Below are 110,974 nucleotides of genomic sequence, written 5' to 3'. Positions count from 1 at the left end.
CCCCCCCCCAGGTAACACTGTTAGCTCAGTCAGCAGTGGTGACGTTGTTTCCACTGTTAGCGCTGTTAGCACCCTAAACTGCAGCTGCAGCCATGTTGAGAGAAGCCTGTTGTAAGCTCCTGATATCTGAGGGCTCCTTATTTTGAAAATCTCCCCGGTAATCCTCCGTACCTGGTTGAGACTCTTATTTGTCAAAGTTCAATGCTGTGTGCTGGGCCATTTGGCCATTTGGTCTAGTATGACCAGTAACTTAACATTAGTTAATGCAAACTTCACAAAACCACTGGTGTCCTACTGTATGTTGTAGCATCAACCATCAGCACAGCAACGCGTGGCCACAGGTGCTGCTGTTCAACAAAACTGATAGTAGGCTCGCTTTAAAGCACAGAGAATTATGTAGGGATGCACCGATACCGATACCGGTATTGGGTATCGTGTCGATGCTGTGCTCATGTACTCGTACTCGTAAAACGGTACCGATACCACTGTACAGCAGCACAACGTTAACTTCTCATCACCATCTTTTGGGTCCTCATGCTCCACCTCCCCGACGGTGCGGGCGAGATGGGCCGGTGGTGCGCCGGCCCTCATTTTCATTGCGCCACGGGATTTTGCTTGCAACCTCTGACTCGCGCGTGCATTAGACTCCTTGGTCCGTGTTTCAGGATGGGTCGGTTGGGTTGCCGACAACGCCACAGACCCCTGGCGCCCTTTTACGTGGATTGTGGCACGACACGATTGGGGCGCACTGAGGACAGGCGAGGTCCGGGCAGGGAGTGCTGTAAAGCTGCGGCCGCGAGCCACCTTCGCCCTGAGCTTTTCCAAGTCCACCTAGAGCGGTCGTGGCGCACCGCCTCGTATGCGGGACTCCCCAGCCTGCTGTGTGTCGCTCAAACCCTCCAGCTGGCTGTTAACGAGGGTCTTTTTGCACAGAGAAGTACTCGTATCAGTACTCGTTATCGGAGAGTACCCAAATGTATGTACTTGTACTTCGGTCGGTCGTCGGTCTGAAAAAAAGTGGTATCGGTGCATCACTAGAATTATGTAACTAAATTCTCAATGAAATCCAACGAATATGGCCAAATTAATTATACATTTTATGTTGATTTCCACTTGCAACACTCATTGCGAATGCACATTCAATCATGTTTTAATTCAAACGTATGTCTATGTTTGAAATAGTGGGTGGAAAGTGTGACGTTCCAATGGACGGCCTTCTTTGACCAAAGAAATATAAAACTATTACTAATATATAACTAATTCCCTACATAAAGGTCCCAAAGGTCAAAAGTAGATTGGGCCTCATAAGGATATGGAAATAAATAACCAATGCTTTTGCTGGTGGTGAAGATTGTCCCAATGACAGATGCAATGTGCATCACTGTTTCACAACTTAATCAGATTTAAGTTTTCTGATGAGTTAGTATTGAAATGAAAAAACACGTCAGTACACCTTTTAAAGCAAACAACAACAACAACAACAACAACAACAACAACAACAACAACAACAACAAACCACTTAACATATTTATTGTTGTCTCACTGTCTTTTGCCTCTTTACATGGAAACACTAGTTAGTGTGTGTTCATCTCAAAGCAGGAAGGGGGTTGGGGGGGGGGGGGGGGGGTACAGTATATGATGGATCAAACATAGGTCCAGTGCAAAAAAAACAAAAACAAAGTATCAACTTTATAACGGTTGAAATGAAACGGTTCAGGGGAATATAAATTCTTAAGTATGCTGCAAATCTATAGAATATTTGGTATCCTCAGAATTGACAACTTTGTAAGAACCCAACTGTCCTGTGTGTCATGTGATATCAATAACTCCATATTGCAAGCACACTCTTTTTCAAGAGTTGTGTAACTTGATCAAGTTCATCCACAACATACTGACTGAAATTATAAATCTAAACTTTAAGGAAATATCACTCATCAACAGACGATACCAGTCTGGCATATATATCACTATGTACATCACTATGGGCTCCAATAGTGGTGCTTTACAATGAGTGCTATCTATGTGGGAGATTCATTTGGCCAATGGATGGAACACATGTAGAAATCTACACCTACAAAGGTTATTATCACTTCCTCTTCCTCCTTCTCTTCATCATCACCATCATCTAGACATTCTCAATCCACACGTGCAGTTTGGTGCCCTCTGTCGCCATGCTGGCCCCTCTGTTAGCCCCTCTGTTAGCCCCTCTGTTAGCAGCTTAAATAAACTGCTTTTTTCCCACCTTTTCTTAAATTGAGCTTTTGAAACCAAGATAATTGTAGACTACAGCAAAAAAAATGTAAGCAACATCCCTGTTCCTTCTATTTAACTGACACCTGACCGAAGCCACCGACTACTAACTCTATCCTTCCTTCCTTCCTTCCCTTGCAGACTGAATTCCTGCTTACTGAACACCTGTTGCCATCTACATCACACCCTCCCACACAAACACACACTTTCTTTAGAACTGCACAGCTCATCCACAGACTCTTGCTCATACTGTACACAGGCTGGAAAAGAACAGATGTCGCGCAAAGCGATGAAACTTTTAAAAGCAGATAGAAGACATTCTTCCTCCTATTCATACACAATAAAACACACCCTTGATCCCTTCAATATACTCCGGTGTTTTATCCCTACCACAGCCTCCGTGGTCTGGTATGACCAGTGGCTTATGGTGGCTGATGGTAGCAAACTTGTCTGTAACTGGCATTACAGTCAGATCACCGACTTTAGAAGTCTTTTCTACTTGTTGCTATGGTTACGCTGTGTCTTGTAGCCACAGTTCAGCAAAAGTTACATTGCCAGGGTGGGGCCAATTCTGTGGTCCGTTTTCCATACTCTTGATTCTATTGAAGGGACTGTATGTAAGTTTTTACACATATAAATGTTTTTTTAATCGTTTAACAAGTCGTGACCTCACCTAAAAAATGAGACTTTCTGGGTTTCCTCTCTCAGCCTGTAGACGGCTTTAATGTGAAGAACCTGGGCCCGTTTTTTCCGGGAAAATCCAACGGATGTGACGTGTGTCATGCGCGCTCGCGAGTGCCTTTACTCTCTTCAGCTCCGCTACAGGGCTAACCGTGTGCTACCATAGCTAACGTTCGGTTAGAAATGGAGTCCGCTAGCGTCAAAAACGACCGTCTCCCACCACAACTCAGACTCCAACACAAACTCCACGGAAGCACAGTAAAAGGTCTAGTCTATTGAAGCCCGTCTTGCAAAACAGGAATGTGACCGACGTCTGAGGAAAACTAGTGTTGTGGGAGAATAGCAGAGCCAGTGCGAAGAGTGTGTGTGCACGTATGAAGTGAGTGTTGAAGCAAGAGAGAGAGGGAGCGGCAGTGTGTGCTAATATTACGGCCAAGCATGTGAAATATATAGCGATATTAGCTGTTAATGTCGCTAACATTTATCAACATGATGCCTGTCAATCCCGTTCAGTCTTGTGTGTGTCGGTAGTGCGAGCACAAGCGCGAGCAACAGGATGCTGACTGTCATTGACGTAATGGCCACAGGTGCCGCTGTTAACAAGCCATTTGTGATTCTTACATTTAGTCCCTTTAGGTTGGTAAATTATGCAAAAGTATTTGATGCAATACAGATGGGTAATGGTATGGTTCACAGGAAGGAATCAGATGAGCAGCAGCTCAGAAATATGAGAGAAAAATGACAGTATCGATAAGATTGAAATCAAATGTTCACACTGCATGATTTCCTTCATCATACGAGTGCATTTTGAGAAGTGTGGTTAATCAAAAATAAAACGTCCTGAAGTGGCTAAAGAGTCCTCCTTCAACAGGACAAGGAGCTAGATAAAGATGAAAGATGTAGACGGTTAGAGGAGAGATGCCGAGGGAATAAAAGGCGACGTTGAGAAGAGACGTGTTGACAAAGTGAGATGAAAAGAGTTGGTTGGAGAGATGGAGATGGAAGTCACCGCGGCCTGAAACAGAATCTATCATCCTCCTAACCAGTGGAAGGTTTGTAGGCGGTGAGTGCGCTGATCTCTCTCTCTCTCATTAGTTTAGCTAGACTCAAATGTTCAGCACAGGAAGACAAAGAGCAGGAGAAGACAGAGAAGTTTGTTTCTAATAACCTACGAAAAAACGTCCTCATTGTGTCTCCAAACTGTAGCTTTAGCTTTAGATGACAAATGGATCAACCCACATGTATAACACATCATTAGGTGAGAAACCGGCTGTTTGTTAAAGCAGGATGAAGAACGGTGCAGATAAAACATGATGCTGAAGGGAAAACTGGCACATCTCTTCACAATATTAAGTGAAACAATGTAGAGAAAAATAAACAAATCTCAAACAATATGACCTTTGTACTGAGCTAAAACTCGATAGTATAAGGACGCCAACAAGACTGAATTAATAAATTTGCCAATTTATAACTCATCTGATCAGGGTAATATAATTGCATAACAATGATAAACATGATTACCTACTCAAACATTTACAGTTTTGCTTTAAAAAGCAGGGACATGAAATCAACAACAACAACATTTCTCACAAATTCTGACTTTCTTATGAAAGATATAAAGACTTAAAGGGACAGTGTGTAGGATTTGGCAGCTTCTTCTGGTGTGGTTGCAGATTGCAACTAAATGATTACCTCTCCGCTTGCTGGCGATACCACGGTTTAGCACTCTGCGGCTCATGTTACCGCAGTTTTACAAGCGTGTAGAGAACTACTGAAGCCTTCAGGTAACGTAAAAACGTGAAAGGCTCTCTCTAGAATCAAAGTTTTGTTTGTCCGTTCTGGGCTACTGTAGAAACATGGCGGAGCAACATGGCGGACTCCGTGAAGAGGACCTGCTCCCTCAGGGTTCATTTTAAGCTAACAGAAACACAAAGATTCTTAGTTTCTTACACACTATTGAAAACATACTTATTACTATCATATTCCATTTTTGCAAATAGACCCCCCAAAATGTTACACACTGTTCCTTTAAATCAAAAGGCTGATTAATGAAAGGACTAGTTTGTTAGCTTGTGCTTACTAGCACCACGTGTACTGTTGATCACCAGACAGCAGTGACAGAGTGTGTTGGATAGTGAAGTCTAAAACACTGTTGCTGTACATTGTCCATGTGAATGTAAGGTGGAGCTGAACACACGATGGAACCACTGTGGTAGTTTAGGACTAGTTTTGGTCTGGTCTCCTATCCTGTCTGGACTCTAATGGCTCAGGGTCTTGCTCAGGAACCTTGCCAAACCTGCAACAGACCTGACCACAAGCTAGCATAGTGCCTGATTCTAAACACATGCAAAGACTGTATATAAAGATGGACGACATGACAGCTCCCCAAAAGTGAAGCCAAAACATCTGGATGGCCCCCTGGTGGCTGGCTGCAGTATAGCTCATAAGTCCCGCCCCCTCCATGTTAGCGGATGGGACATGGGCCAAACTAAAAAGTCATAGTACACGTCAAATACTTTTTCCCCAAAGATGGTTTCTGTCATTTTAGGCAGTTATTATCACGCCGATGTATGTTCAAGTGTTAATTTTTTCTGATAAGTTTGGTTTTAATGAGTTATTTGATGCTATAAAAAGGGGGTGAGACGTCATGATTGACAGCTGTGATTGACAGGTGCGCTCAGTGAAGTAGTCGTGGAGCCGGAGGCTCGGGAATTGTACGAGAGAGGAGCTGTATCTTTAACTTTCCACAACCGTCACCAGTCTGTGTAATAGAACGTGTCAATTTGATCATAAATGTAGTAATAAAGATATTATGGTTAGTTGTTGTGTCTTTCTAGCCAAACAGCTACCGTGGTGCTAACATAGCAACTAGGTGGCTCATGCTAACAAGCTGCAGCTATGCTCGGCTCGTGATTGGCTCGGGCGGTCGTGTGGGCGGGACCTCGATACTGCAGCTCTAGCCCCCCCCGATCACTACTGTGCAGACTCTGGCTGCAAATGACGTCAAAACTTCAAGATGGCAGTTCCCGTATCCAGGATATTTTGGCTTCACTTTTGTCCCATCTATGATCACGTCATTCACATACAGGACGTCTGAACGCATTGATGTCGTGACTTCAAGATAAAACATTCAACACTTATGTTTTATGTGACTCAAAATGTATTTTGAGTGCTAAAGCTGTATTGGCCCAAATCTATTTTGATCACATTTGATTGCAGTTGTTGTCGGCTGCACATAGAAATCAATTCATTTCCAGTGTCCAAAATCTGCTTTCAATTAATGTTTATGAAATTATATTGACAATTTTATATATTTTGAATCACAGCATATGAAATGTAGTTGTGTAATATTGTATTCATCTTATGTGGAAACTGAACACAGCTAAGTAACTGTGTACAAAGAGAAAAAGCATTTTGTTGCTGCTAGCCAAACTGCTCTGCTATCTTAGCCACATGTTAGCTAGCAATGTTAGCTAAAAGCTCTATCACAAGCTAGCTAGCTCGCTCCGTTCTGAAATGTTGCTGTTAGCTAGCAGTTCTGCGTCTGTTAGCCCGTTAAGATGAGTTTACACTCCTGTATGTCCATGCACTGTAGCCATGCTAACTAGCTCTCTGTTTCCAACTGAAACACGTAGGACGTTTGGTAACAAGTTAGCAATGAGACAGCTGTTATCACAACGTTCATTTTCCAGTTGAACATATTCTCACAGAACCAGCTGCAATATTTATATCAAGTCCATAATAAAAACTCACTGAGTATAAAACATTTGGGGCAAATTTTGATAGCCTCAACATTCCAGAGTAAATATAATATGGAGGATAATGTAACACAAAACATTACTTAAGTTAGCCATAGAGTGCTACAGGAGAAAGAGTTAGCATTTTAGCACATCTGGTTCCCTCGACTCGAAGTCGGTGGGTTTTTCGAATGGCTTTTTAGTTAGATGCCTTAAATAAGGCACAAGCTTAAGAGATTTGAGCTATTTTCTACGACATAAAAATACATCAATAAATACCCCACTCATGAATTTTGAAGCCTTTATGTGTCTTTAAAAAGGCGATTGCTAACAAGTGTCTAAATGAGACTACTAAACGTCATCACACCATCTCGTCCACCGTTACAGCCTCGTTGTGTGTACTCTAGTTCATGTGACCGTGGTGTAGTTCGCTTATAGCCTAACGTTAGCTTTTTACTTCTGCCAATTGCATTTACACTTCAGAAATCAAAGTGGTGTTCATTTGGTGAAGATCTTGCTGAACAAAACATGTAAGTATCATAAACCTGTGTTTGCCACAAAGCTTATTTTCTGCAATAATCCAAAACCCAATGGAACATTCCCATTGGCTTTCTGTCGAGGGAACCCAGGGCGATTCTAACTTCCTGGTTGGCCGACAAAAATATGTCATCTCTGGAGCACTCTATTTGAGCAAAATCTGACAAAGGAGAAACAGTATAATTGAAATGGATCAGAAATGGACAAATTCACATTTGAAGGTAAAACCAATTATTTCTTCACTGCAGCACTGTCTAATGCAGACATGTAAGCTATTAAATATATGAACACTAGCAACATTAAATTCCATATATTTTGTTGCGATTTAGCGAGACGCATCGTTCCTGGGAGATCTTCCAGGCCTCCGTATAACTGATGTGTTGTCTTTGTACAGTGTATAATATATGTTGAACCTTTGAAAATAGAGATAAATCTTTCCAAATCAAACAGTCAGTTGTGATTTGTTAATTACTGGTATCTTACAGGGTTAGATTCAAGGAAGCCAATATATCAAAGCCTTTATCTTTGGTGTGTAAATGACAGAAATATCAAGAAAAACAGAGCAAATACTGTACAACAGGCCCAGCTCATTGCATCTCATCACATCTAGGCTCAACGAATAATCTCAAAGCGACCCAGCAAAAAACAGGTGTGCGTCCCACGTTGGTAGTGTGAGAAATACTGATCCAAAAGCCAGAGGCTATCAGTTCTATCTTCAATACTGACTACAGAATGGCTTTTCAAAAGGATGCTATAATACAGAAAACATGTACGAGGTGGCCATTGTGCAAAGAGCCTGACAGAATTTGTACGATATGTTATTTGATCTCGAACACTTCGACCAGGAGCCTTCAAGTTCACCGTCAGTAGCTCGTGTTCACGTTTTGCTTTCAAAGATCATGAAAAATAACATGTACGAACTCTGTTCTGGGATGGAATTTTCACATTCATAAGCCTGATCATAATTCTGTACACATACATAAAGATGGCTTTATCAATTATAAAATATTTAGAAAACAGTGCATCTTACAAGAATATATACATCCTAAGCTGTACAACATCGATGCAGAGAATGGTTCTAAGCGTGTTACTGCGTGTGCAGCTATTTCTTGTGTTAAAGTACGAGGTCCTTATTATGGAATAATACGACAATACTAAAGTCATGGTCCAGATCTGTGGTGGACGGAATGCTCAGAGCAGGATCTAAGAGGACTGGTGAGGTACTGTATTAAGACGTTGTTAAATAAAAACCTACTCAACTCATTTTAATGCAAAGTGTGCAGTGCAGCAAGTATCCCCATGACAACTGGTTTCAGGCAAGGCAGAGAGCAAAGTGGACTTCCATTTGATCATAAGGGATGACTTATGAAGAGTCCAGAGTTACTGAACAATGACAGGAATTCAATTGTGACAGTTTGCCTTATTATAAGGATCAGTATATTTACAGCTGTACTGATTGGATCTATGCGGGGGGGTGCTATACTGACTTCCTGTCACCTCAGACAAGAAAAATACAAACTCTTCTTTCAATAATAGAACATTTGATAGTGCATAATATAATACTGTCTAATAATACAATATGGTAATGAACAGAATGAGGATTCAGTACAGTAAGGGACTCATTTGTTTGGGTCCTTCATGTCTGCTTATAGCAGTGAAGAAGAAAACACTGCTGAGGTATCAGAGACACAGGTGGTTCTGGAAATTGATTAAAGAAATCAATAGGAAGAAGGCAAGTAAAATGTGGAATGACATAGGCTGTGATCGAAAAGTCAAAATATTACGTCCTAATGTCTTTTCCTAACCACTTCTCCTTGACCTCGATGGAAAACGTCATGAGGTCGAGGAAAGATGAGAAGGAGGATTCAGAAGGACTCAGGAAAAGACTACGGTGGTGTTCAGAGAATCCGACTGCTCTTTCACTAGGCTCCGTCATTATGATGCGACGGCGGCGGGTGTTAGTGACGCGGGTCTGCCGTGGTGAGACTACAATGTTCTGAAGATGGATTTCTGCTGCTGGAACACTTTACATCAACATATAATAAAGGATTATATTACCAAGGTTGGAATTGAAATAAAAAAAAAAAGAATATAGGCTACCAGTCACAAAGCTTTATATGACACATTTTGAACTAATGTTTGAGTTGTGGAGAAGCTGTAGAACCATTAAATGTATACTTCTTCCTTCTCCTTTTTGGACGTCATAATGATTTATGTTGATTGCTTGTTTGCTATATGTTTACTGTTCATTTGATTTGTTAGTCTTGTTTTGTTTTTTACTTATTTGTTTCTTGTTCAAAATAAATAAATAGAATAAAGAGAAATTAAATGGTTTTCGCTGTCCTCTCATATTTATCAACATGAATCCCAATTACTATATGACTGTATGAAAATGATTGTTAAATCTATGCAAGATCAGCATATCGTTTGTTTTCATGAACGGCAGAACGGTGCGTCAATTTAAATGTTGCGGCCGCAAGGAATTGTTGGGCGGCAATCTCTTCTTTCCTTCTGTAAAGGATGCTCCAGTGTATCCTCTGTTAAAGGAGATAAGGAAGGAGACAATGAAGCTCCTTTTCTCAGCATTTAGAGGATTGGAACAGCTCTCATCACGGCTGCTACTGAGATACTTCCGGATCATTTCACTCCGTTAGGAACCTTCCTAAGCAAAATAGACTTTTCGACCGCAGCCATAGAGTAGTTGTCCTTCTTAGTCCACATTTAGGTCTCAACACAGTTTTGGAAATGCACAGATGATGTTCACTGGAGGGAATGAAGGACTTCTGTTTTTGTTGCTTAGCATGAAGACATGAACCAGACAATAGCTGAACACCAGAGAAGGACACATTCCTCCCCTCTGGTCTGTACTAAGAGAACAGTTATCCAGGACTTGACTTCATCAGTTGATCCAGTAATACACCACGGCCAGGCATTGTTAAAGCAAATATGAGTGAATAAGTGATATACACAGAGTTAGCTGAGTAACTGATACGACGGAGTTCTTTAGGGAAAGAAAAAGAAAAAAGCTGATCCAGGAGTGATGTGAGCTGAATGTGGAATCCGGTGCTGACGGATGAGAGGAGGGAACGGATCATCACTGATGATCTGTTGTTCATTAGAAGTCGCCACACAGTCAGCTGAATGGAGCCATCAGTTCTGCTTCCAGGTAGATTTGAATAAAACTGGACACAAAAGGAGTCTTGATTTGTGCCTCACTGGTGCGGTGACGGTTTGCAGCCTGAATCCTTCTGGGAAAGACTCCAGGTAACTGTGGAGTTCAGACATGACAACATTGCTCTGTGACGCTGACACTGATAGTTGTACCTTTCAACACTTCCGTGGATGGGTGAGGTGGCAGTGTACTAAAGGTGCAGAAACTCAGGTTCAGATATTTGTGTCTCTGCAGCTGATTCAGGATAGAATGATGGATTCAAGCAGTTTTTTGCTTTCAGCCGGGGTTGCCAGATCAACCTCAGCTGTGGATACACTCACATATTTAGGTGGAAACTAGACAAAACAGAGTGATGGATCCAGGAATGATTAGTTCATCTTTCTATGACGTCCGCTATCCATGGAAATATAAAAAGGCATCACCATGGCAAACCCAGAATAACGAAGGCAGACGCCACTAGTTGATCCCAGAGTTACAGGTCCAGTCGTTACCAGCTGAACTGTGAGTTCTGTCCGAGAGTCATGAAGTAAATCTGACTGCTGCCTCCTGACTGCACTGACGCAAAGAAGACCTGCGGCAGGAGAGAGACGAAGGTTTAGGAATAATATTACAAGTTTACAATGTTTTCATGAATACAGCTCACCGTGTTGTAGGTGAAGCAGATACTTCAAAGACTTCAACTCCTACCTTGTCATTCCTTTCACACAGGAACTTGAGTTTCTGGGCTTTTTTGTGCATGAAAACTCCCTCCAGGTTCCCCGTGTTGGCCGACCTCAGCTCTATGGCCTTTTCTCCCCAACCCATCACTTGGTTGGACTGAAGGTAGGCTGGAGACAGAGAGAGACGCAGCGGACATGGATATGAGGAGACAGAAATAAAATAAAGACAACTATAAACTGTAGAAAGTAGGAGAATTGTGTGTGTGTGTGTGTGTATACAGTATGAGTAAATAAAATCCCTACAGACAGTCCATATGCTAGAATAATGACTACTGGAGCCACTAACACACACGCACGCACGCACGCACGCACGCACGCACGCACACACACACACACACACACCTTATTTTTAGCCCACCCTGTCCCAAATATGTCTTCAGTGAATCTGGTTCAGGGTGTGTTCTCAGTGCTCAGGACAGCTGCTGATCTAGAGTCAGACAGTAGTAACTAAAAGTGAGATTTTCATGTCTTTTATATCATAAAGTAGTTTTAAGTGCTATATTAATACTGTGAAGTATCAAAACGCTCAATCCATGGAGAAATACACACAGCCCGTATTCAGAAACCGTGCGTTTGAAAAAAGCCATCAGGATTTCCGTAATTTTGCGATGTCACAAATGTCCAATATTTAGACAATTTTTACAGTTTTAAACGCAAACATTCTAAATCTGTCCCAGTTTATTTTTCGGTTGCAGTGGATGTGAATGACATCAGCTGATAGGAGGTCAATATGGACCCAAACTGTTGCCTAGCAACGCAATTCCGTTATAATTCTGTTGAAATGCACTAAAACGGAGCGTTTCAGACAGAGGGTAAATACAGGTATATTCAAGCAGACAGTATGAGGAAAATAAAGTTATTTTTTTTAACATTTCAGCATGTAAACATGTTCTAGTAAAAACACAAAATACAAGTATGAACCTGAAAATGGGCTTTCTTTCTACTGTACATAGAATTTGCCTTTTAATGTCCATTTCATTTCATTATAAATATCATTTATATTATATATATAGAAAGGTTAAGAAATGTGTGGTAATTTGTAAATAATAGTAATAATCCACAATTAAAACTCCGTACTATATTCATTCATGGAGCTCTCCAAGTCACTGCATGTTCTAGAACACTGTCCGGCACATATTTCAGAATAAAAGCCTCGTGTTAACAAATGAAGGAATTCTGTCCACAGAAAAAAATGCTTGAGGGCTTTTATTTTGAAATGAAAGCAGGAAGTGTTGATTTAAACCCCATACTTTAGCAATTCATGGAGCTCTCCAAGTCACTGCATGTTCCACAGCATTGACTGCTCATATTTCAGAATAAAAGCCCTGTTTTAACAAATGAAGGAATTCTGTCCACAGAAAAAACACCTGAGGGCTTTTATTTTGAAAAAAAGCAGGAAGTGTTGATTTAAAAATAAGTCTTTACTTTTTTTTCATCTCCGTAACATATTCTACAGATAGACATCGAAACTGTAGTAATGTTGCTGGTATGATGTTAATATACTGTCAATAGATCACCTTCACTGTCTGTTGCTGCTGTGAGACGCGTGCGGCATGCATCAAAAATAGGCAAGACCTCTATTCCCAAGAAGAGACGCAGCTGAGACGCGTGTCTCAAACGTGCAGTGTGGCTGCTCTAACCTGTTAACGCGGACGCCGAAATAAAAAACAACAGGTAGCGCAGCCGCCACGAGCTGCTGACGTTCCTGGTGTGTAGGAGGCTTAACAGTCTGTGGTTGACATAAAAGATTAGGATTGCCACATGTGTCAACAACTTGAGCTGTGATTAGGGATATATGATATATCACACAGCAGTACCGGCAGGGATACATACAGTCCATGCACAGAAGCTGTTTCCATGGTTGCTACGCATAGCGCCAGATCTTTACTCGCGGTGTGCTTGTCTGCCTGTCTATTCACACGAGGAGCGCAGTCAGACTCTGCAGATACAAGCGAGTACGCAGGCAGAGTGTCACTCTGTCTGAAAAGCCCTTTAGACCTCGAGGGACGCGACAAAGCGGCGGTATTTGACGACCTGAACGGGCTGCAGACCCTGCTTATTGGCAGACGAGTCCTGAACACAGCAAAATAAGGAGTACGAGAAAATCCAGGCAGAGGGCTGCAGGGTCTCTGTAGACACAGACACCACCACCTCCCCTCTAGTGGGTCAGAAGGGATGATTGAGAGGGATTGTTTTTGGTATCAGTCTATTTTTTTTTTTTTTTTTTGGAAAATTCCTGCATATTATACCTTTAACAGTGTGATCCAACTGTTGAAGTTATGTGTGTGTGTGAGTGAAACTCACCGACCGATGCAGGCATCTCCCCCCACTGCAGCACTGTATCCTTGGTGATGCGGCCGTAGGTGTCAATATAAACGCCCTCGTCTTCATAGCAAACCAGAACCTCTGTTCCAGCACTGTTTGGCAAAATGATGATGGCGTGGGGACGGATGGAGCCCTGGATCTACACAACAAACACACACAATAAACACTTTGTTGAACAAATTCATGACAAAAAGAAGAAGCCATGAACAAAACTACACAATTGGCTGCAAACCCCTAACAGTTGAGTTTGTTTCAATGTTTGGATACTTTGTACATAAAACATAAAGACACAGCCATAAATAATATACAAACTCTGAGATGCAACAGCATCCTGCCAACTGTTGACATCACCATCTGTTTTATGATATTCAAAGGTTATCTTATGATGACTTTCAGTTGTAGAATCAAAGAATAAGGTTACATTCTTAGGTCAAGACCATTACAACCTGCCAGCGTTAAGACAATCGAAGGTACAAGACTGTAGAGAAAAACAACAAGTGTTAACAAAAGATATAATAATAAAGAAAACAGTTCAGAGAGGGACAGATGGGATTTTACTGAAATGCAATGAGATACAATTTTCTAAGTAGAAAGAAAGAGAGTGATATGTGGTTCTTCTTTCAAAGATGAGGTTTAATTCAATTAATTATAGTCCCTGATTGAAGCACAAAGGTCATTTGAAAATTAAATTCAATGGTATTGTGCAGGAGGTGACGAAAACTCTCCTGCAGTCTTTTGAATGAGTTCAGAAACATGTATATAACCAGTTCAGAAACATTTAACTAAACCAGTTCAGAAACATGTATATAACCAGTTCAGAAACATATATATAACCAGTTCAGAAACATTTATCTAACCAGTTCAGAAACATTTAACTAACCAGTTCAGAAACATGTATATAACTAGTTCAGAAACATTTAACTAACCAGTTCAGAAACATTTAACTAACCAGTTCAGAAACATTTAACTGACCAGTTCAGAAACATTTATCTAACCACTTCGGGAACATTTATCTAACCAGTTTGCATGTATATAACCAGTTCAGAAACATGTATATAACCAGTTCAGAAACATATATCAACAGCTCACATCTAAACTAACAGGGGATCCCTGCAGTAACGCAGCTCCTCTAGGAAACAATAATGAAGTAAGAGTGTATTGTTATGTTACAAAAAATGTTTAAATCTAGTTTATGTGAGCATGTTTCATACATTACCAGAGTGTGAGCAACTACAATCCTGAGCATCAGAACAGGCATCCACAGACGCAGTGCAATCTTAATCCTCTGCCTTGGAATCAGCATTGTTACATAGTTTGCAGGTAACAGTGGGAGATGCGTGTGTGTGTGTTGCTTTAAGTAGGTGAGTGGTGTATTGTGTGTGTGAGCGTGTGGCTTTAGGCTCGTGTGTGTTTGTGAAGAGGTGAATTGCTTTTAGCAGTGATTAGGAAATAGTGATCAGTGCTGTGAGTGAGTACGTTTTACTGTTGATGCAGGTGGGTGTGTGGAAAGATGCGCACATAAGAAGAGAAGGTGTGTGTGTCTCTAGATATACAGCAGTGAAGAAAGCCCAGGAGTGTGAAGTGTCCTCAAGAGTACTCCCAGAAAGTGAACTACAGTATGAGGATGTTGGAGTGTAAGTGAGTGGGTTTAATAGCGCTCTCGACTGTATAAGAGAGAAAAAGAAAATGGGAGAAGAAGCGAGGCTGGAGAGCTGAGATGATGTGGCAGCAGCAGCAGCAGCAGCAGCAGCAGCAGCAGCAGCAGTATAAGGCACCAGTGTAGTAGGGAGCTGTGTGCACGCTGGCTTAATATACCAGAGGAGCAGTGAGGAAAAAAACAGGTCAGGACACACACAGTTAATGATGGCGAAGGAGGACAGGAGGGAGGTATTTTTAGAGCTTGTTTTTCTTTTCGTATGTCCGTCCCTCTACCTCCTCATGCTTATAGAAAGTAGTACACGTTAAGGGGGGCTGGCACGGTGTGTACGAGTGAATGAATGAGAGACAGAGAGGGCAATAGAGTGCTACAGGAATGAGTCCTAAAACTCAGAAATGAGTTAGCATTTTAGCACTTCCTGTTCCCTCATCTGGAGGTCAATGTCTGAAGAGATTTTAACGTTTTGTTTTACAATATTAAATACGTCAATAAATACCCCACTCATGAATTTTGAAGCTTTTATGTGTCTTTAAAAAGGTGGTTGCTAACAAGTGGCTAATGGATGCTACTAAACGTCATCACGCCGACTCGCCTGCCTTTACAGCCTCGTTGTGTATACTCACGCTCATGTGACTGTTGTGTAGTTTGTTTCTAGCCTAACGTTAGCCTTTTACTTCCGGTGATTGTTTTTACACTTTAAAAATCATAAAAGTGGTGTTCATTTGTGAAGATTATCTTGCTGAACAAAATGTGTAAGCATCATAAACGTGTTTGCCACAGAGCTGATTTTCAGCAATAATCCAAAACCCAATCCCATTGGCTTTTTGTCGAGGGAACCCAGTGTGACGCTAACTTCCTGGATGGCATACAAAAAAATATCCTCCCTGGAGCACTCTATAAAACTCTGGAGTATGCACAACTCTAAAGTGACACTATTAACTAGGGCTGTCAAAGTTAACAGAACAATTACGCATTAACGCAAATTTGTTTTAACGTCACTAATTTCTTTAACGCATTAACAGAACGTGATTTTTAATTAACCTCTTAAAAATCCGTGCCGATTCGATCTTTCGGAGGTTGCTATCGGGCTCAACGGGTTTAAAGCTAGAAGAAGAATACTGGCATCATATGAAATTAGAAAACCTAAGGAATCCATTTTTACCAACCATGTCGTACTAGCTTGTCGGGAAGGAGGTTAAATAACGCTCCAAACTTAAATAACCAGTTAAGAAACATTTAACATACCAGTTCAGAAACATGTATATAACCAGTTCAGAAACATTTAACTAACCAGTTCAGAAACATTTAACTAACCAGTTCAGAAACATTTAACTAACCAGTTCAGAAACATGTATATAACCAGTTCAGAAACATTTAACTAACCAGTTCAGAAACATTTAACTAACCAGTTCAGAAACATGTATATAGCCAGTTCAGAAACATTTAACTAACCAGTTCAGAAACATTTAACTAACCAGTTCAGAAACATTTAACTAACCAGTTCAGAAACATGTATATAACCAGTTCAGAAACATGTATATAACCAGTTCAGAAACATTTCTCTTTTCAGAACTCTAAAGTGACACTATTAACTTCGGCTGTCAAAGTTAACGCAACAATTACGCATTAACGCAAATTTGTTTTAACGCCACTAATTTCTTTAACGCATTAACACAATTTGCATTTTGAATTAACCGTGTCGTACTAGCTTGCCGGGAAGGAGGCTAAATAACGCTCTGAACTTGTGCTAAATTTTGGCGAGGAAAAACTGTACTGAACTGACCTCTGACCTCCAGATCAGTGAATGTAAATGGGTTCTATGGGTACCCACGAGTCTCCCCTTTACAGACACTTTATGATAATCACATGCAGTTTGGGGCAAGTCATAGTCAAGTCAGCTCACTGACACACTGACAGCTGTTGTTGCCTGTTGGGCTGCAGTTTGACATGTTATGATTTGAGCATATTGTTTTATGCTAAATGCAGTACCTGTGAGGGTTTATGGAAAATATCTGACATTGTTTTGTGTTGTTGATTGATTTCCAATAATAAATATATACATACATTTGCATAAAGCAGCATATTTGTCCACTCCCAAGTTGATAACATTATTAAATACTTGACTAATCTCCCTTTACGGTACATTTTAAACACATAAATTAATAATAGATTAATTGCGATTAAATATTTGAATCAATTGACAGCTCTACTTTTAACACACATCCAGCTCACATCTCAGCTGACAAAATCACAATTAGTTGTTAGACATTGATGCAGTCTATACTGTGGTCTACGTACTGCATCACTCCAAAAAGTCATCAGGTTAACCTCTGTTTCTTGAACTATGGCTAAGATCCAAAATTGGCTTAATCACCACATTATCACAAAATGATTGAAAGAGGAGGAAAGCGTTTCTATGAACCATTAACCCATAGAAACCAGACGAACCCTGTTCCATGCTGCAGCCACCCACTCAACACCATATATATGCAGTGCACAGCACTCTCTCAGTATATGACCTAGGGCTGTCCTCCACCAAAGAAATTCTTTGTCGACTAACACACAACTTTGTCGACTAATGGATGAGTAGATTTAATCAACATCTGTAAAACTGAGTTTCTCCACAAAGAATCACACAAAAGCTTCACTTTAAATCTTATTTTTTTTACCAGAGATGTGCTCATAAGTTTCTTGGAAATTAGTCATTCAGCATGAACAAAAAGCATAAGAAATGACTAAATAAATCTTAGTCTTTGGACTAAGACCAAAACGACCAATTAGTCGACTAATGGAATAAGAGGGGGCAGCCCTGATAGGAAACATCAAAACAAATGGCTAAGGACATTGGAAATGCAGGTTACACTTTATACTGTATGTGGAAATAGGCTAAAGAAAAGTGTTTAAGTACTTATCATATCCTGAACCTCAAACCTCTCCAGTTCTTTCTAAAAGCATATTTAATCAGAATGTGAATGACTCACCAGAGGCTAGAGCGAGATCTACATGCCCACATACAGAAGAGGAGCTGCTCTACAGTACCTCTAATTGTACCAGCAGTGGGCGATTCGTTCACATTTAAAGACACAAATACATTTTGCACAAACCTCTTTGAAGATGGAAAGCGCTTTACAGACTTCCATAAGTCATTGTAGCACAAGGAAGTTAGAATCTTATGAATAGATTTCACAAATATTACCAACACATTTCATAATACTGTGGAAATGCTTGCTATGTTTAGCCACCAAATGCAGTCAGCCCTCATATTCAACAACATGATTATTATTTCTGAGACTAAACTAGAAATGAAAAAAGATTACTGCAGTGAGTACCAGTGCATCATACTATAATTATAGACCAATTATAGACCAATTAAAGACTATTCCAAGTTGGACCAAAGTTCCCATTCTGGCAACTTTTTGGTCCAACATTACTTCCTGTCAGCTACTGCACTAACAAACATTGCAACATGAAATACAAAGTGACCCATTTAGAATGTTTATGTTTGTCCAACATAAGCCCATTGGTAATAACTACGGGTGGGGGAAAATATCGATACAGCATAGTATCGTCATATTTTGCATGGCAATATTATATCGATACAGAGAAGACAAGTATCGATCATTTGGATCTCTGAGAAGTGAGATCCAAAAACACACCTACACTTACTGTTTATCACCATAGGTGCCCCCCAAAGAGAACGAAATGGAGATCTTGGAGATTGTACCTTTATGGGGTCACCAAAGTCATTAGGTCTCAGCCTCAGGATGGAATTTCATGGCAAATTTAATGGAAATCCATCCAATTGTTGTTGAGATATTTTAGTCTGAACTAAAGTGGTGAATGAACGACAGACATTGCCGTCCCTAGAGCCATGCTGGTAGTTCGGCTAAGAATATAAACTAACAAACAAACCAGATCATGTCTTTGTGTTAAGTTTTATGTGGTTGTATTGGGAAAATCATAAGTAAGATGTAAGATTGTGTTGTGTCACTCTCTGGATTACATTAAGTAGTCTAAATAAACTCAACCTATGATGGTCTACAACCATCAACAATATCTACTGAAGATCAGAAAGGGCACACTTGATCAATATCTACAATTTAAACCAAAGTTCAAACGCCATGCGAGGGGTAAAAAAAGATAATGACTGAATGGAAATGTGAACATGAGTCACAACAATCTGCCACCCACGGACAGACAACCCACAACTAAATGCCTGACCCCAACCCTTACTCTAACCCTAACCTAAACCTAATTCTAACCTGAACCCTCAAACAGGCCTTTGAAGGTCCGTCCCAAAGCGAGGACCGGCCAAAATGTCCTCACTCTGAAGGTCTAAAACTCAGATTGGTCCTCACAAAGATAGCTGTACAAGAACACACACACACACACACACACACACACACACACACACACACACACACACACACACATACATACATACAGAGGGAGAGAGAGCAATAATAGTTTGGTAAATGAAGTGAAAGAGAAGATAAAAATGAGCAAATGAACAATGCCACATTGGATGACAGAGTGGGAGGAAAAGAAGAGAAGAATGGAAAAGGAAGAGAATAATGTTTGACAGCTGTAAAATGAGTGGGAGGAGCCTGGAGGGACGTGGAATGAGGAAAACGGGAGAAATAAAGGAGAGCAACGACATGTGCAGACTGAGTGGGAGGAAGAGGAGGAGGAGAAGTGCATCCTGAGAGATTGAGAGGAGTGAGGTGATGTGGTTGAATAGAGAGATAACTGCTGACTGAATAGAAAAACAAAGTAGAAGTCAGGGATGATAGAGAGCTCCTGCCACAGTGAGAATAATATCTCTATCATGTCCAACCCAATCCCCAAGGTAGAGCGCCGGGCTTTGAGGCATATTTTACGTAGTGGCCAAACGGTGGTAGTACAACTTCTGTGTCCGTCACGTGACACCATCGGGCCCAAAATAACTTTTTCCCATAGAGTTAGATTGGGAAGGAGACGTCTGTAACTCAGGGATAATTCTTTTTTAGGTAAATCAACTTCCCAGCAGAAACACTAGAATAGCCCTTATTTAAACCATTAGGTCTTGAAAGTTGTGAAATGCACTAACAAATCCAGAGTTATTTCCCTTCCTCCGTTCATATGAATGAGACCCAGACCGAGGCTGGAGCGAGGCCTGGTAGGAGGAGTTAAAGGAAACGCTACTGCATCTGCTCTATGGGCCCAATGGATGCAGAAGTTCGCCGGAAGATCCGGGTACTTTTATACTCAGAAGTCCAGCTCTTTTTGCTTCATGCACCACTGAGAAGCATTCATAGGAATGAACGGGGGCCCTGCCTCCAACGCCGTATCCAGTTCTCTTTATACATCAATGATACTACTTCAGAGATCAGAGATCTCTTTACTTCATGGATCTCTAAATATTTCATATTACAGTATCTAGCGTTTTCATAAAAAATATACACTGGCGATATGGGCTTTTATGGAATCCCTGAGAATGGAGTAGGAAAAGAAATTCTGGTGATCCATTTTCTAAGTCTGATCTTAATTGTTTTCTCCCCTGTGCTAATCTTTCTAAGCTCTTTAATATTATTTTTCTATCCGTGAAAACAGGTAAAAAAAAATCAAATATTTTTTTCACCTAGTAAAACGTTTTCCCCCCCACCTGTTTCACGGATGAAAAAAATGAAGGAACTTAGAAAGATTATCCTGGCAAAAGCTTTTTTCACCTTAAGTCATAGAAACAGGAGAGAAAACTATTTAGAATTTAATCAGACCATGAAAATGGATCATCAGATTTTTTTTCTCACTAGCCTCTCTGCTATAAAAAGAGTATCACCCCCTTGATCTTTACATGTATCAAGGGGTTGTAAAATGAGCTCAAATTTGAAAGTATAAAATAAATAAATAAAAAATCTAACTAGTTTAGTCTAACTAGAATCACCGCCTCGTGATTGTACGCCTTCGCCAACCAGTCAACTTGCAGTTTACATCCATGTCTGTCCAAAATGTCCTCACTTCATCATTTTATCCTGTTAGACATTTGTGTGAAATTGTCATAATTAGCGTATGGATTCTTGACTCATAATTGTGTTTTGTGAGGTCACAGTGACCTTGACCTTTGACCACAAAAATTTAATCACTTCATCCTTCAGTCCAAGTGGACATTTGTGCCGAATTTGAGGAAATTCCCTCCAGGCGTTCCTGAGATATCACGTTTACGAGAATGGTATGGATGGACAGACGGACAGACGGACAGACGGACAACCCGAAAAAATAATGCCTTTGGCAACGGCTGTCGCCGACGCGGAGGCATAATAAAAGTCTAGTGGTATGTCCACCTCATGGAGTGAAACAAATGGTTTATGGGGACAATCATGCTGTTTAAAAACTTGAAAGAACTTTTGCATTCTTAAAGTGTATTTTTCTGGAATATCAGACAACCCTGATTATAAGAACACAACACCTGTTTTTGGGGAAAGACTTTTTTAAGATGAGAAGCGTTTCAGAGACTTGTCCTATTCCCGAAGACATTAGTAGTCTTCAATTTTAAGTTTCACTCTCATAACAGTGAAACATCAAATCCAGACTTAGCTACTGAGTTTGACCTTTTTAAAAACTATTCTTCACACAGACAACCAGACAAACGAGCAAATGCACTGAGCATAGAATATATTATGAATATATACATATTAAGTGGACTCTTACGTGTGTAGGCAGGTAGAGGTCATAAGGTGTTCCAGAGTCCACATCAATGGCGTGGAAACCAGACAAGGAGCCGTAGATGACCTTTAACCTCTGGCCTTCCTCCACTGTCAGGTCAACAGACAGGGGTTTTTGAGGCAGGGATCTGAATGACTAGGTAGACAAAGACAAACACAGACACCAGAACAACTTAGTAGGGATAGTCTGAACACTTCAATCATTACTTTTAATGATGCATTTCTAAAATAAACTGGAACAGCAGTAATCTAACTGGAACTGCTGCATTAATCAGCAAGTGACTTTGACAATTTGAAGAGCAGTTGCATAAAACAGGCATCCTAAGATAGTCGTGCTATCACATCCACAAGGTGGTATATTTTGGGCCTTTTCTGAGGAGAGGGGGTTAAACTACGTTGAAGGAAAAGTAGCTCAGGCCACAAAGGACAAAAAGAAATGGGACACAGCTCTGCTGAGAATCTGTGTGTATGACTCTCACAGCCTGGATGTGTCATGTCTACATGTATGTGCACGTGTCTGGCTGTGGAAGTGTCCCTATTACATTTCTTTTGGTCCATGTCTGTACCAAATTTCATGGCATCATTCATCCATCTAGTATTCCAGATATTTCACTGGTGACCAAAGTGTCCAAGTTGACATTGCCATCCCTATAAGTGATAGTTTGGGTGTTTTGAAGTGGGGTTGAATGAGGTACTTATCCATAGTCAGTGTATTACTAACAGTAGATGACGGTTGGCACGCCACCTGCCAAACAGGCAGGACTACCAGGACGGGAGCAAAGCAATGTCCTGCTGTGAATGGGGCCGGCAGCAAAACGTATTTTAGCCACCTAAAAAATCAATATCCATTTAAATGTACGCTACATTTAGAATATTTTCACCACTTTATCTTGCCGTCAGACAGCCCTTTACGACGGGGAACTGGAGCAGTTATATCCATCTATGCTGTCTTCAAAGCCACCAGACTCCTTTGAGAAAAACAGTAATTTTACCTCGCAGAACACGAAAGTTGCTGGTCTACCGCTGCCTCCATCGGTTAGTTTGTGTTATTGTGTGACTTTGGTAAATCCAAACTAACCAAAGTCACACAATAACACAAACTAACTAACCAATTGAGGTAGCGGTAGACCAGCAGCTTTCGTGTTCTGCAAGGTCAAATTACTGTTTTTCTCAAAGGAGTCTGGTGGCTTTGAAGAGAGCATAGATAACGGCTTCATTTCATTTCCCTGTCGGAAAGTAATGTCTCACAGCAAGGTAAAGTGGTGAAAATATTCTAAATATAGCATACACTTAAACTGATATTGATATTCTTTTAGGTGGCTAAAATATGTTTTGCTGCCAGCCCCGTCCACAGCAGTATTGCTATGCTAACTATAGCATAGGAGGGTGGTGGGGGTGCTATGCTGCGTTGGTACTCATCTGTTTCTCCAAACTGGGGGCATGCCGACCGTCATCTACTGTAGGTAATACACGGACTATGGATAAGTAGCTCATACAACCCTACTTCAAAAAATCCAAACTCACAGTATATGTTGCTAACGTTGTCGTTCCTAACTCTGTTCTTTCCCACTGACAACGCAGAAGATGCATTTTCCATTTTCTCTAAATGTTACCCACCTTGAAGGCCATGAATTTGTGGTAGGGTTTGGGGGCCCAGGCGTACACCTCCACAGCATTCTTCAAAGCAATCACTAAGAACTTTATCTTCTCGTAACGCACTGAAGAAACAAGATGGACAAAGAGACCTTAAGAAGTTGACACCTGATTATTACTCTGACTCTATATACAGGACTGTCTCAGAGAATTAGAATATTGTGATAAAGTTCTTTATTTTCTGTAATGCAATTAAAAAAACAAAAATGTCATGCATTCTGGATTCATTACAAATCAACTGAAATATTGCAAGCCTTTTATTCTTTTAATATTGCTGATTATGGCTTACAGCTTAAGAAAACACAAATATCCTATCTCTAAATATTAGAATATTTCCTCAGACCAAGTAAAAAAAAAGATTGATAACAGTAAAACAAAATCAAACATTTGAAAATGTCCATTAATGCACTCAGTACTTGGTTGGGAATCCTTTTGCACGGATTACAGCATCAATGCGGCGTGGCATGGAGGCAATCAGCCTGTGGCATTGCTGAGGTGTTATGGATGCCCATGATGCTTCAATAGCGGCCTTTAGCTCATTTGCATTGTTGGGTCTGGTGTCTTTCAGCTTCCTCTTCACAATACCCCACAAATTCTCTATGGGGTTCAGGTCAGGGGAATTGGCAGGCCAATCGAGGACAGTAATGCCATGGGCAGTACACCAGTTACTGGTGGTTCTGGCACTGTGGGCAGGTGCCAGATCATGCTGGAAAATGAAATCCTCATCTCCATAGAGCTTTTCAGCAGACGGAAGCATGTAGTGCTCTAAAATCTCTTGGTACACAGCTGCATTTACTCTGGACTTGATGAAACACAGTGGACCAACACCAGCAGCTGACATGGCATGGCACCGGACAGTTGCAGAGTGGTCCAAAGTGGTCCAAAGTTCTCTTTTCTCTTTTCAGACGAAAGCAAGTGTTGTATTTCATTTGGAAGTCAAGGCGCCAGAGTCTGGAGAAAGGCTGGAGAGGAGCAAAATCCAAGTTGCTTGAAATCCAGTGTGAAGTTCCCACAGTCAGTGATGGTTTGGGGAGCCATGTCAGCTGCTGGTGTTGGTCCACTGTGTTTCATCAAGTCCAGAGTAAATGCAGCTGTGTACCAAGAGATTTTAGAGCACTACATGCTTCCGTCTGCTGAAAAGCTCTATGGAGATGAGGATTTCATTTTCCAGCATGATCTGGCACCTGCCCACAGTGCCAGAACCACCAGTAACTGGTGTACTGCCCATGGCATTACTGTCCTCGATTGGCCTGCCAATTCCCCTGACCTGAACCCCATAGAGAATTTGTGGGGTATTGTGAAGAGGAAGCTGAAAGACACCAGACCCAACAATGCAAATGAGCTAAAGGCCGCTATTGAAGCATCATGGGCATCCATAACACCTCAGCAATGCCACAGGCTGATTGCCTCCATGCCACGCCGCATTGATGCTGTAATCCGTGCAAAAGGATTCCCAACCAAGTACTGAGTGCATTAATGGACATTTTCAAATGTTTGATTTTGTTTTACTGTTATCAATCTTTTTTTTTACTTGGTCTGAGGAAATATTCTAATATTTAGAGATAGGATATTTGTGTTTTCTTAAGCTGTAAGCCATAATCAGCAATATTAAAAGAATAAAAGGCTTGCAATATTTCAGTTGATTTGTAATGAATCCAGAATGCATGACATTTTTGTTTTTTTAATTGCATTACAGAAAATAAAGAACTTTATCACAATATTCTAATTCTCTGAGACAGTCCTGTATGTGGCTCTCAAAGATGTCCACCAAAACAATAGTGTGTACTTACCCACTTTATAGTGTTGACAACCTTCCAAGTCACCTACTGAGGTCCAACCCTGTCTCTTCTCCACCTCTGGGTCGTTGTGGAGGATCTTATTCCTTAACCAGGACAGGTAGTACAGACGGAGCTTGTTCTTTTTACCTACAGACACAGAGAGAGAGAGAGAGAGAGAGAGAGAGAGAGAGAGAGAGAGACAGAGAGAGAAGTGTGAAGGTGAATCCTGTTTAGATGAAACATGACAGAGTAAACAGTACCAGAAATCAGTGCTCTCCTTCCCATTCATCCAGTTACATTCAGTTGCACAATACTCTGGAGTATTTGCTCAAGGGCACCTTAACAACAATCGATGGTGAAAGGAAAGTAATTCATTCTTCAACGTCTTGACTAGATCCACCCATTTGGGTTGGGACCATAGACCGTATATAAGAGGTGGACGTAGTCACCGTGACGTCACCCATTGGTTCGTGGACTGCCGTTTTGAAGCCTCTAGTTCAGCATTTTAGCCGTCACCATCTTGTTTTTTTGCAACCAATAGTGCACGAGAGGGTGGAGCTACGCAACACCGAACGCTGAATAAGACATTTTTAGGCGACCATAAAGGTTATAATTAACTTTCATGAAAACTGAAAACACACTGTGAAAGGGTTAAAGTTTCAAGATGAAAATGACAACTCCCAGACAGGACAACGCCGTGGTAGCAACCTGTCAATCACAAGGTAGCCCCGCCCTACACGATACCCTGCTTTATGGTCTATTTCAGTAGTTCCCAACCTGTTGGCTTTGAAGCCCCCTCCTACTTGTATCTAAGAAAAGCGTAACCAGAGGAGTCGCCCCCTGCTGGTCATTAGAAAGAATGGAAGATTAAGGCACTTCCACATTCGCTTCACTTCTCAGACCTGCAGGTAGCCCACTGGTTGGGACTGAAAGATGACAGCATGCATTCATGCTGTTAATGTTTAATCTGCGTGCTCAACATTAAAGGGGAACTACGCCCATTTTCAAAATTCTTACATGTTATTGCTCTGGTCTAACAGTCCAAAGATTTCAGTAAACATGAACAACTCTCTCCCAAATCCAAAAACTAGAGCGCTAAACCTCAAACTCGTGATTTGGCTCCGGAGCCACATGCGTCTCTTTAGCTCCAGTGGCTCCCTGTGGATTTATAAAAATGGAAATGAATAACTGTTTTTTGTTTACATTTTCATTTTTATTATCATTGTTGTAGGTCTATGGTACGACGGTACGACAGAGTATGAGGGCCACATTGAGGCAAAAAATGATATCTGAGATTTCAAGAATAAAGTCATATTACGAGAATAAAGTCATAGGTTTACGAGAAAAACAGTTGTAATATTATGAGAATAAAGTCATAATATTATAATATAGTAGTTTTACATGTTATTTTCTTTTTTTCTCATAAAGTTATGAATTTTTTCTCATAATATTACGACTTTTTTTCTCGGAATAATCTGACTTTATTCTGGAAATCTCCGATGTTTTTCCCCTCAATGTGGCCCTAATACTCCGTAGTACATTGTCTCTTTGGCCCTCACTGCATTAGACTTATATACTATATACTTAGACTATAAACTGTGTTACCTTCATCACAATGATCAAATGTTTTGCGGCTCCAGACAGATTATTTTTTTTTTTGCCTAAAATGTCTTCTTTGATAGTAAAGGTTGCTGACCCCTGACCCAGGGGAATGTTCTGAGTATATGGGTACATTTTCTGTTTCACAAATGACAACACTACAATAGAATAAAACTCATCTGGGTATAAAAAAGAAAACAAGCATTCTGTGGGTCCACAAAATCAGCCTCCCATTCATTGTTAATGGAGCAGCTCCACACTTCGAGAGTAGCTCATGTCCATAAATATTTATGGAACTTTCTTAGGCCATGGAAATAACATATTGGAATTCTTAATTTAGGTGGTGTTCCCCTTTAGGAATCTAAAATGACGACATACTGCTGGTTCTGCAAACATTAGCATTAGCAAAGAGAGTCACAGAGAAGGCAAACGTGGAGGAAATCAACACTGTGGAATCTACAGTACATCAAGTGTACAGAAGACAGTAAAGAACAACTATTTCTCACATTATTGTTAGATATTTTTAGATATGAGCAAGGCTGGTGGCTGAATTACACTCTGTTTGGTCTGTTTCTGTCAAATATCCTAAATGTGAATGCAGATAATTGAAAGTTCTTGGGTGTTTCTGGAGCTACTGAAGGCTATGGATGTTTCTATCTTTTATATGAGGTGCTCTATATGAAAGCTGAAGAACTGTATGTAAGCATGCATTCATCTGTGTCAGTGTATACTTGAACCTCGAAGTACCTGTACCTGATATAGTGATGAGCACGTTGAGTCCTTCCAACACGTCCATCTGCTGAAACCTTCGTCTGCTGATCAGCGAGTAGACTTTCCCCTGACCGCTCCGATCCAGCAGCCACAGACCGTTCTCTGTCCCCACCAACAGATTCACACCTGCACAACACAACAGACACAACATACAGCGTCATGCATCCATCTACTGTGTCTGTAAAACATCAGTGAATCTGTAGAATGATGTTCATTCTAAAATAAACACTAGATGGAGTTTGCACATTGTCAAGAATAGGACAAGAAAACAAGTACAATAAAGTTTGTTTGTTTCTAAACACATCTACAATATACAGTACACGCACACACACACACACACACACACACACACACACACACACACAGGGACCAATAAAACACTCCTCCAGAAACAAGCAATATAAAACTACAAACCCCAGAGTCCAGCACAGAGAACCTCCGTGTTGAACTTCTTCTTGTACTTGCGGATCTCTGGCGTGTCGCTCTGCGGTCGAATGTTGGTTGGGTTCACATTCACCACAGAGCCCTTCCTGTGGTTCTCTCTCTTGATTGGCTCACCCTTACCGTACACTACAAAACACAATGTTAACAATGCATGGTGTAAGTAAATGAGTACAGTGTCTGACAGGGCCCAGCAGTAAAACTGTGTTCTCTCATGTACATAAAATCAAATAATTCATCGATTGTATACATGCGTGCCTTTATTTACTTACAGATGAATATGGAAGTATGCTTGCTGTAATGTGTGTTAGTGTACAGTAGGTGTGAGTGTAGGTGTACTGCCTTCGTCTGTGTATGTAGATGTACTCACCAGGGCTCAGTGGAGGCGATGACATGGGGATCAGTCGTGGATCGATGAATGACAGGAAGGAGGAAGAGGAAGACGAGGAGGTGTTTTTACCAGTAGGACTGCTGACGGCCTGATGATGTACAACAACAATACCAACTAGTTATTCAACACCAGAACTTTTATTGATTGATTTTGGCTCTAGTAGGTTTTGGCTCCATACGTATACAGCTTTATAGATCAGTGACAACAACTGTGCAACCTTTTCACATCACCATTAACTGTTAGGTTCGATTTCAAGCCTTCTTTCATTTCACTCTCTAAAACATTAGATTGGCATTCTTGGTTCTTAATGTGGGCACCTGTGCACCTAAATTGTGCCACTACTTCCCTCTGCTGGACAAAAGTAACTAATGCAACTAGTCACATATTTGTTTTGAAGTAAAACACCCTTGGATATAGAAAATACTTTTACAACTTACATACTTAATACAAATGCTCATAAATAATGTCCATAAACTTGTATTAAAATTGTCTCAAATCTGTTTAGGTTATACAGCCCGCTATTATCAAGATAATATGTCTTAATAATGTCGAGACAAGATTCTTTCAAACAGGTCATCTTATTTTCAGCCCACTGATAGATTTGCTTCTACTTTTTAAACCGTCAATACAAGACTTGGTGATACCCCACCATAGACCTTTTTAATGTGGACATTATTATGCATTTATGTGCTCACCACTATAATGTTGCAGCTGGTAAAGGTGGAGCTTATTTTCATCACTTTATACAGTATACTACTGTTCTGGGTGGCTTATATTATTCATTGATAGAAAATATAAATAAGCTAAGCAACTAGCAACTAAAGCTTTAAAATATGTATTGCAATATGTAGTGAGGTAAGAAGCACAATATTTGCCTCTGAGATGTAGTAGAAGCATAAAGTAGCATAAAATGGAAATACCAAGTAAAGTACAAGTAAGTCAAAATTGTACTTAAGTAAAGTACTTGAGTAAATGTAGGCCTACTTAGTTACATTCCACCACTGACAATCAGGGTTTATGCTGTTAGAAAGAGGTGAATAACTAGAATGGCACTCGGAGAGCGCAGACGTTAGACGCATCATCAGTTACACTGCGCATGTGTTATACCCAGAGGTCTTAATGTTGTGGCTGAGCAGAATCCTTAAAAAAATTCCCGAATTCGGATCATGATCCGGATCGCCACCAAAATCTACTGGATTGTTCATTGTGCCACACCCCACCCCTCCAAAACATTCATCCAAATCCATCGCGGGCTTTTGGAGTAATCCTGCAAACGGACAAACCTCCTTCCTTGGCCGAGTTAACAACTATTGACAACTGAGGGGCAGAAAACATTACTGAAGTTCCAGCAACTTCTGTAAGTCTTAGGACGTTTTCACATTAGGTACGACTGATCCGTACCGTGCCCGAGTACGATTGCCCCCCCTCTCCGTTCAGCTTTCACATTAGTAAAGTTGTCCCGTACCCGAGTACACTACGTCATCATCCACGTGTATTTGTTTATGTTGAGATCAGCTGTTCTAGTGGCGGAGCATCATAAAACACGTCATTCAAACGTGACAGATACAAAATAAAACTCAGCAACACGTCGTCGTTAGTCTTTCCAACAATCACCAACTTCGGTTTGGCTGAAATAAACTTTTATTTCACTGCGTTTGATGTGAAAATATGCCGACTCTACACGTTGTCTCCCCCCCACCCCATCTCTCTCTCTCTGCCCGCTGAGCAGCTGAGCAGCTCTTGTTCTTTACAGACAGACCATTAAACCAGCTAAATAAAATAACAAACATCACTCAACCCCATCACCTATTGTCTATATTTTAGGGAACCTCTCGCCGGCCTTCCTGCTGTATCATCCACGGCCGTGCAGTTCAGTGGATGAGATAGGTGCATGCTGCGCGCAGATACAGACATACTGTAGATATGAAACTGTTTTATGTGTATACAGATTTCGGAAGAGAACGGCGGCGTTGAAAACATCCTGCCCTTTCACAACTACTCGCTAACTGCTAACGTTACTTGCTTTAAATAGCGGTCCACTTCCGTATTTCAGTACGGTTGGCGTTCACACCTGATGTGAACTGTACCCGAGTCCACATGAACCGTACTCCAGAACACCTTTTCAAGTGGACTCGGGTACGGATCAACGAACCTTGCCCGAGTACGGTACGGAGCGTTCACACTAATCAAACGAACTGGCTTTGGGGACAAGTGTACTCGGGTCCGGGCCCGGGTCCCTGATGTGGAAGCACCCTCAGAAACATGCGGTGCAAACCATGGCCTAAACAAAGAAACCTTCAGTGTACTTCAGTCGCATATATGATTTTGTGAAGGAAGCGCCATCTCATGGTGACACCCTGCAATTGAATGAATGGACGTGTTTACAGTGGAGTGTGTGTGGGGGGGAACTCCCAGTGTCTGGGATCTGCCATCTGTCATTCGGCTGGAACTAAGGTGGGAGGGGAAATTCTAGGTGGCTGCACCTGTACCTGTGACTCTCTGAATCTCTGACTGCACACTCCTCCTAATAAACTCACATGTAGTTCCTGGTGTGTGGGGGATCGAGGGGCTGTGGGCGACTGCGAGTAGTTGAGTTCACATGTTCGCTGTTGCTGGCCCAGTGCATTGTGGGTAGGACTGGAGGAGGAGGTTTTCTGCAGAAGGTCTGGTAGCAGGTAGGTATCGTCTGAACCTGTCCGAGAAATCTGTAGGACAGTGAGAGACAAAGTCTGGAGTAAGGGGGGCTGTAGTGAAAGTATATCTATTACATTAAAGTAATCAAGGTGTAAATGACCTACACAGGTTTAAAGTTCCAGTGAAACGGAAGTTAGAGTGTCATTAGCTTCTGTACTGTGAGTATTCCCCAGTGAAACAGAATGTTTGATCGGTGTACAGTTAAAAGAGGGATTTAAATTGGATCCTTCGTATTTGATTGGACCGCTAAAAAGGGGACAGGCTTAGAATGTAGCGTGATACGGAGCCTCCAAACACCTCCCTTGTCACTAAAAGTTGCAGATTGATTGATAGATGGATGTCATGATATTATTGGTTGAAATTGCTTGGTACTAGCTTACGTAAAGACGCATCACATAATGTTTTACAGGAAGAAAAGATGATGGATTTTGATATAAAATACGAAGAAATGCATATATTGTTAAATAGGTGCACAATGTTACATTGTTACATTAAAAAGGCATTTTTAATTTCATCTGGACTTTAAATGCCTGTGACTCTCTACCAGTCAGTATGTGGAGTATATGTGGAGTTAATTTGACATCAGTCATCTGTACGCATGTTGCACCCTCTAGCTGTTAAACATGAAAATGCAAAGAGGAGAGACGGGAGCAGTGTGTGTGTTTTTATGTGTGCAGGATACCTGGTTGAGATTGTGCTGAGGTTGCAGCACGATGCCATCAGGTATTCCTCTGAAGTATCTCCCCTTCCCATTGGACAGGCCAGACCTTGAAACACACACAGACAGGTTGAGATTATAGACCAGAGCCTGACTGCAGGTACTGCATTTATTAGTTGATCAATACATCCTCAAGATCAACAACAACAAAACAGGCTGATTAGCTTCTTGGGATCAAAAGTGAAACCAAAAGAGATATCATTTATGTCAAAAATAATGAACACTGTAATCTAATCACACCCACCATAAGCCAACATATATGCACTGTATCACAGTAATAATACTATTCACTTTAATGGCACATTTGTGAGAATGTAAAATGTAAACCAATGACAAATGTAGCATGTCCTAGCTTGATTTTCAAGGCTTAGATGGTCCAATAAATCCTAAATGAAGAGAAGGGATTTTAGCATTTGAACGTGTTAAGTTTCTTAAATTTGTTAAGTTTGTGTTTTGGGGTTTAACTCAGCCTTGGTAGTCAGCAGAAACATTTCAACATACAGGGCTTCTCAGTAGATGCGTCAGAATTCAAAGTAAACATAGCATCTTTTTACTTCAACGTTTCTCTCATTCTTAATATTGGTTTCACAGTTGGTACGTTACATCTCGCGACAGGCCATGTTTCATAATTGTGTTGTTTGGAAACACTGAAAGAAGAATTACTCAATTCTTTGTCTCAAATGTTAGTCCCTGCCAATCTGATATTCAGTTCTTTGGATTAAAGGTCCAGTGTGTAGGATTTAGCGGCATCTAGCAGTGCGGTTGCGAATGGCAACCAGCTGAATACACACACCCTCATACTCCCTTTCCAAGCGCGTCGGAGAACCTGCGGTGGCCTTCAGGTAACGTAAAAACTATGGAACATATATAAGAAGTGGACGTAGTCAGCATGACGTCACCCATGGGTTTGTGAACTGCCGTTTTGAATCCTTTTGGTCATCGCCATCTTGGTTTTTTGCAACCGGAAGTGACATGAGCGGGTGGAGCTAAGTACAACCGAATGCTAAATAAGACATTTTTATGTAACCAAAAAGGTTATAATTAACTTTCATGAAGTGAAAACACACTGTGAAAGGGTTAAAGTTCTAGGACGGAAACAGACACCGGACAACGCCGTGGTCGCAATCTGTCAATCACAAGGTGATGCTACGCCCTAAAGCATACTCTGCTTGATGCAACCAGAGGAGTCGCCCCCTGCTGGCTGTTAGAGAGGATGCAAGTTTAAGGCACTTCAACATTGGCTTCACTTCTCAGACCCAGAGGTAGCCCACTGGTAAAAACGCAAAAAGCCCTCTCTAGAGCCTGTGTTTAGTTTAGCCTTTCTGGGCTACTGTAGAAACATGGCAGACTCTGTTAATATTAAAGGCTCATTCTAAGTTAATGAAAAGACAACAATTCTTAGTTTCAGGTGATTATACATCAATGAAAACATGGTTATGAATATTATATTCCATTTCTGCTAATAGATACCCCTAAATCCTAAACACTGGACCTTTAATAGGAAATAGCAAATGTTTTCAGAATCATCTTGTAGTGCAGTTTAGCTGTAAAATGAGAAAGTTTGTAAAATCTGTTGAAGGAACGCCAAGCTCTGGTCACATGACCGGAGCACAGCCAATAGGAACGCTCTCTCAATGAAATGACCTGTGATTGGTCAAAGTCTCCCGTCACGGGCTAGATGTTGTAAAGCCTGAAAACAGAGCCATGAGGAGGAGCAGAAGTCTAGTTATCTCTCAGAACACTTGAATTACAATATGCTGAAAGGTTATTATGGAATATTTGCACAATGATGCCAAAAACATACTGACTACTGCAGGTTTAAATCAGGAAAGTTTTTAACAATATAACAAGCACACTGCAATTAACACATACTGATGATGAAGATCTCACCTGTTCCTCTCTTCGTCATCACTGCTGCCGACCTCGTCGCTAGATGAGGAGTATTCTGTGGCCTTGTTAAGTCGACCCAGAGCAGATCTTACACCCTGTGTGACGGAGGTGAGGAACGACACGAGTGAATGAGGTCAGAAGGTCACTTTTGTGGTACAGATGCAGATGATTAGACAAAACAACTTCTACATCTACATGAGGGACTTAATCTGAGGTCACTTCACATTAAATGTGGAAGGGCAATTTTGTGTGTTTTGTGATGCTGCTGCTCCTTGTTGTTAATCAAGATCAATGTAGTAAAGCTGATTGTTCTGATAATGTTTCTGTCGTGCCTGCTCACACATGCCAGAGCACGCAGGTCTACATGATGTGTATAATGTGAGGCAGAACGGCACAGTTTGGTCATAGCTGTGAAAAGGTCAAGGAAAAGCACTCTTAGTTTACTTGTGTATGTCCACTGGTTACATGTTCTTGTGTCCTCCTGTGCTGCTGTAGACGGTGCTGTAGAAGAGGACTCTCCAGTTTGTAGTAGCCTACAATACACAAACACACACACATACAGTATACTCATTAGTTACATTACATTAATAGCAGTTATGCAGTGTGAAAATAGCAGCAGGGTGGTGTTAAGCAAATCACTGAACCCCTACCAAGTTAACATTAGTGGTGAGAGGTATAATTACCGTGGACAAATGAGGCCATTGTCACAAACATGGCTGCCTTTGCTAGCCTCTACATGGGAGCTAACATTGTGTATCATTAGGCTGGATAGCTTTACAGCCATAAACTGTAATGTTGGAGCAGACGCACTCTGAATGGACCTAAAACAAATATTCCCTACTTTACACAAATATTTTAAAAGGTGTCATAAGAAAACACATTAGAACATTAGCTATTGAAATACATACATACTATTGACAGTATGTCCTCCTGCATCGATCAAATTCTTTACAAATTGGGGCAGTGCAACAGGTGTTAAACACAATATTGGCACCGACTCTAAATGGGACCATCATTTACTAAATGAACATCATGCTGTATTGAAGAAGACTTGAAACTAGAGATTGAGACCATAAACTCATGTTTACTGAGGTAATAAATCAAGTGAGTAGTAGGCTCGTTTTCTCATAGAATTCTATACAACCAGAGGAGTCGCCCCCTGCTGGCTGTTAGAAAGAATGACAGTTTAAGGCACTTCCGCATTGGCTTCACTTTTCAGACCCGGAGGTTGCCAACTGTTCAAAACTATGCTACATAACAGTTTTGAGCACAATAATGATAGCCACTGTCTTTCCACCACATACCAAGAGTTTCTGGAAAATAATCTAAAAGAAGCAATAACTTCCATGATCACACAAATCAAAGGGGTTCATGGGAAATACTGTCTTAATTTTGACACCTACGGTACTACAGACAAGTAGTAGAAGAGTTTACCAATACCTTGTCCGCCTACCAACTGCATTATCACTGTTTTGATGCTATTAAATCAATGTATAATAATCAATTTGTACTTTCTATATATCAATGCTACAAATACCCTTTCCAACAACAGTATAGTTCAAAGAGGAAAGCGGCTTTTTCTTACATCATGAGCCGATAAAAAGCTTTTTACCACAGTAAAGCTGTACGAGTCTCTAGGAGAATCTCTGATCTGTAGCTCCAAACAAAGCAGGTCGAGGCCCGCAGCCAAACTGAGTGGGAGGCATCAAAAGCTGTTTCCTCCCAACTACACACAGAGGGAAACTTTGAAATACTAAACATATTCTCCCCATCTTTCTATCTGTTACACTCACAACAAGAGCTTCCCCGCTGCCGTGCACAGAGTACACAGAGAGCAGAGCTTTGAGAGAGATGAGTTGTTTCTTTGTCTCTCGACACAGGTAGAGAAGGCCGGCTTTGAGCTCATTACTCTGTGTTGTGCGCTCTCGCTGCTTTATAGTAAGTGTACTGTCTTTGGTGGAGTTTGGTGTGGCTACATTTATCTGGCGTGTGTCTGTTTATGAGCATATTGTTTAGGGTGTGAGGTGTATGAGCATGTGAACTGGCTTGGCATATGTGTGTTTGGGATGTGTGGGCTAAGCTGAGAAACCGGTGACTTAATGGTTCACGCACGCGACCACCTCACACATTCACAGCATTAGTTCACACCAGTGCCATATCTGTGGGAAAACAAGCGCTGAGCTTATGAAACCTCATGGAGCCGACAACAACAGTCCTCTTTTGGGTCAAAAACAAACAAACCAATTTCCAACAAATCGTCACAAAAATTACATTTACATTATTACTTTTACATCTTGAATCTTTTATTATAGAAAAGAAAACAGTATGTGCTCAGGCTATTGTCATTAGTACGGAAGCCCTGAGGGCAAAAACAAAAAATCTGGTGGTCCATTTTCTAAGTCTGGTCTAAATTGTTTTGTTTCCTGTGTTTATGACTTAAGAACAGATGAAAAAAAGGTTTTGCAGAGATAATCTAAATTCCTTAATTCTTTTTTTTTCACCTTTGAAAACAAAGTTTTGCCAAAGGATAAAAAAAAGTTTTGCTATGATAATTTTTCTTTTTCAAATTACTTTTTTTGGCAGGCGGAAGTTTATTATATTTTTTCTTATCAGGATCATTGTTTTGAGTGTTTGTTGTTGTAATACTTATTTATAAGAGGCTGAAGTGCACCACTACCTCATGTTCTATATAGGACTAAAAGCATTCATGTTTTCTTCTAGGTGAGTTTTAATTTCTCCATGGACTCTAAATACAAGGTACATAGATTGTGTTAGCAAGTTATGTAAATTAAAACTCACCCGCAATGAGTATTACAATAACAAACACTTTCTGATTCTGACAAAAAAATAAAAATAACCTGTTTAAACTTTTTTTTTTCATCTGTTTTCAAAGAAAAAATATCCTGACAACAAAAACAAAATCGAAAATAAGTAACTTGAAAAATTATGATGAAAAATTGTCCAAGCAAATCTTTTTTTTTTCCACTTTTTTTCCTGTTTCATCCTGGCAAAATCTTCACCCGTCATGAACACAGGAGAAACAACAATTTAGATCAATATTAATGGATCGCCAGAATTATTTTTTTTTCTCACTTGCCTTTCGGCGCTTCCATACTAATGACAGTATCCTGAGGATAAACAGTATGGTATGGCTTTCTGGCTTTGAAAAATTATCCTGGGAAAACTTTTTTTCCCACCTGTTTCACAGATGAAATCATTATTTTTTAAAGGGACTATTTGTAACTTTGTACGCGCATAAATGTAGCGGGTCGTTACACATGCGCGCTCGCATATGCGCGTTCGCGTGTAGCCGCTGTACCCTCCTCCTCTGCCTGCTCGCCTTCACTCAGACAGCTCAGCTCGCTCCACCTCTAGACGTGAACGCGCGCTCACTACACACTGCAGAAGAGTTAGTTTAGCTCTGAGAATATCTAGTGAATGTACAGGGGACGTTTGTGCAGAAATAACTGCTGCAGCTCCTCCAGACCAACAGAGGTTTTCCGTGTCTTGTGAAGTGACGGAGCTGTACAGAGATTTACGTTGTCTTCTCGTTATCGACCGGGTGCCGGTGTCTCCTCTGCTCTCTCCGGCTGCGGGCGGAGAGAGCAGGGAGACACGCTGGAGAACCCCGCTGCCTCAGCCTGCACTTAGGCAGGAAAAGCCAACACTAGGATCAGATCTAAATCATGTTCATGGAGAGACCTTCGTCTGGTCAGCTAACATTACTGCCAAGCAGCTGAAATATAGAGTGATATTGTGCTTTTAGCTGACGTGTGTCGCCTCACTGTTTTGAGTGATGCTCGTTCAGGTATATTGAGAGCGAGCAAGCGCGAGCCCGACGCTGACTTTCGTTGATTTCACGGCCACAGGTGTCGCTGTTAAGAAGCATTTCTGAAAGTTACAAATAGTCCCTTTAAGAACTTAGAAAGATTATCCTGACACAACCTTCTTTTTCACCTGCTCTTAAGTCATAAACACAGGAGAGAAAACAACTTAGACCCCTAGACTTAGACAATGGATCACCAGAATTTTTTTTCTCACTTGCCTCTCAGGGCTTCCGTACATTTGTGCATATTAAGAGTTAAATTCTGAGGTAAAAATAATGTAGTCTCTAATTCTTGTCATATAGGAACCCAAACAGAATTAAGTCTCATTAAAACAAACTGTCATTTCAGAAGCTGCCAGAGATGACAGAGCTACCCATTGTAAGCCTGTAAACAGAGTTGATGAACCTGTATTTTTATAGCTCATAGAGCAGGTAACAGCATGTGGCTGAGCTCAGCGAGGTGCTGAGTTAAGGTGACAGACCTGGGTGGTTGCTGCTGCTAGAGGAGACTCCGTGAGACGCAGACCGTCCACTCTTATCTGCTACAGACACCGGACCGCCACTAGATGGAGAAAGAGACACACACACACACAGTGTCATAGATGGAGAGTGAATTGTACATTATACACGTCTATATGTTCTAATCTTGAGTATATCCTTCACGCTGCCACTGCAACGACCCAATTTCCTCACCATTAGTTTCATCTAATCGAAAATAATCATCCAAGCTAAACTAATCTGATGTACCCATGACCGATTGTTCTCTAATAATGTACGCCAGCATGCTGAATCGTAGTGTGTTATGAACCCTCACAATAAATGAGGTTCACTCTAGCTGAAAGGATAACTGTGTGGTAAAGAACTACCCTGCTCGTAGCAGGGTTACAATACCAAAGATCACAAATAAATAGTGTTTATTCACATTCTATCTGAGACTAAGACTTCTCTTGTTTCCGATTTAAGGACAGACAGATGCATTGTATCTTCATGCTGCTAAGCAACGCTCAACTATGTGCTGCTTCAGGGCGGCGACCAGCTCAGCTGATCCTTAGAGCTAAACTAGCTTGTGGGTTCCTCACAAAGTCAAGAAACACCTCACTGTTATAACTCTACTTCGTTGGTAAGTACAGTATATCAAATACACAATATGAGCCGGTGGATATAGGTTCAGCAATGTGATAAGTGAAACTAAGTAATTAATCTTGGGTCATTTTGTCATTTATTCATTCATTCATTCGTCACGATTTGGACGAGATCTACCGTCAATATTAAATATTGACTTTAGAACTTCTCGGAATCATGACAAAAAGTGACATTAAGTCATCACCTTATGTACAGACAAAACATAGGCCAACCTTTATAAACGACTAGGGATGCACTGATAATGAAATTCTGGGCCGATACCGATACTGATGTTTAAAAGAACTGTTTGGCCGATAGCCGATAACGATGTTTTTGCTGTTATTTATTCCCCTTTTTGCCAGGAAAGCTGAGCTGTTATAAAATCATTCAGCATTTCATTACACTGTCTTTGAAAGAGCACAGATTCAATCATACAAATGTATGAAACAACCTTTATTATAACCTTCTTTCACATAAAAAAATTATCTTTTTTTTTTAAATAACTGCTTCAAAAGCCTTTTCAGCTGCTATACAACAATGAGAAGAGAGTTTCAGTACACAGCCCAACAAAACTACTTGTTTTGCGAAACATAAATGAAATGTAATAACTATAAATGTAGCAGAAACATAACATAGACTTTAAGTGGGCATGCCGCCCATTTATTAACGGACGCCAAAGTATATTTGGAGACCCATTTTAGCACTCCTCAATTCGATTTTTTTTATCCGTCCATGAGAACAACGTCATCTGTGATCGGTTATCTAGTGGACTAGTAACGGCAGAGCGGGGGAGCGAATGGAGAGCTTCGGGCCTCACTGCCTCAGCTGTCCCGACCCACGGTGGAGCTGCGGGACTGAGATGTGGCGGCCCACTCTGCTCAACCGGAATTGGATCCCGGTATGGGGGAAGGACTGCTGCCCGGGCTACACGGCACGGAGGACGTTCCCACTGTAACATACCGAGTGCTGCGTCAGCCCTCGTTGGACTGACAGGCTTCTAGTGACACATCACACACACACGAGGTTCACTATCATCCAGACTGCACTGATTGTTTTTAAGAAATCTTGTAAGCCGTTGTTTTACTGCTTAATTTATCATTGAAAATAACAACGTTCTTATCGCTGATCTTTCTCCGAGACAATGTAATATACTCCCACACGGCCCACTTTTTCTTTCACTTTAATTTGTAAACAAACCACACGTGCGCACGGCAATCGCCGTCATGCCAGAGTCGTGTCCAGCCTCTGGATTCTCCTCTCAATCAGCACCTGGTTACTGTTGTCCGAGAACAACCAACACAACATTTAGCCGCCAAAAAACTGATGCAACACAACAGATAAACATCGGTCACTGCCGTCGATGAATGTCATCTTATTTTCCAATATGCCAATGGCAGTCAATAATCCGATACCGATGTTCGGCCAATACATCCGTGCAACCATAGAAACAACACATATCTCTATGAATTGGTTGTGTGTAGTGAAGTTGTGGTCTACCTTGAAGCCGCCCTATTATGCCCCATCACCAGCTCTCGACAGTAGAACTTCGAGGTAGTGCGTTCTGGGACCTGGGATTTACACAAGACAGAGAGCAGAAGAAGAATCAGTTGAACAGACTTGACAGAAACCCATAGTGAATACACAAAGAAGGCAGTCTCCTGGTGGTCCTCACTGCTTGTTTCACTTCTCAGAAGCTTGAGAGGGCTCTCCTGTTTACGAGGATCTCGTGTCTAGCCAAGCAGGGTTTCAGCTAATTATAGGAAGGTTTCTGCGGTTATGAAACCTTTATGTACAACAAACTCTAAAGTGCCTGAAAGGGTGTAGAGCAGAGTACAATAAAAGCGTTAATAAGCCACCGGGAGATATTCATTTCTGAGACTCTAATGAGACTGTTTGGCTTTTCTTCACATTTCAGTGTTGCTCCTTTAAACTCCCCAAAACCACGATGTCCAAATCTCACATGTGGTGTGGAAATATTACTGACTCAGGGATGTTTCTTAACCTTTTTTTTTAACAGTGTTGCATTCATGATATGACAAGAACAGCATTGTGAAACCAATTACCAGATCAATCTGTGTAAAGTGTTGCAAAGCACTGTGTTTTAAACGGGATCTTTCAACATCTCATTCTTCTCGAGCTCTCTGTCGTACCAACCAGCTGGTGACTGTTTGACCTCTCGTCTCCTGGGGTCACATGGCCCAGTTGCAGAAAGGAAGACACACCCAGCAGAGCAGGAAGTGAACTGTGAGAATACCCATCATCCTTCTGACAAGTTGCCCACATCCTGCATCTGGCTACCCTGAGTGCACACACACCCATGTCAAACTCGGTCTATTGTTTCCTTTCTACTATTGCGGCACATACATGATACTCAAGTAAGAGCCTTTAGTCTACTAAGAAGGGGTTTGGATTATCAAAGAGCTATCACCTTGAGTTTAAGACTATTTAAGCTTCAAGCTAAAAGAAAAACATCAAATGTCTGCTTTTGCTACAGCACATTACTGGCAAACACTATTGTGGTGTAGGTCCCCGAAAGTGAACAGTTTTAAAGCCACAGCAGCTCCTGCAATTACAGGACGGAGTAGAGAGTTATTAACTGCTCTACCGACTCCATATGGCCTACTGTTAGCTCAACAACATAACACAGCAAACACAGCTCTTTATTGGGCTCCCCTCCTCTCTCTGTAGTAGTTATTAGTTGTTCTATCAGCTCCATATGGTGTTCTGTTAGTAAATATACCTAACAGCATATTGTGTTCTTAAACACAGAGCGGGGGAGCAGTGGTGTTAGACAGAAAACAACGGAGAGAGAGAGAGAGAGACTGAATGGAGGTGTGTTCATCACGAGATGTTTTTAGTTAAAAGCACTTCATAACAAGCCTGAAAGGGATGGATTGGTTGTTTCTCAGTGGGGTTGTATGAGGTACTTATCCGTAGTCAGTGTATTACCTACAGTAGATGAGTGGTTCCCAACCTGGGGTCTGGGCCCCCCTTAGGGAAGAACCAAAGATCACAGGGGGTGCACCAGGATTTGTCTGCTCTGAGGTTGTCAAAATTAGATTTGCACATGTATAATTAAAATCATAATAAAATACTTACTGGATAATTTATACAAAACTCTGTATATAAAACTATTTAAAAAGATATATTTTTTGCTACTTAGTAAGTCACATTGGGTTTGAACCTGGTATTTCTGCACGGTTGCAGATAAAGATCAGGCTAATATTATTAGTATTATATTATTTGTAGAATTAGATTCCAGTGGTGGCTGCATAGGATTGTTTCCGACTCCTGTGATCCAAACATTTCCATAACACCAGAGTGTTGTTACATCCAAAAGTCAAAATTTATTGGAAAAAGTTAGAAGTAATCATTTCCAAAATTCACGTTTTTATCCAATGAAATATCCATATTTTTTGGCGTTTAGCTGATGAGTTATGGTCATTAAAGAATGCAGCAAAACGTATTTAAGTCACCTGAAAGAAAGGCTCACCTTAAAAAAATCTATATTGCTATATGCTCTCTCCAAAAACAAACCAGACTCCATTGAAAAAAATCATTTTTAGGGCTCTCAATCGCATTAATTAATCGCAAATAAATCACATTTTTTTATCTGTTCAAAATGTACCTTAAAGGGAGATTTGTAAAGTATTTAATACTCTTATCAACATGGGAGTGGACGCATATGCTGCTTTATGCAAATGTATGTATATATTTATAATTGTAAATCAATTAACAACACAAAACAATGACAGATATTGATCCAGAAACCCTCACAGTTACTGCATTTAGCATAAAACAATATGCTCAAATCATAACATGGCAAACTGCAGCCCAACAGGCAACAACAGCTGTCAGTGTGTCAGTGTGCTGACTTGACTATGACTTGCCCCAAACTGCATGTGATTATCATAAAGTGGGCATGTCTGTAAAGGGGAGACTCGTGGGTACCCATAGAACCCATTTACATTCACTGATCTGGAGGTCAGAGGTCAAGGGACCCCTTTGAAAATGGCGGTGCCAGTTTTTCCTCTCCAAAATTTAGCACAAGTTTAGGCAATATTTAGCCTTCTCCGCGACAAGCTAGTATGACACCGTTGTATCAGTATCAGTGGATTCCTTAGGTTTTTCTAGTTTCATATGATACCAGTATCTTCACTTCAGGTTTTAAGTGAGCCCGCTACAACCTAAAAATTGGAAGTTTTGTTAATGCGTTAAAGAAATTAGTGGCATTAAAACAAATTTGCGTTAACGTGTAATTTAATCGGTTAGTTTGTGTTGTTGTGCGACTTTGATTAGCTCGGATTCACCGAAGTCAAACAATAGAAGAAACAAACCAACCTATCGAGGCAGCGATAGACCAGCAACCCCCGTGTTATGCGAAGTGAAATTACAGATTTTTTCCAATGGAGTCTGGCGGTTTTAAAGAGAGCATCGATGGATACAACGGCTAAGAGATAAAGCCACGAAAATATTTTAAATATAGCATATGTGTAAACTGATATTGACGTTTTGCTTGTGTTTCCGGCCCCGTCCACAGCACTCCATTGCTTTCCTCCCGTGCTGGTACTCCTGTCTGCTGCTCCAAACTGGGGGTGTGCCGTCCGTCATCTACTGGAGATAATACACTGACTATGGAGAAGTAGCTCATACAACCCTACTGAGAAACACCCAAACTATCCCTCTAAGGTAAGCACAACCCGCTCCTCCCACAAGCATGCACACAAACACACACATTTTCCTCAAATATTAACACACACCCCCACAGTGTGCCATCCTCGTGCACCACTTCCTTAGCTTGGTATGACCAGAATACAGGATGCTTGGCACACACTAACACATTATGCCAACCTCATGTGATGCAGGCTACACCCTGCTCCTAGCATGACTATAGCAACAACTTCCTCTTTCGATTGGTTACATTTCTTGCCTCATTTCTGGAAGTCATCTAACCTGCTGTGTCATCAGTCGTTGCTCACCTTAGGTGGCGTCCCTGAGTCCCAGAAGACATCATCAGTTGGGGACAGGGGGGAAAATGGGGACAAAGGGGAGATGGCCATATCTGACATGGAGCTGCTGTGAGGGGCGTCTCGACTAGAGCGCAGATTGGCATTCTGGGAAAATAAAAGGTTAACCCATGGTCATTTGTGACTGTAAATTGAATTTACACATTGTGGATTTTAGCCACATCATCAAAAGTAAAGATTCACTTGTAGTATTTTTGAGTGGCAGTAGTAACAGTGAAAGAATCCCGTGTATAAAAACATCCTAACACATAAGTGAAGTAGTGAATGGAAAAGATAGACTAGATTAGAACCAGGGTTATTATAGTAAACTAAAACTGAAACTAAAACAAAAATAAGCAGTGAAAAATATTTTTTTGTAAACTGACACTGAAGAAAAACATCTTTAAGAAAAATTAAACCTAAACTGAAACAATATTGCCTAAAAACTAACCATGTATTTTGTATGTATATAGCTTCATACTCAGACATTGTACCTGACCCTAACAAAACCAAACTAAAACTACTGTTAAACTAAATATAGAAACACTAAAACTAACCTTTCTGATAAACTGAAACTAGACTAAACATTAGCAAACACACTCTGAAAACTAAACTAAAATGAAATCGAAAAGCCAAAACTAAACTAAAATAAAAACTAATTGAAATGTAAAACTATTATAGCCTTGCTTAGAACAGACTAGATAAAAACAGTGCTTAAAGTATAAGAAAGAGAAGAAGAGGAGAGCAGGATACAATAAGAAAATAGCGGGACCGTGTGAAGTGATATAATTGTGTATACTGTACCTGGCTGAGGTGAGCTCTCTGCATGGCTGGAGTACAAGGACTAGAGCTGCTCCCAGAGCCCAGCCTGGAGTGCACCTGGCTGGGCAGACCAGCAGCCAAAAGCAGCCTGGCCAGGTTTGATTCTTGGAAGTCCATCTAGAAACAGTAAACACATGTAAGACATGCGTGACTCAGCCCTCCGTCTAATCAGGTACTCACACTGAGATCGACATTTCTTTTTCTCACATATAGTACAAACCCAACTGTACCACACATTCTGTATATACAGAAATGCACTGTATATATAAACTCCAAAAAAAAAGTTTGGAAACTTGTGTTTGGTGGATTATTTCTCTGTTGTTATAATGCTAACTGTCATTGTATTTTACATGGTTGGAAAGCCGGTTTATTTACCTTCACAATGTCTAACTTGTAAGCAGCACAGCTGATTATGTGGGTAGCGCCCAAGAAAAATTTGCCAAAATTCTCTGCCGATGCTAAACAGTGTATTCTCCTGCTATATTGATTGTTGCACCGATGGAGCAACAGCTTTTGGTGGGGGCAGTGTCAGTGGGGGGGGCGGCATCTCCCTCACTGGCAAAACAAGGCTTGTCATCATTAAAGCCATCTCAATGCAGTGAGATATCGGGATGAGATTCTGCAGCCAGTGGCGATCCCATATCTCCACAATCTGGCATCTAACTTCATCCTCCAAGATGACAACGCTCACCCCCACAGAGCCAGGGTTATCACAGACTACCTCCACAATGTGGGAGTAGAGAGAATGGAACGACTCAAAACAAGAGTCAATACCAACAGGAGAATACAAAGTTTAGCATCGGCAGAAAATTTTGGCAAATTTTGGCAAATTTCACATAATCAGCTGTGCTGCTCATCCCTCAAATGCATGATCCTTACAGGTTGGACATCATTGTGAAGGTAAATAAACAGGCTTTCCAACCATGTAAAATACAATGCCAAATAGCATTGTAACAACAGAGAAATAATCCACCAAACACTAATTTCCAAACTTTTTTTCCCTAGTTTATTAATATATATGTATATATATATATATATATATATACATATATATTAAGCATATATAATGTGGGATACAGTGAATGACCATGACTAGGAGCGCACGGAACTGTGATGCAGCCATGATACATCACCTTTGGAGGCCTGCTATTGGCTGATTCAGTGCTTTAGGGAGGGCATTGTGGGTAAACATGATTGCAGGGCAACACTTTGAAGTCACTGCAGTCAGCACAGTCACACGCAAAAACTGTGTTAAAAGTTACTTTCAACTACTTTATACAAAGCTTCTCAGTCCCACTTTTACTACAATTTTTTTTACTCCTAGGTCAAACTTTAGGAATGTTCTGAAGACCATTTCTGATCGGGTCTGAGAAGTGAAGCCAATCCTGAAGTGCCTTAAACTTGCATTCTTTCTAATAGCCAGCAGGGGGCGACTCCTCTGGTTGTATAGAAGTCTATGAGAAAATGAGCCTACTTCTTACTTGATTTATTACCTCAGTAAACATTGTAAATATGAGTTTATGGTCTCAATCTCTAGTTTCAAGTCTTCTTCATTACAGCATGATGTTCATTTAGTAAATTATGATCCCATTTGAGTCAAATAGAGTGCTCCAAGATGACGTATAGTTGTAGGCCACCCAGGAAGTTAGCATCACCTTGGTTACCCTCAACAAAAAGCCAATGGGATAAAACACATAAAGGCTTAAAAATTCACGAGTGGGATATTTACTGATGTATTTTATATCGTAAATCAAAACGTTAAAATCTCTTCAGCTTGTGTTAACCACAGACTTTATTTCAGACATCTTACTAAAAACCCATTAAAAAAAACCCATTGACTTCCAGATGATGGAACCGGAACCGCTAAAATGCTAACTCATTTCCAGGTTTTATACTCATTCCTGTAGCACTCTATAGAACATAAAGCAGGGGGTGCTTTAGGGCGTGGCTACCTAGTGATTGACGGGTCGTTACCACGGTGTTGTCCGGTCTGGGTGTTGTCCACCTTTTTTTGTCTTACAACTTTAACCCTTTCAAAATGTGTTGTCAGTTCATGAAAGTTAATTGTAACATTTTTGGTCACCTAAAAATATCTTATTCAGCGTTGGGTTGTACTTAGCGCCACCCTCGTGTCACTTCTGGTTGCAAAAAAACAAAATGACAACGGCCAAAAACCAAGATGGCGACGACCAAAAGGCAGAACTCAAGGCTTCAAAACGGCAGTCTACAAACCAATGGGTGACGTCACAGTGACTACGTCTACTTCTTATATAAAGTCTATGATACTGGCCCGGACATGAAAAGAGTGCTACTAATCAGCCTGTGTCACCTAATCTAACATTATAGCTCAGTGTTTTTCTTAGAAGTTCCCATTTCCAGATGTTCAGTAGATTTGCTGCTAAATCTGGCATAAAACATCCTCAGCATCAAAAAAAGATATAGTTTAATGCACTTTGATGCCGATGATCTGAGAGCGTAAGTTACAGGGGACGAAACGAGGGGACACACGAATAACCATACAGTATAAAGTCCGAAAAATAATTTTGTCAAACTCAACGCAGTTCTGTATTAAAGGGACTGTTTGTAACTTCTTACACGTATAAATCAATACGGGTCGGTGTCTGATGCGCGCTCTCATATGCGCGCTCGCGTGTGGCTACGCTGTTTAGACAAGACTCCAACACAAACTACACGGAAGCACCAAAACTTCTTGGTTGTATCTAGTGAAGCCCGTCTGTTAAACAGTGTTGGCCGCGGTTGGAGGTCGTGGGGGAGACCGTAGCTTTGGTCTCCAGGACCGGAGTCTCTGCTGTACTCTGCTCCTCTGCTCCTCTGCCTGCCTTCACTCACACACCGCGCTCGTTCTCTCTCTTTCGCTCCACTCTCAGGTGAACGCGCGCACACTAACACACTGCAGAAGAGTTAGTTTATCTCTGAGAATATCTAGTGAATGTACAGTGGATGTTTGTGCAGAAATAACTGCTGCAGCTCCTCCAGACCAACAGAGGTTTCCCGTGTTTTGTGAAGTGACGGGGCTCCGCAGAGAGAAACGTTATCGTCCCCGTCCGGGTGCCGGTGTCTTCCCTGTTTCCTCCGGCCGCGGTCGGGAGACTGAAGCAGGAAAAGCCAACACTAGGATAAGCATTGATTCATGGAGAGACCTTCGTCTGGTCAGCTAACATTACTGCCAAGCAGCTGAAATATAGAGTGATATTATCCTTTTAGCTGACGTGTGTCGCCTCACTGTTTTGAGCGATGCTCGTTCATGTCTATGTAGAGCGAGCACAAGCGCGAGCAACAGGACGCTGACTTTCGTTGACTTAACGGCCACAGGTGTCGCTGTTAACAAGACATTTCCGATTCTTACAAACAGTCCTTTTAAGTAATAAATAAATACATAAATAAAACATTATATTTTTTTTTACCTTTAAGTCAATGATTTGACTGTCAGCGGTTTAAAAATGCTTTCTTGTAGAAATAGCACCTTTGGTCTGTTTCCTGTTCAAGTTCCCTGTGTGGTTTAGCTGCTATGCTATAAATAAAGGGTATGAACCACATGTCGTCTCCCCACACAAACAGTCAGCATGTGCCACCATGCATATACACATGAAAAAGATCAAAATACATGAAGCGGATCAAATTGTCATACTTCATGGCAAAACGGAACACTTTCAGCTGAGTTTTTAGAGTCATCACACCTAAGCCACCAAGTGGCGAAGTCAATGCTGGCAGCGTGGTGACGGGGTCTCTGCCCTCAGTTCTTCCTTGGGGAAATGTCTTGGTCTGAACTGTGTTTATCTAACGTAACCACATTCTGCCTAACATTTGACTTACTTTCTGCAGAACTTTGTGACCTTCAGGTGAAAGTGGCCTGTCGACTGAGATAAGGATGATGTGACAAACCAAAAGAAAGTAAAAAGGTTGGGGAGGAGGGACTACACACAAAAAAGAAATCAAATAAAACGAAACTGAAGAAATGAATCATCAAACCCAATGAAAGTGTTGGCCAGAGAGACTGAAAGATGTGGGATGTAGAGGTGATAAAGGGTGCTAGACAGCTGAGGGAGGAAGGGTTTTACCGCTGAGCGCTGGCTGTTTGCAGGGCGGCTGGGCGAGGAAGCAGCAGCAGCAGCAGCAGCAGCAGAAGCAGCAGCTGTGCTCCCGCTATTAGCCGTTAGCTTCTGGACAGCTGCCACAGACTTTTCTCTCTGCCGCTGCCTCTCTCTCTCCCTGTGTCTGTGGTCGTGCTGCAGCGACAGGAGCTGGGTTTGGTCCTTGGGCAGGGTGCGGTGGGATCTCCTGCCCGCTGAGGGCTGCTGATGCTGAGCCAGAGGCTGGGGCTTGGCTTGCGGCTGGAGCTGAGGCTGGGAGAGCTGGGCCTTATGCTGAAGCAGCTGGTTTGGAGCCACGGCTCTCTATGTAGCAGACATGAAAAGCACACATAGGAACTGACATAGCCTGGGAGTGTCTTATAACATACATGTATAGTGTATTGTAAGGCAACAGTGTACATTCAGTGGTCGAGATTTACGTCTTACATAAAGTATATATAAAATCAAGAATAAAAAGCATCTAATACTGTACTAAAGGGTGACTTTGGTATTTTTCAACCTGGACCCTATTTTCCCCTGTTTTGGGGTCTAACTGACGAATAGGGGCAACACTTTTTTAAAATTGGTCCAATATTGAGGAAGAGCACGGTAGACGGCAGCTGCTCACAAGCTGCAATGTTGTGCTATTGGGGCAAGCTGGAAGCGTCATTTATGTCCATTAAAAGTGCTTGTTTTTACCATGACAGGCTCTGATTGTTATTATAAGTGTCTGACAACATTATGGAAAGAGTCTCGCTCAAGGAGAAGTCTCGTTCTGAAATCTGGCGAGGTGACATGTTGCCGGAAGACAACGGTGGAATACAGGATTGCACCCAGCAGGGCAGAGTTTGTTGCGTTGGTGTACAGAAAGCTTAGCTTATGCCGGGTACACACTACACAAGAATCAAGACAATTTGGGCCCCGATTCCCCCCCTCCCAAATATCGTCAGCAAAGCCGTGATTTGATTTGATGGTTCTAAAGATTGTCTTTCCAGATATTCCTGTGGTGTGAGGTTTGTTAAGAGTGTTTTTTACGTCCCCGATCAGCTTGATCGGGGATCCTGGTCGCACCGATTTCAAAACGGATATCAGACATATCCTGCTGTGTGTGGGGAACCCAGAGCACAGCCATGTGAGAAAGAATGATAGCCAATTGAGAACCAAGCTGACTGAAGAAGGAAGGATAACCACCGCCGTCATGGCAAAACATCGCTAATTCTTCCTGCCCATCGTCCACCATGTTTGTTTACATTAAACTCACATTCGATCGCAAGAGATTTTACGAGATTTCTGTTTTTTTAGTCGGGACTCTTGTTGTTCATGAATGGAATCTGTTAGTGTGTGGTGGCTGTTTTGGCCAAATCATTGCTCTCCACACACTATAGGAACAAAACTGCTAAATTTAACACATAACATGTTGTTATGTGTGGGCTCTCTCACATTTTCAAAATCTGTTAAGATTTGAAAACTCTTTTAGTGTTGGCCAGCCTTTAGTGTTATCTAAAAGATATTCAGTGTCATGACTGAATGTTTAGATGATTTCCACAATGTGGATGAGGTCTTTGAATTTGATGGCCGCCCGTATTTATTTGAGCCAGAGTATACGGATATTCAGATTTCACAACGAGACTTCTTGAGCGGGACTTGGACACAATAACAAACAGAACGCATCAAGCGAAATGGTAGAAAAGGTTTTATTTCTCTGAAGGGTCCTTTCCATAATGTTGTCAGACACGTCTAATAACAATCTGAGCCTGTCAGTGGAAAAGACAAGCACTTTTAGTGAAAGTAACATTACATTGACGCTGCTCACTTGCCCTCGCAGCTCGTTCCGTAGCTGCCGTCTGCAGCGCTCTCCCTCAGTACTGGACCAATTTCACAAATTGTTGTCCCCATTAGTCATTTAGACACAAAACATGGGAAACATGCTGGATATACTGACATTACAACCAAACACTTCTTCACTTCCCCAGAGTGAACAAGTGATGAGCGGTTCCTGACAACGCTGCAAGCAACACTTCTGGGGGCCGAGAAATGGGCTCTAAAGGGCCATTTCCTGAATGGGCACTACACTAGTCTTACAAATTAAGAGTGGGAGATTAAATCAGTTTTCATCACTGGGAACCTTTTGTAACCTGCTCCAGCTCAATACTATCATGCCTTGTTCTTTCATTCAGCAAAAAAGTGAAAAATACCGAAGTTACCCTTTAATACAGGGAGATGTTATTAGTCTTCATCTTTAGATCATTTTAGACTTTTTTCAGAATTTCCCTTTACTGTATCTGGGGCATACGATGATATCTCTGTCACACGACATCTCTAAATCTCAGAAGTCACTTTTTGAATCTGCAATCCCTCAATCTTATAAGCTAGTTTTATACAAACAAATGGACAACACATGCACTATAATAAAACACGAGAGTCATTTTCAACGGATTTTAACCCCTCTTGCCACGATTAGCTGAATCTTCTTAATTAAATTGAATTACATTCTCCATATTTTTGCCGGATGACAATATTTTCAAATAGCATGCAGGCTGAATGTACATCAAATGATTTTTTAAGTTTTCAGTGCAAATCGAGTGAATGTTGTGCATGCTAGTTCTGAACACAACGGACACTCCCAGTTTCTGTAGAAACTGACAAGACAAACCACAGTTATAAAACACATACTGTATCATCATGCTTGTGGTGACACACATTCAAAGAAGCACATAAGAAAGAAGCTGATTTGATTCTTTTAGTGGAAAACATAAACCGACATGTGAAAACATTCATACGATAGCAATCCGTGTAGCGCTGGCAATGAAGCCTGGACATACTGTACGACAGCAGCTGCTTCTCTGGCTGGACAATCACTACTTTGTCCAGAGGAAATGTAATAAAAGTACAAATGAAGAACCACTGCCACCATCTACATCTCACAACTCTGATTGTCCTAAGGTTACAGCTTTAACAGAACCAATAGCTATTTCATATTTCCAGGAGGGTGAATAAAAAAAGGATGACAAATCGTAGTCCTTTTGGTTTGATTTGCGCTGAGGCTAGCCACATACTAGGGGTGAGATTCACCAGAGGCCCCGCGATACCATATTATCACGATTAAATTAACTTAAATCACGATACATCTCATCTTATTGCAATCTTAATTCACGATACATCTTATTTTATTGCGATCTTAAGCCACAATACATCTCATCTTGTTGCAATCTTAAGTCACAATACTTTTTAGTTCCTCCAACACCACTAGAATGGAGAGAAACACTTGGTGTGCCTTCGTTCTGTCCACATAAGACGTGAACATGGCTGTTATGTGCCAACTAGATGAGATGAGATTCATGTGAATGCTGCTATAGAGGGGGAACCACCAGATATTTAATGCTGTTTGTTGAGAATGAGAGGACACACAGTCAGAATACTCAACATTCCTAACTAACCGTGTTCAACTATCAACAGCACTTCAGCCATGGTAACATGACAGCTTCTTGGTCTCTTGAAACAAGGCCTATTTTCTGTAACTATATTACAGAACACTCCATGGCAGCTATCTGCAATGTACCATCCAAATGACCACTAAAGAATTGTAACTTGAATAAGAATGCATGGTTGCTCTATTTGGTAACTTACACAGGGATTAAAAATAAATAAAACAGTGAAAGATGGTGACACAAACAGAGAAATATGGACTATTACTCAAATTAGTCCATCTGATATTTCATTTAAAGTTGTGTGACACACACTGATATTAAAGCTGTTAAACCTTTATACATAAAAATGTTAGCAGTTAACATTAAAATGTGGAGCCTCCATGTCTCCATTAACAACGGCAATAGATGTCTTCTTAATAATTGATGGTGTGGTGACAACTGAAGCAGCTTAATATGTTATAGTTGGCATGACAACTGATGAGAAATGAACGTCAAACAGAGGGGGAGGAGGGAAGCGGGGAACGGTCATTTTTGTCTTTTTCTGCTGAGCCCAACTGACCAAGGAATATATACCAATTTACTGCAAATAAGGTGGGTAAGTATAAAAGAAGACATACACACTAAATGGCAACCAATGCAGAAACAAGGTTCTTTACACGATATCCAGAGCATTAATATGTATGTATGTAAAGATATAGAAGAGCAGTTACAGCTAATAACGCCGTCCCGACCGATGGCGCTATCACGGAAGCGTAGCACCCACCCTCCAGTTCCCCTCAGGTTGACACTGTTAGCTTTGTCATCAGTGTTGCTGTTGAGTTCACTGTTAGCACCGTTAGCTTCGCGTCGCCATGTTGAGAGCTGTGCGGAGGCAATAAAAATGCTCCCAATCTCGCATTTATCACCTTTAAGTTACAGTAGTTGACTAGAATTATTGCATATTAGAGATGAAAACAGCCGAATGAAGACTAATCTTCAAATAAATCCCTGACAGTTTGCTTGTGATTGTAACAGTTACACATAATATATCAACTGTGTAGGGTTGCAAAGGGCTAGAGCCATAAAAAAGAAATCTTCCTTCACCTTCTGTTATTGAGTTAATGATATGTCTTGTATTCTTTAATTGTGTGTATCTACAGCCCATGGAGTAATAATCAAACTCTCAATATACCACATAATCATAACAACATCGGGGCACGACAGGTTAGATAGAAGAGAAGAACAGAGCGATGAGGGACTTGGGGATGCGAGAAAGTGTTTGAAAAGAGAGATGTTTGGTGAGTTTGTATTTCTGAAACACCTACTGAGATTAGATAGTCACATTTTGGAACAAAAACCGAGGAACGTGTCGAAAAACAAAAAAAGAGAAATGAAACAGGTTACATGCTGTGAACGACGGAGGGAGGGAGGAAACAACAAGTGAGGAGAGGAGAGAGAGAAGGCATGCTGGGACAAGCAGAAAGAGAGAGAGAGAGAGAGAGAGAGAGAGAGAGAGAGAGATGGAGAGGGAAGGCTTTAAAACAGAAGTGATGGCATGCTGTGATAAGCACGGGTTTAAAAGCTTGTCAAGATGTGACTCTCCTGCTACAGTACACTATATATTACTGTTGTCTCTCTGAGTTCCAGACAAATAGAGAATTAAAAACTCCAATCCAGCCCCAGCAGGGTGTCAGGCACCCAGAGCAGGAGTCAAACACACTGTCATTCTTTATCATTTTAACACGTGTACAGTATAAAGACACTAGCTTTTCCCTTTCTGTTCTCCTCCCTGCTCCATTCAGTGTTCATTTTGTCACCTTTTTTTACATTTAGTCTTAGTCTTAAAACAAAAAATGCTCATTAGTTTTAGTCACATTTTAGTCATTTTTATCCTCCATAGTTTTAGACGATAACTCAAAACGTTTTAGTTTTCCCTCTTAATTCATTTTGTCAGCAATTTTTTTTGTTTAATCTTAATCCTGTTTAGTCATCAGAATATATTGAACATTTCTGTAATTTTAGTCAAATTTATTTCACATACAATTTGATCTTATCATTATCTGATGAAAAACACGGGTTGAATGATGAAGAATGCAGCTTTGGACTTAGTTTGAGTGCTCCTGACTGCGCTCAATAATGATGCGCGGTTCAGCCACCGGTCCGTCATGAGAGCCCATCCACCCACCCAACATGTAAAATATGGGTTACTCAACCACCCGATACGACCCGCAAACAGACAACTTTATGCTTTATAGTAGCACATTTGTCAGGACTGAGGTGTGAGACAAGGAGGACAGAGACGGACTGAGCGCCGCTCACACAGCGCGTTGTGTGTGTGTGTGTTTGAGACAGAGAGAGGGGAAGAGAAGGTGCAATGTGACAAAAATAAAGAGAGATTTTGGTAAAGTTTTTATCTTTTTAAACTATATTTTAGTCTCGTCTTTTTTCGTCAATGATATTGCATGTTTGATATCGTTACCGTTATGTGTTTAATGCCGGCAGTGCCGTCTTGTCATCGTCTCGTCTTAGTCGTGGGAAAAAAATGTTGTTGACGAACATATTAACGAAATGAACACTGGCTCCGTTGCTATGTCTTGTAAGTCTTTCCTGGCTTTTACTTTCATCTCACAAGTGGTCAGTGACACAGACAAGAGCAGTGAAGAAGTCTCTCTCTCTCTCTCTCTCTCTCTCTCACACGAACGATCAAAGCATTCTCTCTTCTGCTGTAAAAAATCATCGTATCATATCATCAAAGTTGGAGCAGCGCTACTTCAGAAGTCACCACATCTTTTTTTTTCATCGATAAAGCTGCAGATTATTTTCTACAGTTATCGATGATCTATGAAATGATCTAGAAAATACTGAAAAATACCCATCTCAAAGTCCTAAAGCACCACATGATGTCTTTGAATGTCTTGTTTTGTCCGACTGACAGCCAAAAAGCCAAAGATATTGAGATCAGTATCACAAAAGACAAAGATATTGAGATCAGTATCACAAAAGACAAAGAAAAGCAGTAAATTCTCACAACTGAGAATGTAGAAGAAGAGAAAATTTGAAATTTTTGCTTGGAAATTGACTTTAACAATTTAATAATTATAAAATTGTTGCAGATACGTTTTCTGTCGATTGGCTTATCGATTATTCAGCTAATTAATCGTTTCACTTGTACATTTTTTTCCACCTCATTAAGGCGATGCAACCATATAATACAGTTTTCATCATTATATTGTTCCCTGCACACAACCTGTTGCTTGTTAGAGTCTTAATGCAAATATTTGTACATATTTCTTATATTCTCATTTTTAATTTTAGTACTTACCTATATTTCTTTACATATATTGTGTTTATATTGTAGTATTACTTACATAATTTACATGTTATGTACTCCTTCATTTCTATTTTATTACATTTCTTTATGTCTATACAAAAGCAACTGTAATGCCCCAATATCCTCCCAAGGATCAATGAAGTATTTCAGATTCTGATTAGTATTAACAGGTCAAAAAGACAACAGATAAAGATCTAGGCCGTATGTGAAAAACACAAACATTGGAGGACACGTAGAAATCATGAAAAAGAGATAGAAACAAAAAGGAGACAATCGCTTAAGAGATAGAAACCTTCCAAGAAACGTAGAAATCATAGAACGGAATAAATGAGGTCCACCTGAAAGGTTAGCAGTTTGCACACACTCAGGTCCACATTGCAGACTCCCACGCAATGCGTGTTACCGTCAGCGGCGTTAAGAATCAGCACACATTCAGAACATTTCAAAAGAAATCCCAACCTGCCCTCACTCCTATGAAAAATGGAGGAATTAATGAGGAGTAAGTGAAAGATGTAGAGTGAAGGTTTGTTACCTGCTCTGCGGCGGAGTCCAGAGGCCTTACTGACACATCGGTACTCCGCTGCCTGCCTGCCTGATCCTGTTGAAGACACACACACACACACACACACACACACACACACACGAACAGATACACATGGTTGACTGATATCTGCCAGTATGTTCCATGATTTTGATTACTTTTTTTTTGTTTAACCCTAACAACTAAATTGAACCTTAATTCGTATTCTAAAATCCTCTTGTTCCACATTATTGTATTCTTTATTGTATCCCTCACAAGAATACAAAAAACACTGGTACCACAAACACACACACACACACACACACGGATGCTTACTTTAATTAGGGTATACTAAGATCTTGAGCAGAATTCTGAGAGGTGGGAACTAAAATATTCAGAGTGTGCAAGATGGCACGGAGCTTTTAGCCAACGCCCTCGACTCTAAATATTTCATCATGACCTCTTTTTGAGTTTCTCCTGGAAAATCCTTGTATGTCCAATTAGTCCCAACTGGATGTTTTTACATTTATAATGTTGAATTAAATCTACTCTATTTAAATAGTTGCAGTGGTTGCACCATTGCCTTTAGATTGTGTTTACATTGCTTGGATCTGAAGGGTCACATTCAACAGAGCTTGAGCTGAAAACGGCAGCTTAACTGGAAGAAAAAACTTCCATGATGAAACTTTGTACATGTAATGAAAACGTATGTGTCCTTCGAGCCATAATCCAAGGTGACCATGCACACAGAAGGTCAATCTAGTAATGTATTAACAAGAGTAACAGGGATGGTACAAGACACCAGCTACCTAATGTTGCAGGGTGACTGGTGAGTATAGAGACCTGGTTCTTCCACAAACAACGCAACAAACAAACTAACAAACAAGCACTAATGATCAAACAGACAACAACAGCTGTCAGTGTGTCAGTGTGCTGACTTGACTATGACTTGCCCCAAACTGCATGTGATTATCATAAAGTGGGCATGTCTGTAAAGGGGAGACTCGTGGGTACCCAGAGAACCCATTTACATTCACATATCTGGAGGTCAGAGGTCAAGGGACCCCTTTGAAAATGGCCGAGCCAGTTTTTCCTCGCCAAAATTTAGCGCAAGTTTGTGGCGTTATTTTGGGGTTGGTACCAATGGATTCCTTAGGTTTTCTAGTTTCATAGAATACCAGTATCTTCACTCTAGCGGAAGTTTGGAGCGTTATTTAGCCTCCTTCACGACAAGTGAGTATGACATGGTTGGTACAAATGGTAACTTAAAACTGAGCCCGCTACAACCTAAAAATCGCAAGTTGTAATAATGCATTAAAGAAAAAAAAACAATAAAACAAATTTGTTCATATCGCGTTAACTTTTGCGGTCCTATTCTTACTGCAATACTGAGCATATCGCAAAATATTTAAAATAGCAATGAGATTGTATCGTGACTAAAGTATTCCAATAACATGGTAATGTGGGGCCTCTGGTGATTCCACACCCCTACTTTATACCCTGTGACATCACAAGTTTGAGTTTTAGCACTCGGTTGTAGGGATGTTAATAATTAACTGTTTAACCGTTAACCGACATTAAGCATTTTAACCGATCAACGCTATCGGTTAAAAACGGTTAAAAGAAATGTTAATAATTAATTAAAAAGCTGAGAAAAACTCGTCACTTGAAGGGGAAAAGCTGGTCCACCTTAAAAGCCCACCTTAAGAGCCCACCTTAAGAGCCCACCTTAAGAGGCAGAGCCAGCGTTACAGATACAGGAAGTTGGCTCCCGTCTATAGCTCGCTTGAGCGGAAGAGATGTAGCCTCGTAGCATTTATTCACCGACACGGAGCCACCGGCAACGCTAGCAGCTGCTAATGTAGCACAAACACACACTCTGTTTCTCGGACAATCGCTATCATTAATCCGGGCAGACAGCCGATCCCAGCTGACATTGGGCGGTTTCATGTTTACTCTATTTTTTGGACTGTCTTAGACCATAGGAATAACATGTATGAGTTTTGAAAATGGGCGTAGTTCCCCTTTAAGCCACCGACAAGCCGCTGAAATACATTATGTGAAGCTTGCCAAATCAATCAATGTGTGAAATGATTGGAACTGCTGCGCTGAGACAAGTTCTTCATCTGACAAAACACAAGACATCACATCACACACTCACTGAACCTGTCACGTAATTAAATGCAGATGCATTAAAACTTAATGAAGCATCGGATAGATCCATTAAGCATGCTGAACTTAATGACTTAGAGGCAATCTGTGTAATCAGAATCTAATACGTACAGAGAGCTCTCTGCCACACACACCAAATAGACATATAATATAACTAGACAGTTATTAATAGCATTGAAATACAGTGTCTTCTACATGAAGAAATCACAGTTCCTAACCTGCTCCTTGGTGTTAATATGCACCTATTGAAAGTCACTGGTGTGTGGGATGGATTCATTACACCCCGTGTTCAAATTAATGACTAAAAAAGGAGTCTCTGATATAGTGGAGAGAGCTATCTGTCTTTCTTTAAAATGACACCCTCACACACACACACACACATACACACACATCGTCACTGGCACTGTTGCTTTGTAACAATTTCTCACAGTGAAGGTGATTTTTAATATCCCACAGATTAGTGTGATGTTATAAATTAAGCTTTAACAAGGTAAAATATATTTTTATAGCAACTTTATGGATCTTCTTCAAACAAGAAACTGCAGAACAGAAGCAAAACAAAGGATTTCTAAAACTTATTCAATGTCCAACTAATTTACAAAAACTTTTGAGAGTGCTGTGAAATGATCATTTCTTTTGGATATATATATGTGGACCCTGTCTTTTATATATGTTTAATTCCTCAAGACTTGATTGAAGCAGCACCTGCATACCGCAAGTCCTATTTGATGTAAAATGTATTTAAGAAATGAGAAGAAGGCTCCCGCTTCTTGTGTTATGATGGGATTAAAGTTGATGGAAATGTGTCCAAAAGCTCACTTTCCATCTCATAAAGTTTTGTCTTACACAGTTCATGCTTGTAAAATTATGAATTGTAAGATCTGCCCTTAAAAACTCTCTTCTGGCCCGCCGCGTCAAGGAGAGAGTGTTTTTATCACCTGGGTGACGGAGGCTGACAGGTGTAAGCAGCGGGCATCAAACACACACCTTTCTGAACAAAACAAGCTCATGTGTTAACTCACTGCAGCGTCAAATACACACAGAGCCTCGCACACACACACACACACAGCCCTGCCACTAGCTACTCCTTCTGACAGGTAACTTAGGTTTTTGGTAAAGACAGACATTATGTAACGTTGGTCTTACATCACCTACACATCCCAAACAATCTAGACTTGAGACTGTTTTATTCATTTGTATCCAAGGTGTGACTGGCAAGGGGTAGATGTGGCACCAGACTGATGCATTTAACTTTAAGATGTACAACATTTTCTTCCGGGGGAGTTTTGTTATTGTTTTGGTGTTTTGGTGTTTCACATTTTCCCATAATAATGTCTTTAAAGAAATGATCAATGACAAATCTGCAAAGGTCTTTATGCCTTTTTTTTGTTATTCTGCATGTAGTGATTCACTTCCTTATCCTTATTCACTATTAGGTATTTATGAGGAAGAATCCAGACCTTCTTCCAATGGCCTATATAACTGATTCCAATATGCCATGACATCTGGAATAGAGACAACATATCTTTGAAATAGGGCAGCTATGGCTCTATTATTATTTTGGAGATGTGTTGAGAAACATATTGTTCCTCCTGGGGAGTCAGCTGGGTTGGGCTTATATACTTTCTTATTAAGCAGTTAAACAACGACTTACAAGATGTCTAATAAACAATCACTGCAGTCTCTCCATGGGGATGAACTTCATGTGTGCGTCTGCGTCACTAGAAGCCTGTCAGTCCAACGAGCGGTGACGCAGAGCCCAGTACGTCATGGTACTTGTCCATAGGATCCGTCCTTTCCTAGCTTCCCATTCATTGTCTTTGTAAGCAGCCATGCAATGCATTCTGGTAGCGTGGCGGCGCGATTTGAGAGACGGAGCGTTACGACGACCGTTCCTCATTTTTGCATAAAGTTGAAGTCTAGTCTACTTTATGCAAATCACGGGTGTCCGAAGCGACTCGCCACCTCTCGAAACTCCCGAGAATCTTTTAAAATAAACGTTGTCGATTCAAAATAAAGACAGATTCATCAACTGCATGGCTTGTTTCTCGTCTCGGATGTTTTCGGAAACACATTTCGGTGAACTATTTTCGTGAAATAAGAGAAGAAAGTTTCCAAACGAGCCGCCATATTGTTTCTGGTTTGAAAGCTGGTAGCAGCAGCCCACGGAGGGAAAGCGTTCGTCCAATCAGGTGCGGAGTGCCTAACCCTAACCCTAGTCAACCTGCTGTCAATTTTGTATACTTGTAATTTAAGAAAGCCCAGGAAAGGTTATCCTCCCTTGGAGCGTCATTTTATGTTCAGTATTTTGGCCAATCACAGACAAGCATGAAAAAAATGAAATGCATTGAGTTGATAGGAGAGGTCCTGCCCTAAGGGAGGACGGAGGGTGCTTGTCTTCCTCTACCCCCCACGATGCCACAACCAATTCACACACACATGCTGCCCTTTCCTCTCTGCCCTGCAGGCGTCACTGTTGAGGCATTTTAATTAGAATCTAAATAATGGATTTTTTCCAAAGAAGAGAGAAAAATATTTTATAATTGATACTGAGATTTGGTAATGAATTATTTCAGCTAATTACTCTTTTTAATATTTTGATCTCCCTCTTGCCTCTCAAAAAATTGAGGAGGAGCAACCTCCTCCGCCTCTATGGACCAGCCTCCACGGACCAGCCTCCACTGCGTCAGACAGCTCTTTCCGACGGGGAACTGAACTGAAAATGAAACTTATCTATGCTCTCTTCAAAGCAGCCAGACTCTCTTGACCAAAACAGTATGGATAAGTTTCACTTTCAGTTCAGTTCCCCGTCGGAAATATTCTAAATATAGCGTACACTTAAACTTCTATAGTTTTTTTAGGTGGGCCTTTCTTTTAGGTGGCTAAAATACGTTTTGCTGCCGGCCCCGTCCACAGCAGTACATTGCTTTTGTTCCGCGCGGTAACTCCTGTCTGTATCTCCAAACTGGGGACGTGCCGACCGCCATCTACTGTAGTTATACACTGACTATGGATGAGTACCTCATACAACCCCACTGAGAAACATCCGAATTATCCCTTTTAGCAAAAACAAAAGCACACCTTGCTAAAAAATTGCTAAAAATTCAAGCTTTCCCTAAACAATCAGTATTTTTGGACACGAAAAAGTGCAAACAGATGTGTAATTATCTGTGTCTGGCCAGTTTTACATTATGTTTAGCATGCTAACATTTAATCAAGTTTTTGAGGTATCTTCATGAACTCAAGTGTTGGAACATCTGGAGATTTTGATTCACTGATGGTACTAGAAAAAAGTCAGAGATCACCAAAGTCAACTGGATTTGTCCTCAGAACTACAGAGACTCCGTTTCGTGACGTCCCAATGTGGACCAACGGACCAACGGACCAAACAGAAGCACCATTCCTAGAGACCGGTCGCTGTTCTGGCTTCAAATATACGGACATTTCTCAACTTCTCCTAATGCCCACAAGGAAGTGGAAAACATTGTAAAAACTCTCAGGATGGCAAATTGAGACATCCAAGGTACGGGTCCCACATCCTCCTCACCCACCAGCATAAAAACTAGCACAGACCAACAAGGTAATGATTACTACACACTACACACACACTAAGTCATCACACTGAAATATCTAGTGACAAGTACAAAACTAGAACTTCATCTTTACCTGTCTCTTGTCACTCCTCCTGTGTCTCTCATCCAATAAGATTCTGTTGTCATGGAGATCAGACTCGTCCCCAAGCAGGATCTCTTGAAGCTCCGTCCACTGAAAGGCGCAGTCCGCCAGCTGCCGCCTCTGCTGCTGCAAACAGCAAATAGCACTGATAATACTCATAATAATAGAAAACAGTCAAGCCAACATCATTTACATGAACAGGAACTACAATTTAAATACTTTTTGCAAGTATTTGGTATCATTCTGTTTTTTTGTTTACTTGATAGAAACATATACATTTTCTATTGACTACGTTTACACAATATTCCACTATTATTCAGAATATGACAATATTCTGAATTTGATACGGGTCATGTAAACAGCATATCCCGTTTGGATATTCTGAATTAGGCCTTATTCTGACTGGAGCATTTCCTGATTAATACATGTGGGATATGCTGATATTATTCAGGGTTTAGGAGCAAACTTTGGACATGTATACAGCACATTCAGAATATGCGTCTCAAATGTTTTTTTTACATCAGTTTGCGACTCACAGCCTCTTGCCTGTTAACGGCTAGCTCTGTGCGTTGTACACAGACCAACTAGCCGACAGTTTGCAGAGATGCATGCCCAAAAGAAAAGCCCACATTTCTGGTCGGAAGGAGAAACACACCTACTTTAAAACATTAAGAAAGAAAGACTTGGATAGGTAGTTGAAGGAATGGAAGAGGGAGGCTGTGTTCTCACGGTCGAAAAAGTCCGCCACCATTATGTTAATCGGAGTATGTACGGCTACATAAATGGGAATATTAGTGGAATATTCATTTTCATTAGCCGTGTAGGAATATTGTCTTTTTCGGAATAAGGGCAGAATCAGAAATGCTTGTTAACAGCGGCACCTGTTGCCGTTAAGTCAACGAAAGTCAGCGTCCTGTTGCTCGCGCTTGTGCTCGCTCCACATGGACATGAAGGAGCATCGCTCAAAACAGTGAGGCGACACACGTCAGCTAAAAGCACAATATCACTCTATATTTCAGCTGCTTTCCTGCCTCAGCCTCCCGACCGCGGCCGGAGGGAACAGGGGAGACACCGGAGTTTTGGTCAGAGACGATAACGTTTCTCTCTGCAGAGCCCCGTCACTTCACAAGACACGGGAAATCTCTGTTGGTCTGGAGGAGCTGCAGCAGTTATTTCTGTTAAAACGTCCACTTTCTCACTAGATATTCTCAGAGCTAAACTAACTCTCCTGCAGTGTGGAGTGAGGTGGAGCGGGAGAGGGAGAACGAGCGCGGTGTGTGAGTGAAGGCAGACAGAGGAGCAGAGCTACGGTCTCCCCCGCGTCCTCCGACCGCGACCAACACTGTTTCACAGACGGGCTTCACTAGATACAACTTTGCGGTTTTGTTGCCTCCGTGTAGTTTGTGTTGGAGTCTCGTCTGAACAGCGTGGCCACACGTGAGCGCGCATGGAACACCGAACCGCAATGATTTATACGTGTAAGAAGTTACAAACAGTCCCTTTAACAAGTACAACCTGCAGTAAAACTACAGCTGTCAGATCATCAACATAACACATAGTTGCAGTTTATTGTGGGTTTCATGATATACAAATGAAAGTGTCTGAGGTTGAAGGCGTTGCGAGAGCAGTCAGAGTGGGCAGAGTGAGGATGTGACTCAGCAGGTGGAAGGTGACACTGAAGATATAATGATAAAAGCTGGTGGAAATGAACTAATCTTCTCTTCATCTGAAATGTTTGATTTCCTGCTTACTCACCTATAAATTCTGAGTAAATACAGAGGAAAAATGTGAATAAGCAGCACTTACGTCCTCTAACTTTTGCCTCTGCTCATGTTGCTGTTGGATCCTCTTCTGTCTGTCGGCCAGTAGCTGCTGCTTGTATCGTTCCTGCTCCGCCAGCTGCTGCCGGTGCTGCTGCAACGCCTGGACAGGAGTTATTATATGATCATAGTTCAAAAACTATTAAGAAAATGATTTTCAAACTCTCAAAGTCTTTGATTTAAAGGTTAAATATATGAAGTTGACTCGGCTCTGTACTAGTAAAGCCAGAAGTGAATTATGTTTGACTTTATCCAGGGTCAAATGGCTGCTGTTCCAACCGTGATATGAGGCAGTTACGCCTAAAACTTTAACAAGACTAGAGGTAAATGCTGAGTGTGAAATGGGATTAGAGCTCAGAGTGGACATTTTGGTAGTCACTCTACTGTTCTAACTAATAGGATGACTTTTCCCATTTGAGTTGAGTTGATTAGTAAATTTCTTGCGCGATAAAGAGCTAAACTAAATGAATTAAATGAATGAACCTGAACCCGCTGTACTGAAAGCACACCTGTAACTACTACTACTGTATTATTCCATTACTACTAGGGGTGGGAAAAAAAGTAATCGATTCACTTATGTATCGCAATTGTTATTTTTACGATCTTTAAATAATTTTTTGAATGCCAGAGTCGAAATATTTGCTTCATTTGAGTATATGCAGAGGTAGAAGGAAGTTACCGCTTTTATTGTTGTAGTCTGAGTAACGCGACGTCATATCTGTTCCGTATCCGTCATACATACATGTAAGTGAATCCATTTATTTTCCCACCCCTAATCACTACAATACAAATGAATGTGTAAAAGGTTGCATATGAACTGGACACCTACCTGTTGTCTTTGTTGACCCCCACCTCCCCCGTGGCCTCCCTCTCTGCCCCCGTCACGATCCTCCGTCTGTAAGCGAAGAAACTCCCGTCTCAGCGTCCATTCACCGGGAACGTTCACTATGGAGCTGGAAGAGGAGGAGAGGGAGGAAAACAGTGTTAACAGAGACTGTTATGTACTGAAATACACTCGAGGATGCAGAGAAAAATACCAAATGGCTGTTAATTCACCAATGAGATGGTCATGGGCAGAGTTACACACATACACACACTTAAAGCTCATCCTAGGAGAAAGTGCTCAGTTCCTAGTGCCATCTGCTGTTTGACATCCAGGGACGGCAGCAGAGAAGCAAACACACACACACACATGCCCCGTAGTGACTCATTCGCTCTGTATGTGAGCAGCACTTAAGCAGAGGGAGAGTTCATAATGACACAAGTGTTAATCTACCGATAAGCACTGATAATGATAGTGATGATACATTTTCAACAACTCTTTGAGAAATTGGTTGCGTGTTTATCCAGATTCATTATGTATGCTTGATACCACATCCTCTCTGCATGTTGAAATCTGTGGTTCTAAATGATTACTCCGTCTTTCATCACACACCCTGTGGTCAATTTCTTCATGCCAAATGTGAAAAGGCTTTTACCTGGGTTCTCCTTCCTCCTCCGTCACCTCGTCGTCCTCTTCTTCGCTGCCACTGTACTCATACTCTGGACCCTCTGAGAGAGAGAAATCATTTTTTTGGTTAATATCAGGTCATTAAAACCAAAAACTCCAATATGTCCTTCCAAGGATCATTGGATTATTGAGATAGCTATTAGAGCTGAAACGATTAGTCGCTACAAAGAAAATGACTTGGCAACTATTAGGATAATCGCAATCAAAATATCAGAGTGGATCTAAATATGTGAACATGTAACAGTAGGTATCCAAAACACACCAGATGCACTATTATGGAATGTGTCCCACTTCACTCTGGTGTCCATCTTAACACCAGCTGCATGTCTGAAATCATCTGGCAAAAACTTTCAGAAACTCTCACGAGACTCGCTGCTCGACGACCGATCCTAACCTTAACTATTCCAGGTCCGTGCCTAACATTAACCATCTCGCGAGAGTTTCCCAACTCGTGGGTTCCCTTCTTGACACGACCTGTCTTAAGTTAGGTTTATGCTAGCCATAGTATCCCTGGGGCAAAGGTGCAGGCACCAAAAAAATTACATCATCACGTATTGTGTATAAAGCGCGAAGGCTCCGCAAGTTGTCGCAGCACTTGGTCGTGCACCTTCGAATTTTTATGCACGCGCAGGGCTTTTCAGACATGACTGCCACAAATACACATGAAAGCAAATCATTTAAAGTAGACACCATCTTGTGATGGGATCACACCAGCCGCAATGCCAAAACATAAAGTGGGGGGCCCGTTCCCCACTTCCTACCCCCCTTATGCCGGCACACTTGCTTGCACACCGTCTTCGAACTTCATCCTCAGTCTCAAACTTCAGGCCAGGGGCGTATAGTGTGCGTGTTCTTGGGGAGTGTCTTTGGAGGGAGGCCTGAAGGGACGGACTGTCAGTGTTGCTGACTTGGTGACTTCCTCACTAGATTCAGGGACTTTTGTAGGTCGTGCTGCTTACTTACTTACTTTCATTGTAAAAGAGTTGGCAACACTGGGCTGGGTTCTTCAGTTGAATCTTTTTTTAAATCTAGCGTACTCTTGCTGGTTTCTCAAAGTTACCGACCCTATCTTTAATATGTCTCAGGATTTTGAAAAAATAGTTTTTAAATGATTTAAAAGTAGGAGATCTTAGAAATCTACATTTGAGTAAATATTTTTTAATCAAATTGTTTACAGGATAGTAAACCTTTCAACCTTTGTTTCATTATAATTCATTTGTTCTTCCAAATATTTGAGTCCTTTCTTTACAGGGATTGTATAAAGGCGATAAAGCATGTCCTTGAATATTTTATATGAGTTCTTGCTTCTTTACAGAATATTTTGTTTTTACGCCCCTCGGCCGTTTCGGAGAATACTGCAACGAACAACACGTTGAGCATAATAAAACAACTTTGTGCGTGCTCGTAGCTCGCGCAACATTTGCGGAGTCCCGCTTCACGGTGCCTCACGCCAGTATAAACAAGGCTTGAGCGTGAACCTAGCAGGTTCTCTACTGTAAAATGATGTGTTCAGTGTTTGTCAGAAGTTACGTATGGTCATGGGTGGTGCTTGGAGTGAAAGCCTCTGATGTGTTTGCACTGGTGTGGGGTATTCTCTGGCTTTCTGAAGCAGCCATTGTTTCATTAAAAATTCCTCCCTGCCTGCCGTCTCGTTCCTTCATCGTCTAACTGCCAGTAGCAATTTAGTCATTATCAAAGCCACACAAAAGCATAGTGTGGGCAAACATGGGCAACAAGAAAGTAAGTCTTGTTTAGTGGAAGACATGTGGGACGGAGCTGTTACAGCATGGCTTCAAAACAGCACTGCTGAATCATCTCAATCCTGACCCAGTTCACATTCACAACAAAAGTCTTCTCTCCTTTACCATGGGATCCATAACACATGTGAATTAGCCTCTTTCCCTGCCCACACACATCACTGTTTTTACATTAGACCTAATGGTTTGGATTGTGGATTTGGAAATTGTCAAGTGTTTCTGAGAGCCTTTCTACACCAGAGTCAGTGCACAGGCCAGCACTATTCCAGGAGGCTTATTGTCCAAAGGCCAGGAAGATGGGCCAGCCAGCTTAGCATAACAACATTTGGCCAACATACGGTGTGAAAGCAGCTCGGGCTAACTTGAACATTTACTTGACGCGCCATATGTTGCCATTAACAGGCGGAAAGGTGTGTTTATTCAAGCCAGAGAGAAAATAAAAAAAAAAGGAGGAAGACGAACAGATTCTGCTTTCGTGATGGACGGAGGAAGTCTCCGCTCTGCTGCTGTGATGTCATGTTTGGCTCACGGTGCGTCTTTCTGAGCCAAAGCCGCATGAGAGGAGAGCAGTTTGAGGGTTAATGCCTACTCTTGCTGCCTCTTTTTTTTTGGGAGTGATTCCTCTTCCAAAACATAGACAATCTTTGGCTGAACTACACTCTTGGGTATGCTGAAAATGACACTTCCTTTTTGCATCATGTCCTGTCATGAGCATTGATTTTTTTCTTTTTCTGCAGCAGGGACTTTTTCCCACATGCACCAGCATTTCATTACTCTGAAGGGGCACACACACACACATACACAAACGTGGTCTTAAACACATTGCATGCACACACACACACAGACTCATAGACACACACACACACACACACACACACACACACACAACATGCAGCATGCAGAAAGTCTACCAGTCATTAGTGTGTTTTTATAAGCTAACAGAAGATTAGAACCAGATGGCCGTTCTGTTTCCTCCTTCCTTCCCCTCTCAGCTTCTCTCTCTCTGCTCTGTTTCGGTGTCTCTCTCTCTCTCTCTCTCTCTCTCTCTCTCTGTTGTCTCTTTCTGTCTCTCTGCCCCGCCTGTCTTTCACTTTCCCAAATGAAGATGAATAAACCTAATGGAGAGGATTTGAATATTACCGTGAGAACAAAAGAGGAGCAACATGGTAAATATCTTCTTGTCCCCTCCCCTAACTCTTTTTCTCACAGTTTGACTGCCATCACATGCAACTCATCCAGAGTAGAACTCATTTTGAGAACTGGACAGGGATAAAATTCTCCTACCCTCCCTCTCCATATTCCTAAGTGTTTCTTTGTCTCTAAGTCCCTCCCTCTTTCTCTCTTCTCCATTTCTGTGTCTGTAAAACATTTTCCCAACTGAATACTGTAGAGAAGGGAAGGAAAGGTCAGCCGTGTACAGCCTTATTTCCCGGCGCAACATTCTCCCTCTTTTGCTCTCTCGCTCATTTTGTCTGGCCGTCTCGCTGTCGCCCTTCCTCTGTTTTCAACTCAATTGAAATATCTGACATAGCTGGTACAGTTCACATTGGCACAGGAGGGAAACCTGTTGTCCAACCAGTGGTAGTGTATGAACTGCATTTTTAGAGGTGTAATCGTACATCAGACCGGCAATACATCATCCAGAGTAGGCTCGCATGACCACGCCCCCTTTTGGGGGGAAAACAATCCCATATAGACGGTGACAGAGTAAACAGAAAAAGTTGAAACATGTCTCTAAACTTCTACTTTAAACAAACCAGTAATAGTAATGACACTATACTGAAGAGTTGCTGTGTAGTTGGTTGCACCAACAATAAATCCAATAATGCTGATCTCTGATTTGTTCCCCTGCCGTGTCCTAGAAAAGATATAATAGAGGAGCTTTATGGTTCCAAGCTATAAATCAGACCGGTACATACCGGTACTTCGAAAAAAGTCAAGGCCGTGTCCCCTTTTGGGGTACAGGAAACCAAAGCTCCCATAGATGTCAATGCTATTTGACGTATGTTTGGATTGTAATTTTGACAAGTTCATATGCATTCATCTCTTGTTAAACAAACAGTTGTTTTATACACATGTCTAATAATTATTTAACGTTGATCGCCGTCATGTTCCTTCAGTCTTCCCCAACACATTGGCCAGATATTGCTTATCCAGATATCTATATGTATTAGATTGAATCACGTTAGGCTAAGTGTTATCTGTAAATAACCCATGTGTTAATAGTCAACTGTTTGATCTATAGGCTGAGATTTAGTTGGAGACGACAGTCTGATGCTGCTATAACGTTAATGTATGACTGTATTACTGCAGCAGCCTCCCACTCAAGCTAACGTCAGCTAGCCATGCTATCACTGTCACCAGCATCATTTAGCGTTTTACCACACTGACAGTGAATATTCACGTATCTTATGTGGCTCAGATGTCAGTGTGAAAGCCTCAGTTAACCCGCTACACCACAGCTTTTCATCATTTTCTCTCCTGTGACGGCGTGTTTCTTTCCCCCAAAAGGGAGCGCAGCCTCGGTGATGACGCCATGCTGGTCTGGTCAATATATCAGACCCACAATACCTCATCGCATGATTTCTAGAAAGAGACATTGCTGTTGAGTTTTTTCAAATATATTTTTGGGGCGCTTTGAGCACCACAAGCCGAATGCCGTCTAGTTCCATTATATTGGAGACATCTCTACGGCCGATATCTCCAACACTCGGCATCTCACACCAAAACTATCTACATTGATAAATAGCGCTACATGTTAGAGGGAAAATATGTATTTTTGATTTTGGGGTGAACTGTCCCTTTAATATTCATAACATTCATCCATTCGCTGTACCCGTTAGTCCGTCTAGCCATCCTTCCATCTCTCACTCCCTCATGTCTGTAGCCTATCTTATTGGTATATCCATTTCTCCTCACCTTTCTCTCTTTTCTTCCTGGTTCTATCCAGGTGATCTTTGAGCATAATGCGAACTTGTCTCTCATTAGCCAGATCTCTGATGAACGCGTGTCTCAGCAGGGCGTCAGTGGTGGGTCGATGTAGGTGGTTTTTGACCAGACAGCTATCGGCAAACGACAAGAACCGCTTCGACCTGTGAAAGACAGAAAGAGACAGCCAAAGAAAGGGAACAGAAAATGTTGGCATGAGCAGGCTGTAGCAGGTTCAGTTTTAGAGACAGAGTGAAGGTACGGGTATCACATGAAACAAATTCAAAGGATTCCCTTTTTAATTCTGAAAACAGAATTAAAAAAGGAATCCATTGGTACCAGCCATGTCATGTTAGCTAGGTCCCTTGACCTCTGACCTCCAGATATGTGAATGTAAATGGGTACTATGGGTACCCACGAGTCTCCCCTTTACAGACATGCCCACTTTATGATAATCACATGCAGTTTTTGCATGCAGTATAAATGTGTTATTTTCACCCATTCTAAAAATTGTGTATTTTAATATTTTTTTGCATACTGTTGGCCCAATTGTATTCATATGTGATGAGGTCATTTTAATGTATTGAGATAATTTTTTTAAACTTGACCTTACTGTATAAAATGACCTATGGTGACCTCTAGGATAATCACAGCCTCATGAAACTTTACAGCCACAAACTAGAGACCTAGAGCATTCAGAGGATAGATGGATCAAACGAGAGACCTAGAGCATTCAGAGGATGGATGGATCAAACTAGAGACCTAGAGCATTCAGAGGATGGATGGATCAAACGAGAGACCTAGAGCATTCAGAGGATGGATGGATCAAACTAGAGACCTAGAGCATTCAGAGGATGGATGGATCAGACTACAGACCTAGAGCATTCAGAGGATGGATGGATCAGACTACAGACCTAGAGCATTCAGAGGATGGATGGATCAAACTAGAGACCTAGAGCATTCAGAGGATGGATGGATCAAACTAGAGACCTAGAGCATTCAGAGGATGGATGGATCAAACTAGAGACCTAGAGCATTCAGAGGATGGATGGATCAGACTACAGACCTAGAGCATTCAGAGGATGGATGGCTTTCCTAGCTACATTGATAATAAAGGAGTTTCTGAGCAGTTTCTAGAACAGAAGTGCTCGCCATCCAATCACCAGAAAATACAATTCTTGTAGAAATCTCAAAATGTCAAAAGTTTTTGATCCCAAATCACAGCATGGCTTTTTCTCTGGTGTTCCTCAAGGTCTTGGTGTCTTAATGTGGTATTTTGGATGGATTATTGATAATTGTTTTATCAATTCTTGAGTGGAAATAGTCCCATTTTTGGCTTTTTTAGGGGGGTACAGGGGGTCTTTAGGGGGAGATAGCAGGTCAAAAGTAGATGTCACATAGAAGTGGTGTACATCATCTGAAAGCTGAGAACCTGGAGATTAATTTGAGATGTACCTCAGCACTGTGTGACAAGTTGTTCTAGCCATAAATCAGAAAAATAAATAAGATAATTAATGATTTAAAATATGTCCCATAAGTTGTTGCAGCATTTTTTGGGTTGATACAATTTGTTACACAGATTTGGTGCTAAATTTAACCATTTTTTACCTATCGAGAATTGATAAAAAATCATCAAAAATCCCTCCAAATACCACATTAAGATACCAAGACCTTAGAAATAGAAACCAGAAAAAACAGAAAAAGTCATGCTGTGATTTGGTATCAAAGACTTTCGACATTTGGAGATTTCTGTCTGTAAAGGGGAGACTCGTGAGTACCCATAGAACCCATTTTCAGTCACATATCTGGAGGTCAGAGGTCAAGGGACTCCTTTAAAAATGGCCATGCCAGTTTTTCCTTGCCAAAATTTAGCCTCCTTCCTGACAAGCTAGCATGACAGCCTCTGAAAGACGGTAGAGTTGGCCGAGGTGCCAGCAACCTCAAGGAGTGGACGATGTTAAACTCTTAAATATTTATCCATCATGATTGGTCCCTTTCAATTAAATAATCTCTTTATTAAGTGAATGTTTGCATGAAGAGGACCATAAAACCAAAAAAAGTGCAATCCAAAGTCAGAGTGATTAAGTCAGAACTCAGACAGAAACCAAAAAGTGGAGCAAAGTAAGATGATGTGTAAATCATATGTAGTCCAAATTAAACATGAAAAAAAGAGAACACGGAATGTCTCCAACAGTAAAATGGAACAGACCAATATAAAAAGCAGCACATTTATTATTCAAACATGCTTAAATCAATGACAGCCTCTTAAACATGCTGCAAAATGTAAACTCACCTAGAGAACGTGAGCTAGTAATCACTTGTTGGATATTTACCAAGGCAAATCCTGTCAAAAATGTTGAATTTTGCTCATGAAATATCTGCATACTGAAACACTGACAGACCTAAAATTGGAGAGGTGTGTTGTCCGTGCTCTGAACACACAGAAAACAGGGAAGGAATATGTGTTGCTGCTTAGTTTGTGGTGTGCTTGTCGCCTTGGGGAGGCCCTGAGGTAAAAGGACTAAAGCACTGTGTACCAGCAGACCGTTGGAGCTATTAAAAGCTGTCCTACCAACTAGTGTTCCTGATGACATTAATACTGAATGAAAGACAGCACGAGTTCAACCACCAGTTCAATGTGAAGAGCTTATCCATTATAAATGGAAGGAAAGGAGACAGGATGACAGGAGAGGAGGAGAAGAGAGGAGAGAGAAGGAGAATGAGAGCGAGAGAGAGAGAGAGAGGGGTTAATAATAACAACTCTGATTGAGATTAAAAATGGCAGCAACAACATTGTGTCCATTCTAATAAAAGCCTATTTTAAGACCGGTTGTAAGATTTATCTTGTTGCCTGCTGAACATGCCTGGACATATGGAGGAAGCAACCTGCCAAAATCAAAAACAAATAAATAAATGGCTTGATAAATAAATAAATATGTCATTAAATGTAGCAAAAATAATATTACAAATAAATGTAGCCATTAATTAATTGATAAAATGTGACATAAATGGATATTTCTGTTTCAATTAGCTTCTTTATTTATTCACTCTTCTATTTAATTTTCTCTTTTATTTATTTATGTATTTATTTTTTTATACATTTTTCAATTTTTTTATTTATTTTTGACTGTATTTTTAATTTATTAATTTATTTTTGCACTTATTTTTTATTTATTTATTTATGCATGATTTTCCCTTTGCATATCACTCCTTATTTATTTCCCCAAACATATTTATTGCTGTATTGTTTTCTTTATACATTTCTTGACATGTTTCTTTTTACATTTCTTTATGCATTTCTGCATAAGTGGGCTGTCACTCAACGTGTGTGACACATTTATTTATTTATAGAGTCATTTATTCATTATTTTTTATTTCGGCAAGTTGCGTCCTCCATATGGAAGATGCCAGTGACTTTGAGCTGTCAGTTTCTTCGTGGGAAGAAAGTGTTAGTGGGATATCTTTTGTCTGATTGTCTGTTGCATGAAACCCACAACAAAGCCCTGTTTTCAGAAGAGAAATCCTTAACACTGCCCTCTACTTCCTGCTGGGTGTATATACAGTCGGTGTGTGTGAGTGTGTGTGTGTGTGTTTTCGCAGGCTTACCATTTCTTTGATTTAAGTTTGGGTGGAGCGTTTCGGGGGATCAAAAACAGCGCTCTCATTGGATGCATGTCACACAGAGCTACGAACAGAGATAGAGAGTCAGAGAGAGAGAGAGGACCGTAAAACGGAGGGGTAAATTAATCCTGAGTGGAAATATACGTACAGAAAAACAAACTGTTCAACCATATCAGTGAACAATGTGTGTACGTGTTGATGTATTTGTAACTTACGAGGGGCTCCTTCAGCCATCTCTAAAGCAGTGATGCCTAAAGACCAGAGGTCACTCTGAGGACGACAGAGACAGGAAAAGGTTAAGCCTGGTGCGACACACAAAGTTTAGCTTGACTTCTGTTCATTTCCTGTAAACTTTGGATTTCCTCTTTATATTCAAACAGTGAATCAGTTTGTACGTAGTGTGAGAGCACAGATCCAGGATTTGCAGATACAGTTTCCAAGACTTCAAGCCAAACTTCTGGCATTTTACACAAGAATCAAAGAATCGGTGGATTCCTTTCAATGATCTACTGGATTTTATAAGTCAATGTCTAATTACTTCCAGAAAAGCATACAACTAGCTGAGATTCCATTCAAGGATGTACCTAATCAGTACGAGTGAAAGGAAACTTTTAGGTCAAAAGTTGGGATGAAGTTTGCTCAGCATCACAAAAGAGTTTTTAAGCTCGCTTGAAAGATTTTCTGACACTGATGAAATTCTGTGTGGCTACAATGCATTATAATCTGCTTATAGCACTAATAAATCCATAATGCTTTATAATAATAATCGTAACACATTATACAGCATTTTATAATGACATAAGGCCAAGCATCATAATACTTCATAATTGCTGGTCACTCACTGACTTTTTTATTTTTTGCAAGGATCACAATGTATTATAATTCTAATAGTTGTAATACATTATAATTAGGGCTGTCAATTGATTCAAATATTTAATCGCGATTAATCGCATAATTGTACATAGTTAATCACGATTAATCAAATCATAAATGATCATCACAAATCATAACATGGCAAACTGCAGCCCAACAGGCAACAACAGCTGTCAGTGTGTCAGTGTGCTGACTTGACTATGACTTGCCCCCAAACTGCATGTGATTATCATAAAGTGGGCATGGTACCGATGGATTCATCAGGTTTTCTAGTTTCATATGATGTCAATATCTTCACTCTAGCTTTAAAACTGAGCCTGCTACAACATAAAAATCGCAAGTTGCGTTACGCGTTAAAGAAATTAGTGGCGAATTTGCATTAACGTTATTATCGTGTTAACTTTGACAGCCATAATTATAATCTTTTTTATTATGCATTATTATGACTGTTATAATGCATTATAATGTGATTACAAGTTACTCTAAGTGCTCATTATTTGCTTTAAGGGAAGTGAAAAACTTCAACTGCTAATGTCTACCCTGCATCGTCTTTTAGTTTTGCACTGTCAACACCTCCAAAGCACACATCCATTCACTGCTGATCCACACATTCCATTGTTATTTTTTACGTTAACCTCAGTTTTAATAAATTCCATTTGTTTCAAGTAAATCTCTTACATGGACACCCTCCCTCCATTTCTTGTTACAAGAAATGTGACAACAGGCCACATAAGGGCTTGAATTGTGCTAGCGTGCTATACACTAGTAACCGTGACCTGGAGCATATTTTTACATCAATTGTATTTTCTTCTGTTGTCCCTACAGTGATTGTGCGTTGGGCTCTGAGCAAAGCCAAAAGTCGGGTGACCTATACCCTGAACGCATCTTGTGTAAAAACTGAGTGTAAACAAAGTGTCTTAAAGGGTAACTTCAGTATTTATTTTATTCATTCGGTATTTTTAGACCTGGACCCTATTTCATGTTTTTGTGTCTAACTAACTAATGGGGGCAACAATTTCTGAAATTGGTCCAGTATTGAGGGAGAGCTCTGTAGACGGCAGCTGCTCACGGGCTACAATGTTATCCTATTGGGGCAAGCTGGCAACGTCATTTACATCCACTAAAAGTACTTGTTTTTGCCATGACAGGCTCTGATTGGTATTATAAGTGTCTGACATTATAGACAACGGTGGAATAGTGGAATACATCCATGGTGGAAACAGGGAGAGTTGTTGTGTTGGAGTACAGAAGGCGTAGCTTAGTGTTATCTAAAAAAATGTCAATGTCGTGGCTGAATATTAGGATGATTCCGGCAATGTGGATGAGTTCTTTGAATTCGATTGCAGTTCTTATTTGTATGAGCCAGAGTATACGGATATTCAGATTTTACAACGAGACTTCTCCTTGAGCTGGACTTTGACACAGTAACAAACAGAGCGGATCAAGCGAAAGGTAAGAAAACGTTTTATTTCTCTGTAGGGTCCTTTCCATAATGATGTCAGACATCTATAATAACAATCTGAGCCTGTCAGTGGCAAAAACAAGCACCTTTAGTGAATGTAACGTTACATTGACGCTGCTCACTTGCCCGCACAGCTCGTTTCACAGATGCCGGTTACAGCGTTATCCCTCAATACTGGACCAATTTCAGAAATGATTGTCCCCATTAGTCACTTAGACACAAAAACATGGTTGGTCCAGGTTGAAAAATACCAAAATGATAAAAATTACATAATTTGATTTTAATCTGGGAATGAAACATCAAATGATGTGTAAATGGGATCTAGTTCAGTCTAATTACATAACAGTTCATCCGAATCTCTGCTGTCTCTTCCATGCATGTTGTTGCATGTGGTCGATTAATTGCTACATTAAAGTATTGGCATTTATATTTCTTGGTTTTTACCTTCAGACAACATCACATATGGCCTGCATTACAGCAGCTAGTACTAGAGGATAATAACTTTCACAGTACTATTTCATGTTTGAATGTTCTCCATTTTCCTGTTGAATACTTTGCTTATACATTCATGAAAAAGATGAAAAATGATGATGAGAAATGTTTTTAAAGGGGACATATGCTCATTTTCAGGTTTATACTTGTATTTTGCGGTTTCTAATAGAACATGTTTACATGCTTCAATGTTCAAAAACACATTATTTTTCTCATCCTTTCTGTCTGAATAAACCTCTTTTCACCCTCTGTCTGAAACGCCCCCCCCTCTCCCGAAAAGCCCAGTCTGCTCTGATTGGTCAGCTGGTCCACTCTGTTGTGAATGGTCAACCGAACCAAACTCTTCGGACTCCGCTCCAGCTCTGCTCTAACTAGCTTTGTTTTAGGGCGTGCCAAACTATCCGCTAGGCAGGTATTACGAGAATGTGTTACTTGGTGACATCACCACGCAAAGGAAGACAAGGCAGTTCAGGAGTAGTGTTTTTGTGGGGGAGAGGAACTCCCTTTGGTGTGGACTAACTTTGCAGTCCTTTTACATGCACAAAAAACTATATAACACACTAAAGGAAAGGGCTCTTGTTGGCTGAAAACATGACTGTTCTTATGTAAATAAGTACCCTGTAGTCATAAGTGGCCTCGGGGTTCTCGTCACAGGCGATGACCTCCGGAGCCATCCAATAGGGCGTACCGATGAAGGTGTTCCTTCGACCGATCGTCTTATCCAGCTGTGCCGACACCCCAAAGTCAACTGAAACATAAAAAGATATGGGACAATTTCACGTCTCAAAGCAACCACAATCTTTGGTTCTTTATGAGGTGTCTTTTTGTGGTTGTGTGATTTATGTATGTATGCATGACTGTGTGATTGTTCTGCAGATTTGCCTGGAGAAACGCGGATGTGCGTGAGAAACCACGGTGCGTGTGTCAATGTGTCATACCCAGCTTGACTTCGGCGTTCTCTGTGAGCAAAACATTTTGTCCCTTAATGTCTCTGTGAATCACATGATGGGCGTGAAGATGGGAAAGACCCTGGAAGACAAACAGACACACACATAAACACATACGGTGGATACACGCAGTCAGATGACCACAATCACTATAAATATGAAGTCGCAAACACTCCTTTGGAAGAGTAGGAGCATTATGCATTTATTTTGAAGGAAAACTCAACAAAGAGTAGAATATATTTCAAGTTTGTTGCCCTGCTTTTCCCCTTCCAGGAGAATTCTGAATAACTTTGCTTTAGGTGGCAGAGTGACCTACTGCAGTAGCACAAAGGCTACCAATCAGTGGCACAGTTTGAATGTGTGTGTGTGTGTGTGTGTGTGTGTGTGTGTGTTTGTACTCTCGCTTCTTCAAAGGAGGTTAAATAAACAGAGGAAGCTTATTTCAGACAATGACTTCACCGTGCTTTGCCGAGTGTCTGTGTGTGTGTGTGTGTGTGTGTGTGTGTGTGTGTGTGTGTGTGTGTGTGTGTGTGTGTGTCTGTGTGTGTGTGTGTGTGTGTCTGTGTGTGTATGTGCGTGCGTGTGTGTGTGCTGCGATGTTGTAACAATGAAGAGACAGCGTGGCTGACAGCAGCAGGGAAAACACTGGCGACAGTCCAGAGCGCTTTGTCTCTCGAAGTATTTAAAAAAATCATCTCACTTTCGTCCCGTCCTTGCTAACGTCAGCATTAAGGACAGAAATGCTGGAAGTGAGTTGATGTACTGTTTGTGTATGTGTAGGTTTGTTACTAGAGCCACAAACACACAAATGAAACAGTGCAAACATTCTTTCTCAGGACCTTGTGATCTCTCATAATGATAACCATAACATCCTACAGACATGTGTTTTAAACTGGCCTTTTAAGTATATAAATGAAAAGATAAATCAGTTATTGCCTCGGAGTCACAGTGGGGAAAACATGAGAGAGATACTGATCCCTGAACATGAAGAAGTATCGCCGTCAGTTTGGCTTCCTCTCTTTGATGTTTTGGCAAAGAGTCCGACGCTAAAAGTAGCATCATGTTTCTTATACAGTAACTCATCCGGCCTTTAGTTTGCATCCACACGCAAATTACTACTTCTGCTTTTACCAGCACTAAAAAGAGCCTCTACCAGAACAACACCTCAGAAACAAAGCTCCCTTGTTGGGTCTACTACACAAGTACAGTTGTATAGTGTGTATTAAGGCTGGGTATCATTTAAAACAAGGGTTCTCAAACGTTTTTGAGCAAGGGACCCCTTACAGTTCTAATAGATCCAGAGATTTAAACTTACCAGTCTAGAGGTGACTTTCAGAAAGTGCTTCAATTTAAAAAATAATGAATTTATTGCTGTGAGTCACAATTATATCAGAGTTTCTATTGGCCCAAAGCTAATATGGGTGGGAGTAATGGACACAATTTGCTTGTGTTATTGGCACCAATGCTCCCCATCTGTAGATACGCACGTTTTAATCATACAGCACAGTTTTATGATTTATAGCTAATTATTTTGCAGACCCCCTGACAGAGTGCCATGGACCCCCACTTTGAGAATCACTAGTTTAAAGAATGACGATGCCAGTATCAATACCAATACCCTTAAAGGGCTGTAAAGTACCGAATATCTCTTATACATTTAAAGCCTCTATTGAGATTTTCAGATGAGGTTTTGAATGTCTAGCTGCTCCACAGCATCCGCAGACAGCGCAGACACTCTCCTTGCCACAGTATTAGCACCAAGTTGTACATCAGCGATAGCAGACATCATTTCTGTCTTACTTTTATGGTCCTTGAATAGCGTTTCAGCCACCGCAGTCATCGCCTCTTTTACAACGCCACCATCAGTGAAGGGTTTTTTGTGCTTCGTTAGGGTGTGCGCCACTTTAAATGAAGCCTCTGCTGCAGCGTTGGCCTTCTTCGTCGGCTTGGTAAACAGAGACTGTCGTCTTTTAAGCGTTGTTTTCAGCTCCTTTACCTTCTCTGTTCGTAGACTGCTACCAGCCGGAAAGTCCCGTAAAAAGTTGCCTTAGACTTTGGTGAAGTGGTGTTCGACGCTCACACCACAAATGAGACGCACACACTTGTCATTCACATTTGTGAAAAAAACTCTTTTTCCTGTTCCTCATGAAAATAGCATGTTTTTTGTCTTTTCTTGGCCTGGCTATTTTCCGCGGTCAGTGTCAGATCTGGTGTGTGCTCGCTAGCCTGCTAACATCCAGTAATGTTACGGCGTCACTGACGTAACCAAACTTGGCAGCAGCGTAATTGACAGCTGATTGGCAAATAATCAGTTTGTGTCAGAAGGGGGCGGGATGTCTGTGAATTGGATTGGATAGAAATGTAGGTTCACCAAGTGACTTTGTCTCATCAAATTTGTTTACAAATTCTTTGAACCTTTAGCGAGCGACTCAGAAACGGGTCGCGAGCGACGTGTTGGAGACCCCCGCCTTAAAGGTATTCAGTACCGATACCCAACCCTAGTGTGTATGTATGCTGTGGTGCATGTTTTTTTACATCAACCTTACCCTGAGCACCTCTCGGCAGATGTAAGCTATCCAGTCCTCCTTCAGACAGTTCCCCTTAGTCTTCTTCACTAAGTCTGTGACAGAGCCGGCTCCACAGTACTCCATCACCAACTAGATGGACACATAGAGAAATGTCAGGCACACAGGTACCACCCAAAACAACTATCATTATTATGAGAATTTTTCTGTAGCTACTTGCCAATTCTGTATTGATTAGTACATGGACATTTGTGATTATATATATATCTTCTTTTTTACTCTATTGTTGACCTATCAATTTGTAACCCCACCCTATATCATTTTGCTTAAATACCAATAAAAAATTGATCACAAAAAAAAAAAGAATGATGAAAGAATACACATAATAAGACAGAAACATATGATAATTCCAGAATAAACCCAGAAGGGTAGCAGCTATTTCATTCAAAACATGAGTCATATAGTCGTTTTTTTAACTCAATAGCAATAACAGAGTAGTTTACAAACCCAGAGTTGGTGGTCCTGTCCAGCAGGACCTTTCTTAATAAAAGCTCCATAATAAGTAGCGATGTTTCTATGGTGGGAATAACTCTTCAACATGTTGATCTCCAGTTTGATCTCCTCTTCTTCTTCCTATACATAACAACAGATACAGTAGGAATCAAACATGTACAGGATATATATGTGTGATGAAAACATCAATGTCAGACAGTTTGATGGGCATTTAACCTTTTCCACTCCCTCCCCTCTTTTTCATAGACCCATTTCTGTCTTTTTTAGGGGGGTCCAGGGGGTCTTTAGAGGGAGATAGCAGGTCAGCAGTAGATGTCACATAGAAGTGGTGTACATCATCTGAAAGCTGGAACCTGAAGATTAATCTGAGATGCAGCTCAGCACTGTGCGTCAAGTTGCTCTAGTCATAAATTAGAGATAAAAAATAATTGATTAAATAATAAATTAAAATATATTTTGAAAGTGTATAAGGGTTTAGAACATAATGATAAAAGTATATGATGGTCATCCCCCATGCTCTATTATGTCTCATAAGTTGTTGCAGCTAATTTGGGGTTGATACCATTTTTTACACAGATTTGGTGCTACATTTAACCATTTTTTACCTCTAGACAATTAATAACAATGACACAGAGACCTTGAGGAACACCATAGAAAAAGCCATGCTGTGATTTGGTATCAAAATATTTGGACATTTGGAGATTTCTGCAAGAATTGCATGTTTTGGCGATTGGATGGCGAGCACTTCTGTCCATGGAAACAGGCTGGAAACCCCCTTATAGTCAATCTAGCTAGGAAAGCCATCCATCCTCTGAATGCTCTAGGTCTCTAGTCTGATCCATCCATCCTCTGAATGCTCTAGGTCTCTAGTTTGATCCATCCATCCTCTGAATGCTCTAGGTCTCTAGTTTGATCCATCCATCCTCTGAATGCTCTAGGTCTCTAGTTTGTAGTTGTAAAGTTTCATGAGGCTGTGATTTTATACAGTGAGGTCAAGTTTTGAAAAATGGTCTCACTATATGAAATGGCTCCTATTGGGACTAACATCATAACACATGAATACAGTTGGGCTCATTGGATCCATAAGAGACTCAGCTTCACACTGATACCCAATTTATGTAATTCAAGACTGTTTAGGGACCCCAGTATGCAGAAATATTCAAACACACCATTTTAGAATAGGTGAAAATAACACAAAACTGCATGATTTTAGCCCCAAACTGCATGTGATTATCATGGGGCATGTCTGTAAAGGGGAGACTCGTGGGTACCCATAGCACCCATTTACATTCACTGATCTGGAGGTCAGAGGTCAAAGGACCCCTTTGAAAATCACGATGCCAGTTTTTCCTCGCCAAAATTTAGCGTAACTTGGTAGCATTATTTAGCAGTCTTCCCAATATCCTAGCATGACAGCACTCTAGCTCTAAAGCTTGCTACAGCCTATGAAAAAGGTAAAGTCGGCCGAGGGCACTAGCACCCTCAAGGAGTGGAAGAGGTTAAACAGTAGTAGAGTTCTACATAGAGCAGTACTAAGTGTCATACTTCTGCTTTGAGAATAACTCCTCTAGATCCCCATCCTCACTTCCTGCTTTTCTTCCTTCGAGAATGACATCAAACTATACATCAGAAATATGGCATGTTTAATCCTGCTTACGCTGAGGTTCATCTACAAAGTTTGAAAGGTGGCACTTTCTAAAACTTTTCCTTTTTATTTCCATTTCCATAGAATCCATACAACGCAAACACGTACACATTCAGACAGATAGCATCTCCAATCAGACTGTTGTGTAACCTCTGAATAGCCTTTCACCCAGCTATTTGACCTTAATTCAACTACTGCTATTTCTCGACAAAACAACTAGGGTTGGTCAGTGTTACGAGACGCAAGGACCAAAAAAAAGAGAGCAGAGGAAACTGAGTGCGGTAGTTTTTGTTTTCTCGCTATAAATCCTGGAAATGACTTGTGACTTCTCCAATTCACTGAACCCTTAAATCTACACTGGACTGGAGGAGAGCTGGAGGAGAAGAGGAGAGGTGGAGCAGGAGGAGCTGGATGTGGCTGTTCATCAGAGAAGAGGAAACAACAGAGAGCTTCTCCCAGTCACTGACCTCCTTTAAATCTCCACAGGACAGGAGGGGAGAAAATGACAAGGCAGAGTTTGAACTTTCACCTCCATCTGAAACACAAAGCCGCCTGCCTGTGTGTGTATGTGTGTGTGTGTGTGTCTGTGTGCGCGCGCGCATGTGTGAGTGTGTATGTGTGAGAGAGAAGGGAGATAATAGCCAAGCATTTCCTGCTACAGAGTTTGTCTGCAACACAGAAGACCCATAAGAATTCCATCTACAGGAAAGAAACCAGTGTCCCCAGTTCTGCAATAAGCTAATTTTTAGCAAAGTATAAAGTGGAAAGAAGCATAAAGTATGACCAGTTTGTAATACCTGGTTCCTGACATAATAGAAACTGCACAGAAACTACTTAAACCAGTGTTGTTTACATTTTTTCAGTTAATCAATTAATTATTTGGTAAGTAAAATGGAAGAAATGGTGAAAAATGACCATCACAACTTCCTACAGCCCAACGTGACGTCTTCACAACAGTCCAAAACCCAAAGAGATTCTGTTTCCTATCACATTCAACAAAGAAAAGCAGCAAATCCTACCAATTGAGAAGCAGGGCAAACAACTTGCTGTGACAACAAAAAGCTGTGCTTTGAACTAAATGCTAACATAAGCAAGCTAACGTCCTCACAATGACAATGCTAACATGTAACATAAGCAAGCTAACGTCCTCACAATGACAATGCTAACATGTAACATAAGCAAGCTAACGTCCTCACAATGACAATGCTAACATGTAACATAAGCAAGCTAACATCCTCACAATGACAATGCTAACATGTAACATAAGCAAGCTAACGTCCTCACAATGACAATGCTAACATGGCCATGTTTAGCAGGTATAATGTTCACCATGGTCACCATTTAAGTTTACAATGTTAGCATACTAATTGATGTTAATTAGCACTAAACACAAAGTACAGCTGGGGCTGTTGGAATGTCATTCATTTTCACTAGGACAAGTTCACATTTTGACCCGATGATGACCGCTAGATGAAAAGTTAAGAAGAAGTAAGGGATTATCAAAGTCAGTTTAGGGTTCATCCTCTGGGAACCTGTACCTGTCTGTACAAAATTCCAAATTTCAGTGACATAAGTGTTGGATTGAACGGAACGACCGCCAGAACCAATTGCCTTCTCTAGAAATATTGATTATCAGTCGCTAATGAATTTTCAGTCGATCAAGTAGTCAATAAATCCACAAATATTTCACCTCTACAGACATTGACGCATTGATTAGAATTTACACTATATACCTTTACACACCAGTGGAATAACGAATTAACGACACGGAAATGTGAAAATACTCGCCTGTGAATATTATATATCCAAGGCTTTTATTGTCAAAGGTAAAAACAGAAAGAGTGAATTTGGTCTGTGCTGCCTTTGTCAAGGTAATAAAGGTTGGCATCTTGGATCAGACTACGGAGCCTCCATGTTGTTGTTTCATAAATATAGTCTCATAGACTCAACCCGTCCCGTACAATGGGATTGGTTGATGCCTTCATTCGCAGTGCGAAAGCTCCGAAAATCAACCTAGTTTCGAAAAAAAGTATGTCAATTTTTCGCCTCATAATATTTACATTTTGTGTGAAAGTATTCATCTAAAAAAGGCAGTTGGAAAAAATATATTGATGTTTGAATTAATCGCACGAACAAACGCCTCCAATCTGTGAAGACCTATAGCATATTCCTCTGAGGCCCTGTTCAGACCTGGTATTAACATGCGCCCTCAGTGATCCGATCACAAGTGGACAGCTCTGAGTACAGGTGTGAACGCACTCAAGACGCATTGAGGACGCATTGAGATCGGATCTTTCAGACCACATTCAGAGTTGGTCCGGGCCACATATGACTACATTATTTTAGTAGTGTGTACGCAAATGTGTCCTGGGCCACATTAAGGACCGCCTACTCATCTGACGTCCAGCTGGGATCACCGGGATCACCGCGCCCCTCAGGTGAATAAACAGGCGAGCGCTCGACTGCCTCGCAGCACGGAAACGGCCTCTTTGCTAAAGGGTACATAGTCTACAGACTATCAGACTGGGAACAGGAAGTGCATTATTATCGTACTGTCGGAGATGTGTTAGTGTTTTTGTTCTGCTGCTTTGCGTGGAGCTAACACCCGCCCGCCTGACCGCCTGCTCGCTCTCTCTCCTCCCCGGCTTTCTTGAACTCAGTACCCGCTGTTTTCTGGCAAAGACAACGTTGCCAGCGGCGCGGTGGTCCCCGGGGACTGCCGGTCCAAAAACCTTATATTTCAATGTTATAAAAATGTTAATAAAATGTACCCAAATCCACGATATTACTACCGACATTCCTGTAGTACTACGTCACAACGTCTGCTGTATTAGCCGTGTGTTTACCGTTAGCCGTATATTTGCATATAGAGCGGGAAAGTGAGATCGGATCACAAGTGGCCACTGAAGACGCATGTGGAGACGCACTCTAATGCCAGGTGTGAACAGACATATTTAAGCCTTGGGCACACTGCCCGCTTCAGGCTCGCATGACGGCAGCGTCGCGTCGTGGCTTCGTGGTGCCCACCTAGGGTGTTCACACTAGACGCGAGTTAGCTGCCTGTCGGGAGCGTGTCTGCTACCTGTCAGCTGTGTTTCTGGTGCTGCAGACAGCCCTTTCTTTCTACATAGAGTTTGCCTTTTAATGGCCATTTAACTTCATGATAAATATAATTTATATTTATTTTAGACAGAGAAAGGTTCAGAAACGTGTGGTAATTAGTAAATAATAGTAATAATCCACAATTAAAACTCCGTACTGTATTCATTTATGATGCTTTCCAAGTCACTGTTTGTTCCACATCACTGTCCGGCACGTATTTCAGAATAAAAGCCTTGTGTTAACAAATGAAGGAATTCTGTGCAAAGAAAACCCGCTTTAGGGCTTTTATTTCGAAATGAAAGCAGGAAGTGTTGATTTAAACCCCAAACATTATCAATTTTTTGAGCTCCCAAAGTTACTGCTTGTTTCACAGCACTGACTGCTCATATTTCAGAATAAAAGACTTGTGTTAACAAATGAAGGGATTCTGTCTATAGAAAAAACGCCTGAGGGCTTTTATTTTGAAATGAAAGCAGGAAGTGTTGATTTAAAAACAAGTTTACTTAACTTTACTTTTTTTTCATCTCCGTAACATATTCTACAGATAGACCTCGAAACTGTAGTAAAGTCTTGCTGGTATGAAGTTAATATACAATCAATAGATCACTTTCACTGTCTGTGACATATTCTACAGATGTCTAGACATGTAAACTGTATTATGTAGCTGATATGATGTCCATATACTGCCAATAGATCACCTTCACTGTCTGTTGCTGCTGGGACACGCAGCTGAGACGCGAGAGGCTCGCCTGTAAAATAGGCGACCCTTCTATCCTATAAAATAGACGCGCGTCTCATGCGGGCAGTGTGTCCACTCTAACCTGTTAACATAGACGCCAAAATAAAAAACAACACGCCACGCGAGACTCACGCAAGCCTGATGCGGGCAGTGTGTCCACCACTTTAGAGCTGTCCACTTGTGATCCGATTACTGAGGAAGCATCTTAATACCAGGTCTGAACAGGGCCTGAGAGAGAACTTCTCAGAGGACAGGATAAGGTTCAGCCTGACCACATTAGAAATAATACGATCAATCATTGCTTTGCTACATTATGGACAACATGTTTCACAACCTGCTGCAACATGCTTTTATTAGGCCACATTAAACCCCATTCTGCTGGCACTGGTGCTACATCTGTAAACCACCAGCAATATTCAATAAAACCTCCACACCTCTCCTGTTTATCCCCACGTACAGCTGGAAGACCACAAGGCAGAGCACACAGAGTCAAATCAACTCCTTCTTTAGACCCAAACTAAGAGTTAAAGGTGTAATCCGTAATCCACATACAGCTGTGAAGCTAACCCCTCCACTAGAATTCAAAATACAGTATCAGAGAGATTGTTTTTCATCCTCAAATTGATTTACAGTATGATGCGTTTTATTAATATTATATATCACGGGAACTATCTGAGATTGTGGCTTTAAAAGTTAACAGAACTTTAATATCAAGGAAATTCTCCTGGAATCTAATAAAAAACTACTTCTGGGTCAAAACAGAAATATTGGTGGGACTCAGAGAACTGTGAGAAAGAAGAGACTATTTCATGCAATTTAATTTTGTCAGGCGAGCGGTATATTAAAGTAGATCTCTGTTTGATCCTCGTGTGTCTACGCTTTGGGGAGGGAGTTAGGAGAGGTTGTCAAATGCACTGTAAGAGTTCCATCGCTTCAATTACCTGCATGAGGGGGGAGAGAATTGAATTGGGAATAGATAAGAGGGAGACAAACTGCAAAAACTACTCATTTAGTCCAATAATGTCTTTTAAAATGTGTTTTCACAAGTGCAAACACCCGCAAATGCTGTGATATTGCTTCATTTGTTTCTAAGGCGCATTGTTTAAAGGAAATACAGTACCTCCCTCAGATAATATCTTGTGTTCTGTATTCTTTAGGGATAATGTCACTTGAAGGAAAAAAGCTGCAATACAACAGAAAGACAACTAGAGAGGAAGGTTTCAAACAACTCTGTTAGCAGCTCTTGATGCCTTAAAACTAACGGACTAATTACACTCATTCCTTTGTCGATCATGACAGTTTTGTAACACTGTTTGTCTCTCTCTTTTCTCTCCTTCTCCTCCCTCTCTTTTCATCTGATATTTTGTGGACCTATTTATTCCCCGCCTTTGTTTTAGCTATGCTTGAACATACTGCAATATTGTATATAGCCGGCAGATGATCCTTTGGTGGAATCACTAGTTTAAACTTCTCAAATCATTCCAACTTTTAAAACCAAATGACACCAGCAAGTGTGCTTGATTAGTGTGTCTTCAACATCACAAATAGATATCAAACCAAGGAATGAAATTAGCACCTGCCACCTGCAGGTTAAATGTTGGCTGTGGCAGGTAAAAAATTCAGGTCAACTGCCACCATGGCAGTTAAGTTTTCCTTAAATTGAGAAATATAATTTTTAGGGCTGTCAAAGTTAACGTGATAATAACACGTCAACGCAAATTTGTTTTAACGCCACTAATTTCTTTATCCATTGGTACCAACTGTGTCATACTAGCTTGTGGTAAAGGAGGCTAAATAACGTTCCAAACTTGCGCTGACCTCAAGATATGTGAATGTAAATGGGTTCTATGGTACCAACGAGTCTCCCCTTTGCAGACATGCCCACTTTATGATAATCACATGCAGTTTGGGGAAAGTCATAGTCAAGTGAGCACACTGACACACTGACAGCTGTTTGCCATGTTATGATTTGAGCATATTTTTTATGCTAAATGCAGTACCTGTGAGGGTTTCTGGACAATATACGTCATTGTTTTGTGTCGTTAAAGGGACTGTTTGTAAGAACCAGAAATGTCTTGTTAACAGCGACACCTGTGGCCGTTAAGTCAACTAAAGTCAGCGTACTGTTGCTCGCGCTTGTGCTCGCTCTACATAGACATGAACGAGCATCGCTCAACACAGTGAGGTGACACACGTCAGCTAAAAGCACAATATCACTCTATATTTCAGCTGCTTGGCAGTAATGTTAGCTGACCAGACGAAGGTCTCTCCCTGAATCAATGCTGATCCTAGTGTTGGCTTTTCCCGCCTCAGCCTCCCGACCGTGGCCGGAGGGAACAGGGGAGACACCGGAGTTTTGGTCGGAGACGATAACGTTTCTCTCTGCGGAGCCCCGTCACTTCACAAGACACGGGAAACCTCTGTTGGTCTGGAGGAGCTGCAGCAGTTATTTCTGCACAAACATCCACTAGATTCACTAGATATTCTCAGAGCTAAACTAACTCTTCTACAGTGTGGAGTGTGCACGCATGCACGTGAGAGTGGAGCGAAAGAGTGAGAAGGAGTGCGGTGTGTGAGTGAAGGCGAGGAGCAGAGAAGCAGAGTACAGCAGAGACTCCGGTCCTGGAGACCAAAGCTACGGTCTCCCCCGCGTCCTCCGACCGCGGCTAACACTGTTTAACAGACGGGCTTCACTAGATACAACCAAGAGGTTTTGGTGCTTCACTGTAGTTCGTGTTGGAGTCTGAGTCTCAACAGCGTAGCCACACGCGAGCACGCATGGTACACCGAAAACACAAACAGTCCCTTTAATTGATTTCCAATAATAGCTAAATACATACATTTGCATATAGCAAGCATGTTTGCCAACTCCCATGTTGTTAGGAGTATTAATTACTTGACAAATCTCCCTTTAAAGTACATTTTGAAACGATAACAAAATGTGCTTTTAATTTCCGATTATTTCCGATTCAATATTTTAATCGATTGACAGCCCTAAGAAAAAAAAAATACTTTTTTCCTTTTTGAGTGCTTATATTTTCTTACACAGGGAGGATAAAGGACAATTGATTTAAACTAAGAGAGAACTCCAGCAATTTGGTGTTGCACTTCCGTTAAGTTGGGGCTTTAACGAGGGAAAGATTAGAAAAGATTTGGTCAAAAATCAATGCAGCACAGGTTGGCATATCCTGATTGTCCCTCCAATGGGTCAAACTCCAAAACCACTGGATACTACATTTCCCATCATTCCATTTAATAGCATCTTTCATGAGACCCAATGCCTCTTAAATGCCAGTTTCTTTAAAACCCTCCACGACTCCAGTTTGTGATGCTGGCTTTCTTTATACATTCACAATCCTCCATAACATCATCAAGGTTGTTTTTTTTCAGATTTTGAAACTCTCCCTCCAGAGCCACAGAGGACTTTATACAACTGTTTTCACAGGCTGAAATGTTCTCTTCACGGCAAATAAACTGCACTTTATGTGTAAAATCAGTGGAATCGCCCCTTTTGTTTTTGTCTCTTTTCAGACATTTTGAGTACCCATGGATGCCCTGTATGATGGGATCTGTGTAAATGATTTCCTACACGGAATAAAACCAGGTCAGCTGTGTGGATCATGCGTGTAAATAAGGCATGTTATGTACAATTTACACTGACAGCATGATTATCAGATGGTTCTGGCAATGCTAAGATTAATTACCCTTGATGTTTTAGATTTAATATTCACATTTGCTCTCCCAAGACAGGAAAAGGGAAGAGGAAAGAAGAAACGGTGGGTAGAGATAGAGAAAGTGTAATTTTATGAAATGCTCTTTTACCTCTGTGACTTCCATGACTTTGATAGCTGCCAACTGGCCCGTCTTGACATGACGACCCTGGAGAAATACATGAGGAAAAAGTTAAGATCACAACAGACTAAAACTAGAATCAATGCTTCATGGTTGTATGCCTCTGCCAACAAGAAAAGTTGCAGTTTACATCCATGGCTGTCCAAAATGTCACATTTTATCCTATTAGACATTTGCGTGAAATTGTCATAATTAGCATATGAATTCTTGAGTTATGGCCACTTGTTTTCTGAAGTCACAGTGAGATATCGCTTTCACGAGAACAGGTCGGACATCAGCCTGACCTTGACCTTTGACAACCAAAATCTATTCAGGTCATCATTGAGTGCAAGTGGACATTTGTATCAAATTTGAAGAAATTCCCTCAAGGCATTCCTGAGATATCGAGTTCACGATAGGGATGTGCATTCCAAGCAAAAATACTATTCAAAAATCACTGGGAATTATTCGGTTATTATTCGGTTATTATTTGAATACACCCCCCCCCATGGGATGGACAGACAACCCGAAAATATAATGCCTCAGACCACGGCTGTCGCCGGCGCAGAAGCAAAAAAAAAGTAGTACTCACATGTAAAGGAATGGTGTATACTGTTGTAAACAAATCTTTATATGTAGAAAAAGGCATACAGTTTGATGAACAACATAATTCAGTGCTGTGTACTGAAGCCTGGGATTAGAGTCGTGTCAGTAAGTAACACCCCCAAATCACACAAGATCACAAATTCACCACAATTCATCAAAAGCATTTTGTCTAATGAGTTTATGCTGCAGTTTGCATGCAAAAAAAAAAACAGAGGAAAAAAAGCCAGATTTTGGCAAAATTGTGGAATAAACTCTGCAGAGGGAGCTGACCTGTGGCTCTGTACTGCAGGGTTTACGCCAGTGCAAGCCTGGCGGCCCGCCGGGCATAAGCATCGTGGAATTATGTATTTTTAAGATGCTTTAAACTAAAATGTGTTACAAAAGTAGCAAGCTCCTTTAAGGAATTACTCAGTGCGTCGGTTGTGCGTTTAATGTTAGCAAGTGTCGGTGTGCGGTTGAGAGAGAGAGAGGGACCAAGAGAGAGAGAGAGGGAGCATGTGTGTGATGTACTGACGGCGAGTATGAACAGTATATTTATGAGCATAGCAGTGCAGTGTGTGTACGGTTTAGGTCGGTGAAGATATGCTACAGCCAAGCTCCAAGGAACAGCGCCAGGCTTTGAAGCTAATTTTCCTAGTGGCCAAACAGCGGTAGTACAACTTCTGTGTTTGTCACGTGATGCCAAAAATACTTTTTTCCCATAGACTTACATTGGGAAAGACATCTGTAAATTAGCGGATAACTTTTTTGAAGAAAATCAACTCACCAGTAAGTCACCAGTAAGAACTTATTTAAATCATTAGGTCCGAAAAGTTGTAAAATGGACTAACAGCTGAATCCAGAGTTATTTCCCTTCCTCCGTTCATGTGAATGAGACCCAGACTGAGGCTGGACCGAGGTCTGGGAGGCGAGGTTAAAGGAAACGCTGGTGTGCCTGCTCTATGAAACCAATGGATGTGGAAGATCCCTTGATGATCCAGGTACTTTATGTCTCGGCAGTCGAGCCATTTTGGCTTCATGTGCCACTGAGCAACTCTCATAGGAATGAACTGGAGCCCGCCTCCAACGCTGTATCCAGTTCTCTTTATACATCCATGGCTAGAACCTCCTCCTCCGTTTACTGAAGGGGTTAGCCCTGAAGCTAGCCACAACTTCGGCTCAGGCCCGTTTAAGGTGGGCTGTTAAGGTGGACCAGCGCTCTTCTCATTATGACAGCACCCCAAATCCCCACACCCCGCCGTTACTGCCGGTCGTAACAACCTTTCTGACGGAAACCCCGGTGAAACCTGGATGAACTGGATTACACAAAAATATTCCTGACTCCATATATAAAAATCAAACATGTTTAAAATGATCACCAAAGCAGGATTGCTTTGTGAACAGAATTCACACCATTACTTTCCCGAGAGTTGACGAAAGTGTGACTAATGTAGTGATAAAAACAAAAGTGAATCATCACACACTGGGAGGCTCAGGGCAATATTCTTCATAGATTCATATTCATTAAAACACAAGTGCAACTGTGTGAACAGTGTTTGAAGTGATCTTGATGGGAACAACGGGCAGATCAAAATGTCAAATATTATAATTCAGAAACACAGAACATTGGTGGCCCAGACTCTCACACATTTGGTCCAATTGATGTTAAAATCACAACTATAATCAGCCCAACAACTGTAACTGTACACACACACACACACACACACACACAGAGACACAGACATTACAACACCTCCTCTGAGTGACTACTTGGATTGTGATATCATTTTCAGCGCTGGACATGGCTATGTCTACATAATTTCATTTTCTCATGAGAGGCCCAGTCAGAAAGAACAAGACAGGAGGTGACATGAGAGAGGGAGCCGGCCAGAGCTGTTAAGTGCAGTCAGGTGAAAAGGGGAAAATTGAAAACCTTGTCATGAGTCAGAAAGCTGACAAGATACTAGAGTAGCTACTCTATAAGCCTTTAAGCTGTGATGTATGACAGGGCTCTGAGCGTGTGTGTATGAAACAGACCAGAGGGCAGGACAAATCCCACTATACTCAATCAGTCAGCTAATATTCAGGTACAGAAAAACTGTGGGACGAAGATGGATGGACAGCTTGAAAATAAACATTCTTAATATCTGCCTATTTGTGTTTTATTTTCTCTGCAGCTAGAAGCTTCTCTTTCCAAAGACATATTACTCAGAGGACCACTATATGCATTATATAGTAAACCATGGAGGACAGCAGAGTGTTGAAACCTGTGTGTCTAAATCAAGTATGTCCACATCAGAGAAGTCTTCAGGAGATTCCAAGATTTAATGTGATTAGTTCAAACACATCAGTCATAACCCAGCTGAATGGACACGGTGTATGTGTTAATATGATTATCTTATGATGTGGTCTACATTCAGAGAGTAGGATGGGCTCAACTAGATGTCATGAGGAGCACGTCTCTCTATACTGTACTGCATGCTGTTTCATCGCTGTATAAACTAACGGTAGCATGAAGCATTTTAGTCGGCAAGCTTATGCTAACAAAGTTAGCTAACCAATCAATATAGATGATGGTACCACCACTGCTCATTTCCTTCTCACATTAGCAGAGGGGTTTCTTATTTCAGCGGAGGCTGGGCAAACCCTGAAATGTATCTGTGACGACAATATGTAAAATGACTTGAGGTATTGGTTGGCATAAGAAATTAGGGATGTCACTATACCAGAAATTTAGTAGTCGATACGCCCACGAGTCTCCCCTTTATAGACATGCCCACTTTATGATAATCACATGCAGTTTGGGGCAAGTCATAGTCAAGTCAGCACACTGACACACTGACAGCTATTGTTGCCTGTTGGGCTGCAGTTTGCCATGTTATGATTTGAGCATATTGTTTTATGCTAAATGCAGTACCTGTGAGGGTTTCTGGACAATATCTGTCATTGTTTTGTGTTGTTAATTGATTTCCAATAATAAATATACATAATAATGCAAAATAAAATAATACATAATATATATACATAAAGCAGCATATTTGTCCACTCCCATGTTGATAAGAGTATTAAATACTTGACAAATCTCCCTTTATGTGTGATTAATCGCAATTAACTATGGACAATCAAGCAATTAATCGCAATTTAATATTTGAATCGATTGACAGCCCTTAAAACAATAATTCCCATGTACTTCAACATACACATACACACATACACAGGAAGTTTAACAGGTCATAATTCTCTCTCTATTATATATTCTTTATGAAAACATCTCCTTCAAACAACTGGAAGTTTCTTGCCAAAAACTACATTTTAGGAGATTACATTTGAACACATCATAATAACGTCAGAATTTACCTTCGCCCAATACTCATTTTTACTGAACAGAGCCTGAACGCATCAACGGCACCTCCGATGTTGAAATCGGCAGGACGAGAGCTAGTTACCGTTAACTAGCTCTCGTCCTGCCGATTTCAACACGTATTTGCTGGCTACAATGTATCATTATCAAGGAAAAAATAGGATGCGTTCCCTTGATATTGAGTTTAATAAATCTCAAACACATTTTCTATCGTCCTCAGAACGATGTTAGTCTCGAGCCCTGGCGGTACCTGTGATACTTTAGAAAGAAAGAGTACCATCACGTTTTCAGAATTTTGGCATCGACTTGGTACCTACGTATCAGTTCTCATGACAACACTACAAGAAAAACGGCATGCTTGGGAACACCTTATGTATAAATAGTCTCAACAAGCATCAACATGTATGTTAATGTAAAATGTCAAAGGGTAGAAAACAATAATAAAACAGCGTAACTAGGGGTGGGCGATACATCGAATATAGTCGATGAATTGCGGCTTGTCCCACGCGCGGTGTATAACATGACTATATTGCGAACAATCGATTAGAAAGTGTCATGTAATGTTTTTAAGCTACCCCACCAGCATGAGACTCGATTTGGCATTTCCTTCTCTCCCTCCCTCTTTTGCGGAGAAAGCTCTACCGGAGTTCTACATTTCAGTGAGAGAAAAATTGGCCAACCAGCTAACAGAGGTGACCCACTTCTCCACAACTACCGATCTGAACGTCCAGCTAACGGAGTGGACAAGACTGCAGTGCTTTGGCCACAGGCAACACCTCGAGATTGGTGAGTCTTTCTACTAGGGATGTTAACAATTAACCGTTTAACCGTTAACCGACATTAAGAGCTTTAACCGATTAACGCTATCCGTTAAAACGGTTAAAAGAAATATTAATAATTAATTAAAATGCTGAGAAAAACTCAGATGAGCGACTCGTCTCTTTAATGAGAAAAGCTGGTCCACCTTAAGAGGTGGAGCCGGAGTTACAGATACAGGAAGTCGGCTCCGGTCTCTGGCTCGCTTGAGCGGAGGAGATGTAGCCTCGTAGCATTTATCCACCTACAAATAAACTGTACACACACTGTCTGCTACACCTACGTTCACAGCTAGAACATCACCGACAAACCCACACTCGCTGCTGACACACACACACGGCCTGTCGTACACTCGCAAAAGTTACGCCGCAATGACTGAGTGGCGGCGATCACGCAGCTACCAGCAGAGCTAGAGCTGCTAACGTAGCACAAAAACACACTGTGTTTGTCGGACAATCGCTATCGTTAATCCAGCAAGACAGAGTATCGTTACGGCGGGCAGACACACAGCTGACAATCTGCTAAACTAAACTAAATGTGCGGTGGAGACTTTTACTGGGAAAGTGGCTTCATGTCCGCGACACTACACGCAGCATCGTAGCTGCTACAGTAGCTCTCCTGATGGTGAACTGAAGACTCAGTTGTCTGTTGTCCTCAGACACTGCAGCTGGCTCACCGCTGCATGCGAGGCACTAATCTTGTCGGTTAACGGTTAATAAATCAGTTAACAAGGGTCGGTTTTCGGTTAAGAATTTTTTTCAAAATTAGCATCCCTACTTTCTACACTAGCGGGAAAATAATCATTTTTATTATAAGCAATGTTATAACAGCTTACTGGTAAACATAACAATAAGTTACTTTACACTTATTACATGGCATTAAAAACTGTGTGTGTGTGTTATGTATTTATCAAAATATATAAAGCATGTATTGCCAGAAAACTATTTGGTTAAAGTGAATACTGTTTGATACTGTTTTGCTAAATTTAACTTGTGATTTCCCCTTTTTTACATGCAAGATTAAAATTGTTCCAATAGAAACCACTAATGAATATAAACAAGGTTTAATATTATACTATATATAAATATATATATGTACAGTATATATATATAATATATTATTATAAGGTTTTAATGCAGACATACACTGCAGGGACTACAAGAATCATCATATTGGTGTGATTGTATGCATCAAAGGGTTAAATCGAGCATTTATGAAGTGCTTAGAGGATATTTGAAAATATCGCGATATATATTGTGTATCGCGATATAGCCTAAAAATATCGCAATATTATTTTTAGGCCATATTGCCCACCCTTAAGTGTAATGTTTTGACATACCTAACAATAAAGTTTATTGAAAATGTTGCTGAAACAGACTCCTTGTCTGATAACAACCTCGCTGATATTCTTCTCATATATATTAGGCTTTTATATAGGATGTGAGATGTACTGTGTCAGGCTCACTGAGCTCTATTCATTCTGGCCTTCATTCTGTCCCCAAGTAGAGGACATTGTCTCCGTGATTGCAAAGAATTGTGGCACACAAGCAGCCACTGGCCTGACTGTGATAAATAAGGAAATGGCCTTCCTGTCCCTTCAGACTCGATGGTGTCTGCTGGCTGTGCTGTCACCGCTACTTACAAATGTGAAATGTTCCACTCTCAGCTGAGCTTCTCATTAACAATACGCAGCACTGACGCACGCACACACTCACACACACACACACACACACACACACAAAGGGCTATCTGCTCTCCACCAGAATTAATTGGAGAAAGCTTGTTCACTTTTTGACATTGAGGTCCAATGAATCACACACACGGGCTCATGCACACACACATTATGATGCTGCTGTACAGTGCAAATAAATCCTGATACAAACGCCTTCCCCGTTTCTGTCCGTCGCTTGTTCTGTGACACACACACACACACACACACACACACACACACACACACACACACACATAGTGGCAGAATAAGTGAGCACTACAAATATTGCATCAGTGAAAAGGTTACTATAATATATCCAAACATATGCTAATTAGATATGAGAGACATTTATTAGGCACAGCAGACAGCAAGGGGACAAATGAGAGAAACACTCTTACTGTATCTCTCTGCTAGTCTCCAACTTTCTGTCTCTCTGGGTAACATTATCCTGAACAGCATCACCGATCAGTTCTTCTCTCTTCAAACTGCATATAGGAGTGTGTGTGAGTGTGTGTGTGTGTGTGTGTGTGTGTGTGTGTGTGTGTGTACAGAAGTAAAGAAACAACCCATTTTTCCTACTCCATTCACAGGGAACCTTCACTGGCTGGCACTACAGGGTCTAAACAGCTGACGTCATATTGAGTATAATGCTTCTGAAAGCTCAATCAGAACTCATTCTGTCCTACTGTCATATGAAAAGAACCGAGAAAAGGAAGTGGCCCCCGATGTGTGTGTTTGTGTGTATGCGTGTGTGTACTGTCAGCTAACAAGTTGTATTAGTATTTAGCAGTATGGCTCAGGGAGGAACTATCTTGTTTATTTGTTTGTTTGTTTTTATCACTAAGCGATTTAATTATTTAACTGAATTCAACTGTCAAGATTGGGAGGGGGAAGTTAACCGAGGTTCTGTCGGGTCTCAAGCTTGCTCAACTGGAGCACAGAGCAAGAAAGGACGGGGCTTAGGAAGGGTCAAGTCTCTCTGGGTTCCTCACATAGCCTGTACATAAAGATGGACAACATGACAGCTCCCCAAAAGTGAAGCCAAAACATCTGGATCGCCCCCTGGTGGCTGGCTACAGTATAGGTCATAAGTCCCGCCCCCTCCATGTTAGCGGATGGGACATGGGCCAAACTAAAAAGTCATAGTACACGTCAAATACTTTTTCCCCAAAGATGGTTTCTGTCATTTTAGATAGTTCTTATCACGCCGATGTATGTTCAAGTGTTAATTTTTCTGATAAGTTTGGTTTTAATTAGTTATTTCATGCTATAAAAAGGGGGTGAGACGTCATGATTGACAGCTGTGATTGACAGGTGCTCTCAGTGAAGTAGTCATGGAGCCAGAGGTTTGAGAATTGTACGAGACAGGAGCTGTACCTTTAACTTTCCACAACCGTCACCAGTCTGTGTAATAGAACATGTGTCAATTTGATCATAAATGTAGTAATAAAGATATTATGGTTAGTTGTTGTGTCTTTCTAGCCAAACAGCTACCGTGGTGCTAACGTAGCAGCTAGGTGGCTCACGCTAACAAGCTGCAGCTATGCTCGGTTCATGACTGACTCGGTGGGCGGGACCTCGATACCACGGCTCTAGCCCCCCCGATCACTATTGCGCAGACTCTGGCTCCAAATGACGTCAAAATCTCAAGATGGCAGCTCCCGTATCCTATATCTCCCATCTATATATACAGTCTACGGTTCCTCACAACGAGCACCCCCTTTCACATTCACATGTCACAGTAGGAAAAGCACAGGTGTATTCAATATCATTAATGATCGCTGCATTCCACTTAGGGGAGGCCCTGATGTTGTGCATGCTGGATCACTGGAGCAGCTTACTGGGGCGCCTAATGGAACTGAGCCATCATCAGTTTCACCCGTGCTTTTGCTACTATAAGTCAAAATGTCTGCTGTGAAACAGGTCCATCGTTAACATGAATATATATATATGAATATAAATGAGTGCAGCTTTAAAAGTCTGCACTGCCAATTTGGAGTGTGGAGTATGGGAGACAAGGGCATTGATGAGGCGAGCAAGGTCTAAAGAAAAGATACTACATGCATCAAGTTGCATTATGGGAATTGTAGGATTCAGCAATTTCAGAGCTTCACCCATACTATGGACTACGAGTCTGGATATCTCAGCCTCTGCTGCATTGATTTTTGAACATTCTTTTTTTCATCTGAGTTTTTTGGTTAACCAAACTTTATGTACTGAATCGCTGGTGGACTTTTAATTACAGTTTTGGCATTTAGAAAGAACAGTGAGAAGGCAAGTCACTCCTGGGGATATTCTAACTAGACTTTCCCCCATATTATCAGTGCTCTGGGTCACACAGAAACACACACACAGCCAGTAATCAGCACAAAGCATAGCTCCAAACCTCATGGGGGGCCACTTTCCTCTTCCCTCTCTAATTTTCATCTGTCTCTCTCCCTCTTCCTTCCTCCCCTCCTCTCTGTCTCTCTGCCTTTCACCTCTGCTTTCCTTCCTTTTGCCCTCTCTTGCTCCCTTGCTTTCCTCTCTCTCCTTCCTCTCCTTTGTTTCCCTTTGTTTCTCTCCCACTTGCTTTTTCTTTCACCTCGAACAAACACAAACAGCTCTAAAACTCTGTGTTGGAGGATGTTTCCTGTCTCTCTGTCTCTTCTTTTTATTCCCTCAGCTCAAACCCACGCACAACTTTGCTTAGCTTTGGAGAAAAGACTTTTATTTCAAAGAAGATGTTATTCATTTCAATTTTCCAAATTTGAAATAATGTTTAATAGGGCTGTCACAATAACCGCAATATTGCAATACCACAATATTGACAAGCCAACTGCAGGGGATGGCGAGCAACCGCCACAACCACCATGTTCACGTTTTTTCTTTTTTGAATTCTTTGCAATGGGAGTGCCGCATTTTACGCTTTGCTACAAACGGCAGCAGCGTGACGAGGTGCTGAGCGTCTATTCTGCGCTGATCTAATGCCGTTTTTTTCTGGTCGTCGAGAGTTAAAAAATGTCAACCAACCGTCACATCCTACATGGAGGCTACAAGTGTTGGACAACAAAAATGGAGGAGAAATTAATACACATAGACCGGCAAGTCCGTCCTCTCTCGCTACATGCTTCAACCGTCCCCTCATCCAGAACAAGTACTCTACCTTTTGCTGACATTTTGATATTCCGTATCATAGCGACCAGACACAACCAAAGTGTCTCAGCTGTGCCCTCCGATGTTCCGATACCGATACCAGTATCGGAAACGCGTTCGATACTGCCGTAAATTCGGGATCGGGTATGGGCGAGCCCGTCAGTCTATGCACCAATCTGATACCATCATTTATTAACCCTGAAAAAAAAATACATTTTTCTTCACTGTGCTGTCACCCTGGATGTATCATGGCTGCCACTGGCAACTACCGTTTTAGAGCAGCGAAGAAGAATTGATAGCAGGTACTTTGTCACGTGATGATAGCAGACAACAACCGTGCGGTGTTAGTGGAGAGTGTAACGATAGTCAGCCATTTGGAAATATTTCACAATGGAAAATCCAACAAGTAAAATGGCGATATGTAAGAGTATGTAAGGCTTCCGTTTAAAGGGGAGGCAGTACTCTAGTAAAGTGTGTGAATATTGCACTCTGCAGGACAAATTAGCACACAGGCTGTCTTTGAGGAGACCGCTAAGAGAATATGGAATTGTTATTTATTCCTAGCTTCATTTATTTATGTTCTTTGTAACTGACAGACTGAATAATAAAGGAAGGTTCTATTGCATTCATTCTCTGTATGTATTTGTTCATGTTTTACAAACCTGAGACAGGCCATACAACAAAGATAGTAATCATATCACATCCATACATAGTCAGTAGTGAACAGCTGTTAAATGATAATAATTATAATAATAACTATATATTTTTTAATCACGCTGGTATCGGATAGGTACTCTGTATCGGCCGATACCACAAGTTCAGGTATCAGGATCAGTATCGGAAAGGAAAAAATGTCATTGGAACATCTCTAACAATATACCTAATACTAGCCTAATAATAAAGCTGATCTATACAGCCCTACAATCCGGATAAATTAAGTAATTTGCAAAAAAAAAAAAAAAGTTGCATTAATACCGCATATGGTGCTGGTGAGCCATTATCAATTCAGGGGAAATTCTTTCACCGCGACAGCCCTAATGTGTAATACTTTGCACAACTGAGCTCTCCATATCTTAATATGAAGAAGAAAGTGATTATTTTTTAACACAAAGAAAGCGTGTACTTTATCTAAGGTTGGGCTGTGTAGCAGCTGCTCTGTAGTCACAGAAGGGAACGGGTTGGTTTGTATGCAACTGTAAGCGGCAGTTGGTCTGAAATCTACACATGGACATTTTTTACACTTTGGTCAGCAGAGCAGTTAACATGAGTAAGATAGGAATGATGGTATGTGGGTCAGAGAAGGGGAAGTGACGCTATTGAAACCAGAAAGATTTGAGGAAGTGTAAGTGATTCACTCTGGGAATTGTATTGCGGCCAGCTGTTTTATGGCTGCGCGCGGTCCATGATGTTTCAACATGGTGTCACCGAGGTAGCAACCCTCCAGGGCAAATACGATCTTTCACAAACTTGACTAAAAACCACTCAGAAAGCTCTTCCTAACTCATTACCAACAAATGAGTGTTAAAGATATGTTCTGATTTCTTTTCTATATGCTATAAACATGATTTAACCATGCAAGTCAGTTACACAGTCTACAGTTTATATTTTAACTAGTTGTAGTGACTGCTACTGACAGTTTAGTCCTGAAACTAGTCACTACTTCAGCTTTACTCAGAGCAGCACAGTGTTGCATCAGCAGTCATCATAGTGCTTAGATTTAGTGGATATGACATTTTCACATTGTAACACACACACACACACACACATATACACTATATATGACTACAGCAGTGGCTTGCAGGGAAGGGAAGTTCCTTCTGCAAACAGGGAAACGCCATGTGTGTTTGCGTGTGTGTGTGTGTGTGTGTGGGTGTGTGTGTGTGTGTGTGTGTGTGTGTGTGATGACTAGATGGTGAGTGAGAGGAGCATACAGAGTGTGCACCTCATGCTGATGCAGTGCTAAGAATGTCCAATAAGGCAATGTTTATTTGAAAGGTTGAACAGCTGAAATGACTACTGTGTGTCACTGTTCAGGAACTAAAAGCCACTCGTTGCTGTTTAGTTCTACAGAAACATACATCTGAATGTGCCCTCTTTAAATACAGGCAGAGAAAGCTATCAATAATTCATGGCAAAACAAAAACAAAAATCCAAATACATTCCTGTGAAGTTGTTTACTCACTTTTTCTAAAGAGTCTAGAGAGTCTCAGACTGTCCTGGGGCCACAGAACTGCTGCAGGCATACCACTAGCATGTGACTACTACTGCACATAATACATCCTTTAATACTAATGTGCATGTGTGTGTTCTGCATCAGTTGGACACAAGTTATGTGTGTGCATGTGTTTATGACGCCAAAAAGGGAAGAATTTAGCATAAATCAGTGTATGATGAAAAGGTTCAAAGGAAAAGACAAACGGTAACAGAGAAGAAGAATTGAGTTCAATGCAAACATGAAGCATAAAGTAGTAGTAAGATGGAGCTCAGAAACGGAGGACCAACTTGTTGATTAGTGGCAACAACACAAGTGTTTATTTAACGTGTCTCTATGACTTCATCCATCCATCCTTTGTGAATTTTCAGTAAAAAGTATTGCAAAAAACTGACATCGCTAATTCTTCCCGCCTGTCGTCCGCCATGTTTGTTTACTCTAAAGTCACGTTTGATCGCGAGAGATGTCGTAAAATTACCGGTTTTGAGAGACAGGACTCTTGTTGTTCATGAATGGAATCTGGTCGTGTGTGGTGTGCTGTTTTGGCCAAATCGTTGCTCTCTACAAACTATTGGAACAAAACTGTTACATTTATCGTAACATGTCGTTATGTGTGGGCTCTCTTACATTTTCAACATCTGTTAAGATTTGAAAAATATTTTAGTGTGGGCCAGCCTTAAGGAACTTTACCTGCATTTATACTGCAGGAACCTGGATCCACTTTTACTTCTTTTGTCCTCAAAACCTCCCTGCTACCATGCCACTGCTTTCTAGCCTGCCAAAAACTACACGGGTGGAGTTTGCTGCACTGAATGTCACGGACGGGTCAAACACAAGTTTCATTACTGATACACAAATAACCAGAACAAAACTCTTACTATATCCTCTCCACTTTGGGTCTTGCCTTTCGTTTTCAACACTCCCTGCCCTCTCCAAAATGTGCACTTCTCTTTCCCAACATCTATTCACTCTCATACAACAGTGACGACTGTGTGTTGTCTTGTTTTCGTGCTAAAATTATGTCTCAACCTACAGGGTGGCTTTTTAATATGTTATTGCGCTAATTCCTAATCATCTCAGTTCTTAAGATGTGGTGGGAACGCAAACAACAAGTGCACTGAAGATTCTTTGAGTTCCTCACTTTTCGGTTCCTGAGGTAATTTGGCTGAAAAGGCCTGATTGTTTTCTCCAGCCTTCTCTACTCTCCATCTGACTCTCTACTACTTCTAATTGTGCCTGTCTTTGCTTGTCAGAAAATCCAGTCTGCTGACCAGGAGGCCGTTCCGCCAAATTAAAATGAAAATGAGGCTAATGGGGCTAACTCTCCCCCAGTGTCGGTTCCCACTGACACCGGGGTTTTGGTCGATACGATATCTGACTACTAACTAGCAATTAGTGGGTCAAAACGTGAGTCATGGTGAAATTTAGCAATCACTACAATCAGCTCCTGATTCTAGACATAGGTCAGCTGTAAGGCTTCAATTTAGAGCAGAGCTAATTGGCAACGTAACCTAAGCTGAACTACAAACCACTTTACCAAACAACAGACAGTGGGTCAGTGTGGTTTACAGCAGGGACTACAACACACTGCACATTATTGCTGTGTGCAGATAAACATCTCGCTCCAGCTCCCTCCTCCGCCTCTTCATCCTTAAACTCACTCTTTACAAAGTCCCTGTGTGTGTTTTTGAATTTTCCACATACTGTCATGGCTCCCCTGCCGTCTGTCCTTACTTAGTCTCGCTCTTCTAGAGATCACCTGCCTACTTGTTTGTAATTCCATAACATAGAACACATAGAGGACAGCTTTTTCCTACACATTTGCCAGAAGGTCAATGTAGCTAAGATGCCATGGTGTTCCAGCCATTCCTTCTTACCTGTTGCCTTTCATTTTCTAGTTATGTGGTTTATATATTTTGACCTGCCCCGTGAGATCTGTTTGCCCCACTTGGCTGACCTGACCTGACCCTGCCTGTTGCTAACTGTAACACTGTAAAATGGATTTTAGACCTTAGTAAAACTGCTTTTCACAAAAACATTTCTCTGTTTTGGCATTTGGGTCCTGCTTTCTGTTGCCAGCATTTACACAACAGTAAGAAACAAATAAATAACACTAGTAGCGTTCTACATTTAGAACAAAAAACACGGTGACAGTGGTCTCAGCATCTCAATATATTCACAATGTGACTCTATATTTTAAAATATAAATTAGGGCTGTCAATCAATTAAAAAATGTAATCACGATTAATCGCATGATTGTCTATTTAATCGTGATTAATCGCAAATTAATTGCATATTTTATTTCTGTTCAAAATGTACCTTAAAAAGGAGATTTGTCAAGTATTTAATACTTTAATCAACATGTAGGTGGACAAATATGCTGCTTTATGCAAATGTATGTATATATTTATAATCGGAAATCAATTAACAACACAAAACAATGACAGATATTGTCCAGAAACCCTCACAGGTACTGCATTTAGCATAAAACAATATGCTCCAATCATAACATGGCAAACTGCAGCCCAACAGGCAACAACAGCTGTCAGTGTGTCAGTGTGCTGACTTGACTATGACTTGCCCCAAACTGCATGTGATTATCATAAAGTGGGCATGTCTGTAAAGGGGAGTCTCGTGGGTACCCATAGAACCCATTTACATTCACTGATCTGGAGGTCAGAGGTCAAGGGACCCCTTTGAAAATGGCCATGACAGTTTTTCCTCGCCAAAATTTAGCGCGAGTTTGGAGCATTATTTAGCCTCCTTCACAACAACCTAGTATGACATGGTTGGTACCGATGGATTCCTTAGGTTTTGTAGTTTCATATGATGCAAGTATCTTCACTCTACCTTTAAAACCCGCTACAATGCTCGCTACAACCTAAAAATCACTAGATGCGTTAATGCATTAAGGAAAGTAGTGGCGTTAAAACGAATTTGAGTTGATGCGTTATTATCATGTTAACTTTGACGGCCCTAATATAAAGCCATGACAGATTTTCCTCATAATGCTTTGTATTTGGGACTTGTAGTCTTTTCACAATCCAGGCACAGTATAGGTCAATGTTTTGTTGACCTGCTCTGCCCAGTTCTTGTCTCACTAAACACTTATATACTGTACATAATAAATACATATTCTGTTATCATGCTGTGATAGTGACACACCGTGGGAATTGTGGCTAACTTTCCTCTGTTGTACTCTCTTATTTTGTAACTTGCACTCATTAACGTGTGTAATGGTAATACAGAGGTTCAAGCTTAGAATTAAGATCTGAGCATCTGTTGCTGGATTTCTTGTTCTTGTTACATTACTAAATGCCAAAAATGCAATGTAATGAAAATGCAACACACAAATAAATAAACAGAGGAAAAGCCCATATGCTTTGTCAGCATCTCCTGCACTCAATCCACAACTGAGTGTTTTCTTAAGAGGCCGTGTGTTGGTCTGTGTGTGTGTGTAGCATAAGTCATTGTTCTAAAGGCCCTATTCCTGTTCTGTTTTCACATGAAAATGACTAAAAACACACTCACACAGACACACACAACGTTTCTGTATGAGGACATGCAGAAACAGATCTGCATAGTCCACATTAAGGTCCAATTGATTGCTTGTTAGCATTACACTAGGGATGTTCATAATTAACCGTTTAACTGTTAACCGACATTAAGCATTTTAACCGATTAACGCTATCGGTTAAAACGGTTAAAACCAATATTAATAATTAACTCAAAATGATCGGCTCAGAGGAGCGGCTCGTCTCTTTAAGGAGAAAAGCTGGTCCACCTTAACAGCCCACCTTAAGAGGCGGAGCCGGAGTTGCAGGATACAGGAAGTCGGCTCCGGTCTCTCTCCAGCTCGCTGAGTTGTAGTTTCGTAGCATTTATTCACCGAAAAAAAAACTGTACACACACTGCTACACCTACGGACGGTGAACTGGAGACTAAGTTGTCTGTTGTGTTCATACACTACAGCTGGTGCGAGGCACAAATCTTGTCGGTTAACGGTTAATAATCGGTTAACGAGGGTCGGTTATCGGTTAAACACATTGTTCAAAATGAGCATCCGTACATTACACACTATCATTATTGTCTATATTGTAGCAATTCCCATTTCCATGTCTGTCATTTTATTCAATAATTTACAAAACTAAAATGCTGTCAGATAGAACACCTTTACAAATTGTCTGTAGTCAATATTGTCTTGTTTGTGGGATCTTCACATGAAAAACATCACAATCATTACCACAAGTTCCTCTCATCCATATTAGGAGGTTTCTCTTTGTTAAAGCATTAATGAACTTGAGTCATTGGCTGAAATTTGTGATGTTTTACCTTTGCGTAAAAGCACCATGTGCAAAGGCCAACACAGGCCTGACTGTCCTGTGCATCTCTTGCAACATTTCCTCTTTCAGGAAATCAAGCGGCAATCGAGGCACACACCCACCTTCTGTCTCGTGCACACTCCACGGACATCATTCATTCATTCTTAAACACTAAACTTTTAACCTCTACCTTAACTCATACTCTTACCCTTTAAGCGATATATCACATATATTTTGGAGACCCCCCCAAAAGTCACTTTTTCCAAAAGTAGTTATTGTTGATATTAATATATTTGTGCAACACTAATTAGCCACAAAGCAATGTGTGTCTAAAAGTGACCTGGCTGAACCTGAGCTGAATTAGCGCCTACATGTCTAGTGATGCAGGAAAAATAACATTCCTCCTTATGCAACTTCATCCCTCTAGCATAGTCAATTTTGGATTAAAGCTGTTGGACATCATCTTCTTTAAAAACAGGTCTATTTGTCTTTTCTTTGCCATCTGGCGGGGGGGGGGGTATATCTAACTAAGGCAGCCCAGCATTAATGAGGTTTTAAATCACTGATTATAGTACAAACAATTGTAGTCTTTTGACCTGACTCAAACTGTAACACACACCTAAAATCGACCACTTACAAAGGCTCTGTTGCACAATCATCATGGAAGGATCTCATTTTTTAATACTCAAAACTGAAAGTGTTCCACATAGGTATAGTAACACACAGTTTGTGGTATTGCAGAAGCACATAAACATGATTTGCACTTAGGGCACAACCATCTGCATAGACCTAAATAAGACTAAACACCTCCTGTAACCACAAACCACTCATACACAAACAAATATTGCGATAAGGAAGTGAGCCCCACCCAGGGCCTTTAAAAGATGCTTCAGATGCTGCTGTTTGTGTGTGTGTGTGTGCGTGTGTGTGTGTCTTCTGTTTGTAAGAGCTAACAGGATATTTCAGTCAGTTTTACCTCCTAACTAACTGGAACAGCTATAGTACGTTTTACCAGAAGTGACGTGTTAGACACTGTAATAATCTGTGTGTCTGCATGTGTCAAGGCTGCTGGAGGCTTACGGTGTGCAGCTTGTGGGACGTTTTTTAACTAAGACAAGCAATTTTTATGATCTACCTTACTTCCATGTAAACAATATTTAATGAAAACCTGACAATACATACAACACTGCTGCAAACTGTCATTCTGATATGACAGTTTGCAGCAGTGTTTATGTTCTTCCATGCGTGCAGCAAACACCTATAGAGAGCTCCAGGGATGACTCATTTTTGTAGGCCAACCAGGAAGTTAGCATCGCCCTGGTCCCTCCACAAAAAGCCAATGGGATTTTTCAATTGGGTTTTGGATTATTGCAGAAAATAAGCTTTGTTGCAAGCACACGTTTATGATACTTTCACATTTTGTCCAGCAAGATAATATTCACAAATGAACACTACTTGTATGATTTTTGAAATGTAAATGCAATCGCCAGAAGTAAAAAGCTAACATTAGGCTATAAAGAACTTTAAAAAAAACAAACTACACCACGGTCACATGAGCCTGAGTATACACAACGAGGCTGTAACCGCGGACGAGTCGGCGTGATGACGTTTAGTAGTCTCACTTAGCCACTTGTTAGCAACCGCCTTTTTTAAGACACATAAAGGATTCAATATTGACGAGTGGGATATTTATTGATATATTTTATGTTGCAGAACAAAACATTAAAAACTCTTCAGCTTGTGTTAACCACAGACCTTATTTCAGGCATCTCACTAAAAACCCATTCAAAAAACCCATTGACTTCCAGACGAGGGAACCGGAAGTGCTAAAATGCGAACTCATTTCCGGGTTTTAGGACTCATTCATGTGGCACTCTATTAAAGTGGATAAGATGGACAGAAAAGCATCATGGGAGTGCTCACCTTGTACACCTGACCGTAGGTTCCATTGCCAACCACCTCCACCAACTCAAAGATACCTGCTGGATCCTAGAAAGAAAATAAAAAGTAGTCAAGATAAAGGAAAGAGGAACGGGGAACGGGGAGAGCTGAGTCAAATAAAGAGAACAAAGCTGACAGACAGCACAACAGGTGATTATAACTATACTATACTATAACCGTGAACTAACGGTATAGAAAATGGTACATTTCTGCGAAGTCATAATGCAACAGGTTCATGTCAAACAAAACTATGATAAACAGCAGCTTTACATACTCAGTACTATGGGCAAATGGAGAAGAACAATGCAGTGCTATACTGGGATGGAGACTAAGGAAGTGGAATTGCAAATGTGGATAACATTGTGAGCTACAAGGAATGAAAATACGGCTTGAAAATGGTCTTGGCTTCACTGTCTATTAGGGGCGGGAAAAAATCGATTCACCTATGTACCGCGTTTTTTAGTTTTTTTTTTACAATTTTGAAAATAGTTTTTTAATCCCAGAATCAATATATTTGCTTAATTTTAGTCTATACGGAGGTAGAAGGAAGTTACCGCTTTTATTGTTGTAGTCTGAGTAACGTCTGACGTCATATCCGTTCCGTATCCGTCAACCAAAACAAACAGCAGCCGGCCGCTGCCGGAGGGTAGAAAACGGCGCAGGGTCCACGGGGACACGACCTGCACCCTCACATGTTAAATCCAGCATGGTAAACACTACACATCCAGTAAAGGATGGAAACACTTTGGGTTTCAAACATTGCAGGAAAAGCAGAGCTAGACATCACGGCTAAAGCTGCATGCTAACTCTGTCACGGACAGGAAACGTTATCGTATTGCGGTAACGTGCGGTCAAGCCAGCCGCCACTCTCATCTCAGTGGTCAAATGAGGCGGCGCTACAACTGTAGAGCACCCATATACTGACATTTATGTTGAATGCATTCAAACGGCCCCGATGGAGCTGACCATGGATGGATAAAGAGAACGGAGCTGACGGGAAAGCTAGAGACGGACTTGACGAAGTTAGAGGAAGTATACACGTGGGACTACGTCTGGTTTTCAAAATAAGGTGTTAACAAAGGGAACTGAATATATACAAAATATATATATGGAAATAAGAAGTATAAAACATTACATGTCCCTTATAATTTAAAAGTAAATACCACTAATTTGTGAGGGAAATGTCTTTATTCTTTGATTTATGGGTTGCTGGAAAAAATTGAATAACTAATGCCTGAAAATGACTGATATATTTAACTTCAGGACATCTCTGACTACATACATACTGAAAATCAAACATTAAAAGTCCCCAGAAGAGTATGACTGAACTTTTTCCCATGGTCTAGTGTTAAAAAAGTTAACAAAAATCACAATAAATCATAATATTGAATCGCAATACTTGTAGTACAATCGACACCAAAGTATCGGGATAGTATCGGATCGGGAGATAGGTGTATCGTCCCAGCCCTGCTGACTATAACCATATTATCACCTAAAGATATATCAAATCACATTACATGACAACAAACAGACTTGAGTCATACAGGCACACTGTCATTCCCCATGGGGATACGAATATTATTATGAGTATTACAGAAATGTTGTACTAATGACAAATGAAAGGAGACATTTTCCATAAACTAGCATAAAAACACTAGCCATTAAGTATGAGAATGATGTGCACTGGGCTCAAACAATGATGTGGCATTAACTATAATGCACTGATTTAGTTTTTCTGTCTGTAAACTTGCCAACACAAAGTTAAGTTGAGTTGGCTTTGACTTGTTGCATGTCAACTGTTCAGCAGGCAGCCAGAGGAGAACCCTGAGAGTGTAAACAGTGGAGCTGGTAGAGCTCCACCACACAGACAGACTCAGAGCAGACAGACCAGAGTTAGGGTTATAAGGCTCTCTACACAGTAACACTGAGTTAGGACACGGTTATAACGGTTCTTTAACAGTACAGAAGAGAGTCGACGGTTAGACGAGAGGAAACTAACAACAAGTTGAGTTGTTGCTGTAAACTGGCGTTAAGTTTCCAGCAGCAGCACATCCTCCTGCAGAGTTGAGGCTACAGCAGCTCCTCCAGCACTTCATTAGAAAGCAGCTCTGTTAAACTGTTAAACTTACTCTGAGAGCAGCCAGGTCGATGCTGTCCAGACTCCGAGTGGTGTTTTCTCTCGACATTGCTGTCAGTAAGTTAGTCAGCTGGCTGATATTAGTGGACAAGACATGGACGGACACAGTTTGTCCTCTGCAGACTAACAGACTAACTAACTAACTAACTAACGGGTCTCCTCTCTCTCTCTACTCTGCTCGGGTTCATTCTCAACTTCAGCTGGTAGTATCAAGCTAGTAGGTAATAACACACACACCACGTCCGGTTAGACCTTTCAAAATAATGGCCGTTACCAGCGGACCCGTGAAGCCTTGTAGATTTGCATTTTTAATTTGTAAATGAATGAAGACACGAGATTAAACCGAAATTATCAGAAATATAATAGAAAGTCACACATTTTATCAGGTGTGTTTGGAAGTTGCTCGAGCCTTTTGGAAGTTGCACTTCCTTTGTGCACATACACCATTTATTTATTTATTTATTTATTTATATATTTACTTATTTATTTATTTATTTATTTACATACTTATTTATTTATTTCATTTGAATGTTTGATTGTGAAATGTACATCATCCTGTCTCTGGTTGCATTAACTTGGTTTCACTTGACACTCCTGAGTTTTGCTCCTGGAAAGTGTTTTTTTTCTTTTTTTCTTAAAGCACTCAGATAACTTGACATCCAGTAAACCCTAGAAAAAAACGATGAGGAGGAACTTTAGCTTATACAGTCCATATGCAGCTGACTGAAAAAAAATGAAACTTTACACAATCTCTCCACGTGTTTCTCTGTGTGTCCGTGTTCTTGCGTGTTTGTGTGGGGAGAAGTTCACAGTCCTCACGTTATTTCAAGAGAAGCCAGTCCCAGTCAGTCATCACTAATCACTAATTACAAATACATTTTGAAACTGAGTAGGAAGTAAATACATAACTGAAGTAAGTGAGAATAAATGATTATATAGTGCTAAAGTTAACTATCTGAAAGGGAGATTTGTCAAGTATTTAATATTCTTATCTTATATGTATGTATGTATATATTTATTCCTGGAAATCAATTAACAACACAAAACAATGACAAATATTGTCCAGAAACCCTCACAGGTACTGCATTTAGCATAAAACAATATGCTCAAATCATAACATGGCAAACTGCAGCCCAACAGGCAACAACAGCTGTCAGTGTGTCAGTGTGCTGACTTGACTATGACTTGCCCCAAACTGCATGTGATTATCATAAAGTGGGCATGTCTGTAAAGGGGAGACTCGTGGGTACCCATAGAACCCATTTACATTCACATATCTGGAGGTCAGAGGTCAAGGGGCCCC

The 110,974-nt window shown here is 40.9% G+C and overlaps 1 protein-coding gene across 4 annotated transcripts; it reads right to left on the bottom strand.

Moving 5' to 3' along the window:
* Positions 1-7,708: 7,708 nt before the first annotated feature.
* Positions 7,709-109,881, bottom strand: si:zfos-2326c3.2 (mitogen-activated protein kinase kinase kinase kinase 4). Of its 4 annotated transcripts, XM_037779712.1 has the most exons (33): positions 109,664-109,881; positions 107,517-107,582; positions 89,443-89,499; positions 80,129-80,254; positions 79,643-79,753; positions 77,088-77,178; positions 76,767-76,897; positions 73,538-73,592; positions 73,308-73,386; positions 69,693-69,865; positions 64,985-65,057; positions 64,336-64,459; positions 63,493-63,609; positions 61,678-61,812; positions 55,852-55,917; positions 48,570-48,905; positions 44,473-44,607; positions 43,642-43,776; positions 40,160-40,230; positions 38,023-38,102; positions 34,159-34,247; positions 33,715-33,809; positions 31,789-31,873; positions 30,950-31,117; positions 28,392-28,500; positions 27,995-28,150; positions 27,563-27,706; positions 25,223-25,357; positions 23,397-23,497; positions 21,766-21,915; positions 13,401-13,560; positions 11,065-11,204; positions 7,709-10,948 (listed from the first exon to the last, which is right to left on the bottom strand). In XM_037779712.1, exons 1-33 carry the CDS (start codon positions 109,718-109,720, stop codon positions 10,865-10,867), a joined length of 3,834 nt encoding a protein of 1,277 aa, XP_037635640.1. In that variant the 5' UTR covers positions 109,721-109,881; the 3' UTR covers positions 7,709-10,864. The 4 variants fall into 4 exon arrangements, 3 of the variants coding, with proteins under 3 accessions (XP_037635640.1, XP_037635641.1, XP_037635642.1); XM_037779713.1 differs by lacking the exon at positions 48,570-48,905 and having other exon boundaries at positions 109,664-109,880; XM_037779714.1 differs by lacking the exons at positions 7,709-10,948; positions 11,065-11,204; positions 13,401-13,560; ... (13 more) ...; positions 44,473-44,607; positions 48,570-48,905 and adding an exon at positions 51,716-51,962.
* Positions 109,882-110,974: the final 1,093 nt, after the last annotated feature.

This window comes from Sebastes umbrosus, chromosome 9, assembly GCF_015220745.1.
Source record: "Sebastes umbrosus isolate fSebUmb1 chromosome 9, fSebUmb1.pri, whole genome shotgun sequence".
Taxonomy (NCBI): domain Eukaryota; kingdom Metazoa; phylum Chordata; class Actinopteri; order Perciformes; family Sebastidae; genus Sebastes; species Sebastes umbrosus.
The sequence above is the reverse complement of the archived record's forward strand: the minus strand, read 5'-3'. Positions and strand labels throughout refer to the sequence as shown.

Coding starts and splice junctions, on each gene's coding strand:
- si:zfos-2326c3.2 (XM_037779712.1), bottom strand. CDS start 109,720: ATGTCGAGAGAAAACACCACTCGGAGTCTGGACAGCATCGACCTGGCT. Junction 65,058..69,692: donor CAGGAAGAAAAGAGAGAAAG/GTGAGGAGAAAT, acceptor TCTCTCTCTCAG/AGGGTCCAGAGTATGAGTAC. Junction 25,358..27,562: donor CGTGCTCATCACTATATCAG/GTACAGGTACTT, acceptor CTGTGTCTGTAG/GTAAAAAGAACAAGCTCCGT.